The 137663-nt window shown below is 44.4% G+C and overlaps 12 protein-coding genes, 1 long non-coding RNA gene and 4 pseudogenes across 25 annotated transcripts; 8 read left to right on the top strand and 9 right to left on the bottom strand.

Annotated features, from left to right (window-relative positions):
* Positions 1-57869: 57869 nt before the first annotated feature.
* On the bottom strand, positions 57870-61447 carry LOC112348925 (pentatricopeptide repeat-containing protein At4g39530-like). 2 transcript variants are annotated; one of them, XR_002993214.1, is made up of 6 exons: positions 61365-61447; positions 61253-61305; positions 60954-61198; positions 58451-60897; positions 58270-58398; positions 57870-58187 (listed from the first exon to the last, which is right to left on the bottom strand). XR_002993214.1 is itself a non-coding variant. In XM_024682307.1 (5 exons), the coding sequence occupies exons 3-5, from the start codon at positions 61011-61013 to the stop codon at positions 58359-58361; spliced, it is 2547 nt and encodes an 848-aa protein (XP_024538075.1). In that variant the 5' UTR covers positions 61014-61198; positions 61253-61305; positions 61365-61447; the 3' UTR covers positions 58193-58358. The 2 variants fall into 2 exon arrangements, 1 of the variants encoding a protein (XP_024538075.1); XM_024682307.1 differs by lacking the exon at positions 57870-58187 and having other exon boundaries at positions 58193-58398.
* A 1212-nt stretch (positions 61448-62659) lies between these two features.
* Positions 62660-66734, bottom strand: LOC9639090 (intraflagellar transport protein 80 homolog). 5 transcript variants are annotated; one of them, XM_024682315.1, is made up of 15 exons: positions 64856-64965; positions 64721-64802; positions 64558-64667; positions 64397-64505; positions 64261-64353; positions 64125-64211; positions 63989-64077; positions 63830-63940; positions 63643-63780; positions 63470-63594; positions 63358-63418; positions 63204-63302; positions 62982-63150; positions 62815-62930; positions 62660-62739 (listed from the first exon to the last, which is right to left on the bottom strand). In XM_024682315.1, the coding sequence occupies exons 2-15, from the start codon at positions 64755-64757 to the stop codon at positions 62737-62739; spliced, it is 1347 nt and encodes a 448-aa protein (XP_024538083.1). In that variant the 5' UTR covers positions 64758-64802; positions 64856-64965; the 3' UTR covers positions 62660-62736. The 5 variants fall into 5 exon arrangements, 3 of the variants coding, with proteins under 3 accessions (XP_024538083.1, XP_024538082.1, XP_024538081.1); XM_024682314.1 differs by having other exon boundaries at positions 62713-62930; XR_002993216.1 differs by lacking the exons at positions 62660-62739; positions 62815-62930; positions 62982-63150; ... (7 more) ...; positions 64261-64353; positions 64397-64505 and adding an exon at positions 66238-66331 and having other exon boundaries at positions 64641-64667; positions 64856-66178.
* Positions 66704-69972, top strand: LOC112348926 (pentatricopeptide repeat-containing protein At2g13600-like). 5 transcript variants are annotated; one of them, XM_024682311.1, is made up of 5 exons: positions 66752-66805; positions 66867-66974; positions 67034-68995; positions 69049-69478; positions 69543-69972. In XM_024682311.1, exon 3 carries the CDS (start codon positions 67055-67057, stop codon positions 68978-68980), a length of 1926 nt encoding a protein of 641 aa, XP_024538079.1. In that variant the 5' UTR covers positions 66752-66805; positions 66867-66974; positions 67034-67054; the 3' UTR covers positions 68981-68995; positions 69049-69478; positions 69543-69972. The 5 variants fall into 5 exon arrangements, with proteins under 5 accessions (XP_024538078.1, XP_024538076.1, XP_024538077.1 ...); XM_024682310.1 differs by having other exon boundaries at positions 66704-66805; positions 66863-68995; XM_024682312.1 differs by lacking the exon at positions 66752-66805 and having other exon boundaries at positions 66971-66974; positions 67075-68995.
* LOC9639089 lies at positions 68991-74175 on the bottom strand (annotated as a pseudogene).
* Positions 71135-72166, bottom strand: LOC112348927. The gene is made up of 4 exons (XR_002993217.1): positions 71985-72166; positions 71655-71921; positions 71344-71530; positions 71135-71283 (listed from the first exon to the last, which is right to left on the bottom strand). It is a non-coding gene; the product is annotated as an uncharacterized LOC112348927 (long non-coding RNA).
* Positions 74176-77217: 3042 nt separating the features above from the next.
* On the bottom strand, positions 77218-87365 carry LOC9639088 (annotated as a pseudogene).
* On the bottom strand, positions 79691-81105 carry LOC9655721 (vacuolar protein sorting-associated protein 2 homolog 3). Its single transcript, XM_002977277.2, has 11 exons — positions 81015-81105; positions 80906-80950; positions 80815-80849; positions 80697-80747; positions 80537-80641; positions 80362-80433; positions 80237-80308; positions 80104-80184; positions 80019-80054; positions 79889-79947; positions 79691-79842 (listed from the first exon to the last, which is right to left on the bottom strand). Exons 1-11 carry the CDS (start codon positions 81046-81048, stop codon positions 79791-79793), a joined length of 642 nt encoding a protein of 213 aa, XP_002977323.2. The 5' UTR covers positions 81049-81105; the 3' UTR covers positions 79691-79790.
* Positions 81034-83221, top strand: LOC112348891 (rab escort protein 1-like). Its single transcript, XM_024682237.1, has 9 exons — positions 81034-81813; positions 81893-82006; positions 82061-82157; positions 82217-82255; positions 82305-82530; positions 82586-82661; positions 82716-82911; positions 82961-83041; positions 83093-83221. The coding sequence occupies exons 1-9, from the start codon at positions 81047-81049 to the stop codon at positions 83165-83167; spliced, it is 1671 nt and encodes a 556-aa protein (XP_024538005.1). The 5' UTR covers positions 81034-81046; the 3' UTR covers positions 83168-83221.
* On the top strand, positions 83245-85167 carry LOC112348892 (dol-P-Glc:Glc(2)Man(9)GlcNAc(2)-PP-Dol alpha-1,2-glucosyltransferase-like). Its single transcript, XM_024682238.1, has 7 exons — positions 83245-83361; positions 83412-83500; positions 83560-83869; positions 83931-84159; positions 84210-84347; positions 84397-84601; positions 84655-85167. The coding sequence occupies exons 1-7, from the start codon at positions 83272-83274 to the stop codon at positions 85094-85096; spliced, it is 1503 nt and encodes a 500-aa protein (XP_024538006.1). The 5' UTR covers positions 83245-83271; the 3' UTR covers positions 85097-85167.
* A 636-nt stretch (positions 87366-88001) lies between the features above and the next one.
* On the top strand, positions 88002-93026 carry LOC9639087 (ABC transporter G family member 42). 2 transcript variants are annotated; one of them, XM_024682239.1, is made up of 20 exons: positions 88002-88109; positions 88161-88245; positions 88293-88452; positions 88499-88575; positions 88626-88679; positions 88735-89127; positions 89186-89467; positions 89524-90001; positions 90059-90162; positions 90209-90362; positions 90420-90569; positions 90627-90781; positions 90834-91166; positions 91226-91516; positions 91573-91656; positions 91711-91844; positions 91893-92120; positions 92180-92351; positions 92401-92655; positions 92712-93026. In XM_024682239.1, the coding sequence occupies exons 2-20, from the start codon at positions 88162-88164 to the stop codon at positions 92979-92981; spliced, it is 3858 nt and encodes a 1285-aa protein (XP_024538007.1). In that variant the 5' UTR covers positions 88002-88109; position 88161; the 3' UTR covers positions 92982-93026. The 2 variants fall into 2 exon arrangements, with proteins under 2 accessions (XP_024538007.1, XP_024538008.1); XM_024682240.1 differs by having other exon boundaries at positions 91573-91844.
* A 2536-nt stretch (positions 93027-95562) lies between these two features.
* Positions 95563-101854, bottom strand: LOC9639085 (pleiotropic drug resistance protein 1). Of its 2 annotated transcripts, none has more exons than XM_024682300.1 (24): positions 101050-101854; positions 100877-100997; positions 100738-100826; positions 100604-100688; positions 100398-100557; positions 100269-100345; positions 100156-100209; positions 100009-100099; positions 99329-99960; positions 98965-99281; positions 98758-98918; positions 98605-98708; positions 98391-98544; positions 98214-98339; positions 98021-98142; positions 97641-97964; positions 97297-97587; positions 97163-97246; positions 96978-97111; positions 96702-96929; positions 96468-96639; positions 96159-96413; positions 95738-96100; positions 95563-95686 (listed from the first exon to the last, which is right to left on the bottom strand). In XM_024682300.1, exons 1-23 carry the CDS (start codon positions 101478-101480, stop codon positions 95831-95833), a joined length of 4482 nt encoding a protein of 1493 aa, XP_024538068.1. In that variant the 5' UTR covers positions 101481-101854; the 3' UTR covers positions 95563-95686; positions 95738-95830. The 2 variants fall into 2 exon arrangements, with proteins under 2 accessions (XP_024538068.1, XP_024538067.1); XM_024682299.1 differs by having other exon boundaries at positions 98391-98708; positions 99329-99607; positions 99659-99960.
* Positions 101855-101964: 110 nt separating this feature from the next.
* On the bottom strand, positions 101965-103226 carry LOC9655719 (protein-L-isoaspartate O-methyltransferase). Of its 2 annotated transcripts, none has more exons than XM_024682297.1 (8): positions 103145-103226; positions 102953-103063; positions 102790-102821; positions 102636-102740; positions 102458-102581; positions 102328-102399; positions 102190-102263; positions 101965-102151 (listed from the first exon to the last, which is right to left on the bottom strand). In XM_024682297.1, exons 1-8 carry the CDS (start codon positions 103197-103199, stop codon positions 102056-102058), a joined length of 669 nt encoding a protein of 222 aa, XP_024538065.1. In that variant the 5' UTR covers positions 103200-103226; the 3' UTR covers positions 101965-102055. The 2 variants fall into 2 exon arrangements, with proteins under 2 accessions (XP_024538065.1, XP_002977320.1); XM_002977274.2 differs by having other exon boundaries at positions 101965-102139.
* Positions 103227-104072: 846 nt separating this feature from the next.
* LOC9655718 (protein ECERIFERUM 26-like) lies at positions 104073-105730 on the top strand. The gene is made up of 3 exons (XM_024682296.1): positions 104073-104176; positions 104234-104693; positions 104747-105730. The coding sequence occupies exons 2-3, from the start codon at positions 104259-104261 to the stop codon at positions 105566-105568; spliced, it is 1257 nt and encodes a 418-aa protein (XP_024538064.1). The 5' UTR covers positions 104073-104176; positions 104234-104258; the 3' UTR covers positions 105569-105730.
* LOC112348922 lies at positions 105617-106231 on the bottom strand. Its single transcript, XM_024682298.1, has 2 exons — positions 106091-106231; positions 105617-106025 (listed from the first exon to the last, which is right to left on the bottom strand). Exons 1-2 carry the CDS (start codon positions 106110-106112, stop codon positions 105643-105645), a joined length of 405 nt encoding a protein of 134 aa, XP_024538066.1. The 5' UTR covers positions 106113-106231; the 3' UTR covers positions 105617-105642.
* A 4836-nt stretch (positions 106232-111067) lies between these two features.
* Positions 111068-117637, top strand: LOC9655717 (annotated as a pseudogene).
* Positions 117638-118333: 696 nt separating this feature from the next.
* LOC9639404 lies at positions 118334-124146 on the top strand (annotated as a pseudogene).
* Positions 124147-124792: 646 nt separating this feature from the next.
* On the top strand, positions 124793-125619 carry LOC9639403 (ATP-dependent zinc metalloprotease FTSH 4, mitochondrial). Its single transcript, XM_024682362.1, has 3 exons — positions 124793-124902; positions 124965-125189; positions 125267-125619. The coding sequence occupies exons 2-3, from the start codon at positions 125001-125003 to the stop codon at positions 125387-125389; spliced, it is 312 nt and encodes a 103-aa protein (XP_024538130.1). The 5' UTR covers positions 124793-124902; positions 124965-125000; the 3' UTR covers positions 125390-125619.
* Positions 125620-137663: the final 12044 nt, after the last annotated feature.

Below are 137663 nucleotides of genomic sequence, written 5' to 3'. Positions count from 1 at the left end.
TGAGTGTTAGCAACAGTTTGAGGTTTCAAGAAACTTCATGCATATCTACATGGTTCTTGGATGTTACTTGAAGGTGATCATGCCGTTGTTACTTCATTATTGAAGCGGAAGAACCTATTTTGTCATCCTGCTTAATGGGATTTGAAGCTTCAAATATATGATTTTGATATTGTTCATCGCCCAGGGAACTCTATAGTTAATGCTAATGCCCTTTCTCGAGCTCCTCTTCCTTCTCCAATCTCTTCTCATGTTTTTGACAAGCCTGTTGTTCCAGCCTCTATGGATTTTCTAGATGAGGATTGTATGCCGTTGGCGGTTGTTATACCTGACGTTTAGTGTCCACAAGGTGCAGAGCAAGATCTACCTTCTGTTGATGAAGTTCGTGAGGCTCAAAAGATTGAGTTGTGGATTCGAAGGCTTCGAAATGCGTTTGAGAATCCTACATCACTTGCTGATGACTTGCCTTTCCGGCATTTACATTCTTAATATCGTCTTGAAGATGACTTTCTTTATTTTATGGGGATAAATTTTAATAATCATTTACAGCTGGTGGTGCCTTCTGTCTTTATCCTGCGGTTTCTCTATGCCTACCATGATTCTCCTATTCTAGGTGGGCATATGGGATATCGTCATGTAACTGAGAAGCTACGCAGGTCTTTCTATTGGCCAGAGATGCGACGTGATACTATCCGGTATGTGCGTAGCTGTGTTTGGTGCTAAGCTCGTAATACTCCCCCTCGGGTTGTGGAAGGATGGTTAGAGTCAATTACAGTTTCCCCTTTATTTGAGTTGGTGGCGTTTGATCTTATGGGACCTTTTCCATGGTCGACTGCTGGCAATGAGTATGTTATTATTGTTTCTAACTACTTAACTCATTGGGTGGAAGTTGGTGCTCTTGCTAGCGCCTCTACAACTGCTGTTGGATACTTCCTCCTCAATTGAGTGGTGTTCCAATATTCTTATCCAGAGTGGATTCTTTCGGATAATGGTCTTGCATTTATGGCTGAGGCATTTCATCTTTTGACGTCTTGGTTAGGGATATGCCACACTTTCACAAATGTTTATCATCCACAATCAAACGGTCTGGTGGAACGATTCATTTGGACATTCAAAGAGATGAGATTTTAGCATTTGGATTAGGATGGTTATTTGCCGTCTCTTCGGTATGTGTATGTTACAGGGGTGTAGAGTTCTGTTGGTGCTTCACCATATAAACTCCTCTATAGTTATGATCCAATATTACCAACAGAGCTGGGTTTACCTTTGCGATTGCCACGAGCTGCCGATGCTAGGTCGTGGGATCAGTATTTGACGAGCATTCTTCCACTTGTCCAAGCAGAGTCTGCCGAACACTTAGGCCATGTACAAGTGGGACAACAACAGCGTTATAACTCCCATCATCGTCCACATGCGGAGTACAAAATGGATGATTTGGTATTAGTCTGTTTTCCCCATTTTACGGTATATGGTTTATCTAAGGGGCTCCTTGTGCAGTGGAAAGGACCATATCACGTGTTGTAGCATGTTGGACAACAAATTTATGAAGTTCGGCATGATGTCCAGCAGGTTGATCCTCCAGAGATTGTGCATGTGCAGCGGTTGAAACGCTTCATACAAAGGGATCAGGAGCAATTAATACCACCTACAGATCTGCCAAGGCCTCCTCCGCCCGTCTACAAGAGAACCCTGATGGTCTTCCATTATTCCGAGAGGAGGGGATGATGTGAGGGCCAAATGTATGGCTACATGCTATATACTAATATTAGCATAGTGGGATTTTGGTAGCCGTCGGATTGGTTTTAATTCTAACCACTCGCTCATGTATATAAGCTAGGGTTTTTGGGCTAATTGATATGCACATTTTCTATATTCCCTTTCCATATTCCAATCACTCACACTGTCAATTATTAAAATCCTAACTAATATTTTTAATACTAATAATCCTTGAAGTAAGTTTATATTAATACCTGTAATGTTAGAAGGGAAGTTTAGGATTTTATACCTCATGGCCAAACAAATCATTTACTTTCAAGATATACCTAATCAAAAGATTTATCTTTACTTTAGCATTGATTTTCTAATCATTTTATAATGCCTAGAACCTTTGGAGTGATATAGCAAGCTAGGAAACCATGCAAGTGGATGTGGCATTTCAATGAGGGTAAAAGCTCAAATATTAAATCATATATATATTTTATTTCTCTTTATGTTTTTATTATTATAATTTTTTTTCTTAAGACATGAATGCAAAACAGCTTAGACCAGAATAAAATAAAGAATATTCGCACTAAAAGCTATATATGCCTCCCTTTTGTCTCAACCCTTTTCAGTTTGTATATAACCTAGGATCCATCGACAAGTAGTGCAATGGGGAGTTTGTTTGTGATCAATGCAGTGGAGGCTAGCACGTCCAAAAGTTGTCCCAGAGAGTCTAGCGAAGACAAGGACCTGCCATCACAGTTGCCACCACCAAAACCAAGATTTCTTCGTTCAGTGAAATCGATTGCTCCAATAGTTGTTGTGTAAAAGGAAAATACATTTCTAAGTTAAAATACATCTCAAGACATCAGTTCTTATCAGTTTTCCACTAGAAGGCATCATAGTGAGGAAATGCCAGGTGGAGGATCTTCCTCAGCTCTTCTTCGGATGCTTTAGCCTTGAGCGATCCATTGAAGCTGCCCTGCACAATGCGCTCGAGCTTGCTCCTGTGCATCTTTACAGTCACCCCGAGCTCCTCGGATGCCAACCTCGTCTTCTTGTTCTTTATCATTCTTTTCTCAGACATTTTCCTCAGGTACGTACCATGTTGTTTGTTCTTCGTTTCTCATCTTGGACGAAAAGAAGCGATGTTTCCATTTCGTCTTAGAGCATCTAAACCATGCCATGTTCGAAGAAATCAACGACAGTTTCTGAGGCTACTAACCCTGTGAAAAACATTACGACCCACAGCCTTAGTGGGAAATGGAATATATATTCTCCAAAATGGCCAAGCTCACCTCATGGACTTGGTCGTCACCCTGGAGTGGTCAACAAGGAGAGCCTGGCTATGGCGGGGATATGTGTGGAGGGGCACTTCCTGTGCACCTCCAAGCGACCAGGTGTGCCGGGACAACTGCCAGAAGTGCCAAAGGCAGCAAGTGTGAGATTGCAACACTGGAGTTTGCCATCACCTCGAGTAAACCCTGCAGCTGAATCGCATGGTAAAATCCTGTTACTCCAAAGTCTCCATTTTCTTAATCTGTTATTAAAAGTACTTCCAAAGAACTCATTTTAAACGACTCGTCTCTAAATTCATGTTTGTTCTCGCAAGTAGAACCAGAGAGAGCGTAAGAATAGTACTTTGATTCGAAGAAAACATGATGCACACAACAGTTCCTTCAGTAGTTTGGTTGTTTTTCACTTGCAAGGGTAGTGGTGAAGCGGGAGCAAGAACACAAGCATTCGATGAGAAACAAGGAAAAGAAGAACCATTGAAAAGCCATTATCCTCAATCACAAAGTTGAGAAGAGGGAGTAGGCGCATTGTTTTTTTCAAAAAAACAAAACAAACGTTTTTTCCTTTCATCAGTATAGACTTTGAGTATTGATGTTCTTGATCAGGCACCACTGGAGCACTTGTACACATTTTCTTTGCACCAATAATACGGCATACCCTGGCAGCTAACAACGCAGCAACGTTTCCTTCGCTCATAATGTAGCTCTAGCTAGGGCTTATTAGCTAAAGGAAGACCCAAATGACTCACGGCCATATTCCGCGAGACACGGCTCATAGAACTGGAAAGATCTCTTCATTGCCAGATATATGAAGTACAAACAACAAAAGTTTGTGCTCCTTGGCAGGAGCTTGCTTTGTTCACACGTTTGTTGGAGCTTGTGATACAAGATTGTTTTCGATCATCACTCCAGGGGATGATTTGACGATCAGTGGCGAGCTCTCTTGCTCAGTGGCCCGGCTTGTTGTTGCTGAAGCGCCAGTTGCCTTGTGAAGTGGTTCACCTCCTTAGCCAGTTGCCTCCTGTTGTCTTCCTCCTCTTGCTGGAGCGCCACGGCCACCATCCGCGTGATCCGGTCGGCATGGGGAGGATCCAACGCCACCTCGTCCTCCATGTAATGGCAGTCCGGCCTGAGCGCCCTCTTGTTGTTGGTCTCGGCCCAGTGATCATAGTCCGCGAAGGCAAAGCTATCGTATTGTTTCACCCGGATGCTTTGTTACCAGCCTCGATCGCCAAGTCGTTGATCATGCGCTTGAGCTCAACATACCGCTCAACGTCCACCGCCACCATCTCCGATCTGCTCTGCTCGTGATCGTCTCCCTTTTACAATCACAAACCCTATACGAAACAAACGAATATACTACGTTTTTCGCCAAATATTGTTTCACCATCTTTAAGATAAAGGTTTTCAGCAACTTAACCGGTTTACTGAAATATTTTAAATTTGTTTTATGCTCTCCACCGATTTGAAGAGCTCAGGAGTGAGGAGCCAGATATTCTTGATGGCGTATAAAACCAGAGTTTCGAAACGATTGGAAGCGGATTTTCACTCACTTCTGTCCCTAGCTTTCACTGAGCTAGTTGATGGCGTCAACTCTCTGCTTCTAGGATTTAATCTCCTTGCCATCCATCGGAGCATCATGCGTCCAATCTCGTTCTCTCCCCACCACTCCAAGTCGACCAGCAAGAGTTTCTTCCACCAGCTTTCGCTCCTGGGACCTGGTAATCAATCTGCTGGATAAAGCTCCCACAAAAATTTGCCTTGCATTCCGCAAAATCGGGGAGAAGTTGACGAGATCGAGCACTCCGCAAGAAAGAAGAATTTCTTCGGTCGGAGCTGGATAGCTTTTGGATTTGGGATACTTTTTTTTCACCTTTATTTTTCGAAAGGAAATGGTTTATGGTGGTTTATTTATCCATAAGCTTCTGGAGTATTTATTTATTGCAGGAAAATCAAACTTGTGAGTGGTATCCCTTTTCTTCTTTATTTTCACTCTCGAGACTTTTCTGGTCGTAAGTAAGCTTTTCTCTCTCCATTCTTAGTTCAAAATTTTAAACTTTACAAAGTCGTAGATGTTGTTTCTACGCTCTAGGAATTTTACTCCGCAAGAAGAACTTGCAAGGTAAGTGCTCTCTCACATGATCGTAACAAAATCGATGGATTCTTCTTCAGCTGGAACCCACAAAAAGCATTTATCTGTTTCATTTTGGGATGGAGAGATGCTTGCTTCTCTATTAGTGCTGCTGCTGGCCTGTGCAGTGAAAGGAGAGAATATTGCTGAAAGCAATCTTTTGACAAATCTCATTGTTTTCTTTTCAGAGAGCAGCAGCAGAGCAGCAGCCATGGATTTTGTTTCGTCTCATTTTCTATAAGGCTGTGGGACGATTGGCATCGTGTACTTTCGCATGGAGGGATGACAAGCTCAGGTTCTGTCTAAAGAATGGCAAAGTGCGGGTTACGGCTGGCGCCCTAAGTTTCTTTTACAAGAAGCCGGATGAGCGTGGACGATGGCTTAAACCGTGTCAAGTTCGACGCCGGGGCAGAGCATATCATTCGAGGTACAGTCTTTTTGTTTTCGTTGTGTGTATGTTCCCTCTGCTCTTCCATGATTTGTAACTTTGACAAGTGTGTGCTTGTTTATGCAGTCCCTTTTGCCAAGGACAAGACTTTCCCCCCGGACACCCGCTCGCACCTGTGCAGGGGTTGGGGTGCGGAAGGATTTCTGAGGCTCCCTGCCGTCATAGCCGAGCTCACAGCCAACCATGCCGACATCCTCGTTCGCAAGTCTTACGAGAAGATCTATCGTCAGCTGAGACACGGCCACAGCATCTTCGCGCACATCTCCGGTAATCCGGGGATAGGAAGTCGTGCTGCATCTGGTACTTCGTTCACGAGCTCCTCAGCGATGCGGAACTAGCTGGAGCATACATTTTAGTGCAACTGTTTGTGGATGCCAGGGTCTTCATCATCATCTCGCTGGGCGGAGAGATCTGGTGCTTGTATAAAGTTCCGACAGACCTGTTGAGCTTAGCAGGGACTTGGCTCCTTATGGACGATAGCTTTCAAGGATATAGAGCCACACGAGGAAGGACGGTCCTCTTCGCAAGTCCATCCCGGAATGGTGCTGATGCCGCTGAGACGACAATGGATGAGGCCCGGTTTGTGACTTTCCATATGGATGCCTAAAAGCCTTCGGAGCTGTTGAAAGCGTTCAAGAGGCGATACAGGGATGTGCTGGGGAATGGGGAGCTTGTGAACATGATAAATCCAGGAGTTAAGCACCAAGCAAGCGGGGAGTTTCATGGGTTTGAGTGACTACGTGATTGAAGACGGTCAGCCAAAGGTTACGAAGACTGGCAGGCATTCGTGGAAAAGGCTTGATCTGCCTATTCCCCAGATGACCATTGTCCTGCCTCCCATGGACGACGACTCATGCAAGGGCTTCAGGGAAGCATTTGAAAGAGGAGAGGGAAGTTCTGAACCGCATGCAAAAGCTTGTGCGAGTGCATGCCATACTGCTACATATGTGCTTTAATTGCGTTTGGATGAAGCGCCCTGCACGAGATCGAGGTGCCATGTACAATTACGGATCTAGAGGGCATCATTGGAGGCATGGCTGCCACTTTTTTTTTTTCCCCTGGTGTTTCTTGTTTCGGTGTGTGTGTACTGTTCTTGTTTTTCTCCCCTACTCTCCTTGCATGATTTTGTAATTGACAAGTGTGTGCATGTTTATCCAGTCTCCTTTTAACCCCGCAGCCGCGCACATGCAAGGCGAATTTTCGTGGGAGCTTTCTCCAGCGGATTAATTACCAGGGGCTATACATGCAGAGCGTCCCAGCTGGTGGCAGAAACTGTTGCTGGACGACTTGGACTGAGGACGGGATTGATGCTTGGACAGATTAAATCCTGAAAGCAGAGAGTTGATGCCATCAATGAGCTCAGTGAAAGATGGAAAAAATTCAGGGACAAAACAAGTCTTCGAAACTTTGGTTGAATCCACGAATTTCTAGTTCCTCACTCCTAGCTCTTCAAATCTGTGGAGATCGCTGCTCCATAAAACAAATTTAAAAATATTTCAGTAAGCCGGTTAAAACCTTTTTTTTGTCTTAAAGATAATGAAAGAATATTTGGCAAAAAAGTGGCATATCCATTTGTTTTGTATGGGGTTAGTGATTGTAAAAAGGAGTCCAGAAGAACTTCTCACGAGCGGAGCAGATCGAAGATGGTGGCGGTGGACGTTGAGCGGTATGTTGAGCTCAAGCGCATGATTGACGACTTGGCGATCGAGGCTGGTAACAATAGGAGCATCCGGGTGAAACAATACGATAGCTTCGACTTCGCGGACTATGATCACTGGGCCGAGACCAACAACAAGAGGGCGCTCAGGCCGGACAGCCATTACATGGACGACAGGTGACGTTGGATCCTCCCCATGCCGACCGAATCACACGGATGGTAGCCCAGCAAGAGGAGGAAGCGAACAGGAGGCGACTGGCTAAGGAGGTGAACTACTTCACAAGGCAACTGGCGCTTCAGCAACAACAAGCTGGGCCACCGAGCAAGAGAGCTCGCCACTGATCGTCGAATCAGCCCCTTGGGGGATGATCGAAAACAATCTTGTATCACAAGCATTACTAAAACTAGGAGCAGAAAACCTTTGTTGTTTGTACTTCATATACTGGCAATGAAGAGATCTTTCCAGTTCTAGTGTTTGAGCTTTAGTGGCGTTCCATCTCAGTATGGCCGTGAGTCTTCCTTTAGCCCTAGCTAGAGCTATGTTACGAGCGAAGGAAACGATGCTGCGTTGTTAGTTGCCAAGATATGCCGTATTATTGGTGCAAAGAAAATGTGTAGAAGTGCTCCAGTGACCTTGGGGGGCTTGATCAAGAACATCAATACTCAATTACTAAGATATGGGACAGAGATTATGAAATGTGGAACATCAGTTAGGAATTATGGAAGACGTGGAGGACAGGTTAAGAGAGGAAAAAACGAATTTCTACTTCCTCTTCTCAACTTTGTGATTGAGGAGAATCGCTTTTCAATGTTCTTCTTTTCTTTGTTTCTCATCGAATGCCCTTGCAAGTGAAAAACAACCAAACTATTGAAGTAACTGTTGTGTGCCAATTACTATTCTTCTCTCTGGTAAGTGTGCTTATATAATAAACTTTTAACAATTGAGACTTTGGAGTACATTTGGGAGGAAACGAATGTTTGCGGCACCAGGCGGTTCTCAATTTCGCAAGACCATCAAAGCTCAACCTAATGCGTTATGTAGATGATGCTTCTCTCTCTTTCTTTTTCCCGAACAAGCAAGGATGGCACTTTCAAGTGCCTGAGAAAGGATAGAAAATTGTGCTCCAAACACGTTACACTTCTTTGCAAGTCGGGCAGGTGTTACTGATTGTGAAGCTTGAGGAGGGATGCCTTCTACAAGAACAATAGCATCGATGAGGCTAACAAAGAGCTTTCCACAGATAGAATAAACAATGACTCCAGAAGCTTATGGATAAATAAACCACCATAAACCATTTCCTTTCGAAATATAAAGGTGAAAAAAAAAAGTATCCCTTCCCAAATCCAAAAGCTATCCAGCTCAGACCCAAGAAATTCTTCCTTCTTGTGAAGTGCTCGATCTCGTCAACTTCTCCCCGATTTTGCGGAATGCAAGGCAAATTTTCGTGGGAGCTTTATCCAGCGAATTGATTACCAGGTCCCATGAGCGAAAGCTGGTGGAAGAAACCCTTGCTGGACGACTTGGACTGGTGGGGAGAGAACCAGATTGGACGCATGATGCTCGACGGATGGCGAGGAGATTAAGTCCTGGAAGCAGAGAGTTGACGCCATCAACGAGCTCAGTGAAAGCTGGGAAAAATCCAGGGACAGAAGCGAGTGAAATTCCGCTTCTAATCGCTTCGAAACTCTGGTTGAATCCACGAATTTCTGGCTCCTCGCTCCTAAGCTCTTCAAATCGGTCGAGAGCATAAAACAGATTTTAAAATATTTCAGTAAACTGGTTAAGTTGCTGAAAACCTTTATCTTAAAGATGGTGAAACAATATTTGGCGAAAAACGTAGTATATTCGTTTGTTTCGTATAGGGTTTGTGATTGTAAAAGGGAGACGAGAAGAACTTCTCACGAGCAGAGCATGGTGGCGGTGGACGTTGAGCGGTATGTTGAGCTCAAGCGCATGATCGACGACTTGGCGATCGAGGCTGGTAACAATAGGAGCATCCGGGTGAAACAATACGATAGCTTCGACTTCGCGGACTATGATCACTGGGCCGAGACCAACAACAAGAGGGCGCTCAGGCCGGACTGCCATTACATGGAGGACGAGGTGGCGTTGGATCCTCCCCATGCCGACCGGATCACGCGGATGGTGGCCGTGGCGCTCCAGCAAGAGGAGGAAGACAACAGGAGGCAACTGGCTAAGGAGGTGAACCACTTCACAAGGCAACTGGCGCTTCAGCAAGAACAAGCCGGGCCACCGAGCAAGAGAGCTCGCCACTGATCGTCGAATCATCCCCTGGAGTGATGATCGAAAACAATCTTGTATCACAAGCTCCAACAAACGTGTGAACAAAGCAAGCTCCTGCCAAGGAGCACAAACTTTTGTTGTTTGTACTTCATATATCTGGCAATGAAGAGATCCTTCCAGTTCTATGAGCCGTGTCTCGCGGAATATGGCCGTGAGTCATTTGGGTCTTCCTTTAGCTAATAAGCCCTAGCTAGAGTTACATTATGAGCGAAGGAAACGTTGCTGCGTTGTTAGCTGCCAGGGTATGCCGTATTATTGGTGCAAAGAAAATGTGTACAAGTGCTCCAGTGGTGCCTGATCAAGAACATCAATACTCAAAGTCTATACTGATGAAAGGAAAAAACGTTTGTTTTGTTTTTTTGAAAAAAACAACCCTCTTCTCAACTTTGTGATTGAGGATAATGGCTTTTCAATGGTTCTTCTTTTCTTCTTTTCCTTGTTTCTCATTGAATGCTTGTGTTCTTGCTCCCGCTTCACCACTGCCCTTGCAAGTGAAGAACAACCAAACTACTGAAGGAACTGTTGTGTGCATCATGTTTTCTTCGAATCAAAATACTATTCTTACACTCTCTCTGGTTCTACTTGCGAGATTAAACATGAATTTAGAGACGAGTCGTTTAAAACGAGTTCTTTGGAAGTACTTTTAATAACAGGTTAAGAAAATGGAGACTTTGGAGTAACAGGATTTTACCATGCGATTCAGCTGCAGGGTTTACTCGAGGTGATGGCAAACTCCAGTGTTGCAAATCTCACACTTGCTGCCTTTGGCACTTCTGGCAGTAGTCCCGGCACACCTGGTCGCTTGGAGGTGCACAGGAAGTGCCCCTCCACACATATCCCCGCCATAGCCAGGCTCTCCTTGTTGACCACTCCAGGGTGACGACCAAGTCCATGAGGTGAGCTTGGGCATTTTGGAGAATATATATTCCATTTCCCACTAAGGCTGTGGGTGGTAATGTTTTTCACAGGGTTAGTAGCCTCACAAACTGTCGTTCATTTCTTTGAACATGGCATGGTTTAGATGCTCTAAGACGAAATGGAAACATCGCTTCTTTTCGTCCAAGAGGAGAAACGAAGAACAAACAACATGGTACGTGATGATCGAAACTTCTTGTATCACAAGCTCCAACAAACGTGTGAACAAAGCAAGCTCCTGCCAAGGAGCACAAACTTTTGTTGTTTGTACTTCATATACCTGGCAATGAAGAGATCTTTCCAGTTCTATGAGCCGTAGTGGCGTTCCATCTCGCGGAATATGGCCGTGAGTCATTTGGGTCTTCCTTTAGCTAATAAGCCCTAGCTAGAGCTACATGATGAACGAAGGAAACGTTGCTGCGTTGTTAGCTGCCAGGGTATGCCGTATTATTGGTGCAAAGAAAATGTGTACAAGTGCTCCAGCGGTGCCTGATCAAGAACATCAATGCTCAAAGTCTATACTGATGAAAGGAAAAAACGTTTGTTTTGTTTTTTTGATAAAAACAATGCGCCTACTCCCTCTTCTCAACTTTGTGATTGAGGATAATGGCTTTTCAATGGTTCTTCTTTTCTTCTTTTCCTTGTTTCTCATCGAATGCTTGTGTTCTTGCTCCCGCTTCACCACTGCCCTTGCAAGTGAAAAACAACCAAACTACTGAAGGAACTGTTGTGTGCATCATGTTTTCTTCGAATCAAAGTACTATTCTTACGCTCTCTCTGGTTCTACTTGCGAGAACAAACATGAATTTAGAGACGAGTCGTTTAAAATGAGTTCTTTGGAAGTACTTTTAATAACAGATTAAGAAAATGGAGACTTTGGAGTAACAGGATTTTACCATGCGATTCAGCTGCAGGGTTTACTCGAGGTGATGGCAAACTCCAGTGTTGCAAATCTCACACTTGCTGCCTTTGGCACTTCTGGCAGTAGTCCCGGCACACCTGGTCGCTTGGAGGTGCACAGGAAGTGCCCCTCCACACATATCCCCGCCATAGCCAGGCTCTCCTTGTTGACCACTCCAGGGCGACGACCAAGTCCATGAGGTGAGCTTGGCAATATAAATTCCATTTCCCACTAAGGCTGTGGGTGGTAAGTAGCCTCATAAACTGTCGTTCATTTCTTTGAACATGGCATGGTTTAGATGCTCTAAGACGAAATGGAAACATCGCTTCTTTTCGTCCAAGATGAGAAACGAAGAACAAACAACATGGTACGTACCTGAGGAAAATGTCTGAGAAAAGAATGATAAAGAACAAGAAGACGAGGTTGGCAGCCCAGCGTCTGAGGAGCTCGTAAAGATGCACAGGAGCAAGGTCGAGCGCATCGTGCAGGGCAGCTTCGATGGATCGCTCAAGGCTAAAGCATCCGAAGAAGAGCTGAGGACGATCCTCCGCCTGGCATTTCCTCACTATGATGCCTTCTAGTGGAAAACTGATAAGAACTGATGTCTTGAGATGTATTTTAACTTAGAAATGTATTTTCCTTTTACACAACAACTATTGGAGCAATCGATTTCACTGAACGAAGAAATCTTGGTTTTGGTGGTGGCAACTGTGATGGCGGGTCCTTGTCCTCGCTAGACTCTTTGGGACAACTTTTGGACGTGCTAGCCTCCACTTTATTGATCGGAAGAAGAGGATCACACAGAGCAGGCGAGCTAACGGCCCAGTCAATGCCCAGTCAATAGCAGTCAATAAAAGGTTTCCCTGCTAGAGCGGCTTGTGACGGGGATGACGGGGAAGATTCGTTCTCCTCTATCGGCGACCGAATTCCTCCACATTGGCATCGCCAACGCTACCGTGAGTGAGGCGCCGGAGCTCTTTGCCGGTTGTGAAGTGGCCACATACCTCACGGGCAAAGTTCCCTGGCTTGAATTGCCCAGCGAGATAGGGGAATACTACCGAAGCAGTGGAGCAGGCAATCTGGACCTCCTGGAGCGATGTGATCTCTTCTCCCCGGATCAGAAGCCCGGAAATCACAGCACCTGGCACGTTTTAGATGCAATGAACACCAGCCCAATCGCACACTTCAAGAAGTAAGGGGAGAACAAGAAGCTCAAGCTCATTTTGACTTTGATCTGCATTGACAACTGGAGTGGCATGAGATTGTCATGTACGGGGAAGTGAGGGAGGACGCTGAGTTTGAGGTAGTGAAATCCTTGTTGACGGACAAAGTCTCAACTCTACCAGTGGCAGTTTCTTGCTATGCCGTGCCGGGACCTCATCTCCAGTTTTTCACTGTACAAATCAATCCTCAAGTAGCTCATAAGATCGGTTTCGTTTTGTCGACCATCACTTTGCTCTCTTTTTATTAAGCAGGAGCAGCCATTCTGACTCAGCTGACTCCAGTCCTCAACTTGTATCAAGCTCCATGGAATGCTTGCTGCCATCGGAGCCGGGGAAGTGTGAAGTTTGGCCGACAGTTGTATTGCTATCAGGTACAAGCTGAATGCACTGATTGATCGAGATATGAGCTCTCTGATGCTGACCCATGACGGTGTGCTCAAGGTGATATGGAACTGGAACGATTACTGCAACGAGTGGGGCGTCAACTGCGAAGATGTCTTCCAGGCCTACACGCTGGCTCCCAAATGTGGGAAACACCTCGTTGGCAGTGTCGAAGGGCCCAAATTCAGGACCAGGAGTGAATGTGAGCAACTGTTGAATCCGGTGTCATCGACTGCTGACCGTGATTCCTCCTCCAAGAAACGAAGAACGATCAGGCTCCTCGAGCATGCATGGTTATGACTGTTCCTCTTCTTGCCGTGCGAGAGCCTGTTTCGGAAGACGAGCTGCGACAGATGGTGCTTGGCATTCGCAAGGCTTTAAAGGCCTTACATGGTGCTGTTGAGGCTCGTCTATCTTTGGGAGCTTGTAGTTTCATGTGGCTGTGCAGGCTTGGTGCATCGCGACATTCGACCAGCTAATGCTTGTATGACTACGAGCGAAGAAAGTTGATCTAGAAGGCGTGTGCACAGTAGGGATGGAAAATGCTGGGTCGTTGATGCATAAGCATTATCCTCGTCTTCTAACCAGTCAGGCCCTTCAAGCTCTCATAAAGGGACTGTTAGGCAAATCGTATAACACTGTGGAAGGTGTTTTGAGTGACGAATGGCTCCGAGTTATTGGATCCGCGTAATATCATCTATAGAAACGAAGAACACACTCGATACCTGGAAGGTGATAATCTCGCCTCTTTAGAGCTGAAGTTTTGATTGGTACTGTGGATTTTTTATTAATGCAAAGCCATCCAAGCAAGTCTCCAAGGTTGCCTCTAGAATGGAGCAAAGATCACGAAATGGAAAGCGACGGCTACTGGAAAGATACGAGCATTTTCTTTCCTCGTACGTGAATGGTGGCCGTCGGATGGAGCCAATCCGACGGCGCACGATCATTCATCATTGGGACGTACTAGTAGACCGGACGCTCTCTCAGCGAGGTTTTTCCTTCAGCAAGCAAGAAGAAGAGCGAGAGCGCAGCTATGGAGTCGAGCGGCGGCGAAGCTTATCCATCTGGTCAGAGCTTTCCTTCTCGCTTTTTTTCTCTCATCACTTCGTTTCTTATATTTGTCCGAGCGTATCTTCGCAGGTTCTTACGAGGAAGACAGTCCTCTGTCGAGTTACATCCCCTCCAATCAGCAGCGGCAGCGGCGGAATCGCGAGGAGCTGCCAGGTTCGCACGAAGCGCTGCAAGCCGCGCAGGAGTACCAGCAACATCTTGCAAAGAAGAGTCGCAGCACCATTAAAGTCTTGAACCAGTGCTGTGTGAGCGGCACATACGTTATGGTAAGCGAAGAACAAGCTCGAGGTTTATGTTTCGCTATCCTTGTCTTTTTTCCCTTCGATATCTTCACAAAGAACTTGCTAATCGTTTTTCTTTTCTTCTTTATTTTTTTTCTGCAGACTCTTCCTTCGAACTACTGCAAGAAGATGATGCCGCACGGGAGAGCCGAGGTGATCGTCCGCGACCGGAGTGGTCACCAATGGAGGATGAGATGGAACTGGACGATGCAGCCAGTGATCGGTGCCGGGTGGAAAGCCTTCTGCGTCCATCACGAACTCGTCAAGGGAGACGTCCTCGTCTTCCAAAAGGAGAACTCCTCCTCCGAGATGATCACGTTCCGCGTCGAGATATTCAAGCGCCAGTGATCGCGCCAACGCCGCCAACATAGTGTTGCTCCCGCCAAAGAAAGAACCAGACGGGCTGGAGATCGAGATCGAAGAACTCGGCGGAGTAGCCACCGGAGGAGACGTCCATGACTACGACGTCTTCGAGCGCAATCCCAAGAGGACGAGGGGGCTCCTGAGGAGAGAATGGGTGGAGAACTCACACTCGTGCAACCAGGAGGTGGCGGGCGAGGAGGAGGAGGGAGTGGCAGAAGGGATGGGAGGCGGAGAAGAGGCGGCGGAGGAGCGGCGGCAGCAGCGCCACGAGCCAGTGGTGGCGCTGGTGCTCAAAAAGACGAGGTCGGCAGCCGAGTCCGAGGAGCTTGGGATGAGCTTCAAGATGCAGGGGAGCAAGCTCCAGCGCATGTGTAGGAGTGTGCTGGGCTCGCCTGGATCAATCGTGGAGGGGAGCTCCACTGGATCGCTCAAGGCTAAAGTGTCCAAGGAAGAGCTGAGGAAGATCCTCAACCTGGCATTTCCTCTCTACGATGCCACTCCCTTCTAGAATGGATGAAATTTGATCCAAAACTTGAGAATGATTTATGTGCCACTTCAAGAATTTGAATAAAAGTTAAATAATAATTATTATCTGAGCTTTAATTGTTATTTAAAGCATACTTTTTTATTAGAAGAGAAGATGAAATGAATGATTTAATAACAATTTACTATATTATTTCTAAAGTTTTAGTTATTTTTTTTAAATTATCATGTTTAAGTTTTAATATATTTTCATTTAATGTATTTACACTATTAAATTCTGAAGTATTTTGGGGGGAGGTATACCTCCCAAGAAGGAAGATGTACCTAAGGTAGATAACCCGGTAAAAAATCTTTCACATTTGCAAAATATATGAAAATAAAACACATATGTGTTTAAATTATTGTAACATATATGTGTGACTCATAAAATAATGCTATATATACAATTTTTTCATCTCATATTAGATTTTGTTTTTACATGTCAATAGGGTTACGTTTTTATGTGATGTTTTTCAAATGTGCAAGCTAAATTTTAAAATATTATAGGCTCTTTAATCACTTTCTTTAATAAAGGTAATGAAAAATACTTTGTAAGTTAATGGTTTTGCAACAAATGAAGAAATGAAGAAATTTTTACATGAGTGAATGTTAAAGAAAATTACAAAATAGAGAAAAAACAAAAAAATTGTTTTGCCTCTATATTCCAATTGATTGAGCTCATCATTATGCTTCAATTAATTGCATTTACCACTACACTCCAATTGATCAAGCTTGCCACTGCACTCAAATCGATTGCACTCATTATTGCACTCTAAGTGATTGTACTTGCCACTACACTCCAATCAATCACACTTATTATGGCACTAAGTTAAAGTGTCATATTGCAAACAGATTACAAAAAATGAAAGGTGCAATAAATAAATTAAGGTGCATAACACCTCCAAGTTCTGAGAAATAAGCCACAACTGCAAGAAATAAGCTATAGTTGTGAAAAATGAGCCATAACCATGAAAAATGAATTATAACTAAGAGAAATGAGAAGAGAGAAATGATAACAATTATCTCATCATAAATTTGCACTTACAAAAATGAGAAAAAAAAACCCTTATTAAATTGCAGTGATATCATATTGTCTAAAATCACATGGCATAATGTGTATATGGTAATATGAGTTGTTATGCCCCATGCATATATAATATATCTCATGACAACACAATGGCATTTTAATTGCTTATATAGCAATTGAAAAGTGATTGGATGCATAATATTTTTGCATGCAACTCAAAACAAAAAAATAAATTTGCACATGTGTAAATATATAATGCTCCCATGCAAAATCACATATTCATTGCCATATTTCTGTAAGCATTGTAAGTAACATTTCTTTTATATTTTTCTTGTTTAAACTTATATTTCTTTTTGCTGTCAATTATTAAAAACCTAACTAATATTTTTAATACTAATAATCCTTGAAGTAAGTTTATATTAATACCTATAATGTTAGAAGGGAAGTTTAGGATTTTATACCTCATGGCCAAACAATTCATTTACTTTCAAGATATACCTAATCAAAAGATTTATCCTTACTTTAGCATTGATTTTTTTATCATTTTATAATGCCTAGAACCTTTGGAGTGATATAGCAAGCTAGGAGTGGATGTGGCATTTCAATGAGGATAAAAGCTCAAATATTAAATCATAATATATTTTTCATTTCTCTTTATGTTTTTATTATTATTATTATTTTCTTAAGACATACAAGGTATGACCGTAAATTATAAGTAACGCAAAACAGCTTAGACCAGAATAAAATAAAGAATATTCGTACTAAGAGCTATATATGCCTCCCTTTTGTCTCAACAGTTTGTATATAACCTGATCCATCGACAAGTAGTGCAATGCTTGTTTGTGATCAATGCAGTGGAGGCTAGCACGTCCAAAAGTTGTCCCAAAGAGTCAAAAAGCAAATCTAACGAGGACAAGGACCCGCCATCACAGTTGCCACCTCCAAAACCAACATTTCTTCGTTCAGTGAAATTGATTGCTCCAATAGTTGTTGTGTAAAAGGAAAATACAATACATCTCAAGACATCAGTTCTTATCAGTTTTCCACTAGAAGGCATTATAGTGAAATGCTAGGCGGAGGATCTTCCTTAGCTCTTCTTCAGATGCTTTAGCCTTGAGCGATCCATCGAAGCTGCCCTGCACGATCGCTCCGGGCGAGCCCAGCAGGCTCCTAGTCATGTGCTCGAGCTTGCTCCCGTGCATCTTTACGGTCACCCCGAGCTCCTCGGACTCGGCTGCCGACCTCGTCTTCTTGTTCTTTATCATTCTTTTCTCAGACATTTTCCTCAGGTACGTACCATGTTGTTTGTTCTTTGTTTCTCCTCTTGGACGAAAAAAAGCGATGTCTCCATTTTGTCTTAGAGCATCTAAACCATGCCATGTTCGAAGAAATCAACAACAGTTTGTGAGGCTACTAACCCTGTGAAAAACATTACCACCCACAGCCTTAGTGGGAAATGGAATATATATTCTCCAAAATGGCCAAGCTCACCTCATGGACTTGCTCGTTTACCTGGAGTGGTCAACAAGGAGAGCCTGGCTATGGCGGGGGTATGTGTGGAGGGGCACTTCCTGTGCACCTCCAAGCGACCAGGTGTGCCGGGACTACTGCCAGAAGTGCCAAAGGCAGCAAGTGTGAGATTTGCAACACTGGAGTTTGCCATCACCTCGAGTAAACCCTGCAGCTGAATCGCATGGTAAAATCCTGTTGCTCAAAAGTCTCCATTTCCTTAATCTGTTATTAAAAGTTTATAAGCAAAGATCTCATTTTAAATGACTCGTCTCTAAATTCATGTTTGTTCTCGAAAGTGGAACCAGAGAGAGCGTAAGAATAGTACTTAGATTCGAAGAAAACATGATGCACAGAGCAGTTACTTCAGTAGTTTGGTTGTTTTTCACTTGCAAGGGCAGTGGTGAAGCGGGAGCAAGAACACAAGCATTCGATGAGAAACAAGGAAAAGAAGAAAAGAAGAACCATTGAAAAGCCATTATCCTCAATCACAAAGTTGAGAAGAGGGAGTAGGCGCATTGTTTTTTTTCCAAAAAACAAAACAAATGTTTTTTCCTTAAAGGTTGAATTCATCAGTATAGACTTTGAGCATTGATGTTCTTGATCAGGCACCACTGGAGCACTTGTACACATTTTCTTTGCACCAATACGTTTCCTTCGCTCGTAATGTAGCTCTAGCTAGGGCTTCTTAGCTAAAGGAAGACCCAAATGACTCACAGCCATATTCCGCGAGATGGAACGCCACTAAAGCTCATAGAACTGGAAAGATCTCTTCATTGCCAGGTATATGAAGTACAAACAACAAAAGTTTTTGATCCTTGGCAGGAGCTTGCTTTGTTCACAAGTTTGTTAGAGCTTGTGATACAAGATCGTTTTCGATCATCCCTCCAGGGGATGATTCGACGATCAGTGGCGAGCTCTCTTGCTCGGTGGCCCGGCTTGTTGTTGCTGAAGCGCCAGTTGCCTTGTGAAGTGGTTCACCTCCTTAGGCAGTTGCCTCCTGTTGTCTTCCTCCTCTTGCTGGAGTGCCACGGCCACCATCCGCGTGATCCGGTCGGCATGGGGAGGATCCAACGCCACTTCGTCGTCCATGTAATGGCAGTCCGGCCTGAGCGCCCTCTTGTTGTTGGTCTCGGCCCAGTGATCATAGTCCGCAAAGTCGAAGCTATCGTATTGTTTCACCCAGATGCTCCTATTGTTACCAGCCTCGATCGCCAAGTCGTCGATCATGCGCTTGAGCTCAACATACCGCTCAACGTCCACCGCCACCATCTCCGATCTGCTCTGCTCGTGAGAAGTTCTTCTCGTCTCCCTTTTACAATCACAAACCTTATACGAAACAAACGAATATACTACGTTTTTCGCCAAACCATCTTTAAGATAAAGATTTTCAGCAACTTAACCGGTTTACTGAAATATTTTTAAATCTGTTTTATGCTCTCGACCGATTTGAAGAGCTCAGGAGCGAGGAGCCAGAAATTCGTGCATTCAACCAGAGTTTCTAAGCGATTAGAAGCGGAATTTCACTCGCTTCTGTCCCTGGATTTTTCGCAGCTTTCACTGAGCTCGTTGATGGCGTCAACTCTCTGCTTCTACGTGCCATCCGTCGGAGCATCATGCGTCCAATCTCGTTCTCTCCCCACCACTCCAAGTCGACCAGCATGAGTTTCTTCCACCAGCTTTCGCTCCTGGGACCTGGTAATCAATCTGCTGGATAAAGCTCCCACAAAAATTTGCCTTGCATTCCGCAAAATCGGGGAGAAGTTGACGAGATCGAGCACTCCGCAAGAAGGAAGAATTTCTTCGGTCGGAGCTGGATAGCTTTTGGATTTGGGATACTTTTTTTTCACCTTTATTTTTCGAAAGGAAATGGTTTATGGTGGTTTATTTATCCATAAGCTTCTGGAGTCATTATTTATTGCACTTTGTCCTAGCTCCTGGAGTGAAGATGTATCTCAGGAATTTCAAACTTGTGAGTGGCATCCCTTTTCGTCTTTATTTTCACTCTCGAGACTTTTCTGGTCGTAAGTAAGCTTTTCTCTCTCCGTTCTTAGTTCAAATTTTTAAACTTTACAAAGTCGTAAAAGTTGTTTCTACGCTCTAGGAATTTTACTCCGCAAGCAGGACTTGCAAGGTAAGTGCTCTCTCACATGATCGTAACAAAATCGATGGATTCTTCTTCAGCTGGAACCCACAAAAAGCATTTATCTGTTTCATTTTGGGATGGAGAGATGCTTGCTTCTCTATTAGTGCTGCTGCTGGGCTGTGCAGTGAAAGGAGAGAATATTGCTGAAAGCAATCTTTTTACAAATCTCATTGTTTTCTTTTCAAGAGAGCAGCAGCCATGGATTTTGTTTCGTCTCATTTTCTATAGGTAGCTCTCACAAAAACTATGGTTCAGTGAGGCTGTGGCAAGCGAACGAGGACGATGAGAAAGAGGATGAGGAAGGAGTGGCATCGTGTACTTTCGCATGGAGGGATGACAAGCTCAAGTTCTGTCTAAAGAATGGCAAAGTGTGGGTCGGAGAGGTTCTTACGGCTGGCGCCCTAAGCTTCTTTTACAAGAAGCCGTGGACGATGGTGTCAGAGCATATCATTCAAGGTACAGTCTTTTTGTTTTCGTTGTGTGTATGTTCCCTCTGTCCTTCCATGATCTGTAACTTTGGCAAAAGGGACTTTATAAACAAGCACAAGGACAAGATTTTCCCCCCGGACACCCGCTCGCACCTGTGCAGGGGTTGGGATGCGGAAGGATTTCTGAGGCTCCCTGCCGTCATAGCCGAGCTCACAGCCAACCCTGCCGACATCCTCGTTCGCAAGTCTTACGAGAAGATCTATCGTCAGCTGAGACACGGCCACAGCATCTTCGCGCACATCTCCGGGGATAGGAAAGTCGTGCTGCATCTGGTACTTCGTTCGCGAGCTCCTCAGCGATGCGGAACTAGCTGGAGCATACGTTTTAGTGCAACTGTTTGTGGATGCCAGGGTCTTCATCATCAACTCGCCGGGTGGAGAGGTCTGGTGCTTGTATAAAATTCCGACAGACCTGTTAAACTTAGCAGGGACTTGGCTCCTTGTGGACAATAGCTTTCAAGGATATAGAGCCACACGAGGAAGGACAGTCCTCGTTGCAAGTCCATCCCGGAATGGTGCTGATGCCGCTGAGACGACAATGGATGAGGCCCGGTTTGTGACTTTCCATATGGATGCCTAAAAGCCTTCGGAGCTGTTGAAAGCGTTCAAGAGGCGATACAGGGATGTGCTGGGGAATGGGGAGCTTGTGAACATGATAAATTATAATCCAGGAGTTAAGCATCAAGCAAGCGGGGAGTTTCATGGGTTTGAGGGACTACGTGATTGAAGACGGTCAGCCAAAGGTTACGAAGACTGGCAGGCATTCGTGGAAAAGGCTTGATCTGCCTATTCCCCAGATGACCATTGTCCTGCCTCCCATGGACGACGACTCACGCAAGGGCTTCAGGGAAGCATTTGAAAGAGAGGAGAGGGAAGTTCTGGACCGCATGCAAAAGCTTGCGCGAGTGCATGCCATACTGCTACATATGTGCTTTAATTGCGTTTGGATGAAGCGCCCTGCACGAGATAGACGGTGCCATGTACAATTACGGATCTAGAGGACATCATTGGAGGTATGGCTGCCACTTTTTTTTCCCCTGGCGTTTCTTGTTTCGGTGTGTGTGTACTGTTCTTGTTTTTCTCCCCTACTCTCCTTGCATGATTTTGTAGTTGACAAGTGTGTGCATGTTTATGCAGTCTCCTTTTAACCCCGCAGCCGCGCACATGCAAGGCGAATTTTCGTGGGAGCTTTCTCCAGCGGATTAATTACCAGGGGCTATACATGCAGAGCGTCCCAGCTGGTGGCAGAAACTGTTGCTGGACGACTTGGATCAGCTGAGGACGGGATTGATGCTTGGATGGATGACGAGGAGATTAAATCCTGAAAGCAGAGAGTTGATGCCATCAATGAGCTCAGTGAAAGATGGAAAAAATTCAGGGACAAAACAAGTCTTCGAAACTCTGGTTGAATCCACGAATTTCTAGTTCCTCGCTCCTAGCTCTTCAAATCTGTGGAGATATAAAACAAATTTAAAAATATTTCAGTAAGCCGGTTAAAACCTTTTTTTTGTCTTAAAGATAATGAAAGAATATTTGGCAAAAAAGTGGCATATCCATTTGTTTTTGTATAGGGTTAGTGATTGTAAAAAGGAGTCCAGAAGAACTTCTCACGAGCGGAGCAGGGCGCTCAGGCCGGACTGCCATTACATGGAGGACGAGGTGGCGTTGGATCCTCCCCATGCCGACCGGATCACACGGATGGTAGCCCTGGCGCTCCAGCAAGAGGAGGAAGCGAACAGGAGGCGACTGGCTAAGGAGGTGAACTACTTCACAAGGCAACTGGCGCTTCAGCAACAACAAGCCGGGCCACCGAGCAAGAGAGCTCGCCACTGATCATCGAATCAGCCCCTTGGGGGATGATCGAAAACAATCTTGTATCACAAGCATTACTAAAACTAGGAGCAAAAAACCTTTGTTGTTTGTACTTCATATACCTGGCAATGAAGAGATCTTTCCAGTTCTAGTGTTTGAGCTTTAGTGGCGTTCCATCTTGAGTCTTCCTTTAGCCCTAGCTAGAGCTATGTTACGAGCAAAGGAAACGATGCTGCGTTGTTAGTTGCCAAGATATGCCGTATTATTGGTGCAAAGAAAATGTGTAGAAGTGCTCCAGTGACCTTGGGGGGCTTGATCAAGAACATCCATACTCAATTGCTAAGATATGGGACAGAGATTATGAAATGTGGAACATCAGTTAGGAATTATGGAAGACGTAGAGGACAGGTTAGGAGAGGAAAAAACGAATTTCTACTTCCTCTTCTCAACTTTGTGATTGAAGAGAATCGCTTTTCAATGTTCTTCTTTTCTTTGTTTCTCATCGAATGCCCTTGCAAGTGAAAACAACCAAACTATTGAAGTAACTGTTGTGTGCCAATTACTATTCTTCTCTCTGGTAAGTGTGCTTATATAATAAACTTTTAACAATTGAGTAACAGGATTTTACCACGCGATTCAGCTGCAGGGGCGATACAATTGCATTTGAGGTGATGGCAAACTCCAGTGCTGCAAATCTCACTGTTGCCTTTGATGTAGTGGCACTTATAACAGTAATCCCATCACGCCTAGTCGCTTGTGAAGGTGCACAGGAATTGCCCCTCCACGCATATCCCCGCCATAGCCAGGCTCTCCTTATTGCCGCTCAAAAAGGAGCACAGGAAGAAGAGGATCACACAGAGCAGGCGAGCTAACAGCCCAGTCAATGCCCAGTCAATAGCAGTCAATAAAAGATTTCCCTGCTAGAGCGGCAGCAGCAGCGCCACGAGCCAGTGGTGGCGCTGGTGCTCAGAAAGACGAGGTCGGCAGCCGAGTCCGAGGAGCTTGGGATGAGCTTCAAGATGCAGGGGAGCAAGCTCCAGCGCATGTGTAGGAGCGTGCTGGGCTTGCCTGGATCAATCATGGAGGGGAGCTCCGCTGGATTGCTCAAGGCTATCCAAGGAGGAGTTGAGGAAGATCCTCAACCTGGCATTTCCTCTCTACAATGCCACTCCCTTCTAGGGTGGATGAAAATTTGATCCAAAACTTGAAAATGATCTATTTGCCATTGAAAATTATGATTAAAAATTAAATAATTATTATTATCTGAGCATGTTAAAGAAATTTTTATAAAAATTTAAAGCATAATTTTTTATTAGAAGAGATGAGTTAATTTTTTAAAAATTATCATATTTAAGTTTTAATATATTTTCATTTAATATCTTTACACTATTAAATTTTGAAGTATTTTGGGGGGAGGTACACCTCCCAAAAGGGGAGATGTACTTAGGATAGATAACCTAGTAAAATATCTTTCACATTTGCAAAAATATAAAAATAAAAATAAAATAAAAATATATAAAAATAAAACACGTGTGTTTAAATTATTGTAACACATGTGTGTGACTCATAAAATAATGCCATATATATAATTTTTTGCATCCCATGTTAGATTTTATTTTTACATGTCAATAGGGTTAAGTTTTTGGGTGATGTTTTTCAAATGTGCAAATTAGATTTTAAAATATTATGGGCTCTTTAAACACTCTTTGATAAAGGTAATGAAAAATACTTTATAAGTTAATAGTTTTGCAACAAATGAAGAAATGAAAGAACTTTTACGTGAGTGAATGCTAAAGAAAGTTACAAAATTGTGAAAAAACTAAATAATTATTTTGCCTCTATATTCCAATTGATTGAGCTCATCATTATGCTTCAATTAATTACACTTACCACCACACTCCAATTGATTAAGCTCGCCAACGCACTCTAATAGATTGCACTCACCATTGCACTCCAATTGATTGCACACTACACTCCAATTGATCACACTTATTATGGCACTAAGTTAAAGTGTTATACTGCAAATAGATTACAAAAAATGAGAGGTGCAATAAATAAATTAAGGTGCATAACACTTTTAAGTTGTGAGAAATGAGCCACAATTGCAAAAAATAAGCTATAGTTGTGAGAAATGAGTGATAACCATGAAAAATGAATTATAACTAAGAGAAATGAGAGGAGAGAAATGATCACAATTAACTCATTATAAATTTGCACTCACAAGAACGAGAAAAAAAACCCTTGCTAAATTGCAGTGATATTATATTGTCTAAAATGATATGGCATGATGTGTATATAGTAATATGAATTGTTATGCCCCATGCATATATAACATATCTCAATGACAACACAATGGCACTTTGATTGCTTATATACCAATTGAAAAGTGATTGTATGCATAATATTTTTGCATGTAACTCAAAACAAAAAAATAAATTCGCACATGTGTAAATATATAATGCTTCCATGCGAAATCACATATTCGTTGCCATATTTCTGTAAGCATTGTAAGTAACATTTCTTTTATATTTTTCTTGCTTAAACTTATATTTCTTTTTGCTGTCAATTATTAAAAACCTAACTAATATTTTTAATACTAATAATTCTTGAAGTAAGTTTATATTAATACCTATAATGTTAGAAGGGAAGTTTAGGATTTTATACCTCATGGCCAAACAATTCATTTACTTTCGAGATATACCTAATCAAAAGATTTATCTTTACTTTAGCATTGATTTTCTAATCATTTTATAATGCCTAGAACCTTTGGAGTGATATAGCAAGCTAGGAAACCATGCAAGTGGATGTGGCATTTCAATGAGGATAAAAGCTCAAATATTAAATCATAATATATTTTTTATTTCTATTTATGTTTTTATTATTATAATTTTTTTTCTTAAGACATCAGCTTAGACCAGAATAAAATAAAGAATATTCACACTAAAAGCTATATATGCCTCACTTTTGTCTCAACCCTTTTCAGTTTGTATATAACCTAGGATCTTGGTTGTGATCAATGCAGTGGAGGCTAGCACGTCCAAAAGTTGTCCCAAAGAGTCAAAAAGCAAATCTAGCGAGGACAAGGACCTGCCATCACAGTTGCCACCACCAAAACACGGATTTCTTCATTCAGTGAAATCGATTGCTCCAATAGTTGTTGTGTAAAAGGAAAATACATTTCTAAGTTAAAATACATCTCAAGACATCAGTTCTTATCAGTTTTCCACTAGAAGGCATCATAGTGAGGAAATGCCAGGCGGAGGATCTTCCTCAGCTCTTCTTCGGATGCTTTAGCCTTGAGCGATCCATCGAAGCTGCCCTGCACGATGCGCTCGACCTTGCTCCCGTGCATCTTTACGGTCACCCCGAGCTCCTCGGACTCGGCTGCCGACCTCGTCTTCTTGTTCTTTATCATTCTTTTCTCAGACATTTTCCTCAGGTACGTACCATGTTGTTTGTTCTTTGTTTCTCCTCTTGGACGAAAAAAAGCGATGTCTCCATTTTGTCTTAGAGCATCTAAACCATGCCATGTTCGAAGAAATCAACAACAGTTTGTGAGGCTACTAACCCTGTGAAAAACATTACCACCCACAGCCTTAGTGGGAAATGGAATATATATTCTCCAAAATGGCCAAGCTCACCTCATGGACTTGCTCGTTTACCTGGAGTGGTCAACAAGGAGAGCCTGGCTATGGCGGGGGTATGTGTGGAGGGGCACTTCCTGTGCACCTCCAAGCGACCAGGTGTGCCGGGACTACTGCCAGAAGTGCCAAAGGCAGCAAGTGTGAGATTTGCAACACTGGAGTTTGCCATCACCTCGAGTAAACCCTGCAGCTGAATCGCATGGTAAAATCCTGTTGCTCAAAAGTCTCCATTTCCTTAATCTGTTATTAAAAGTTTATAAGCAAAGATCTCATTTTAAATGACTCGTCTCTAAATTCATGTTTGTTCTTGCAAGTGGAACCAGAGAGAGCATAAGAATAGTACTTAGATTCGAAGAAAACATGATGCACAGAGCAGTTACTTCAGTAGTTTGGTTGTTTTTCACTTGCAAGGGCAGTGGTGAAGCGGGAGCAAGAACACAAGCCTTCGATGAGAAACAAGGAAAAGAAGAAAAGAAGAACCATTGAAAAGCCATTATCCTCAATCATAAAGTTGAGAAGAGGGAGTCATTGTTTTTTTCAAAAAAACAAAACAAACGTTTTTTCCTTAGAGGTTGAATTCATCAGTATAGACTTTGAGTATTGATGTTCTTGATCAGGCACCACTGGAGCACTTGTACACATTTTCTTTGCACCAATAATACGGCATATCCTGGCAGCTAACAACGCAGCAACGTTTCCTTCGCTCATAATGTAGCTCTAGCTAGGGCTTATTAGGTAAAGGAAGACCCAAATGACTCACGGCCATATTCCGTGAGATGGAACGCCACTACGGCTCATAGAACTGGAAAGATCTCTTCATTGCCAGGTATATGAAGTACAAACAACAAAAGTTTGTGCTCCCTGGCAGGAGCTTGCTTTGTTCGCACGTTTGTTGGAGCTTGTGATACAAGATTGTTTTCGATCATCACTCCAGGGGATGATTTGACGATCAGTGGCGAGCTCTCTTGCTCAGTGGCCCGGCTTGTTGTTGCTGAAGCGCCAGTTGCCTTGTGAAGTGGTTCACCTCCTTAGCCAGTTGCCTCCTGTTGTCTTCCTCCTCTTGCTGGAGCGCCACGGCCACCATCCGCGTGATCCGGTCGGCATGGGGAGGATCCAACGCCACCTCGTCCTCCATGTAATGGCAGTCCGGCCTGAGCGCCCTCTTGTTGTTGGTCTCGGCCCAGTGATCATAGTCCGCGAAGTCGAAGCTATCGTATTGTTTCACCCGGATGCTCCTATTGTTACCAGCCTCGATCGCCAAGTCGTCGATCATGCGCTTGAGCTCAACATACCGCTCAACGTTCACCGCCACCATCTCCGATCTGCTCTGCTCGTGAGAAGTTCTTCCCGTCTCCCTTTTACAATCACAAACCCTATACGAAACAAACGAATATACTACGTTTTTCGCCAAATATTGTTTCACCATCTTTAAGATAAAGGTTTTCAGCAACTTAACCGGTTTACTGAAATATTTTTAAATCTGTTTTATGCTCTCGACCGATTTGAAGAGCTCAGGAGCGAGGAGCCAGAAATTCGTGGATTCAACCAGAGTTTCGAAGCGATTAGAAGCGGAATTTCACTCGCTTCTGTCCCTGGATTTTTCCCAGCTTTCACTGAGCTCGTTGATGGCGTCAACTCTCTGCTTCCAGGACTTAATCTCCTCGCCATCCGTCGAGCATCGTGCGTCCAATCTGGTTCTCTCCCCACCAGTCCAAGTCGTCCAGCAAGTCTTCCACCAGCTTTCGCTCCTGGGATTCAATTCGCTGGATAAAGCTCCCACGAAATTTGCCTTGCATTCCGCAAAATCGGGGAGAAGTTAACGAGATCGAGCACTTCACAAGAAAGAAGAATTTCTTGAGTCTGAGCTGATAGCTTTTGATATGGAACATCAGTTAGGAATTATGGAAGACGTGGAGGACAGGTTAAGAGAGGAAAAAACGAATTTCTACTTCCTCTTCTCAACTTTGTGATTGAGGAGAATCGCTTTTCAATGTTCTTCTTTTCTTTGTTTCTCATTGAATGCCCTTGCAAGTGAAAAACAACCAAACTATTGAAGTAACTGTTGTGTGCCAATTACTATTCTTCTCTCTGGTAAGTGTGCTTATATAATAAACTTTTAACAATTGAGACTTTGGAGTAACAGGATTTTACTACGCGATTCAGCTGCAGGGGTGATACAATTGCATTTGAGGTGATGGCAAACTCCAGTGCTGCAAATCTCACTGTTGCCTTTGATGTAGTGGCACTTATAACAGTAGTCCCATCACGCCTAGTCGCTTGTGAAGGTGCGCAGGAATTGCCTCTCCACACATATCCCCGCCATAGCCAGGCTCTCCTTATTGCCGCTCAAAAAGGAGCACAGGAAGAAGAGGATCACACAGAGCAGGCGAGCTAACGGCCCAGTCAATGCCCAGTCAATAGCAGTCAATAAAAGATTTCCCTGCTAGAGCGGCAGCAGCAGCGCCACGAGCCAGTGGTGGCGCTTGTGCTCAAAAAGACGAGGTCGGCAGCTGAGTCCGAGGAGCTTGAGATGAGCTTCAAGATGCAGGGGAGCAAGCTCCAGCGCATGTGTAGGAGCGTGCTGGGCTTGCCCAGATCAATTGTGGAGGGGAGCTCCGCTGGATTGCTCAAGGCTAAAGTGTCCAAGGAGGAGCTGAGGAAGATCCTCAACCTGGCATTTCCTCTCTACGATGCCACTCCCTTCTAGGGTGGATGAAAATTTGATCCAAATGATCTATTTGCCACTGAAAATTATGATCAAAATCTAAATAATAATAATTATCTGAGCATGATAAAGAATTTCTTATAAAAATTTAAAGCATACTTTTTATTAGAAGAGATGATTTAATAACAATTTACTATATTATTTCTAAAGTTTTAGTTATTTTTTTTAAATTATCATGTTTAAGTTTTAATATATTTTCATTTATTATCTTTACACTATTAAATTCTGAAGCATTTTGGGGGGAGGTACACCTCCCAAGAGGGGAGATGTACCTAAGATAGATAATTTAGTAAAATATCTTTCACATTTGCAAAATATATGAAAATAAAACACATGCGTGTTTAAATTATTGTAACACATGTGTATGACTCATAAAATAATGCCATATATATAATTTTTTGCATCCCATCTTAAATTTTGTTTTTACATGTCAATAGGGTTAAGTTTTTGGGTGACGTTTTTCAAATGTGCAAGTTAAATTTTAAAATATTACAGGCTCTTTAGACACTCTCTTTGATAAAGGTAATGAAAAATACTTTGTAAGTTAATGGTTTTGCAACAAATGAAGAAATGAAGGAACTTTTATGTGAGTAAATCCTAGAGAAAGTTACACAATTGAGAAAAAACTAAAGAAGTGTTTTGCTTCTATATTCCAATTAATTGAACTCATTATTGTGCTTCAATTAATTGCACTTACCACCACACTACAATTGATCAAGCTTGCCATCGCACTCCAATCAACTGCACTCACCATTACACTTTAATTAATTGCATTTGCCACTACACTCTAATTGGTCACACTTATTGTGGCACTAAGTTAAAGTGTCATACTGCAAACAGATTACAAAAAATGAAAGGTGCAATAAATAGATTAAGATGCATAACACTTTTAAGTTATGAGAAATGAGCCACAATTGCAAGAAATAAGCTATAGTTGTGAGAAATGAGCAATAACCATGAAAAATGGATTTTAACTAAGAGAAATGAGAGGAGAGAAATGATCACAATTAACTCATTATAAATTTGCACTCACAAGAATGAGATAAAAAACCCTTGCTAAATTGCAATGATGTCATATTGTCTAAAATGACATGGCATGATGTATATATGGTAATATAAGTTGTTATGCCCCATTCATATGTAACATATCTCATGACAACACAATGGCATTTTAATTGCTTATATACCAATTGAAAAGTGATTGTATACATAATATTTTTGCATGTAACTCAAAAAAAAAATTAAAAAAATTGCACATGTGTAAATATATAATGCTTCCATGCGAAATCACATATTCATTGCCATATTTCTATAAGCATTGTAAGTAACATTTCTTTTAAATTTTTCTTGTTTAAACTTATATTTTGCTATTGTGAGGGCCAAGTGTACGGCTATGATGTTATATACTAATATTAGTATAGTGGGATTTTGGTAACCGTCAGATTAGTTTCAATCTAGACCACTTGCTCTTGAATATAAGCCAGGGTTTTTGGGCTAATTGATATGCACATTTTCTATATTCCCTTTCCATATTTCAAGCACTCACATTGGGCACCTTTGATTGTCCTTAAGAAATGCTTGAATTTGGGATTTTGGTTTAGATCTAGCTTTTTGCATTATCTAGATCTCCCATTTCCTTCTCGCTTTTTGTCGTTTCTCTTTTTTTGCTCTTTCTTTGTCTGTCTTCATAACAGATTAGCAATCTCCTCCTTTGACTTTGGAGTAGCAGTTGGTACAATTGCTTGATGCTATGCGCTTGCAATTGACCAACCAAACTCAATTGATGGCGGCATTCATGGCATGTGGTATAACTCCTCTTGCTCTTGGTGCTAATCCTCGTGTTCGGCCAGAGTTCTTTCGTGGGAATCCTGGGGATGATATGTACCATTAGTTCGATCACTTCATGGTGATTGCCACATATCATTCTTGGGATGATGCTTGACGTTTGCGTGAGTTTCCCACGTGTCTCCAAGGAATGGCATTGCAATAGTACAATGGTCTGAGCATAGCCACTCGTGGGGATTGGAGTGTTCTCCCGGATGCCTTCAAATGCGCCTTCGAACATGCCGACGACTGTGATTATGCTTTCCAACAACTGTATCATCTTCGCCAAGGGCCATCTGAGTCGGTGATGCAATTTAGCATTTGTTTCTGAAGTCTTTTGCTTCGTGCGGAGCCAAATATGTTGGAGCAGATCAAGCTAGGAATGTTATGGCCAGCACTTCGTCAAAATCTTGTCGGACTTGTGCATGCACTTGCTCCCGCTACCTTTGACGATGCTCTTCGCTTGGCATAATGTTATGAGACATTGCCTCTTCCACTTCTTGCTACCCATCCTTCAGCTCCCCTTCCTATGGGTGACGGTCCTGTTCCAATGGAGGTTGATGCTGTTGTTGCTCGAGTCCAAAGACAAGGGCGAGGACATGGTCGTGGCCGTGATATTCGCTGCTGGGCGTGTGATGAAGTTGGTCATACTTATTAGCGCTGTCGGCGTTTTCCGGATTGGCGACCTCCATTTTCTGGGTGGAGACCTTGGAGTCAGCAACGTCCTGTTAGTGCTGCTGTAGTGGAAGGTTTGGACACTGAGATGCATCCGGGAAACGAGGAGTCGCGTGAGTAATGGAGGGACCTTGCGCAAGTAAGTCAGTGACCCCTCCATCTTTCTTTCGGGAGTATCATCAAGGGGTTCACTCGACACTGGTTCATCCAGTGTTTACTTTCCAAGCTCTTTTTTATAACAAAAGGTCTCCTATTATTCTCTCCGTGTTAGTTGATACAGGTTCGAGTTTATCTTCTATTGCTTGACCTGTTGCTATATGTTGCCATCTACACTTGCATCGTGCGGTGGAACTAATTTTCATTCTTTATGGCAACGGCCGTACACATGCATGTGTACGGGATGAGGCGGACCTGGTTGTGCGTGTGGGTGACCTCGAGCTTGAGTTGCAGTCATTACGGGTGGTGCCGAGTCAAGCTTTTGACCTCATTCTTGGTATGAATTGGTTGTAGCGCAATCATGCCAAGTGTGACTTTGAGGCTTCTCCCCCTTGTTTCATACTTCCTTATGTTTTATCCATTCCTCTCACTTCCGTAGCTCTTTGTCCCTCTACTTTTACCTCTACTTCCATTACTTTTTTTCCCCCACTATTTCCTCCTATGTTTATGTTTTGTTCTGCTCTTCCCTTTTCCGATCCCTCCGACAGTCTTTGTGTTGCAGTGGTTGACTGGCTTATGAAGGAGTATTCTGATCTCTTTGAATTTCACCTATCGTTTGGGGCGAAGATTGCCACACATCATCCGATTCTAACTGAGGATGCTCGTCCAATCAAGGTTCCTATTTGTCGTTGGTCACCCAAGGAGATCAAGATTTTACGTGCAAGCGTCAAGGAGATGTTGGAGAAGAGTGTTATTCAAAAGTTGCGGAGTCTTTGGGCATGTGAACTTTATCTTGTGACAAAGCCTGATGGGAGTATTCGTTTTTGCATCGATTATCGTCCATTAAACAAAGTGACGATTTTAGATGTGTACCCTTTTCCCACACTGTTGATCTTTTGGATTGTCTGAGGCGAAGTCGTTGGTTCACCAAGTTAGATTTTGCTTCTGGGTACTGGCAAGTACCGATGGCCGAAAAAGATATTCCTAAGACTAGTTTTCATACACCATTTAGTTTGTACGAGTTCTTAGTGATGCTGTTTAGTTTGAACAATGCTCCAGCAACTTTCCAACGGATGATGGACGAGGTTCTTTGCGATATGCCAGAGGTGACTGTTGACTTCATTGATGATGTCTTGATCCACTCGGAGGGGACGTGGGAGAAGCACATTTGTGATGTTTATAAAGTGTTGGATCGGCTATGCAACGTTGGTTTAAAGTTGAAGCGGTTGAAGTGCGTGTTTGGGTACAAGGACACAACTTATCTTGGGTACCGTATTTCTCGTGAGGGTTTGCAAGTTGATCTTGACAAACTTGTGGCTATTCTAAAGTTCTCTACTCCGAAGTGTGTGAATGATGTGTAGCGCTTCTTGGGCAAGGTGCAATATTTCAGTCATTTTGTGGATCATCTTTCTGATCGCACTGCATTCGGATTGGGATGGTTATTTGCCGTCTCTTTGGTATACATATATCATAGGGTGCAGAGCTCTGTTGGTGCTTCACCATATAAACTCCTCTATGGTTATGATCCAATATTACCAAAGGAGCTGTGTTTACCTTCACGATTGCCACGAGCTGCCGATGCTAAGTCGTGGGATCAGTATTTGATAAGCATTCTTCCACTTGTCTAAGTAGAGTCTGCCGAACACTTAGACCGCATACAAGTGGGACAACAACAGTGTTACAACTCCCATCATCATCCACCTATGGAGTACAAAGTGGATGATTTGGTATTAGTCCATTTTCCCCATCTTATAGTACGTGGTTTATCTAAGGGGCTCCTTGCGCAATGGAAAGGACCATATTGTGTATTGCGACAAGTTAGACCACAAGTTTATGAAGTTTAGCATGACGTCTAGTAGGTTAATCCTCCAGAGATTGTGCATGTGCAGCGGTTGAAACACTTCTTACAAAGGGATCAGGAGCAATTAATATCACCTACAGATCTGCCGATGCCTCCTCCTGTCGTTCCTCCAGATCTCGGCCCGTCTACAAGAGAACCCTGATAGTCTTCCATTATTCCGAGAGGAGGGGATGATGTCAGAGCTAAGTGTACAGGTACGTGCTATATACTAATATTAGCATAGTGGGATTTTGGTAGCTGTCAGATTGGTTTCAATCTTGACCACTCGCTTATTTATATAAGCTAGGGTTTTTGGGCTAATTGATATGCATATTTTTTGTATTCCCTTTCCATATTCCAAGCACTCACATTGTCAATTATTAAAATCCTAACTAATATTTTAATACTAATAATCCTTGAAGTAAGTTTATATTAATACCTATAATGTTAGAAGGGAAGTTTAGGATTTTATACCTCATGGCCAAACAATTCATTTACTTTCAAGATATGCCTAATCAAAAGATTTATCTTTACTTTAGCATTGGTTTTCTAATCATTTTATAATGCCTAGAACCTTTGGAGTGATATAGCAAGCTAGGAAACCATGCAAGTGGATGTGGCATTTACATGAGGATAAAAGCTCAAATATTAAATCATAATATATTTTTATTTCTCTTTATGTTTTTATTATTATAATTTTTTTCAATGCAAAACAGCTTAGACCAGAATAAAATAAAGAATATTCGCACTAAAAGCTATATATGCCTCCCTTTTGTCTCAACCCTTTTCAGTTTGTATACAACCTAGGATTCATCGACAAGTAGTGCAATGGGGAGCTTGTTTGTGATCAATGCAGTGGAGGCTAGCACGTCCAAAAGTTGTCCCAAAGAGTCTAGTGAGGACAAGGACCCGCCATCACAGTTGCCACCACCAAAACCAAGATTTCTTCATTCAGTGAAATCGATTGCTCCAATAGTTGTTGTGTAAAAGGAAAATACATTTCTAAGTTAAAATACATCTCAAGACATCAGTTCTTATCAGTTTTCCACTAGAAGGCATCATAGTGAGGAAATGCCAGGCAGAGTATCTTCCTCAGCTCTTCTTAGGATGCTTTAGCCTTGAGCGATCCATTGAAGCTGCCCTGCACAATGCACTCGAGCTTGCTCCTGTGCATCTTTACAGTCACCCCGAGCTCCTCGGATGCTCGGCTGCCAACCTCGTCTTCTTGTTCTTTATCATTCTTTTCTCAGACATTTTCCTCAGGTACGTACCATGTTGTTTGTTCTTCGTTTCTCATCTTGGACGAAAAGAAGCGATGTTTCCATTTCGTCTTAGAGCATCTAAACCATGCCATGTTCGAAGAAATCAACGACAGTTTATGAGGCTACTAACCCTGTGAAAAACATTACCACCCACAGCCTTAGTGGGAAATAGAATATATATTCTCCAAAATGGCCAAGCTCACCTCATGGACTTGGTCGTCACCCTGGAGTGGTCAACAAGGAGAGCTTGGCTATGGCGGGGATATGTGTGGAGGGGCACTTCCTGTGCACCTCCAAGCGACCAGGTGTGCCGGGACAACTGCCAGAAGTGCCAAAGGCAGCAAGTGTGAGATTGCAACACTGGAGTTTGCCATCACCTCGAGTAAACCCTGCAGCTGAATCGCATGGTAAAATCCTGTTACTCCAAAGTCTCCATTTTCTTAATCTGTTATTAAAAGTACTTCCAAAGAACTCATTTTAAACGACTCGTCTCTAAATTCATGTTTGTTCTCGCAAGTAGAACCAGAGAGAGCGTAAGAATAGTACTTTGATTCGAAGAAAACATGATGCACACAACAGTTCCTTCAGTACTTTGGTTGTTTTTCACTTGCAAGGGCAGTGGTGAAGCGGGAGCATGAACACAAGCATTCGATGAGAAACAAGGAAAAGAAGAAAAGAAGAACCATTGAAAAGCCATTCTCCTCAATCACAAAGTTGAGAAGAGGGAGTAGGCGCATTGATTTTATCAAAAAAACAAAACAAACGTTTTTTCCTTTCATCAGTATAGAGTTTGAGTATTGATGTTCTTGATCAGGCACCACTGGAGCACTTGTACACATTTTCTTTGCACCAATAATACGGCATACCCTGGCAGCTAACATCGCAGCAACGTTTCCTTCGCTCATAATGTAGCTCTAGCTAGGGCTTATTAGCTAAAGGAAGACCCAAATGACTCACGGCCATATTCCGCGAGATGGAACGCCACTACGGCTCATAGAACTGGAAAGATCTCTTCATTGCCAGGTATATGAAGTACAAACAACAAAAGTTTGTGCTCCTTGGCAGGAGCTTGCTTTGTTCACACGTTTGTTGGAGCTTGTGATACAAGATTGTTTTCGATCATCACTCCAGGGGATGATTCGACGATCAGTGGCGAGCTCTCTTGCTCGGTGGCCCGGCTTGTTGTTGCTGAAGCGCCAGTTGCCTTGTGAAGTGGTTCACCTCCTTAGCCAGTTGCCTCCTGTTGTCTTCCTCCTCTTGCTGGAGCGCCACGGCCACCATCCGCGTGATCCGGTCGGCATGGGGAGGATCCAACGCCACCTCGTCCTCCATGAAATGGCAGTCCGGCCTGAGCGCCCTCTTGTTGTTGGTCTCGGCCCAGTGATCATAGTCCGCGAAGTCGAAGCTATCGTATTGTTTCACCCGGATGCTCCTATTGTTACCAGCCTCGATCGCCAAGTCGTCGATCATGCGCTTGAGCTCAACATACCGCTCAACGTTCACCGCCACCATCTCCGATCTGCTCTGCTCGTGAGAAGTTCTTCCCGTCTCCCTTTTACAATCACAAACCCTATACGAAACAAACGAATATACTACGTTTTTCGCCAAATATTGTTTCACCATCTTTAAGATAAAGGTTTTCAGCAACTTAACCGGTTTACTGAAATATTTTTAAATCTGTTTTATGCTCTCGACCGATTTGAAGAGCTCAGGAGCGAGGAGCCAGAAATTCGTGGATTCAACCAGAGTTTCGAAGCGATTAGAAGCGGAATTTCACTCGCTTCTGTCCCTGGATTTTTCCCAGCTTTCACTGAGCTGGCGTCAACTCTCTGCTTCCAGGACTTAATCTCCTCGCCATCCATCGAGCATCATGCGTCCAATCTGATTCTCTCCCCACCAGTCCAAGTCGTCCAGCAAGGGTTTCTTCCACCAGCTTTCGCTCATGGGACCTGGTAATCAATTCGCTGGATAAAGCTCCCACGAAAATTTGCCTTGCATTCCGCAAAATCGGGGAGAAGTTGATGAGATCGAGCACTTCGCAAGAAAGAAGAATTTCTTGGGTCTGAGCTGATAGCTTTTGGATTTGGGAAGGGATACTTTTTTTTTCACCTTTATATTTCGAAAGGAAATGGTTTATGGTGGTTTATTTATCCATAAGCTTCTGGAGTCATTATTTATTCTATCTGTGGAAAGCTCTTTGTTAGCCTCATCGATGCTATTGTTCTTGTAGAAGGCATCCCTCCTCAAGCCTCTTTAGCTTGGAGACCTTTCTTCACAATCAGTAACACCTACCCGACTTGCAAAGAAGTGTAACGTGTTTGGAGCACAATTCTCTATCCTTTCTCAGGCACTTGAAAGTGCCATCCTTGCTTGTTCGGGAAAAAGAAAGAGAGAGAAGCATCATCGACATAACGCATTAGGTTGAGCTTTGATGGTCTTGTGAAATTGAGAACCGCCTGGTGCCGCAAACATTCGTTTCCTCCCAAATGAGTGAAAAAATTTACTTCAAGGCCTGGCGCACCAAGAAATTCCAGAAAGGAAGATCAAAGAAATGTTTGCAAAAGATATCGGGCCTCCTTGGGCGCCCTGGGTACCAAGCGCTATCCGGTAGGTCACGGTGGAGTTGACCATACCGACTTAGCACTACTGGGTCACCGACGAGGGGGGCCAAGTGGTCAAGGGTCAGCGACCCCATTTACTAAGCAACCCGAGGGATGCAAGCGCCCTTTCGGGCTCTCCCGGATTAACCATACCTCCTCCTCCATTTCTTTTATACCAGTGTTCCTCTACTGCGCCTTGGCTGGTGGGATAGGTTTTCAGCTTACATGGCACAACACCCGCATCTCCGGGATGACTAGGATTGTTGGTTGTCAACCTGGCATTATCCCGATTTTCCAGCCGACATTTCCACAACCTTTGCATTTCGAGCCCAGAAGAATCATCCACAAGCCCGGCTGTGGAACAAATGGCATGGATTGCTCCAACTGACCAGGTCGCCCCATTGCGTGCTCGATCCTGGGAGAGATCCCAAAGTCTGCGATCATGGACAAAAAATCTCGGCAACACTGCTCGAGCTGGCTCGCTGCCGCTGCTAGATTTGTCGTGAAGATGGTCTCGTCTGGCTTGAAAGACAGCAAGATCATCTCTCGAAAGCGATCCAGTCACGCGTCCGTTCTGCACATAGGCCGGGATGATCGAGCTCCAGGCCTCAAACCGCTCAAAGGCTGTTCTTGGGGATTGGGCTGTGCGAGTGCCAAGATCACGGTGATGAGAGCCACTGAGTTGCGATCCGGCATTGTCTCCTGGCACTCGCAAGCTGGCCTTCCTGTGCATAAGCTTGCATCATCACACTGTATGTTATCTCTGGCATTTCGACGAAGATTTTCACTGCTTTCTCGGATAATCTGCAGCTGACCACCGAGGACAAGACAGTGTTGTAAGACACCAGGTTGTGGCCGGGCATTTGCTCAAAGAAATATTTGCAGTGGTGGACGTCAGGTGAGCGAGCATGGTGTTCCAGGAGACCTTGTCCAGGCACGCCAAAGCATCAAACACTGCTCGAGCTCTGTCAATCTTATAAAACAATCATGTTGGTCCAGGCTGACAAGCAACTGGGATCGCCGAGTGAGGTTTCTCGCATGATCTGAAACAAACTCTCGCCATCTTGTACATGCCCAAACCCTGCAAATGCTTGAAGCATCACGCTCCAGGTGATTGAGCTTAAATCGAGCTTCTTCCACGACACAATATTGGGAGCAGGCATTGCGTCAAAGGGATCTTTCACCATGGAGAAATCCCCAGCCTGGGCAAATGCCGAGATTAGAGCGTTCTAGGCAGCTAGCATTCTTGCGCCTACGCTCTGGAATACAACAATAGCCTTGCCCGTGTTTCCACTGAGAGCGTAGCAAGGAATCATAACATTCCACGTGCACTCGTTGTGAGCAGGCATGATTTGAAGGAGCTCCATGTCTTGATTGCAATACCCGCTCTGGGTATATGCAAAACGCATGGAGTTCCACGACACCACGTTCCTCACGGGCCTATTCTCGAACATACATTGCACGAGGTCCACAACGCCGTTCTCGGCGTAGGCATTCACCATAGCCGTCCACGCGACCACGTCCTTGGACGGCATCCTGTCGAAGACCCCCTCTGGGCATATGCCTGAAGGAGGATATTCCGGAGATAGGAACGCAACGGGGCCATTCCCGGATTTGTTCCAAGAGCTCCTTAAGTGGCACCGGGAAAACAAGTTCGAGAGGGGATTTGCAAGTTCCGTGGCAAGATCGACAGTAGTGTAATGTTCCAGGTGAAGTTTCGTGCATGCCTCATTTTGAAAACTTCGTCGTCCATGACTGCGTGCTCGTTCCCTTCTAGAAGAGGAAGTAAATCTTCCTTCCCAAAGCTATCCAGCTCCGACCGAAGGAACTTAAGCTCCTCTTCTTTCTGCCATGTTCGAAGAAATCAACGACAGTTTGTGAGGCTACTAACCCTGTGAAAAACATTACCACCCACAGCCTTAGTGGGAAATGGAATATATATTCTCCAAAATGGCCAAGTTCACCTCATGGACTTGGTCGTCGCCCTGGAGTGGTCAACAAGGAGAGCCTGGCTATGGCGGGGATATGTGTGGAGGGGCACTTCCTGTGCACCTCCAAGCGACCAGGTGTGCCGGGACTACTGCCAGAAGTGCCAAAGGCAGCAAGTGTGAGATTTGCAACACTGGAGTTTGCCATCACCCTGCAGCTGAATCGCATGGCAAAATCCTGTTACTCCAAAGTCTCCATTTCCTTAATCTGTTCTTAAACGTTTATAAGCACACTTCCAATCGTTTCTAAATTCATGTTTGTTCTCGCAAGTAGAACCAGAGAGAGTGTAAAAATAGTACTTAGATTCGAAGAAAACGTGATGCACAAAGCAGTTACTTCAGTAGTTTGGTTGTTTTTCACTTGCAAGGGCAGTGGTGAAGCAGGAGCAAGAACACAAGCATTCGATGGGAAACAAGGAAAAGAAGAAAAGAAGAACATTCTCCTCAATCACAAAGTTGAGAAGAGGGAGTAGTCGCATTGTTTTTTGTCAAAAAAACAAAACAAACGTTTTTTCCTTACCTTTTTTAGAGGTTGAATTCATCGGTATAGACTTTGCCATACTTGTAGTGTAAAATGTGTTCAGGCTTGTTTTCCATATTTGTCCTCTCTTCCAGATTCCTAACTAATGGTCCAGAATTCCCTAATCTCTCTTTCATATTTAGCAATATTGATAAAATATGGATAACCATTTCATGCCATTAAGTAATGATATTTAATCTTTTTGTTTAACCAAATAATAATATGTTGCCCAGGAGTATTGGTCAAATACAATTATGACCATTAAATAAATAAATTAAAATTACAGATTAACTTATGTTTTAGAAATAATAATTAAAATCTTACCTTTTATTAGTAGACCTAAATGGATGATCCAGAAAACACCAATGACTAATATATATGCATTTATGTAAACTTCATGACCATAATCCAAGAAATTCTAGTCCACAATTTAGGCAAAAGTATTTCCCACTGTGAGTGCCTGGAATATGGAAAGGGAATACAGAAATGTGCATATCAATTAGCCCAAAAACCCTAGCTTATATACAGAAGCGAGTGGTCCAGATTGAAACCAACCAAAATCCCACTACGCTAATATTAGTATACGGCATCGTAACCGTACACTTGGCCCTCACATCATCCCCTCTTCTCGGGATAATGGAAGACCATCAAGGTTCTCTTGAAGATGGGCCGGGATCCGGAGGAATGTCAGGAGGAGGTATCAGTGGATCTGTAGGTGGCATTAACTCCTCCTGATCCCTTTGTACGAAGCGTTTCAGCCGCTGCACATGCACAATCTCTGGAGGATCGGCTTGCTGAACGTCATGCCGAACCTCATAAACTTGTGGTCCAACTTGCCGCAACACTCGATACGGTCCTTTCCATTGCGCAAAAAGCCCCTTAGATAAACCACGTACCGTAAGATGGGGAAAACGGACTAACACCAAATCATCCACTTTGTACTCCGCAGGTGGACGATGATGGGAGTTATAGCGCCGTTGTTGTCCCACTTGTACGCGGCCTAAGTGTTCGGCAGACTCTGCTCGGACAAGTGGAAGAATGCTCGTCAAATACTAATCCCATGATCTAGCATCGGCAGCTCGTGGCAATCGCGAAGGTAAACCCAGCTCCGTTGGTAATATTGGATCATGACCATATAGGAGTTTATATGGTGAAACACCAACAGAACTCTGCACCCCTGTAACATATGCATACCGAAGAGACGGCAAATAACCATCCCAATCCAAATGCTAAAAGTTCACATACTTCGCAATCATCCCTTTGAATGTCCGAACGAGCTGTTCCACCAGACCATCTGATTGTGGATGATAAGCACTCGTGAAAGTGTGGCATATCCCCAACCGAGACGTCAAAACATGAAATGCCTCAGCTATAAATGCGGGACCATTATCTGAAAGAATCCGCTCTGGACAAGAATGCTAGAACACCACTCGATTGAGGAGGAAGTATCCAACAGCAGTTGCAGAGGCACTAGCAAGAGCACCAACTTCCACCCAACGAGTCAAGTAGTCAGAAGCAATAATAACATACTCATTGCCAGCAGTCGACCGTGGAAAAGGTCCCATAAGATCAAACGCCACTAACTCAAACAGACGGGAAACCGCAATTGACTCCAACCGTCCTTCCGCAGCACGAGGGGGATTATTACGAGCTTGGCACCAAACGCAACTACGCACATACCGGATAATATCACGTCGCATCTCCGGCCAATAGAAAGACCTGCGCAGCTTCTCGGTAACACGACGGTGTCCCATATGCCTACCTAGAACAGGAGAATCATGGTAGGCATGGAGAAACCGCGGAATAAACACCGAAGGCACCACAAGCTGTAAATGATCATCAGGATCCGTCCCCACAAAATAAAGAAGGCCATCTTCAAGGCGATATTGAGAATGTAAATGCCGGAAAGGCAAGTCATCAGCAAGTGATGCAGGATTCTCAAACGCATTTCGAAGCCTTCGAATCCACGGCTCAATCTTTTGAGCCTCACGAACCTCATCAAGAGAAGGTAGATCTTGCTTTGTGCCTTGTGGACACTGAACGTCAAGGACAGCAACCGCCGACAGCACAGAATCCTCATCTAGAAAATCCACAGATGCTGGAACAACAGGTTCATCAGAAACATGAGAAGTGAGTGGAGAAGGAAGAGGAGCTCGAGAAAGGGCATTAGCATCAGCCATAGAACTCCCTAGGCGATGAACAACATCGAAATCATATATCTGAAGTTTCAAAGCCCATCGAGCCGTACGACCAACCAGGTTCTTCTGCTTCAATAATGAAGTAACAACAGCATGGTCACCTTCAAATAACGTCCGAGAACCATGTAGATATGCATGAAGTTTCTCGAAACCCTAGACTGCTGCTAAACACTCCTTCTCCGTCGTGGAGTAGTTCATCTCCGCTGGTTGTAATGTACGGCTTATGTATGCAATGGGGTGGCGCTGACCAGGCACACTCAAGCTCTCTTGCATCAATACACCTCCAAGACCAATGTCAGAAGCATCTACGCGCAAAATAAAAGGTCGAGTGTAGTCAGGATATGCCAAAACCGGAGGAGTCGTCAATAGCTCCTTGAGATCCACGAATGCCCGCTCACAATCCGGAGACCAGATGAAAGATGACGTTGATGACTTCAGCAACGCTCGCAATGGTGTAGTGCGATCGGAAAGATGATCCACAAAACAACCGAGATACTGCACCTTACCCAAGAAGCGCTGCATATCATTCACACACTTTGGAGTAGAGAACTTTAGAACAGCCACAAGTTTGTCAGGATCAACTTGCAAACCCTCACGAGAAATACGGTACCCAAGATAAGTTGTGTCCTTGGACCCAAACACGCACTTCGACCGCTTCAGCTTTAAACCAACGTCACGTAGCCGATCCAACACTTTACAAACATCACGAACGTGCTCCTCCCATGTCCCCTCCGAGTGGATCAAGACATCATCAATGAAGTCAGCAGTCACTTCCGGCATATTGCAAAGAACCTCGTCCATCATCCGCTGGAAAGTTGCTGGAGCATTGTTCAAACCAAACGGCATCATCAAGAACTCGTACAAACCAAATGGTGTACAAAAAGCAGTCTTAGGAATATCTTCTTCGGCCATCGGTACTTGCCAATACCCAAAAGCAAGATCTAGCTTGGTGAACCAACGACTTCGCCCCAGACGATCTAAAAGATCAGCAGTGTGAGGAAGAGGATACATATCTGGGATCGTCACTTCGTTTAACGGACGATAGTCGATGCAGAAACGAATACTTCCATTAGGCTTCGTCACAAGATGAGGTTTACATGCCCAAGGACTCCGCGACTTCCGAATAACACCCTTCTCCAGCATTTCCTTGACGTTGGCTCGTAAAATCTTGATCTCCTTAGGTGACCGACGACGAATAGGAACCTTGATTGGACGAGCATCCCCGGTTGGAATCGGATGATGTGTGGCAATCTTGGCCCCAGACGATAGGTCAAATTCAAAGAGATCAAAATACTCCTTCATAAGCCGGTCAACTGCTGCAACATAAAGATCGTCAGAGGGATCGGAAAAGGGAAAAGCAGAACAAGATGGAAACACAGAAGGAAAGAGTGGGGGAACAAAAGTAATGGAAGCAGAGGTAGAAATAGAGGGACGAAGAGGTATGGAAGTGAGAGGAATGGATGAAACATAAGGAAGTATGAGACAAGGGGGAGAAGCCTCAAAGTCACACTTGGCATGATTGCGCTGCAACCAATCCATACCAAGAATGAAGTCAAAAGCTTGACTCGGCACCACCCGCAACGATTACAACTCAAGCTCGAGATCGCCCACACGCACAACCAGGTCCACCTCATCCCGTGCACATGCATGTGTACGGCCGTTGCCATAAAGAATGAAAACTGGTTCTGCCGCACGACGCAAGTGTAGACGACAACGTGTGGTAACAGGTCGAGCAATAGAAGATAAACTCGAACCTATATCAACCAACACGGAGAGAATAATAGGAGACCTCTTGTTATAAAAACGAGCTTGGAAAGTAAACACGGGATGAACCGGTGCCGAGTGAACCCCTTGATGATACTCCCGAAAGAAAGATGGAGGGGTCACAGATTTATTCGCGCAAGGTCCCTCCATTACTCGCGCGACTCCTCGTTTCCCGGATGCATCTCGGTGTCTAGACCTTCCACTGCAGCAGCACCCATGGGACATTGCTGACGCCAAGGTCTCCACCCAGAAAATGGAGGTCGCCAATCCGGAAAACGACGGCAACGCCGATAAGTATGACCAACTTCATCACACGCCCAGCAGCGAACATCATGGCCACGACCACGTCCTTGCACTTGTCCTTGGAATTGAGCAGCAGCAGCATCAACCTCCATTGGAACAGGACCATCACCCATAGGAAGTGGAGCAGAAGGACGTGCAGCGAGAAGTGGAAGAGGTGACGTCTCATAACGTTGTGCCAAGCGAAGAGCATCGTCAAGGGTGGCAGGAGCAAGTGCATGCACTAGTCCAACAAGATCTTGACGAAGTGCTGACCACAACATTCCTAGCTTGATCCGCTCCGACATATTTGGCTCCGCACGAAGCAAAAGACTTCGGAAACGAACGCCAAATTGCATCACCGACTCAGATGGCCCTTGGCGAAGACGATGCAATTGTTAGAAAGCATCATCACAATCATTGGCATGTCCGAAGGCACATTTGAAGACGTCCGGGAGAACACTCCAATCCCCACGAGTGGCTGCGCTCAAACCATTGTACCACTGCAACGCCGTCCCTTGGAGACACGTGGGAAACTCACGCAAACGTCGAGCATCATCCCAAGAATGATATGTGGCAATCACCGTGAAGTGATCGAACCAATGGTACACATCATCCCCAGGATTCCCGCGAAAGAACTCCGGTCGAACGCGAGGATTAGCACCAAGAGCAGGAGGAGTTGTACCACGTGCCGTGAACGCCGCCATCAACTGAGTTTGGTTGTTCAATTGCAAGCGCATAGCATCAAGCAATTGTACCAACTGCTGCTCTAGAGTCAAAGGAGGAGATTGCGGATCTGCCATGAAGATGAACGAAGAAGAAAGAGCAAAAGAAGAGAGATGACAAAAAGCTAGAAGGAAATGGTAGATCTAGACAACGCAAAAAAGCTAGATCTAAACCAAAAGAAAGAACAAAAGAAAAGAAATGGAAAAAGCTAGATCTAGACGATGCAAAAGCTAGATCTAAACCAAAATCCCTAATCCAAGCACTCCTCAAGGACAATCAAAGGTGCCCCTCATCTCCACTAATGTGAGTGCCTGGAATATGGAAAGGGAATACAGAAATGTGCATATCAATTAGCCCAAAAACCCTAGTTTATATACAGAAGCGAGTGGTCCAGATTGAAACCAATCCGACGGCTACCAAAATCCCACTACGCTAATATTAGTATACGGCATCGTAACCGTACACTTGGCCCTCACACCACTAGTTTGAAGTCCTGAACAAAATCATAATTCAGGAAAATCATGAATAAATTATTGCACTGCTGCTCTATGTTTGAAAAACTATTAACCCTCTAGTTTAAAATTATCTTTGCATGGCACTCCATCCCATAATTGTTTTAACTCTTCCACAAATAATAACTAATAAGTATCAGATACCTTGGACTTAGAAAAATTATAGATATAGTTATTTTATTTTATTTTTTTAACTAATACCTGATATAATCATAATAGGAAATATAAATGAAGGCTTAATTACTAGAGTTGGTGGTATATTATTATTCACTGCAACAATTGCCCAATATGAATATAGTTTTGCCATTAATTTTGTTAAAGAAAGACTATCTGTAGCCACACTAAAATATATATTTCTTGGATCTGCTGCAAAATCTACATAATCATTCTCGAATTTTTTCTAAGATGAACCATCAGCAGAAATTCTTATTATTCCATCAATGGATCGATGATCAAAATGATAAGTCATGTATTGTGTTATTTCTCTACATTGAAATTGTTGTTGAAATCGAGGTATAATAGGAATATAGCAAAAGTCCATCGTGTTTAGTCCGGCCTGAGCACCCTCCTGTTGTTGGTCTCGGCCCAGTGATCATAGTCCGCGAAGTCGAAGCTATCATATTGTTTCACCCGGATGCTCCTATTGTTACCAGCCTCGATCGCCAAGTCGTCGATCATGCGCTTGAGCTCAACATACCGCTCAACATCCACGGCCACCATCTCTGATCTGCTCTGCTCGTGAGAAGTTCTTCCTGTCTCCCTTTTACAATCACAAACCCTATACGAAACAAACGAATATACTACATTTTTCGCCAAATATTGTTTTACCATATTTAAGATAAAGGTTTTCAGCAACTTAACTGGTTTACTGAAATATTTTAAATTTGTTTTATGCTCTCCACCGATTTGAAGAGCTCAGGAGGGAGTGTATATGGTAACATGAGTTGTTATGCCCCATGCATATATAACATATCTCATGACAACACAATGGCATTTTGATTGCTTATATACCAATTGAAAAGTGATTGTATGCATAATATTTTTGCATGTAACTCAAAACAAAAAAAAAAATTCACATATGTGTAAATATATAATGCTCCCATGCGAAATCACATATTCGTTGCCATATTTCTGTAAGCATTGTAAGTAACATTTCTTTTATATTTGTCTTGTTTAAACTTATATTTCTTTATTCTGTCAATTATTAAAATCCTAACTAATATTTTTAATACTAATAATCCTTGAAGTAAGTTTATATTAATACCTATAATGTTAGAAGGGAAGTTTAGGATTTTATACCTCATGGCCAAACAATTCATTTACTTTCGAGATATACCTAATCAAAAAATTTATCTTTACTTTAGAAACAAAGAGCTTTCCACAGATAGAATAAACAATGACTCCAGAAGCTTATGGATAAATAAACCACCATAAACCATTTCCTTTCGAAATATAAAGGTGAAAAAAAAAAGTATCCCTTCCCAAATCCAAAAGCTATCCAGCTCAGACCCAAGAAATTCTTCCTTCTTGCGAAGTGCTTGATCTCGTCAACTTCTCCCCGATTTTGCGGAATTCAAGGCAAATTTTCGTGGGAGCTTTATCCAGCGAATTGATTACCAGGTCCCATGAGCGAAAGCTGGTGGAAGAAACCCTTGCTGGACGACTTGGACTGGTGGGGAGAGAACCAGATTGGACGCATGATGCTCGACGGATGGCGAGGAGATTAAGTCCTGGAAGCAGAGAGTTGACGCCATCAACGAGCTCAGTGAAAGCTGGGAAAAATCCAGGGACAGAAGCGAGTGAAATTCCGCTTCTAATTGCTTCGAAACTCTGGTTGAATCCACGAATTTCTGGCTCCTCGCTCCTGAGCTCTTCAAATCGGTCGAGAGCATAAAACAGATTTAAAAATATTTCAGTAAACCGGTTAAGTTGCTGAAAACCTTTATCTTAAAGATGGTGAAACAATATTTGGCGAAAAACGTAGTATATTCGTTTGTTTCGTATAGGGTTTGTGATTGTAAAAGGGAGACGGGAAGAACTTCTCACGAGCAGAGCAGATCGGAGATGGTGGCGGTGGACGTTGAGCGGTATGTTGAGCTCAAGCGCATGATCGACGACTTGGCAATCGAGGCTGGTAACAATAGGAGCATCCGGGTGAAACAATACGATAGCTTTGACTTCGCGGACTATGATCACTGGGCCGAGACCAACAACAAGAGGGCGCTCAGGCCGGACTGCCATTACATGGAGGACGAGGTGGCGTTGGATCCTCCCCATGCCGACCGGATCACGCGGATGGTGGCCGTGGCGCTCCAGCAAGAGGAGGAAGACAACAGGAGGCAACTGGCTAAGGAGGTGAACCACTTCACAAGGCAACTGCCGCTTCAGCAACAACAAGCCGGGCCACCGAGCAAGAGAGCTCGCCACTGATCGTCGAATCATCCCCGGAGTGATGATCGAAAACAATCTTGTATCACAAGCTCCAACAAACGTGTGAACAAAGCAAGCTCCTGCCAAGGAGCACAAACTTTTGTTGTTTGTACTTCATATACCTGGCAATGAAGAGATCTTTCCAGTTCTATGAGCTTTAGTGGCGTTCCATCTTGCGGAATATGGCCGTGAGTCATTTGGGTCTTCCTTTAGCTAATAAGCCCTAGCTAGAGCTACATTATGAGCGAAGGAAACGTTGCTGCGTTGTTAGCTGCCAGGGTATGCCGTATTATTGGTGCAAAGAAAATGTGTACAAGTGCTCCAATGGTGCCTGATCAAGAACATCAATACTCAAAGTCTATACTGATGAATTCAACCTCTAAGGAAAAAACGTTTGTTTTGTTTTTTTGAAAAAAACAACCCTCTTCTCAACTTTGTGATTGAGGATAATGGCTTTTCAATGGTTCTTCTTTTCTTCTTTTCCTTGTTTCTCATTGAATGCTTGTGTTCTTGCTCCCGCTTCACCACTGCCCTTGCAAGTGAAGAACAACCAAACTACTGAAGGAACTGTTGTGTGCATCATGTTTTCTTCGAATCAAAGTACTATTCTTACACTCTCTCTGGTTCTACTTGCGAGAATAAACATGAATTTAGAGACGAGTCGTTTAAAACGAGTTCTTTGGAAGTACTTTTAATAACAGATTAAGAAAATGGAGACTTTGGAGTAACAGGATTTTACCATGCGATTCAGCTGCAGGGTTTACTCGAGGTGATGGCAAACTCCAGTGTTGCAAATCTCACACTTGCTGCCTTTGGCACTTCTGGCAGTAGTCCCGGCACACCTGGTCGCTTGGAGGTGCACAGGAAGTGCCCCTCCACACATATCCCCGCCATAGGCTCTCCTTGTTGACCACTCCAGGGTGACGACCAAGTCCATGAGGTGAGCTTGGGCATTTTGGAGAATATATATTCCATTTCCCACTAAGGCTGTGGGTGGTAATGTTTTTCACAGGGTTAGTAGCCTCACAAAATGTCACTGATTTCTTCGAATATGACATGGTTTAGATGCTCTAAGACGAAATGGAAACATCGCTTCTTTTCGTCCAAGATGAGAAACGAAGAACAAACAACATGGTACGTACCTGAGGAAAATGTCTGAGAAAAGAATGATAAAGAACAAGAAGACGAGGTTGGCAGCCAAGCGTCCGAGGAGCTCAGGGTGACCGTAAAGATGCACAGGAGCAAGGTCGAGCGCATCGTGCAGGGCAGCTTCGATGGATCGCTCAAGGCTAAAGCATCTGAAGAAGAGCTGAGGAAGATCCTCCGCCTGGCATTTCCTCACTATGATGCCTTCTAGTGGAAAACTGATAAGAACTGATGTCTTGAGATGTATTTTAACTTAGAAATGTATTTTCCTTTTACACAACAACTATTGGAGCAATAGATTTCACTGAATGAAGAAATCTTGGTTTTGGTGGTGGCAACTGTGATGGCAGGTCCTTGTCCTCGCTAGATTTGCTTTTTGACTCTTTGGGACAACTTTTGGACGTGCTAGCCTCCACTGCATTGATCACAAACAAGCTCCCCATTGCACTACTTGTCGATGGATCCTAGGTTATATACAAACTGAAAAGGGTTGAGACAAAAGGGAGGCATATATAGCTTTTAGTGCGAATATTCTTTATTTTATTCTGGTCTAAGCTGTTTTGCGTTCATGTCTTAAGAAAAAAAATTATAATAATAAAAACATAAAGAGAAATAAAGAATATATTATGATTTAATATTTGAGCTTTTATCCTCATTGAAATGCCACCCACTTGCATGGTTTCTTAGCTTGCTATATCACTCCAAAGGTGGGCGCCCAAGGAGGCCCGATATCTTTTGCAAACATTTCTTTGATCTTCCTTTCTGGAATTTCTTGGTGCGCCAGGCCTTGAAGTAAATTTTTTCACTCATTTGGGAGGAAACGAATGTTTGCGGCACCAGGCGGTTCTCAATTTCACAAGACCATCAAAGCTCAACCTAATGCGTTATGTCGATGATGCTTCTCTCTCTTTCTTTTTCCTGAACAAGCAAGGATGGCAGTTTCAAGTGCCTGAGAAAGGATAGAGAATTGTGCTCCAAACACGTTACACTTCTTTGCAAGTCGGGCAGGTGTTACTGATTGTGAAGAAAGGTCTCCAAGCTAAAGAGGCTTGAGGAGGGATGCCTTCTACAAGAACAATAGCATCGATGAGGCTAACAAAGAGCTTTCCACAGATAGAATAAATAATGACTCCAGAAGCTTATGGATAAATAAACCACCATAAACCATTTCCTTTCGAAATATAAAGGTGGAAAAAAAAAGTATCCCTTCCCAAATCCAAAAGCTATCCAGCTCAGACCCAAGAAATTCTTCCTTCTTGCGAAGTGCTCGATCTCGTCAACTTCTCCCCGATTTTGCGGAATGCAAGGCAAATTTTCGTGGGAGCTTTATCCAGCGAATTGATTACCAGGTCCCATGAGCGAAAGCTGGTGGAAGAAACGCTTGCTGGACGACTTGGACTGGTGGGGAGAGAACCAGATTGGACGCATGATGCTCGACGGATGGCGAGGAGATTAAGTCCTGGAAGCAGAGAGTTGACGCCAGCTCAGTGAAAGCTGGGAAAAATCCAGGGACAGAAGCGAGTGAAATTCCGCTTCTAATCGCTTCGAAACTCTGGTTGAATCCACGAATTTCTGGCTCCTCGCTCCTGAGCTCTTCAAATCGGTCGAGAGCATAAAACAGATTTAAAAATATTTCAGTAAACCGGTTAAGTTGCTGAAAACCTTTATCTTAAAGATGGTGAAACAATATTTGGCGAAAAACGTAGTATATTCGTTTGTTTCGTATAGGGTTTGTGATTGTAAAAGGGAGACGAGAAGAACTTCTCACGAGCAGAGCAGATCGGAGATGGTGGCGGTGGACGTTGAGCGGTATGTTGAGCTCAAGCGCATGATCGACGACTTGGCGATCGAGGCTGGTAACAATAGGAGCATCCGGGTGAAACAATACGATAGCTTTGACTTCGCGGACTATGATCACTGGGCCGAGACCAACAACAAGAGGGCGCTCAGGCCGGACTGCCATTACATGGAGGACGAGGTGGCGTTGGATCCTCCCCATGCCGACCGGATCACGCGGATGGTGGCCGTGGCGCTCCAGCAAGAGGAGGAAGACAACAGGAGGCAACTGGCTAAGGAGGTGAACCACTTCACAAGGCAACTGCCGCTTCAGCAACAACAAGCCGGGCCACCGAGCAAGAGAGCTCGCCACTGATCGTCGAATCATCCCCGGAGTGATGATCGAAAACAATCTTGTATCACAAGCTCCAACAAACGTGTGAACAAAGCAAGCTCCTGCCAAGGAGCACAAACTTTTGTTGTTTGTACTTCATATACCTGGCAATGAAGAGATCTTTCCAGTTCTATGAGCTTTAGTGGCGTTCCATCTTGCGGAATATGGCCGTGAGTCATTTGGGTCTTCCTTTAGCTAATAAGCCCTAGCTAGAGCTACATTACGAGCGAAGGAAACGTTGCTGCGTTGTTAGCTGCCAGGATTATTGGTGCAAAGAAAATGTGTACAAGTCCTCCAGTGGTGCCTGATCAAGAACATCAATACTCAAAGTCTATTCTGATGAATTCAACCTCTAAGGAAAAAACGTTTGTTTTGTTTTTTTGAGAAAAACAATGCGCCTACTCCCTCTTCTCAACTTTGTGATTGAGGATAATGGCTTTTCAATGGTTCTTCTTTTCTTCTTTTCCTTGTTTCTCATCGAATGCTTGTGTTCTTGCTCCCGCTTCACCACTACACTTGCAAGTGAAAAACAACCAAACTACTGAAGGAACTGTTGTGTGCATCATGTTTTCTTCGAATCTAAGTACTATTCTTACGCTCTCTCTGGTTCCACTTGCGAGAACAAACATGAATTTAGAGACGAGTCATTTAAAATGAGATCTTTGCTTATAAACTTTTAATAACAGAATAAGAAAATGGAGACTTTGGAGTAACAGGATTTTACCATGCGATTCAGCTGCAGGGTTTACTCGAGGTGATGGCAAACTCCAGTGTTGCAAACCTCACACTTGCTGCCTTTGGCACTTCTGGCAGTAGTCCCGGCACACCTGGTCGCTTGGAGGTGCACAGGAAGTGCCCCTCCACACATATCCCCGCCATAGCCAGGCTCTCCTTGTTGACCACTCCAGGGCGACGACCAAGTCCATGAGGTGAACTTGGCCATTTTGGAGAATATATATTCCATTTCCCACTAAGGCTGTGGGTGGTAATGTTTTTCACAGGGTTAGTAGCCTCACAAACTGTCGTTCATTTCTTTGAACATGGCATGGTTTAGATGCTCTAAGACGAAATGGAAACATCGCTTCTTTTCGTCCAAGAGGAGAAACGAAGAACAAACAACATGGTACGTACCTGAGGAAAATGTCTGAGAAAAGAATGATAAAGAACAAGAAGACGAGGTTGGCAGCCCAGCGTCTGAGGAGCTCGTAAAGATGCACATGAGCAAGGTCGAGCGCATCGTGCAGGGCAGCTTCGATGGATCGCTCAAGGCTAAAGCATCCGAAGAAGAGCTGAGGACGATCCTCCACCTGGCATTTCCTCACTATAATGCCTTCTAGTGGAAAACTGATAAGAACTGATGTCTTGAGATGTATTTTAACTTAGAAATGTATTTTCCTTTTACACAACAACTATTGGAGCAATCGATTTCACTGAACGAAGAAATCTTGGTTTTGGTGGTGGCAACTGCGATGGCGGGTCCTTGTCCTCACTAGACTCTTTGGGACAACTTTTGGACGTGCTAGCCTCCACTGCATTGATCGGAAGAAGAGGATCACACAGAGCAGGCGAGCTAACGGCCCAGTCAATGCCCAGTCAATAGCAGTCAATAAAAGGTTTCCCTGCTAGAGCGGCTTGTGACGGGGATGACGGGGAAGATTCGTTCTCCTCTATCGGCGACCGAATTCCTCCACATTGGCATCGCCAACGCTACCGTGAGTGAGGCGCCGGAGCTCTTGGCATATTGCCGGTTGTGAAGTGGCCACATACCTCACGGGCAAGGTTCCCTGGCTTGAATTGCCCAGCGAGATAGGGGAATACTACCGAAGCAGTGGAGCAGGCAATCTGGACCTCCTGGAGCGATGTGATCTCTTCTCCCCGGATCAGAAGCCCGGAAATCACAGCACCTGGCACGTTTTAGATGCAATGAACACCAGCCCAATCGCACACTTCAAGAAGTAAGGGGAGAACAAGAAGCTCAAGCTCATTTTGACTTTGATCTGCATTGACAACTGGAGTGGCATGAGATTGTCATGTACGGGGAAGTGCGGGAGGACGCTGAGTTTGAGGTAGTGAAATCCTTGTTGACGGACAAAGTCTCAACTCTACCAGTGGCAGTTTCTTGCTATGCCGTGCCGGGACCTCATCTCCAGTTTTTCACTGTACAAATCAATCCTCAGGTAGCTCATAAGATCGGTTTCGTTTTGTCGACCATCACTTTGCTCTCTTTTTATTAAGCAGGAGCAGCCATTCTGACTCTGCTGACTCCAGTCCTCAACTTGTATCAAGCTCCATGGAATGCTTGCTGCCATCGGAGCCGGGGAAGTGTGAAGTTTGGCCGACAGTTGTATTGCTATCAGGTACAAGCTGAATGCACTGATTGATCGAGATATGAGCTCTCTGATGCTGACCCATGACGGTGTGCTCAAGGTGATATGGAACTGGAACGATTACTGCAACGAGTGGGGCGTCAACTGCGAAGATGTCTTCCAGGCCTACACGCTGGCTCCCAAATGTGGGAAACACCTCGTTGGCAGTGTCGAAGGGCCCAAATTCAGGACCAGGAGTGAATGTGAGCAACTGTTGAATCCGGTGTCATCGACTGCTGACCGTGATTCCTCCTCCAAGAAACGAAGAACGATCAGGCTCCTCGAGCATGCATGGTTATGACTGTTCCTCTTCTTGCCGTGCGAGAGCCTGTTTCGGAAGACGAGCTGCGACAGATGGTGCTTGGCATTCGCAAGGCTTTAAAGGCCTTACATGGTGCTGTTGAGGCTCGTCTATCTTTGGGAGCTTGTAGTTTCATGTGGCTGTGCAGGCTTGGTGCATCGCGACATTCGACCAGCTAATGCTTGTATGACTACGAGCGAAGAAAGTTGATCTAGAAGGCGTGTGCACAGTAGGGATGGAAAATGCTGGGTCGTTGATGCATAAGCATTATCCTCGTCTTCTAACCAGTCAGGCCCTTCAAGCTCTCATAAAGGGACTGTTAGGCAAATCGTATAACACTGTGGAAGGTGTTTTGAGTGACGAATGGCTCCGAGTTATTGGATCCGCGTAATATCATCTATAGAAACGAAGAACACACTCGATACCTGGAAGGTGATAATCTCGCCTCTTTAGAGCTGAAGTTTTGATTGGTACTGTGGATTTTTTATTAATGCAAAGCCATCCAAGCAAGTCTCCAAGGTTGCCTCTAGAATGGAGCAAAGATCACGAAATGGAAAGCGACGGCTACTGGAAAGATACGAGCATTTTCTTTCCTCGTACGTGAATGGTGGCCGTCGGATGGAGAAAATCCGACGGCGCAGGATCATTCATCATTGGGACGTACTAGTAGACCGGACGCTCTCTCAGCGAGGTTTTTCCTTCAGCAAGCGAGAAGAAGAGCGAGAGCGCAGCTATGGAGTCGAGCGGCGGCGAAGCTTATCCATCTGGCCAGAGCTTTCCTTCTCGCTTTTTTTCTCTCATCACTTCGTTTCTTATATTTGTTCGAGCGTATCTTCGCAGGTTCTTACGAGGAAGACAGTCCTCTGTCGAGTTACATCCCCTCCAATCAGCAGCGGCAGCGGCGGAATCGCGAGGAGCTGCCAGGTTCGCACGAAGCGCTCCAAGCCGCGCAGGAGTACCAGCAACATCTTGCAAAGAAGAGTCGCAGCACCATTAAAGTCTTGAACCAGTGCTGTGTGAGCGGCACATACGTTATGGTAAGCGAAGAACAAGCTCGAGGTTTATGTTTCGCTATCTTTGTCTTTTTTCCCTTCGATATCTTCACAAAAAACTTTCTTTTCTTCTTTATTTTTTTTTCTGCAGACTCTTCCTTCGAACTACTGCAAGAAGATGATGCCGCACGGGAGAGCCGAGGTGATCGTCCGCGACCGGAGTGGTCACCAATGGAGGATGAGATGGAACTGGACGATGCAGCCAGTGATCGGTGCCGGGTGGAAAGCCTTCTGCGTCCATCACGAACTCGTCAAGGGAGACGTCCTCGTCTTCCAAAAGGAGAACTCCTCCTCCGAGATGATCACGTTCCGCGTCGAGATATTCAAGCGCCAGTGATCGCGCCAACGCCGCCAACATAGTGTTGCTCCCGCCAAAGAAAGAACCAGACGGGCTGGAGATCGAGATCGAAGAACTCGGCGGAGTAGCCACCGGAGGAGACGTCCATGACTACGACGTCTTCGAGCGCAATCCCAAGAGGACGAGGGGGCTCCTGAGGAGAGAATGGGTGGAGAACTCACACTCGTGCAACCAGGAGGTGGCGGGCGAGGAGGAGGAGGGAGTGGCAGAAGGGATGGGAGGCGGAGAAGAGGCGGCGGAGGAGCGGCGGCAGCAGCGCCACGAGCCAGTGGTGGCGCTGGTGCTCAAAAAGACGAGGTCGGCAGCCGAGTCCGAGGAGCTTGGGATGAGCTTCAAGATGCAGGGGAGCAAGCTCCAGCGCATGTGTAGGAGTGTGCTGGGCTCGCCTGGATCAATCGTGGAGGGGAGCTCCACTGGATCGCTCAAGGCTAAAGTGTCCAAGGAAGAGCTGAGGAAGATCCTCAACCTGGCATTTCCTCTCTACGATGCCACTCCCTTCTAGAATGGATGAAATTTGATCCAAAACTTGAGAATGATTTATGTGCCACTTCAAGAATTTGAAAATTATGATTCTAGAAATAATGTATAAATATTAAGTATGCTAAAGAATTTTTTATAAAAATATAAAGCATAATTTTTTATTAGAAGAGAAGATGAAATAAATAATTTAATAAAAATTTACTATATTATTTCTAAATTTTTAGTTAAAAATCTTTATATTATCATGTTTAAGTTTTAATATATTTTAATTTAATGCATTTACACTATTAAATTCTGAGTATTTTGGGGTGGATAACCTTGTACAAAAATTTGCACGCTTGCAAAATATATAAAAATAAAACATATATGTGCTTAAATTGTTGTGACACACGTATGTGATTCACAAAATAATATTTAAGCAAAACTTTTTTCTTATGCATAGGTGTTTGTTACATATCCATGACAAAATTCAAATTAATGCTATGTATACAATTTTTTATGTTTCCATGCTAGATTTTGTTTTTGTGATATTTTTCAATATGCAAGCTAGATTTGAAAATTTTGTGGGCTCTTTAGGCACTCTCTTTAATAAAAGTAATGAAAAATGCTTTGCAAACTAATGATTTTGCAACAAATGAAAAAATTTTTGCATGAGTGAACACTAGAGAAAGCTACAAAATTAAAAGAAGATCAAAGAATTGTTTTGCCCTTACATTCCAATCAATCTAACTTGCCAATGTGCTTCAATTAATTGCACTTGTTGCCACACTCCAATTAATTACACTCACCACCACACTCCAATTGATTGTGCTTTCTAATTAATCACACTTTCTGCTACACTAAAGTGAAGCATTGTGCTGCAAATAGATTACAAAATGAAAAGTGCAATAAATAAATTGAAGTAGAGTGTTTATATTAAGGTGCATTACACCTTTAAGCCATGAGAAATGTAGTGCATGTATATATTGTTACCATGGATCTTTAAAACTTTGGGGAATAAATAAGGATAAAATAACTATTAAAGACTCTCTCATTAAACAATTGCCCATTTTTCAGTTAGTTTAGAAGGAGAGAGATAAGGTGCATTATATCTTGTATTAGAGAAATGGAAAATTAAAATCATATGTATTGGAAAGTGATTATATGCATAATATTTTTAATAGAGATATACCTAGTTCTTAATATTTTTAATCATTAATCAAAAAATTCATATTTACTTTAGCAAATACTAAATCATAATATATTTTTCATTTTCTTATAAATGAAGGTATGACCATAAATTATAAGTAACCCAAAACAGCTTAGACCAGAATAAAATAAAGAACATTCGTACTGACAAGTTGTCAAAGTTATATATGCCTCCCTTTGTCTCAACCCTTTTCAGTTTGTATATAACCTAAGATCCATCGACAAGTAGTGCAATGGGGAGCATCAATGCAGTGGAGGCTAGCACGTCCAAAAGTTGTCCCAAAGATTCAAAAAGCAAATCTAGCAAGGACAAGGACCCGCCATCACAGTTGCCACCACCAAAACCAAGATTTCTTCGTTTAGTGAAATAGATTGCTCCAATAGTTGTTGTGTAAAAGGAAAATACATTTCTAAGTTAAAATACATCTCAAGACATCAGTTCTTATCAGTTTTCCACTAGAAGGCATCATAGTGAGGAAATGCCAGGCGCAGGACCTTCCTCAGCTCTTCTTCGGATGCTTTAGCCTTGAGCGATCCATCGAAGCTGCCCTGCACGATCGCTCCGGGCGAGCCCAGCAGGCTCCTAGTCATGCGCTCGAGCTTGCTCCCGTGCATCTTTACGGTCACCCCGAGCTCCTCGGACTCGGCTGCCGACCTCGTCTTCTTGAACACCAGCGCCACCACTGGCTCGCGCTCCTCCTCTGCGCCTCCCGTCCCTCTCTCCTCGTCGTCCTGGTCGCACGATGGCGAGTTCTCCATCCATTCTCTCCTCGGCGGCCTCGTCGTCCTCTTGGGGCGGCCGGGATTGCGCTTGACGACGTCGTGGTCGTGGGCGTCTTCTCCGGTGGCTCCTCCATCGAGTTCTTCGATCTCAATCTCCAGCTCTTCTTCTTTCTTTGGCAGGGGCAGCGCCATGTTGGTCCCGTTGTTCATGACCACTGTGCCATTGGCGAACTTGCGGCGCTTGAAGATCTCAACGTGGAAAGTTATCGTCTTGGAGGAGATGTTCTCCTTTTGGAAGACGAGCACGTCCCCCTTGACGAGTTCGTGATGGACGCAGAATGCTTTCCATCCGGCACCAATCACTGGCTGCATCGTCCAGTTCCATTTCATCACCCACTGGTGGCCACTCTTGTCGCGGACGAGGACCGGGGCTCTCCCCCGCGGCATCATCTTCTTGCAGTAGTTCGAAGGAAGAGTCTGCGGAAAAAGAAAAAAGAAGAAAGAACGATTAGCAATTTCTTGTGAAGATATCGTAAGCGTGGAAAACATGCTTACCATAACGAATGTGCCACTCACACAGCACTGATTTAAGACTTTCACAGTGCTACGACTGTTCCTTGGGAGCTGTTGCTGGTACTCCTGCGCGGCTTGGAGTGCTTCCTGCGAACCGGGCAGCTGCTCGCGATTCCGCCGCTGCCGCTGCCGATTGGAGGGGATGTAACTCGGCGGAGGACTGTCTCCCTCGTAAGAACCTGTGAAGATACACTCGAACAAAAATATAAACTTTAAGCAGAAACGAAGAAAAGAGAGGGAGAGAGATAGAGCGAGAAAAGCTCTGACCAGATGGATGAGCTTCGCCGCTGCCGCTCGACTCCATAGCTGCGCTCTCGCTCTTCTTGCTTCCCGTGGCTTGGAAGAAGGAAAAACCTCGTTGAGAGAGCGGGCGTCCGGTCTAGTAGTACGTCCAAATGCTGCATCCTACGCCGTCGGATGAAGCCCATCCGACGGTCGGCATGCAAATAACAGGAATCGTATCTTTCTAGTAGCTGTCTCCATTCTAGAGGCAACCTTGGAAACTGGCGTGGACCTGGAAACATCCACAGATCAATCGCTTTCATTTTAAACTCCAGCACCCTGAGCTAGAATCTCTTAAGAACGTAATCACTTACTTGATCACTTTGGTGGCTTCCTTGAGCTCTGGAGTCCTAAGTTGCTCCTCCCACATTCCCGAGTTCCCACGCAAGTTCTTTGATCCATTCTAAATGCAACCTTGGAGACTTGCTGGGATCGTTTTAGACCTGGAAACATAAGAAACAGTCACAAATCAATCAACCGGAAGTTTTCGCTTACTTGATCACTTTCGTGGCTTCCTTAAGCTCCAGCGTCCTGAGTTGCTCCTCCCACATTCCCAAGCTCCCATACAAGTTGGCCATCAAGACGTAGCTCGCTTCGTGCCTGGGATCCAAGTCAACAGCGCTCTGGAAAGCAGCGCGTCCAATCTCCAAGTTGTTCCACTTCTTACACCCGGCCAGCACTGTCTTCCAAGTCACGAGGTTGGCCTCCACCGGCATTCCCTTGACAAACTCCAGTGCCTCGTCCAGATGGTTTGCTCGCGCCAGCAAATCGACCACGCAGTGGTAGTGTTCCAAGTCCGGCTCGACACCATACTTTTGCTTCATGTCCCCAAAGTAGCGCTTCCCTGTGTCAACCAGGCCAGCATGGCTACACGACGTAAGAATCAAAACGAAAGTGATACGATCACCTCGCAAGCCTTCGTCGAGCATTCTCTCAAACAGCTCCAGCACTCTGACCGTGTCTCCCTGCCGGCTGTAGCTCGCCATGAGCGAGCTCCAAGTCACCACGAGCTTCCTGCTCGCCAGTGACTCAAAGACGCGCTCAGCATCGTCGAGGCGAGCGCACTTGCCGTAGAGATCCACGAGAGAGCTTGCTACGTACGTCCCGGCTTCCAGTCCCAGCCTGCAAATCCTTGCGTGGAGCTCTTTGCCAGCTTCTAGCGATGGCACGCTGCCGCAAGCGACCAGTGCAGCGATGAAAGTCCGAGAGTTTGGCTCGCAGCCCCGGGACTGGATTAGTTCGACGAGCCCTAGAGCAATCTCGACGTGACCGTTCTCCGCGTATCCCGAGACGAGTGCCGTCCAAAGTACCACGTCGTGATGCTTCATTCTATCGAAAACCAGCCGAGCGTCACCCAAACTTCCACACTTGGAGTACATCTCCACCAGGCTGCTTGCCACGAACATATCGGTATCACATCCTCTTTCTCGAGCCTGGGCGTGAATCGCCATGCCTTGCTCAAGCTGTCTCAGCTTCACAAACTCTTCTCTCACCTCTTGGCCTTCTTCCTTCTCCGCCAAGCTCGCGCAGGCCATGAAAGCGGCGACGTAGCTTCTTGGGTCTGGTCCTTGCAAGCGAGAGAACAGGCGTAGAGCCTCCTCGCTCGCTCCGTTTTGCACATAGCCCAGCATCAGCGCGTTCCACAGCACCACGTCCGGATGTAAGATCTTGTCAAAGACTGCTCGAGCGTCAGCCAGGCTCCCACAAGTCGTGTACATGTCGACCAAGCTGCTCGCCACAAACTTGTCCGACTCAAACGCATACTTGCAAGCCTGACGGTGAAGAGCCACACCCCGGCTCAAGCTCCTGGACTTGACAAGCTTTCCATCCGCTTCCTCTTCGGCTCCCAAGCTCGAGCATGCCATCAAAACGGCAACGTAAGTTCGAGCGTCCGGCTTGCACCCTCCCGTGCTAGTGTCCATCCTGCTAAACAGCTCTAGAGCCGACTCATCGTCCCCAGCCTCCACATATCCCTGTATCATCGCGTTCCAGAGAATCACGTCTCGGTGCCGAGTGCTCTCGAAGACGTCGATGGCACTGGAGAGTCCCCCGCACTTGGAGTACATGTCCACCAGCGAGCTCGCCACGAACACGTCCGATCCAAACCCGTGCTTCACCGCCTGACTGTGAATCAAAGCTCCCTGGTTGAGCCACTCCAGCTTGAGCTCTCTTACGTCCGACTTTGCTCCAAGGCTGGCACAGGCCATGAGAGCCGCGACGAAAGTCCGAGAGTTTGGCGGACACCCGGAGCAGTGGTGCTGCATGCGTTGAAACAAATCCAGAGCCTGCTCGGGCTCGCCGTTGTCCACGTATCCCAGCATCAAAGACGTCCACGAGACAACGTTCCGGTCTTTCAGGCCATCGAAAACCAGCCGGGCCTCGGTGACGCTCCCACACTTCGCGTACATATCGACGAGAGCGCTGGCCACGAAAACGTTGGATGCCGAACCGGCCTTTCGAGCTCGAGCGTGGATCTCTCTTCCTTCTTGCAAGCACCGAAGCGTCTTCTCCGTGTTATCTCGCCTGCCACCATTCTCCTTGGCTGTCTGGCTCGAGCAGGCCATGAGCGCTGCCACAAAGCTGCGAGCGTCCGGTTCGCAAGTCATGCGTGAGAAAAGCTCGAGACCCAATCTCCCTTCCCCGTTGGTGGCATAGCCCCGGATCAGAGCGTTCCAAGACACCAAGTCCGGAGACTCCATGCTGTCGAAGATGTTGCGAGCATCTACCATGCTTCCGCACCTCGCGTACATGTCGATCAGAGTGTTGGAGACGTAAATGTCCGCGACTTGGCCAGAAAACCGGTGAACTCGTCTGCCACTTTCGAGGTCCCTGGAAACGCTGCATGCTTTGAGGGCGGCGAGCAAAACTGGGACGCTGGCAAAGACCCGCGTTTCCGGAGCTACAGTGTTTCTCAATGGGTTGAGGCGCGCACCGAGAGAAAGCTGCAAAACACGGCAAGAGTTTGCATTGGAACAGCTGCGGAAGGAGAGATACTTACGGTCTTGCAACGCTCGAGGTAAAAACGTGTTGGGCATTGGAATGCGATCCTGCTTGTCATGCTCAAGCTCCCATCGCTGGTATCTCATGTTCGTGTCATCTACCATGAACCCTAAGCTCACAAACAGAGATGTAGCTCGCAATGATGAAGGCCTATCGGTGTGGCAGGATATGGAGGAGTGTAGAGATAATTTCTTCTGCCTGCGCTTAAAGCATGCGCTCACAACCAATGTGTCTCTAAAAATGCTGCAAAGAAGGCAAGAGTTAGCATCATGACATAGCCGAATCAGAAAAACGTACACAGTCGCCTCTTGTTTCGTGGCAATGCTCACGACGCGTTAGCCATTTAACCCCTGCTTGTCATCCAACCATATGCCATTTATCGCATTACAAAACAACTATACTTGCTTACCTTTGAGCTCGCAATGACGACGGCAAGCACTGTCCTAGAATACAAATGCTACGCGAGGAAAAGTACACCAAAGTTGCATAAAACGAAACATTATTTCCTAGCAGCTTGTCTACTACCTTCCTGAAGCATTTCCTGGTGAATCTTTGCGTTGATTTTCTGGGGATCAATCTTCACCTGATACAGGCAAAGGTCAGTTAAGACAATCGAATTACTTGTAGCCGACCTGATCCTTGAAGTGCAAAAACTGCTCCTTGGTCTCAATAGCTTTGATCCGCATCAAGTAGTGCTGCCTGTACCACATCACCGTGTCAATGTGGACCTTGTGCAAAACAGCCAGTTCTAGCGCTCTGTAAACGGCAGTCAGTTTGTGACCCTGAGATTGAAAAAAAAACAACCTGTCCCAGTTGAAGAGCTTTAAGTTCATGTGGATTGCCCGATAAGTGAGCCCAGCTTGCAGTAAAATCGACTCGGCTTTGTCCGGGTGCCTTTTAAATAATGCAAGTTCTGCCTGTCGTGCTTCTTCTACGGGAAGATCCTTCAGATAAAGCATAAACTGCACCTTATCCACCTGAATGTTTCCACTTAAGGTGGCCGTCAATACACGAAATAAAAACTGCAAACCTCGTCCAGAGCTGCATAAGCCTCTTCCGCAATGTTCAGCTCCTGGGCATCGACTGCCATCGTTGCCAAGCAAGCCCAAAGTAAATCCTCCTGCAGCACACACAATCTTGCTATTAAGAAAAAATTTCACGGGGATGACAAACCTTTACGAATCTACAGAGCTGGGCCGCATACTCCCACTGTCTGGAGTTCACATGCTGGAACAAAACGAACGGATACGGGCATATGTACGAAGAAACTATGGCTCCATCTGTTCGTCGTAAGATGCAACTAGAAGTAACAAAGCTTCGAATTTTTGGATTCTTGCCGAGATCACTGCGTGTAGCATCAGATAGAAATATGGCAGAAAGCGAGAGAAAGTGAAGGAAAAACGCTTACCACTCTTTTATTACTTTTACTCGATGAAGAAGGTCTCGATCAACAAAAGCAGCCAATGGACAATACCATACAATCAGTTTCTGGTCCGCGATAGCAGCGATTATGTCGGCCTCGTCATTCCATCTCACGTTGTCAACAATAGTAGCCAGTTTAAACACCTCGTGCTTGTGCTGGCAGAAGCATTAGAGATTATGAGAAAAACTAAAATCTTGCAAACTTACATATACGGGAGTTATAAAGAGGTCTTGGTTGCGGTCAATAAACGCAATTCTCCTGATAGTTCCCACTTGATTGAGGGCGATTTCTTTTATTTCAACAGTATGTCGAAATGGTTCACCAGCAAGCTTTCCCGTCGACGCATCCAAAAACCGAATTACTGCAGGATTTCAAATCAGTTTTATGGACTGGCAAAACACAAACCTGATCTACTGATTTTAATTTAGTTGTGAACCTGGTATGACAGAAGTCTCGTAGACAACCTACATCTATGGTCGGATGTATCTATAAACGCCACAGTGTCTGTTGAAATAGCAACATTGCGCTCGAGCAAAAACTCTGGTCGCAGTCCTGCAAGAAAAACATGTCTACGTCGATAGAAACTTCAGTGTTTACAGATACCTTGACATTTTGGGCTTGAAAGATGCCGACCATCATAGGTGAACAATTGCAAGCCCACAAAACTGTCGATGATCATGAAGTACCTTTGGCATAATTTTATAAGAATGATGGCATACTTGACATCAATTACGTGTGGAGCGTTTAAATTTGAAACCGAGTAGATGTAGCACTGCAAGTCATGCCAAATTGTTAGCGTGGCCACAGTAGTCACGATTCAGTTACCTGGTTAGTAGTCGCAACGATCAAGTGGCGAAACTCCAGACGAAATTGAACAACCCGGTCACAGAACTCCAAGTCAGTCGTATTATTAGTCACCATGTCCTGTCTATATGAGCTTCACCTAAACATGCTTGCCATAAAATTTGGAAAAACTTACATAAACTCTCAAATGTCCACAACCGCGTAGCGTCGCAGACAGTTTTAGCCACTCTAGTTTTCTGCCAGTCTTTATCATCTAAAAAAACAGACATAAAAAGAAAAGAGAATACCTGTCCACGATCTGACCGAATACTACAAAGCCATTCGCACCGGCACCAGCCAGTTGCGCACCGTCGTTACTCCATGAAATTCTTAGAACGGACCCAGCTGAAAGCTTTTCCTTCCAGAGAACCCACTGAAAAGCTGATATGTAAGCTCAAAGAAGAACTCCACTTGAACGTACCCCCGTCTTGTCGCAAAGCCACAACGTGTTGAATGAGCCGACGGCAAAGAACTCCCCAGATGGACACCAGGCAACCGAAGTTATGCTATCGTCAATTTTACTACTCTGATAGATCATTCTCCCATGGTAGTCCCAAACCTATATAGCAAACATAAATGTGAGAACATTTGTAAAAGCTTGTAGATACCTTATAGACACCATCTTCTCCGCCAGATGTAAGAAGGTTCGAAGCATAATTCCAATCAACCGCTAGAATCAGTCCGTTATGACCATCCCAGTGCGACTCCTTGATTGAGGACTGCAATGGAAAACATATTTTTACGCGCTTAGGAGCTGAGTAGTTTACCTGGAAGGATTTGATAATCAACCGTCCCTGGCAAGCAAACAACACCTGATCTGAGCTTGGACTCCATGCAAGGGCGTAGATTGGACAAGCTGAGCCAGAAAATTACTAGAAACCATTGAAAAAAAATAAAACTTACGGCTTTGTGCCAAAGTAGATCGGAGCATTCCACTGCAAGACCATATTTTTACAATCCCGTCCTCCCCACCAGTTGCTAAGGCCGATCCTGCTGATCACGTTACAGAAAACCCATAATCATACGAGTCTGGTACTACCGTCGGTACTCCATCGAACACACAGAATGCTCCCTGCATGAGCTTGGACCCTTTTTTCTTCTTTCCCCGTCCTATTAGAAATATGAAGCGACCCTGGAAAATCTCATTGTTAAAGTTACATAATGAACAAACGCACCGTCAATGCAGGAAACAACAAAAATGTCGCTCCCTGATCCAGTCCGGTTCCAGTGCGAGGTCAAAGGGTAGCATTGCAAATCCGTGGATATAGAGTCTATGTTCTCAAGCTGTACGCAAGATTTATCAGTTGCTATTAGAAAAGAAAAATGAGGACACTACCTTAAGAATGGGCTTCCCATCCCTGTTCCAGCACCATATAGCGTAGTCATCACCGCAAGAGTAGAGGTCACTCGTCACATTCCACCCGACGGCAGCTACAAGGCCCTTATCTGAGACCACCAAAAACACGTTATAGAGGGAAAAAGAACGAAGAAAAACGTACGTGTCGTGTTCTCCGCCTTAAACACGGTGATCCGCATTCCTCAGTGATGAGCACCGCGACCACAATAGCCCTAGCGCTTCAGCTGAAATAGGGCTAACGAAATAAGTTAACTAAACTTTACAAAAAGAAACTTACCGGTTGCACTCGGAGCTCGAGCATCCTTGTTCTATTCCGTCTTGTTTGGAACTCCTTGTCAAGATCCCCAGCAACTTGGACTGTTGCTCTCTCATGCCGACAGAACCATAGAGATCTGCCATCAACAAATACGCCGTCTCCTGTTTCTCGCCCATTTCCACCAGCTTCTCGAATGCCTGCTCCCCAAGTTCCACTTTCTTCCACTTCCGGCAAGCGGCCAGCATGATCGTCCAGGTGATTTCATTCGCTTCAAACGGCATTCTTTCCACCATCGCTACAGCTTCCTCGAAAAGGTTGGCACGTCCCAGACTGTCCACCATGCAGTGGTAGTGCTCCAGGCCCGGCTCAATCCTGTGGCGAAGCCGCATTGCCTGGAAGAATTCCCTGCCCTGTTCCACAAGACCGGCGTGGCTGCAGGCGGTGAGAAGCGATACGAATGTAACTCCATTCGGCTCCATACCTTCGTCTTTCATCTTCCAGAACGTCGCAAAGACGTGCCTTGCGTCCCCCTGGTGACTGTAACCTTCGATCATAGCACTCCACGTAAAAACCGTCTTGTTCTTCACGGAGTCGAAGACCTGCTCGGCATCACCCATGCTGCCGCAAGTGCCATAGAAGTTGACGAGCGAATTCGCAACGTAGACTTCACTCTCGACTCCAGCCTTGCAAACCAGAGCGTGGACGAGCTGCTTCCCAGTTTGCAGCGCTGCCAGGCTGCCGCAAGCCACCAATGCCGCAACGTAAGTCCGCGGATTTGGATCGCAGCCTTCGAAGATCATGCGCGAGAAGAGCTCCAGAGCTATCTCTCCACTGCCATTCTCTGCGTATCCCATCACCAGAGCAGTCCAGGAGACCACCCCGTGCGATGGCATCTTGTCGAAAACGTTTCTAGCGTCGTCCAAGCTGCCGCAGTTCGTGTACATATCCACCAGAGTGCTGGCGACGAAAGGATCCGAGCCACAGTGACGCTCTTCCACCAGAGAATGGATTGCCACACCTCTTTGGAGACACTTCTCCTTGATGTTCTTGCCACCATTTTGCTTGGCAGGAGCTCTTCCTTTCGTGGCTAAGATCGAGCAGGCCATCAGCACCGCGACGAAAGCTCGGCTATCAGCTTGACAGCCCGAGAGAAGCATCCGCCCAAAAGCTTCGAGAGCTAGCTCGCCATCGCCACTGTCAGCGTAACCATTGATGAGAGTGGTCCAGGAAACGACGTTGGGATGGGTGATCTTGTCAAACACTTGCCTTGCTTGCGCCATTCTTCCGCATTTCGCGTAGAAATCCACCAGGGCGCTCGCCACGAAGACGTCCTCGGAATCAAACCTGCGAGCTCGAGCTTGAGAATGCACAGCGCTGGCAAAATTCATAATCTCTGGGCAGACCTCCTTGCGGCCGTCATCTTCTTCCACCGCCGCTGCCAAGCTCGAGCACGCCTTGATCGCCGCGAGGAGCGACCGGCCGTCGGGCTCAAACCCTGACGATCGCATCCATGAGAACGATTCCAGCGCTAGATGCTCCATGCCGTTGTCGACATAGCCGGCGATGAGGGAGTTCCACGACACGGCGTTTCGATTCGCCATGGCGTCAAACACCGATCGCGCGTCCGCCATGCTCTTGCATTTTGCATACACGCTGACAAGCGTGTTGGAGGCGTGGAGATCGTCCATCAAGCGGTCGATCTGCTGCCAATGGATGTGCTTGGCGGCGTCGAGATCCCTGGAGCTAGCACAGGCGCGCAGCGCACCGATCGTAATGAATCTTTCCAGCGATTCCTGGGCGTCATCACCAATGGGGAAGAGAATCTGGAAGATCTTGAGCCTGCGCAAGCGCATCGACTTGGCGCTCAAGCAAGAACCCTAAACCCTACAAGCGCAAGATGGAGTAGAAATTTCGATGCGGCGATGCCGCCTTCGCAAGGCGGCGCTACCGATCATCGGCCACAACAGAAATGTAAGCTTCCCTCTCGATTTCCTCGATCTCTCCCTCTCACTGCTGTTCTGGAACAAGCTAGGAGGAAGGTTTCTCTTCTCTGGATTCGAAGAAGAAGAAGAAAGAATCGATCATCCTTCACTAGTGGCGGCACTGAAAGCTTGCAGCGCCACCAAGGACCTCGAATCCGGTAAGCGCATCCATTCCCCCATTCTTGGAAGCGATGGTAGCCATTCGCCCGTGACCCAGGTCTCCAACGCGCTGATAAGCATGTATGGGAAATGCCACAGCATGATCGACGCGCGATCCATCTTCGACTCCATGCCTCACAAGGACCTGGTGTCGTGGAACTCTCTGGCTTTCGGCTACGCTGTGAATGGAGAGCCAGGCCGAGCTCTAGAGATCCTTGGAGCGATCCAAGCAAGCGGCACCCTCCAGCCCAATGCCCGGACGTTCCTTGCGGCGCTCTTGGCTTGCTCCAGTCTAGCCGACGAGGAGATCGCCAAGCTCGTCGATGGGAAGCTCTTCAAGTCTTCGTGCTTGGAAAGAACAGTGGCAATTCATCTCGAGGCCGGGAAGCGTGGCTGCCTCGACGTTTACGTATCAACTTCGCTGGTCGATCTCTACGCGAAGTGTGGCAGCGTGTTGGAGGCTGCCCGGGTTTTCCACAGGATGCCGAGCCACAGCGTCGTCTCCTGGAGCACGCTCATACAGGGATACGTAGAGAACCACGAGAACGAGGTGGCGCTGGGTTACTACGAGCTTATGGGAGATTCGAGGATTCCACCCGACTGCCGGACTCACGTCGCTGCTCTGATGGCTTGCTCGAGCTTGGCTCTGCGAGAGGAAGGCCGGGAAGTCAATGGAAAGGTGGTGAAGACGCAGGCGCTGGAGAAGGGAATGGCTGTTCACTCTCGGATTGACAAGCTCGAGTGTACATCGGACGTGATCCTGGCAAGCACGGTGGTCCATTTCTATGCAAAGTGTGGGAGGCTGGAGGACGCCGGCGCAGTGTTTGAGGCAATGCTGCGGCACGACGAGATCTCCTGGAACACTCTGATCATGGGATACGTGGAAAACGGGGAGTACGAGCTAGCTTTGGAGCTTTTCTCGAGAATGAGGCTGGAGAAATGCTCGTCTAGTCGAGCGACTGTTGCCGTTCTCATGGCCTGTGCGAGTTTAGCAGCGAGAGAGCAAGGCAAAGAACTGGACGGGATGTTTGTGAAGGCGGAGTGTTTGCAGAAGGGGATGGAAATCCACAGGGAAGCTGTAGTCAGTGGCTGTGACTCGGACGGCTTCGTGGCAAGCTCGCTGGTGGATATGTATGCCAAGTGTGGAAGCATGAAGGATGCTCGAGCGGCTTTTGACAGGATGGCCTATCACGACGTCGTGTCGTGGACAACATTGATACTAGGATACGCAGAGAATGGTCTGGGGGAACTGGCTCTGGATCTCTTCTCACAGATGACTTCCGGGGCTCCAAACCATCTCACGTACGTTGCTGCGCTGGTGGCATGCGGGAACTTATCAGCTCTGGACAGTGGAAGGAAGATCCACAGCAGGATACTTCGTTCGGGGCTTGAGACCGAGGTGGTCGTGGAGAGCAGCCTAGTGGATTTCTACTGCAAGTGTGGCAGCATGGACACCGCCGAGAGTGTGTTCTTCTCAATGCAGACGAAGAGATTGGTTACTTGGAGCGCGTTGATAGCAGGATATAGCAGGCAAGGTGACACACTCCCCATGTTTGATCACTTTCGGAAGCTCCGGGACGAAGGCTTACAACCAAATGGGATCACAGTTCTGTCCGTTCTCACCGCTTGCAGCCATGCCGGCCTAGTTGACAAGGGGAAGAAGATCTTCAACTCAATGCTCGCGGAGTTTGGCGTGAAGCCGGAGATCGACCACTATCACTGCATAGTCGATCTTCTGAGCCGGGCCAACCGTCTCGAAGAGGCAGTCGAGCTTGTGCAAAGCTTGCGTTGCGAAGACAGCTATTTGGCATGGACAACCATCTTGAGTGGAGCTTGCAAGTGGAACAACTTACAGGTTGGGGAGAAGGCTTTTCAGTCTCTGATGAAGCTCGAGGATCGAGATGACGATGCTGCTTGCGTGCTTATGGGAAACCTCTATGGACGTGCTGGGCTCTGGGAGAGGCGTGCTCAATTACTCGAGTGCAATGCTAAGAGAAAGAACTGAAGTTTATACTTTAAGGTACGTGATATACCATTGTTTTTACAATTTCCAACTTTGCTTGTGATTTACAGCTCCGAGTGGTCAGCTCGTCGGCATCATCGTCGTCGTCCTGGTAAACCTTGCTGATGATCGGATTGCAAACGTCTTCTAGCTCTTTGAGTTGCTCCTCAAAAGCTTCCTTGTCCGCCGTTTCGTTGTTGTCATCCAGCCACTCGTGAGCCTCCTTGATTGCCGACTCAATCTTCTCCTTGTCATCGCTGTCGATCTTGTCCCTCAGCTTGTCCTGGTCGCTTCATGTTGTACAGATATGCCTCCATGGCATCGATTTTCTCCCTCAGCTCTTGGTCCTCTCTCGCGTTCTCTTCCGCTTCCTCTATCATCCTCTTGATCTCCGCCTCGGTCAGCCGGTTCTTATCGTTCGTGATGGTAATCTTTTCCTCCTTACCTCGTCCTATAGAGCCGTAGCGTCCACGACCAAAACGTCTGAATGAACAAAGAGCGGTAAGCTATAGCCATAAGAAAGCTTTGATCTAACCTTGTGTCGTGGCCTCGTTGAACATACCAGTTTGGACAGCCGCACCGTAAGCCACAGCCTCGTCCGGATTCACTCCCTTGCTGGGCTCCTTACCATCGAAAAAGTCCTTGAGCATCTGCTGGATCTTGGGAATTCGAGTGCTCCCTCCGACCAGAACGATCTCGTCAATCTCACTCTTCTTGAGCTTGGCATCCTCGAGAGCCGCCTTCACGGGTGCCATCGTCTTCTTGAAGAGGCCCGCGTTGAGCTCCTCGAACCTGGCCCGGGTGAGCGTCTCGGTGAGGTCGATGCCATCGATAAGCGACTCGATCTCCACTCGGACTTGGTGCTGGCTGCTCAGTGCCCGCTTGCTCCTCTCCACCTCACGGCGGAGCTTGGCCAGAGCCCGCGGCTCCTGGCTTATATCCCTTTGATACTTCTTCTTGACGAGCTTGATAAAGTAGTCTATCAGCCTTTGATCGAAATCCTCGCCTATTTACAATATATCAATATATCAATCAGTCGATTGATATATATCGACGAAAAGAAGTTTACCTCCAAGGTGAGTATCTCCATTCGTGGTGAGCACCTCAAAAAATCCAGCGTCCACCGCCAAGATGCTCACGTCAAACGTACCACCTCCAAGATCAAACACCAGGATCTTCTCGCCGATCCTTTTGTTGTCCAGGCCATAAGCTAGCGCCGCCGCGGTTGGCTCGTTGATGAGACGCATAACGTTAAGTCCAGCGATCCTCCCAGCGTCACTGGTTGCTCTTCTTTGAGCATCGTTGAAGTATGCTGGAAGTTTGTATACAGTGAGAACCTTAAAAGAAAGATGTTTGCGCATACCTGGTACTGCGATCACTGCGTCCGTGACCTTCTCGCCCAGGTAAGCCTCGGCTGTTTCCTTCATCTTGGTGAGAACCACGCTGATCTCCTCCGGGCTGTAGATCTTCGTCTTGCCGCTCACCTCGACTTCGATGTAAGGTTTTCCATCCTTGTTCACGATCTTAAAGCCCAGATGTTTCATGTCCCTTTGAACTTCCTTGTCATCGTACCTGGATTCACGACGTTCCAATATGAAACTTTCAATCTCGAGAAGAAAAGGAAGAGAAGGATCAAGGAGAGCTTACTTCATTCCAATGAGACGCTTCACGTCGTGGATTGTCCGGGTTGGATTGGCTTGGTTCTTGGCCGCCTCTCCGATCAGTCGCTCATTCTCCGTGAAGGCTACCCAGGATGGAGTGATCCGATTGCCCTGGTCGTTGGCGATGATCTCGACCTTGTCGTTCTTGTACACGCCGACGCACGAGTACGTCGTGCCCAGATCGATCCCGATGCTTGTTGCGTTGATGGTGATCAAGAACAGCCCTGCATTTGGATATCAAAGTTTGCGAGAAGAAAGAATTGAAACCAGAGAAGAGAAAGGTTGCATACATGCTGTGATGAAGAGACAAGGTAGGACTTTCTTGATTGCGCCCATATAACGCGGGCAAATACCCTTATTTCTCTAATATGCCTACATCCAATGGCTCAGATTAACCTTGAGGAAGTGACATATCAAATATTGCCACGTGGTATATTTTGATTTCCTAAAGGCAAATGTGGGCAATATTTTATATAACTAAAGTTACTTTATAATCTGTGCAAAACAATTTCTATATTTGACAAGAGTTAGGGTTTTATGGCATTTAGGATTTGCAAGCACACTATTAGTAGGCAAACGGATCCAATGAAATCGGTCCAGACAAAAAACGGTCCAGACACGGAACATTATTGCCAAGATAGAAAGCTGCAGCGTAAGAAAGGATTTTAGGTAAAGTCTGGTATGAAACTTGATATGGATACTGACCGTAGGGGTCTCTTCAAGCATGCCTGCATGGCCATCATGGCTACTGTTGGCCAACGTCGGTGTAAAATATAGAAGCGTGAAAAAGATACAAGGCAAGTACCACGGATTTGAGAAGCAACGCTTTCTCGGGTCGAGATGAAGCAAAATGCGCCAAACACGTACCAGTGACAAAAGTATATTGATGGATCTTAGAGCATTGAGAGTGCATAAATCCATCCCACCAGAGATTCAAAAACCAGTGATACGAGGTATCCGGAAACAAAAACTCGTCATACAAACTCGGAAGGAGCGAGAGAGAGTGACGAACTTACAATCCTGGCAGCGTTGTGATAATAGGATGCCAAGTATAAAATCCCTTTTTGCAGTAGCACTGAGCTTGCGGGACGTGGAAAATCTCGTCCTGGAGCAAGGTAGAAAATTCTCAGTAGCTCATCTCAAGAAATAGTTTATGTAAGGATCCGGAACGATGCCATTGACGAGATACACCACTGCTAGCGTGATGTCGCGATGGGCGACTTAGCTCGCGCTAAATTCCAGGCATTCTAGTCTCCTAAAAATGCCAATCTGGGTTTTACCCTCTTCGTTACCAAATGGCAGAAAAACGAGCTAAGTGAGCGAGCACTCGCAAGTAAATCCCTTACCTTCTTCGTGTATTCCACGACAGTTCCCTCTGGACTCCCTATGTCCATGAACAGTGGCCATTCAATAGAATGCTTGAGGTATTTGAGCTTGCCCATAAAGGGTGAGCACCATTATTATCAAATCTTCGGAGAGAACATCAACATTACCGCTAGGAGTTGCTTAGAATCTTTGCGAAGTCGCATTTGCCCAGACCAAGAGCAAGCCCTAAAATTGGAATATAGGTTAACTTGCATGCTAAAATAATTTTCCATTGTTCTTCGCTTTCTTTGTTTTCTTCTCTTTCTCCTTGGCTATCTGCAAATGTTCAACCTGATCACACCCCCGCTACTTGGGAATGACGATGCATTTGAAATTCCATAATCCACCATCTACAAAAATCAATATTCTTTTTTGACCCTTGTTCTCCTTTCTCTTCCGCTTTTCAGCAGCAAACTTCATCCTCAAGTTTCCCAGCTTTGCGAATAGCACATGCTCCTCGTTCGTCAACTGTAAGCACTTGTCCAATGGACACTCGTCTGTTTCATAGGCAATGTGTGCATCCTCTTCCTCACAGATTTTCTTTCCACGGCTAGCCTCCTCCGTCTTGGATTGTTCAGTTCTTGCACATTTAGAAACACTACCTGCGAAATAAACCGAGATAAAATCTTGATACCTTCATAAACGTGCAGCGTGGATCTTGTAGATGTAAAAAAGCTTAAACGGGTCAGTTGCCCATTGCTTGAATTCTTGCGGCCGAACGAACTTGTATTCTGCCCTTCAGTGAGCCTCGGGTTTTAAACACACTTGTAAGAACCAGAAATGAAGCGTCCCCTTCGAATCCTTCCAGACCAGAGCACCATCAACATACGTGAAGTTGATTGAGATCAACTAGAACACTTTCTCGTCCTTTCTTAAATCGTTGGGGTTGATTAGCTTCGGTTTTCCATCAAGGATTTCTAGTCGATCTGCCTGGTACTTAGTACCCTGAAAGGTGAAGCCCCCATCCGTATCGTCTCTGCTACAATCCCGTCGCATATGTAGCCAACTTGGGGCCACGTTGTGTTCTCCTCGTCAAGCAGCTGCCTCAGGTACAGTTGAATATGATGACTTCTATACGCACGAGTTTGCTTCTGACGTAGACGCGTCTGGAGAGACAAGCTGTGGAGAAACGAAGTGCAAGGACCACCAGGAAGAATAAATCCTTCGATCAGGTCTGGCTTCTTTCGTGTGAACAGAGCCGCAACTTTTATCCCAGGCCTCCGCATCATCAAGGTACGAATGGAGAGGAACTGCTGGTCGAGAGCTAGGTACCTGCGGCCAAGAAATAAGCTGACTCGTACTATTTAACAGTTGGACACATACCGGACGGGTTCTGAGGTCCTCAGGCGTATCTAACCGAGTATCAGTCGTCTCCACGTACTTGTGGCAGTATCTCTCCAGCAGGTATAACGACATGGGATGCCTCTCAGCAAGGTAATTCACAATTTTCCTTCGAAGGGGACGCTTGTCGAGCATAGGTCCCAATATTGAACAAGACTTTAGATATGTAGCGCATTCCTCCTGCAATGCACGACAGACATAAAACGAAATTATGCAAAGGAAATTAAATGCTGAACTCGGTGTAGAGGCACGGCCAGTACGGGAGTATGCATCTAAAAGTGGCATTATCCTGAAACACATCCAACCATGTTTTGATTGCGAGTATTTGCCTGCCATCGTCCTGTGTTCTTGGCGAACCATCTTTATGTGCAAAATCGTAGTGCTCCCCTCCATCCAGAAACAAAAGTATCCTTTCCTCCCTGGACTTGAGAAACTTATCCAAATCTGCAGGCGAGTCAATACGCCCAATCTGCTCAAGAGCATCGGAATCGTCGCTGAAGGAGAACTCGAGTGCAGCCCTGACAGATTCGGCATTGCAGATGCATATGATCCTCAAGCCAGGAACGTTGACAGCAACAAATACCACTGCCAAAGCCCATAGGAAACAGGATTTACCTACGCCTTTTGTTCCTCGCAAAGTCCAGGACAGGTACGTTTTCTCAAGTGCTCCACCATCTTCTCCTCGAAGCTGGGTCTACAAATGTAGTCGAACACTCTGGGAGGGCGCGTCCCTACTTGGGCAGGCGCTAACCCGGGAATTGGCAGAGGATTTATGATCTTTCTGCAAAGCTCGTCGCAGCGATCCTGGATCATCTTCTTGATCTTCTCCATAAAATCCTAACCCTTGTCAAATATAGAAATTGTTTTTAAACCAAAATATTACTTATGATACTAGAGTGGTTCAGAGAAGAACGAAATGTCACATATGTGCACTACATTTTCATCATAGTTGCTAGGCTCCAATATTACTACTTCAAGCCATGCAACAAATATTGGCTCCAAGCAACTATGATGAAAATGTAGTGCACATATGTGACATTTCCTTCTTCTCTGAACCACTTTAGTATCATAAGTAATATTTTGGGCTTGAAGTAATTTTAACACTATTTTGTATTACTTGTTCTCAAGTGGATTTTTTGTATTTTTAATCATGTGTTGGAATTTTTGGCATTGTAATGGTTTGTTACATATTTTTTATAACTCTCACCAAGGAAACAACCACACAATGATGGTGAGCTTAGCTTGTGGTATCCAAAATATGCTTAAAAATCCAACTCACTTGTATGATTATCTTATAGTAAATACCTATAGGGTATATGCACTATAAATAATATTAAATTGCAAATTTAAATGCATAAACAACACTATTGTATTTAGGGTTTAGATCATGCTTCCAAAGTTGTAATAATGGGAGGAGGAAGAGCATAAACTAGTCACAACTGGATTGTAGTGTAATAGGGTAAAAAGGAGCTAATAAGAAGTTAAAAATAGAGCTTATAACCCCCCCCCCCCCCCCCAAATTTGACATGCTTCTAAATATATTAAAAATTAGTACTTGAATTATTATAAAATATATTTGTGACTCACAAAATAATAATTTGAACACAACTTTTTTTTTACACATGGTATATATTGGTGCTTGCCATGTATACATGGCAAATCCAAGTCAACACTATGTATGCAATTTCTTAAACTACATAAATTTCAATTCCATATCAATTTTTTTAACACATTAATAAAGTTTAGCTTTAGGGCTTTTAGGCATAATGTTTTTCAGTAGGTGATTAAGTGCATTTTGGATACCATAGGCTAAACTTACTCTTTATCTACTTGGGGTTGTTTCTTTGGTCGCAATAAACCATTATAATGCCAAAAAAACATGTGATTAAAAATGTGAGAAATCCACTTGAGAACAAATAATATGAGATAGAGAACTACTTCAAGCCAAATTCTCAAAGCTAATGTGACTGCTCTCAAGGCATACTCAAATCTTATAACAAAGAGATGGAAGGAGTTTTTGTAAAATTAGTGGCACTGGAGTAAAGCATGGCTTTACATACTAGGTAACTCACAGTAATAAAAGCAGTAGAGGGGAAGCTTATAACAATGTTGGGGCTTGGCAATTGGGATGAAGAGCTCAGGAGTGAAGAGCAATCAAGTCATAGTGATATGCTTGGTTGACTTCTAGTGCAAAGAAGCATGATCTTGGCTCAACAAAGTTTGAACTTGATGCTATTAAAAGATCTTGTGGCTTGGACAACTGGATACAGTCACCAAGGAGACTCTACCTTTATATTTCAAAGTTTTCACAACATGTAAGATTTCAATCTTCATCCTGATAGGTTTAAGCCATGTGAGGTTTGTGAAACAAGGAATGGAATACTTAAATGCAACAGAGATAAAATATGGGATTTATCTTGGGTGTGAGCACTACCATGGAGTGATTGATCTTTTGGGATGAGTAACCATTTGGATGAAGCAATGATGGTGTTAGAATCTATGCCTCTAAAGCCAAACTGTGTAACTTAGACTAGCATTCCAAGTGAGTGTAAGAAGTAGAAAGATATGCAAATTGGGAAAATTGTGAAAAACACTTTGGTGAAGATTGATAAATAGAACAAAGTTGCATATACACTTATGGCTAATTTATATGAAAACTAACATTTGCATGCTTGCTGAAGGAATAAAAGTTGGCAGCTGTGACCAAAAAAGTACTAACTAGGCACTCCATTGTAATATGTAATATTGTGACTAAATAAAAAGCTCCAATTCAATACCTCAATTTTGATTATGGTGCTTCTTGTCCCACTACTCCACACTTATGGATTTCATTTTTACATGACATTGTGAAAGGAAAAGAGAAGTTGTGGAATATTTGTCACACATAATATAAATTAGCATTACATACATACTTGTGTAAAACCTGCACTACATATTTGTATAAAACCTTTACTAGACTTGCGGTGACGTTATGTTATCTAGGATGATATGGCAGTCATATGTCACAATTTGAAATATCATGCCCCATGCATACATGGCATACTAGATAACAAAAGTATTATATACACAATCATGTTTGATTGCTTATATAGCAATCAAAATGTGATTATTATATTTTTACAAGCAAAAAAATAAATCCACACATGTGTAAATATATAATGCTCCCACATGCAATCACATATTTTTTATTGCCATCTATTGTTCTTTAACTGATTTAAGTTGATTAAAGAAAGCCATCACAAATAAAAAGTTTTCTGTGGCTAGAAATATTAAATTAAAGCATATTTAATTATTTTAACTATATAATAACATAACAGCTAGGGGTTGTATGAGAACTGACAGAACTGTGATACCATTTGGTTGTAAGCCTTCGTCCCCGAGCTTCCCAATGATCAAACACGGGAGTGTCACCTTGCCCTACTTAGTTGACAAGGGGAAGAAGATCTTCGACTCAATGCTCGCTGAGTTTGGCGTGAAGCCAGAGATCGACCACTATCACTGCATAGTCGATCTTCTGAGCCGGGCCAACCGTCTCGAAGAGGCAGTTGAGCTTGCGCAAAGCTTGCGTTGCGAAGACAGCTAATTGGCATGGACAACCGTCTTGAGTGGAGCTTGCAAGTGGAACAACTTACAGGTTGGGGAGAAGGCTTTTCAGTCTCTGATGAAGCTCGAGGATTGAGATGACGATGCTGCTTGCGTGCTTATGGGAAACCTCTAGGGAGAGGCGTGCTCAATGCAACGCTAAGTTTATACTTTTAAGGTACGTGATATACCATTGTTTTTACAATTTTATCTTGAACATACAGTCTCCTGCGTGCTCTATACTACTATTGTCCCTTAAGATCTATAACTTCCTCCAACTTTGCTTGTGATTTACAGCTCCGAGTGGTCAGACTCGTCGGCATCATCATCGTCATCCTCTGATTGAGTAGATCTTGATCCCTGGTAAACCTTGCTGATGATCGGATTGCAAACGTCTTCTAGCTCTCTGAGTTGCTCCTCAAAAGCTTCCTTGTCTGCCGTTTCGTTGTTGTCATCCAGCCACTCGTGAGCCTCCTTGATTGCCGACTCGATCTTCTCCTTGTCATCGCTGTCGATCTTGTCCCTCAGCTTGTCCTGGTCGCTCACAGTGTGCTTCATGTTGTACAGATATGCCTCCAGCTTGTTCCTGGCATCGATTTTCTCCCTCAGCTCTTGGTCCTCTCTCGCGTTCTCTTCTGCTTCCTCTATCATCCTCTTGATCTCCGCCTCGGTCAGCCGGTTCTTATCGTTGGTGATGGTAATCGTTTCCTCCTTACCTCTTCCTATATCCTTGGCGGTCACTTGGAGCATATGGTTTGTGTCAACCTCAAACGTAACTTCGATCTGAGGGACACCTCTGCCAAAGAGAAGGAAGACGTAAGCACAACACTGGGACTACAAAGAAAATACCTTGGAGCTGGCGGGATTCCAGAGAGCTCAAAGTTGCCGAGCTCGTGATTATTCTTGGTCATTGTTCTCTCTCCCTCAAACACCTGGAAGATCAAGACATGGTGAGTTTCAAGTTTCCATTTATCGATCATCTCAAACTTACTCGGATGTTCACAGCTGGCTGATTGTCTTGGTACGTTGTGAAGGTTTGCGACTTCTTTACTGGGACGTTAGTATCTTTGGGAATGACCGGGGTCATCACTCCTCCGACCGTCTCGATTCCCAGAGTTAGAGCCGTAGCGTCCACGACCAAAACGTCTGAATGAACAAAGAGCGGTAAGCTATAGCCATAAGAAAGCTTTGATCTAACCTTTGAGTGTCGTGGCCTTGTTCAAGATACCAGTTTGGACAGCCGCACCGTAAGCCACAGCCTCGTCCGGATTCACTCCCTTGCTGGGCTCCTTACCATCGAAAAAGTCCTTGAGCATCTGCTGGATCTTGGGAATTCGAGTGCTCCCTCCGACCAGAACGATCTCGTCAATGTCACTCTTCTTGAGCTTGGCATCCTCGAGAGCCTTCTTCACGGGCGCCATCGTCTTCTTGAAGAGGTCCGCGTTGAGCTCCTCGAACCTGGCCCGGGTGAGAGTCTCGGAGAGGTCGATGCCATCGATAAGCGACTCGATCTCCACTCGGACTTGGTGCTGGCTGCTCAGTGCCCGCTTGCTCCTCTCCACCTCACGGCGGAGCTTGGCCAGAGCTCGCGGCTCCTGGCTTATATCCCTTTGATACTTCTTCTTGACGAGCTTGACAAAGTAGTCTATCAGCCTCTGATCGAAGTCCTCGCCTATTAACAGTGGAGTTCAGTTCAGTCGATTGATATATATCGATCGAAAAGAAGTTTACCTCCAAGGTGAGTATCTCCATTCGTGGTGAGCACCTCAAAAACTCCAGCGTCCACCGCCAAGATGCTCACGTCAAACGTACCACCTCCAAGATCAAACACCAGGATCTTCTTCTCGCCGTTCCTTTCGTTGTCCAGGCCATAAGCTAGCGCCGCCGCGGTTGGCTCGTTGATGATACGCATAACGTTAAGTCCAGCGATCCTTCCAGCGTCACTGGTTGCTCCTCTTTGAGCATCGTTGAAGTATGCTGGAAGTTTGTATACAGTGAGAACCTTAAAAGAAAGATTTTGCGCATACCTGGTACTGTGATCACTGCGTCCGTGACCTTCTCGCCCAGGTAAGCCTCGGCTGTTTCCTTCATCTTGGTGAGAACCATGGCGCTGATCTCCTCCGGGCTGTAGATCTTCGTCTTGCCGCTCACCTCGACTTCGATGTAAGGTTTTCCATCCTTGTTCACGATCTTAAAGCCCAGATGTTTCATGTCCCTTTGAACTTCCTTGTCGTCGTACCTGGATTCACGACGTTCCAATATGAAACTTTCAATCTCGAGAAGAAAAGGAAGAGAAGGATCAAGGAGAGCTTACTTCATTCCAATGAGACGCTTCACGTCGTGGATTGTCCGGGTTGGATTGGAGGTGGCTTGGTTCTTGGCCGCCTCTCCGATCAGTCGCTCATTCTCCGTGAAGGCTACCCAGGATGGAGTGATCCGATTGCCCTGGTCGTTGGCGATGATCTCGACCTTGCCGTTCTTGTACACGCCGACGCACGAGTACGTCGTGCCCAGATCGATCCCGATGCTTGTTGCGTTGATGGTGATCAAGAACAGCCCTGCATTTGGATATCAAAATTTGCGAGCAGAAAGAATTGAATCCAGAGAAGAGAAAGATTGCATACATGCTGTGATGAAGAGACAAGGTAGGACTTTCTTGATTGCGCCCATCCTCAAAGTTGACGAAACCTTAGGGTCGGTTGAGTTTATATAACGCGGGCAAATACCCTTATTTCTCGAATATGCCTACATCCAATGGCTCAGATTAATCTTGAGGAAGTGACACTATTCGACTTATCAAATATTGCCACGTGGCATGTTTTGATTTCCTAAAGGGATTTTATTCTTGTTAAATGTAACGGCAATTAAGTATTGCGAAGAGCTGCTAATCGGTCCTCCAAGTTATCCATTTCAGAACTGAAAAAAAGCGAAAGGATGATCAATACAACATAGATTATTTTACCTTTTGATTTCTTCAGCTCCCGATTTTCCTGCAATTCTTCCTTTGGGAGGTGCTGTCAACTAAATATTGGAAACCAAAAGCATAAAATCAGTTAACAATCCAAAGAGTTGGGAGTGTAAATTATCAGTACCTTGGCAGCGATATCAATACCAATTTCGTCTAGAACCTGAAAGGAAGAGCTAAATCAAAATTCTAATAGATAGCTTTTACGTTACTTGGTTTGTGAGCTCCTCAGTTTCGTCCTCGGCCTCTTCGTCGTCCAAAGCGCCATCGATAGCATCGGCCAGCATCTCAGACTGGCATCAACATCGATGATACTTCAGCGAGAATCGAAACGTGAAAACTTACTGTCAAATCCATTTGTGTGGATTGTTTCTGAAACTCCTGCATGGTTTTAACTTGTTGCTGAGGTTGCATTTGCTGCAAGATCGTTGTAAGCGAAGTCAAGTAAAACAAAGCCGAAAAAATCTCACTTTGTTCATTGCGCCCATTGCCTTAGTGGCTCCTTTCATAGCACCAGCAACAGACGTATTCGCATACATCGCCTAGACAACAACACTGAAGCAGCATCAGAGGCATGGAGCTAGAAAAACTCCCTTCGAGTTCAAAACAAAAGAGAGGGGCGAAAAGAAAAATCAGTGACAGAACCTGGGTATGGGTTGCCACACCTCGCACTTGAGCTCGACTGCCCTGGAGCTTTCCAATTTGCTGCCGCAATCTGATCAATTGCCTTGCCAAGATCGTCGTTGCGCTCTGAAACAACATCTATCTAGCTCGAGAAAACAAACAACGAAAAAACACCTCTCACCTTGTTACCAGTCTTGGCTGTTTTCTTAATCTCGGCAAGCAGTCTCTTCTCCTGGAAGGCAAAAAATAAGTCCAAACTAAGAACTAAGAACCAAGAACTAAAAACTAAAATCACTCACCTCTGATTGTAGAGTCATTATTTCTCTCTCGATTCCTGCAAAAAAAATCCAATTTTTCTAGCAAACGAAGAAGAAAATCCCAAATAAAAACCTCTAGTCGCAACTCCCATCTCGCGTTTGCTGGCTCGAAGAGCATCTATAGATTGGAAGGCGCTGTGAATCGCTTGACAGAGCTAGGTTGGGAGGATCGTGGCTCTCACCTTTCGGATCGGTTTTCTTCCTGAAGAGATTCATGACCGTCTTTCTTCCCCCGGTGGAAGAAGAGGAAGAGCGCGCCAATAATAGGGTTAGGGTTCTTCGCAAACTCTTGGCTGGAAAAATGGACATCGATCCGGATCGCTTCGACGCAATCGTGGTTGGAACGGGGCTGCCAGAGTCGATCCTAGCTGCCGCGGCGGCTTGCGGCGGGCGCAAGGTACTTCACCTCGATTCCAACGAGTTCTACGGATCGGAATGGGCATCCATGACCCTGGATCAGCTCTCCTCGTTCATAGCATCGCTCGGCGCTTGCAATGGCGCGGCCGCAGTGGACTCCTCGGCCGAGCTGGATGCTCTCGGTTTGGAGGAATCCGAGCTCCTGCGAGACGAATTCCTCTACTCTGATGGCAAAGTCTGTGAATTCGAGGGATCGGCGGCAGCTCTGGGCTCTTCCAGAGGCTACACGCTCGACATCGCAGCTCCAAAAGTTCTACGCTGCGCGGAGTCTCTGGTGGATCTCTTGATCAAGTGTGGAGCTAGCAACTATCTCGAGTTTAAAGGCGTCCAGGCGACATACATTTGGAGTGGAGATGGTTTTATCTCCGCGCCAACTTCCAGCTCCGAGCTCTTCCAGGACCGATCCTTGGCCTTGCGTGACAAGAGGCGTCTCATGCGGTTTCTAAAGTCTGTCCGGGCTTACATCTCTCAGGAGGGAGACGGTGCTGGTTTCTCCGATGAGAACTTGAAGGTGTCATTCGTGGAGCTCCTGGAGAGGGAGCAGCTTCCACAGTCGATTCAATCGTGGTGCTTTCTTTTCTTTGAAGTTCTTGGCTGGAAAAATGATTTCTAACTTTCTTCTTCTTCGTTTCTCTCTTTCCAGAATCATTTTGTATGCTGTTGCGCTACTTGACGAGGACCAGAAAACAAGTAGCTCTCCTGTCTCGGCACTGGAGGGCTTGCAACTGTTAAAGCTTCATATGGCTTCGATTGGAAGGTAGTTTTTCCGGAATTTTTCGTCCCAGCGGTGGTGTTGATGTTCTCTCCGCAGATTTGATAACAATGGTGCTTTTCTATACACCCTTTATGGGCAAGCTGAAATACCTCAAGCATTCTGTCGAGTGGCCGCTGTTCATGGAGCATTGTACGTACGTGATCTTGTTATTTTCCTATGATCTCTTCCGGATATCATGCTGCTCTCTTGTAGGTGTTGCGGATGCCCGTCACCTCTGTTATTCGGGATAAGGTATGTGTAAGTTTTCCATTCGTCTCTTTCATTGATTCTGGGATTGTAGGAAACAAAGCAATTCAAAGGCATACGTGCTCAATCCGGACAACTTCTCTACAGTGACAAGATAGTACTTGGTGCATCCTTCAACAAATGGGGAAGTCGTTTAGTCGAGGAAATGCAGCGGCCAGATAGCAAGACCCCGAGTCTGCTTCTGGGGAGATACGTCTGTATAACCGATGCATCCTTGCTTTCCGGAAAGAGCAACCTTCTGCTGATATTTCCACCACGATGTAAGTTCATTCTTTTTCTTGCCTTTCGGTTCTAGTTTCCCGGCACGATGTGTAGCTGTAAGCGGGGAATGTAATCCAAATCCAGTGAGAGTCTTACAACTAGGCAGTACTGCCGTTTGCCCGGATGGAAAGTAAGTTCTCTGCTTGAATCCATGGAAGTGTTTTTTAACGTCGTCGCCATGCAGATATGTCATTCAAATCTCTACAGTTGCCGGAAGTGGCTCTGTTGCGAAGGCTGCGTTGGATGGAGTCGTAAAACTTCTTCTTTTTCAGTCCGGAAGCGAAGAGGATTTAACCAGCATCCTCGAGCCCGACCTCTGCAAACCAAAGCTTCTCTGGTCCGGATTCTTCACCGAAAAACTTCATAGCACAAGCTCACAGGTACCGTCCTTGCCAAAGCTTTCCTAGCATGATCTAACTTCTGCGATAGGTGATAGACAATCGTATTGGAGTATGCGCTCAACCAGGTCCGGAGGCTGGGTATGAAAGTGTCGTGGAATACACCGAGAAGGTAAAGGATTTACTTGCGAGTGCTCGCTCACTTAGCTCGTTTTTCTGCCAGGTTTTTCATCAACTATTTGGTGACGAAGAATGGTTTGCTAGTAAGCCAGAACTTGAAACAGTCGAAGAAGAGTAGCATGTTAAATGTAAGTAACACTTGATTAAAACCCAGATTGGCATTTTTAGGGTTCATGGAAGTTCTAGACTAGAATGCCTGGAGTTTAGCTCGAGTCGCCGCTCATGTCGATCCTTGTGCTCATCGCGACACTGCTCGCATTCGCGCTACCAGTAGCGTATCTCGTCAATGGCATCGTTCCGGATCCTTACATGGTAAACTATATTTTGAGATGTAGCTACTGAGAATTTCTACCTTGCTCCAGGACGAGATTTTCCACGTCCCGCAAGCTCAGCGCTACTGCAAAAGGGATTTTTATACTTGGGATCCTATGATCACAACGCTGCCAGGATTGTAAGTTCGTCATTCTCTCTCGCTCCTTCCAAATCTGTGTGACGAGTTTTTGTTTCCAGATACCTCGTATCACTGGTTTTTGAATCTATGGTCTCGTGGATTCCTGGGATGGATTTATGCACTCTCAATGCTCTAAGATCCATCAATATACTTTTGTCACTGGTATGTGTTTGTCTGTTCCGGAGCATTTTGCTTCATCTCGACCCGAAAGTGAGCGAGAAAGCGTTGCTTCTCAAATCCGTGGTACTTGCTTTGTATCCTTTGCATTGGTTTTTCACGTTTCTATATTACACCGACGTTGGCTCCACAGCAGCCGTGATGGCCATGTACTTGGCATGCTTGAAGAGATCCTACTGGATTTCCGCTACGGTCAGTATCCATATCAAGTTTCATACCAGAGTTTTACTTAAGAACCTTTCTTACGCTGCAGCTTTCTATCTTGGCAATAATGTTCCGGCAAACAAATGCTGTCTGGACCGTTTTTGGTCTCTGTGTTGGAGTGATACAGTTTTTGCAAGAGGGGATTTCGTCTTCAAAAGAGGAGGAAGCAGTTGATGATACGGAGAAAACTCCTGACAAAAGATATTCTGAATCAAAGTTTCTGAGAAGAAGACGTGTACGAAGAACAGCTGAGACAAAGCACGCGACGCATTTTACTGGTAAAATGGCTTATCAGTTCATGTGTGTATTGGTTCTCATTTTTACTCAGGTCGGCACAGCGATTTACAAGACGCCATTCTGAATGCGTGGCAGAGAAAGTGGTTTGCTGCTAGACAGTTTTCGCCTTTCGTGCTCGTTATCCTTGCCTTTTTGGCTTTCGTTGTCTACAATGGCAGCATTGTCGTCGGTAAGACCGTTCAAATGGTTTATCAAACACTTCCAAACATTACGTGTAGGTGCAAAGGACGCGCACAGAGCTTCTCCACACTTTGCTCAGCCACTCTACTTCGCTCTTTTTACCGCGGGAGTGCTGGCACCGCTGCAACTCTCGCTAAACAGGTTTTCATCTCTACGACAAGTTTTCAGAGAAACTCCAGCGCTCGCATGTCTCACTGGTGCTGCTACTGCCAGCATCGCGATTGTGGCGGTCCATTTCTTCAGGTACCTTGTCCAAAGCTCGTGTTTCTTACTAACAAACTAAAGCGTTTCCACAGCTTGGCACACCCGTACTTAATTGCTGACAATCGACACTACACGTTTTATATATGGAAGGACATCATCCAGACCCACTGGTCCGTTAAGTACTTGCTCATACCGCTCTATATCTTTTGCTGGTGGTCGATCATACATTCGTTGCTCGAAAACCTCCGCGATGCCGGCGTGAGGACCCCTCTCCTCCAAAAGCTCTGGGTAGTTTCGTTTTGCGGAGCTGTGATTGCTGTCCTAGTCCCAGCTCCGCTGGTGGAGTTTCGCTACTTCACGGTGCCCTTTTACTTGGTCGCTCTCCACAGCTTCGCCAAGCTCCAAGTGAGCTCTTGGAAGTTTTGGTTCGTGGCTATGGAGTTTTTGGCAGTGAACGCTCTGACTATGAGGCTCTTCCTCTGGAAGCCATTCCACTGGGCTCACGAACCGGGAACCCAGAGATTTATTTGGTGAAAGTGTACCACTTTTTTAATTTGAATGGCCGCCATGCTAGTTGCAAGGAGAAGCGGTTAAGCCTGTCCAAATAGGTGTCCTGCCAACTCATAGGTTCCGTAGCATCAATCTTTAAAAATGTATAATGTCTTCAACTTTTTTAAATGAATAAATAATTTATAAATAGTATATGAGTGAATGAATGAATAACCACAAAAGCTATGTTGTTTATCATTTGTGGAAGCATGGGACTCTATCTACATGAATGCAATGCATCGTTGTGGTCCCTCTAGTCTTGGTCGTTTTGTTGAAAGTGGTCTGTTGTTCATCACTAAGCATGGAAGCGAGCACAACTCCGAGGTTGTGTGTGTGTGTGTGTGTGTGTGTGAGAGAGAGAGAGAGAGAGGGCTAGATGTCATTTGATCATATGACCAGGTTTGTTTAAATCACATTCCTACTAATAGTATGCTTGCAAATCCAAAACCGCTGTACATACTACCATTAAAGTTTCCAAATGTAGTGATTAAAAGAGTCAAAATAAAAATTTAACTCATCATAGCATGCAGCGTAGAGCTCCACGCCGGAGCCCAAGGTGCGAGCTCACAGACCACACCAGGATCAAGATCCTGGTGATCAGGAAGAGATTGAGCGCAAGAGAAATGAGAGCGAGTGTGTCAATGTGGGCGTAGGTGTCATATTTCCTTCTTCTCTGATAATATTTTGGTTTATAGATATAACTAAAGTTACTTAGTATACTATATTTGACAAGGGTTAGGATTTTAAGCGTCAAGAAGACGATCCAGGATCGCTGCGACGAGCTTTGCAGAAAGATCATAAATCCATCGCCAGGTGACGTGGTGAAACCCAGGTAGCCCAGAGTGTTCGACTACATTTGTAGACCCAGCTTCGCGGAAAAGATGGTGGACTTCTGCGTAGCACTTGAGAACGAAACGTAGCTCTCCTGGAAGGAACAAAAGGCGTAGGTAAATCCTGTTTCCTACGATCAATAGCACAGGTGTCCGCCTTGATTTCTGAGAATTTTTTTTATAAAAAGTCCGTGATATTATAGAAAACAAATTCGTTTTCTACGGGCTTTGGCAGTGGTACTGTTGGATGGTTCTTTGGTTGCAAGAAAGTATTTGTTGCTGTCAACGTTCCTGGCTTGAGGATCATATGCATCTGCAATGCCGAATCTCCTCGCGTTCCACAGGTCAGGGCTGCACTCGAGTTCTCCTTGAGCGACGATGCCGATGCTCTTGAGTAGATTGGGCGTATTGACTCGCCTGCAGATTTGGATAAATTTCTCAAGTCCAGGGAGGAAAGGATACTTTTGTTTCTGGATGGAGGGGAGCAGTACGATTTGGCACATAAAGATGGTTCGCCTCTACTTGCAACCACAGCATGGTCGGATGTAGATGCCAAACATTGTCACCAAATGGATACTCCCCTACTGGCGCGGGTACCTCATTGGACGTGAGCTTTGCAACAGAGGAGGAGGTCAGCTTTTAATTTCCTTCGCATAATTTCGTTTTATGTCTGTTTTACATTGCTAAAATCTTGTTCAATCTTGGGACCTATGCTCGACAAGCATCCCCGTCGAATGGAAATTGTAGTTTACCGTCTACTTGTGTTATAAAATTGTGGTCTACGCGTCTACTTGTGTTATAAAAAAAATGAAAGTCAACACTAAAGAGGGGTTTATGGAAAACCGAGCTCAGTTTTGGTTCGACTACGCGGGCTTAACCCTTCGCGCCTTAATTTGAATGGCTTTGCTGACAAGGATATTTTCGACGTGCGCTAGGGTTTATAGATCGATGGAGCTCGCCGCGGCAGGGATGGGGCAAATGCTGGTCGATTCTGAGCTGTGGATTGGGCCGTTGATCGTCGCGAGGTAGGAATCTCCTTCCCAGTTGAATAATTTCCTTGTTACATTGATGCCACAGGCGTTTCGCCAGCATCAGCGCAAGTCTTGGGAGATCTTCTGGAAACAGGATCGTTTGAAGCTTCCTTCCACCAGTGCCAGCATCTTGTTGACTTTGCGGATCTTCAGGTGTCATCCAAAGAGCCGGGTGTCTAATAATTGAGGGAACGCGCTTTAAGACAACACGCCAAACAAATCCGGCAAGCTTGGCAAGAGTCAAAGAATAGAGAAAATTTCTGTCAGAGGAGGTAGCGTTCTCTCTTTCGTAAGTTCTAGAGCTAACACCCTTTCATCTAGACAGAACAAGGAGAGAACGGACAAGAAAAGAGGACAAAAAAAATATGATTTTCTGCGGATAGTTCGCAACATACACCGGTATATTTTTAGGCCGAGAAGGCCGAGGATTGAGCTCGTGAGTTTGCGAAGCGATGGCTCAGCAAACAGTTGATCTGGAAGCGGCGGATGTTTGGGCGTCTGGGCTGACAAGAAGCTTGAGCAGGCGGCCGAGCATACGCAACTTTAGTAGCAGGAGGAGCTCGTCGAGGGCTCAAACATTATCGGCGGAGAACGACGAAGAAGCTCTGACATGGGCTGCTCTGGAGAAGCTCGGGACATACGACCGCCTGAGAACTTCAGTGCTCAAGAGCTTGAATACAGAGGGCCAGGACGTTCTTCAGCAGGTGGACGTTCGGAAGTTAGGACCCGCGGAGCGTCAGGCCCTTTTAGACAAGCTGGTGCAAATGACCGGAGAAGACAACGAGATTTTTCTCAAAAGGCTGAGGCACAGGATCAATAAGTGAGTCCTATCTTTACTTGCTGTGGTTGACACTGGTTGTACTGATCGAGCCATTTCAGAGTCGGGATCGATGTTCCAGCAGTTGAAGTGAGATACGAGAATTTGACAGTGGAAGCTAAGTGCTACGTTGGCAACAGAGCGCTGCCTACCCTTTACAACACGGCTGTGAACATGCTAGAGGTGAGTCCAGGTACCCGATTTTTCATTTTTGACATGAGACATGTGTAGGCGGCCATTGATTTTCTTAAGATTTCAAGGACGAAAGAATCGAACCTAACCATACTCCAAGATGTCAGCGGCATTATCAAACCTGGAAGGTAGGTTTCAAGTGCTTGCAATGATCTAGCTGAGTGTGTTTCCTTGTGAAGGATGACGCTTTTGCTTGGTCCACCAAGCTCCGGCAAAACAACTCTTCTTCTTGCTTTGGCCGGAAGATTGGATCCTGCTCTTAAGGTAATCTATAGTAGGAACGTCCACTGACAGTCGCAACTATTTTATAGACGAGCGGGAAAATCACATACAATGGTCACGAGTTGCAAGAATTCGTGCCGCAGAAGACCTCTGCTTATATTAGCCAACATGACTTGCACAATGGGGAGATGACTGTGAGGGAAACGCTTGAGTTTTCTGCACGCTTTCAGGGCGTCGGAACAAGATATGGTAAGCTCCTTTTACGTCCAACAAGCGTTAATCTCTTCCCAACTAGAACTCCTGTCAGAACTTATAAGGCGTGAGAAGGAAAGGACTATAGTCCCAGAACCCGACATTGATCTCTACATGAAAGTAAGAGTCCCTGTGAAGTTAAGTTTTCGTTTACTATTTCCTTCTTGCAGGCCTCGGCAGTGGAAAAAGTTCAGAGCAGCATCCTGACGGATTACACACTCAGGGTACAGTGACTACTTGCTACAAATATATGATTTCGTTGCTGTTTGTGATTTGTAGATTTTGAGCTTGGACGTGTGTGCGGACACTATAGTTGGCGATCAGCTGAGAAGAGGAATCTCAGGAGGACAAAAGAAGCGTGTGACTACAGGAGAGATGATTGTTGGCCCGACGAAGACGTTGTTCATGGACGAGATTTCGACAGGCCTTGATAGCTCGACAACGTTCCAGATTGTAAAATGCATGCAGCAGTTTGTTCATGTGCTCGAGGGAACTCTATTCATGTCTCTTCTGCAACCGGCTCCAGAGACGTACAACTTGTTCGACGACGTCCTTTTACTATCTGAAGGACAGGTGGTCTACCACGGGCCTCGAGAGTACGTCATAGAGTTCTTTGAAGAATGCGGGTTCAAATGTCCCGAACGCAAGGATACGGCTGATTTTCTGCAAGAGGTAAGCTCTCACCGCGTTTCTTTCTCAAGGTGTTAACTTCTATCTCGTCGCATGATAGGTAACATCCAGGAAGGATCAGGCACAGTACTGGGCCGATAAGCAAGTGCCTTACCGCTACATCACAGTAAAAGAGTTTTCTGAACGTTTTAAGAAATTTCACGTTGGACAGAAGCTTGCCGAAGAGTTATCTTGCTCCTTTGACAGGTCGAAGTGCCATCCAGCTGCGTTAGTTCACGAAAAGTACTCTATCAGCAAGACAGAGATGTTCAAAATATCCTTCCAAAGGGAGTGGCTACTTATGAAACGACACTCTTTTGTCCATATCGTTAAAACTATACAGGTGAGTTGGTCCGCAATTTTGTTTAGTGGTGCTTTATGTCTGTTCTTCTCTCACAGATAGTTTTTGTGGCTTGTATCACTTCGACTGTCTTCTTAAGGACGGAACTAAAAGGTGATACCATCGATAATGCAACTGTTTATTTGGGGGCCTTGTTTTATGGACTGCTCGCGGTTATGTTCAACGGCATGTCAGAACTACCGATGACCATTCTTCGGCTACCTGTCTTCTTTAAACAGAGAGATTTGCTGTTTTATCCGGCATGGGCAGTCAGTTTACCACAATTCGTGCTCCGGCTGCCTCTGTCACTCGTCGAAGTTTCCGTTTGGACGTGTATAACGTACTACGTGATTGGATATTCACCAGCAGCGGGAAAGTTTTTTCGACATGTTTTACTGATGCTTCTTGTAAACCAGATGTCCTCATCGCTTTTCCGGCTTATTGCCGGTGTCTGCCGAACTATGGTCGTTGCAAATACTGGGGGCTCGTTGCTTATTCTTCTATTTGTGGTTTTAAGTGGGTTTTTGATTCCCCGAGGCGAGTGTACCTTTTTTATGTTTTTGATTCTGCCTTAACAGTTGCAAGTTATTTCAGATCATATTCCCAACTGGTGGATTTGGGGATATTGGATGAACCCACTCCCGTATGCTGAAAATGCCATTTCTGTAAACGAGATGCTTTCTCCTCGCTGGGATAAGGTTAGTAAAGATAAAAGTGATGACTTAAAAGTCAGTTTTCGTGCAGCCTTTCAATGGAACTTCCACCATTGGTGCCACTGTTCTAAAAGAGCGTGGTTTCTTTGCGAGAGGATATTGGTATTGGATTGGTGTTGGAGCTATGGTTGGTTTTATGTGTCTCTTCAACGTTTTATTTACTTTGGCGCTTACGTATTTAAATCGTAAGTTCTGCTTTTGACTTGTTTATCTGCCACTAACAATTGTTTTTCATTTTGTAGCTTTGGGTAAGCATCAGGTTGCACGGTCGCATGAGACATTAGCGGAAATTGAAGCAAGTCAGGAAATCCAAGATTCAGGCGTCGCAAAACCGTTAGCAAGTTCACGTTCATCCTCTCGTTCTCTTTCAAGTTTTGATGGCAACAGAGTCGGTAAGAATTTTCTTCCTTGCTTTTTCCACTGACGCAAATTATGCTAAACTAACGCAGCTCTCGATATTACTTATCCTCAAAATCTTCCAAACGGCAACGACGTGGATTTGGAAGATGCCAGAGGCTTAATGCCGAAACGTGGCATGAGACTTCCATTTAAAGCGCTGTCAATTTCTTTCAGTGAGATTAGCTATTCCATCGATATGCCTGTGGTGAGTCTGCCATATTGTACTAGAAACCATCCCAGTGATTGTTGAAATGCAGGAAATGAAAGAGCAGGGCATAACCGATGATAAGCTGCGTCTTCTAAAGGATATAACAGGTTCCTTTCGTCCCGGCGTGTTGACAACTTTGATGGGCGTAAGTGGTGCTGGAAAGACGACTCTCATGGACGTTCTAGCCGGACGGAAAACAGGTGGCTACATAGACGGAGACATCAAGATTTCCGGCTTTCCAAAAAATCAAGAGACCTTTGCCCGTATTTCTGGATATTGTGAGCAGAATGATATTCATTCTCCTCAGGTCACAGTTCACGAGTCCTTGCTGTTTTCTGCATGGCTAAGATTGGCACCGAACATCAGTTCCGAAGACAAAATGGTGGGTCAGAAAATTTCCTTCCAATTGCGTTTTAAGTCGACTATTGCCTTTTCTTGCAGAGCTTTGTTGAAGAGGTGATGGAGCTTGTCGAGCTCGACAACTTACGAAATAGCATCGTCGGTCTACCTGGTGTCTCTGGTCTTTCAACTGAGCAGAGAAAGCGGCTAACCATTGCTGTTGAGCTTGTCGCAAATCCGTCAATTATATTCATGGACGAGCCAACATCTGGACTGGACGCAAGGGCTGCTGCTATTGTGATGAGAACTGTTCGAAATACGGTGGATACAGGCCGAACAGTGGTATGCACCATACATCAGCCCAGCATAGACATTTTTGAGGCATTTGACGAGGTGTGTTCTCCCCTTTCTTTTTTCCTGCGGTGTTGATCTTTAGATTTTGCATCCAGCTGCTCCTGTTAAAAAGAGGAGGTCAAGTCATCTACGCCGGTCCGCTTGGGAAAGATTCCCAAAAATTGATCGAGTACTTCGAGGTAATGCCAAGCCTGGCTATGGCGCTAAACGTTCTTTTTCCTTTTTTCATTCAGGCTATTCCCGGAGTTCCAAAAATTCCTCACAGGTACAACCCTGCTACTTGGATGCTGGAAGTAACATCTCTTCCATCCGAACAACGCCTAGGAGTTGACTTTGCAGATATATATATCAAGTCAGAACTTTATCAGTACGTATAAAAATATTGATAGCTAGATTCTTATGGTCGTTTGTACAGGAGAAACAAATCTCTCGTCAAGGAGCTGAGCTCGCCCAAACCGGAAGATGCGGACTTGTATTTTCCAACGAAGTACACGCAGTCATTGTTCGGGCAGCTAAAATCCTGCTTGTGGAAGCAGTACTGGACTTACTGGAGAAGCCCGGATTACAACTGCGTCCGTTTAATCTTCACTCTGATTGCTGCCCTGCTCTATGGTAGCATTTTCTGGAAACGTGGAGAGAAAACGTCAGTGTTTGTTCACTAGAAGAGATACTAAAACCGCACCTTTTCTTTTTTGTCCACAGAGGTGCTCAAGGAGACCTTTTCACAGTGATGGGAGCAATGTATGGCGCCGTTATTGTCCTCGGAGTACAGAATTGCTCCACAGTTCAGCCTGTGGTTTCCACGGAGAGAACCGTATTCTACCGAGAGCGAGCGGCTGGAATGTACTCCGCACTGCCATACGCAATGGCACAGGTAATTGGTGTTACATGTTTAGCTGCTGAAACATAGCTTCTGCTTCCAGGTTTTGATCGAAATCCCTTACCTCGCCGTCCAGAGCTTGATCTACTGCCCCATCATATATTCCATGATGTCGTTCGAGTGGAGCCCTGCAAAGTTCTTCTGGTACCTCTTCTTTACGTTCTTCACTTTCATGTACTTCACGTACTACGGGCTCATGTCCGTGTCCATGACTCCAAACCATCAAGTTGCAGCCATCCTCAGCTCGGCTTTCTACTCGCTTTTCAACCTCTTTGCCGGCTTCCTCATCCCTTATCCTGTAAGTTCTTTCCGATAGGCTTGCTCGAGGAACCCGTGACATTATTCTTCTTCCAGAAAATTCCGAAGTGGTGGACGTGGTACTACTGGATATGTCCCGTTGCCTGGACCGTGAACGGCCTCTTCACCTCGCAATACGGAGACGTGACGAAGGACTTGCTACTACCCGGTGGTGAAGTTAAACCGGTGAATGTGTTCTTGGAGGAGTACTTCGGCTTCCACTACGATTTCCTGGGAGTCATAGCAGGCGTGGTAATGGGATTCAGCATCTTCTTTGCGGCCATGTTCGCATTCTGCATCAAGGTGCTGAATTTCCAGACCAGGTGATAACGATATTTTCAAACATAGTTTTATTCCATTCTTCGATCAAAATTTGAGTAGCAGCATCGCCAAAAGAGACACTAATGTGGAGGCGAGAACACTTCTATGGAATCTTTGCATGGCCAGAGACTGTGGCGGCGGAATGCCATCCTCACTCTCTGGAAGAAAGGCAGGTGGGGCCGGCGGGTGTGGCGGAGGCGGCGACGGTGGTGGCGGCGGTGGTGGTGAAGGTGGCGGGGGTGGCGAAGGTGGTGGCGGTGAAGGTGGGGGTGGCGGCGAAGGAGGAGGCGGTGAGGGCGGTGGCGGTGGCGAAGGAGGAGGTGGTGAGGGTGGCGGCGGTGGCGAAGGAGGAGGTGGTGAAGGTGGTGGTGGTGGTGGTGGCGACGGGGGTGGAGGCGGAGGCGGCGGCGGTGATGGTGGCGGCGGTGAAGGTGGCGGTGGCGGCGGTGGCGGAAGGAAGCCCTCCGGCTCCAGCACCCGGTCGATGGCATAGACCGTGATGGAGAAGGGCTCCTGGACGACGTTCCGGAGGATGGTAGCCAGCGGCGGCGACTGGTGTGGCGGTCTGGAGAGCGTGGCAACGCCGTGGTTGTCGACGTTGAGCTGCAGCCAGCGGAAGTGGAGCGTCTCCTCGTAGGGGCGCTCCCGGAAGAGTGTCTTGATGGGCGATGAGAAGTTGCGGCGCACCGCCAGGAACTCGGACTCGATGTAGAAGTCGGAGATGTGGTAGCGCACCAGGTCCGCCAGCTTCTCCTCGCTGGGGTGCTTGCCCATGTCGTAGATGAAGTCGTTGAGGAGCGTGTTGTTCTCCGGGATGAAGAGGGTGGCGGTGAGCATGGGATTGACCTGGTCGACCACGCCGCTAGTGGTGAGCAGCGTGTTGAAGCGCTTGAAGTTTGGGTAATTGTTGAGCAGCAGCGTCAGGTTCTTGGTGAGGCCCACGGCAGTGAGAATGAGACCGCTGGCGAGAATGAGGAGCAGCGCCCAGAGTAGAGCTTGCTTGTGCTGCTCCATACCTCTCCTCGTTCGTTATACCTGGGATCCAGACATTGATCACAATCAAGCTCAACTTACAAGCGACTTACTCGTCGTTTTCTTGTCGACATTCCTGAACGAACTCCATAAGTTTCCTGCCCGGGCTCTATATAGTCACGGGCATTACAAAGAAGGAAGAGGGAAGACCAAGCAGAGTTCTTACAATTCTTTTGAAATTAAGCATATACATAGAATATGAACGGCTATACATAGAATATGCTAACTTTATTGGGATTTAAAATTTTTTTGAAAGAGGTCTTCACAATGCTTATACAGGTAATAACGCACTTGGACAGCGTCATAAAATCAAACTCGGTGCAGACGGAGCTTGGGATGCTTCTGGAGTGCATGGAGTGGTGGAACGCTGAGCAACGAGGCTTTTAGTTTTACGGTTGAGTCCTTTGAGGAGAATTTTCAGTAGTGCACAATCTAACAAGGGGCGTCCTCAGTTCGCAAACGGAGACTCTATCAAGTGCGTGAAAACCAACACACAAATCTCCTTGCAAGGAAGCACTCGGACAATACAGGTGCGGCGTTTGGCATAGAATGCCTGTTCTATAGTCTAATACCTTTAGTTGCAATGAATACCAGCAGTCCACCTCCAAAGTGTCAGCCAGGAGAAATACCAATTCGCGTGCTCAAGAAAAATGCCACAAAATTCGAACGTCCCAGTGCCAAATTGCAACAAGCGCGGGAAATCCACGAGGTTCCATGAGTTTTTCGTTTTGGTAAATTGACTTTGCACATTTTGTAGCATGCCGTGTATCGTTAATATGATCGACGAGCACGAGCATCTGGAAACCAAATATTGAAACTCCTGAAAGCTCCTTCACCCTCTCTCAGCTTTGGCTGGCGGACGGGATGGGAAGCACAATCGAAGCTGGGTGGCATGTACGTAAACCAAGCCCGCCAGCTTTTCAATGATATACACGCTAACATGCATTGATGCTTAAGGTGTATCCTCGTTTATACGGTGGGAGCGAGGAGCCCACTTGTTCATTTACTGGGATGGCTACAAATCAACTGGTTGCTATAACTTGGTTGTCCCCCTGGATTTGTCCAAGTGAGCAGCAGCGTCGCGCTTGGAGGCGTTCTAGCGCCATACTCTCAGCGAGGAGGAGCTCAATATGATATCACGTTCACTCTGTTCCAGGTTAGAACAAAAGAGGAGGGGGAGAGGTGTTCACGGGATTGATGCAGGGGCCCTCGACGAAGGCGTGGTGGCTTCAAGTTGGCGGACAGACCATTGGCTACTGGCCTTCTTCTTTGATTCCAAATCTCGCCAGCGGGTCGCTCAGTTTGGTGGCGAAGTCTACTACAAAAGAGTGAGGAAGATCCAAACTTTGGAACAACATCGCAAATTGATCGCCATGCTACTACGCAGATGGGGAGTGGCGAGTTTCCAGCAGCCGGTTTCGGAAACGCTGCCTTCCATCGAAATCTATTCAAAGTTTCGGTGAATGGCGGGACCTTGTACTTTGAGCCGCTCGGGAATCTGGGAGAAAAGCACGAATCTTCTTCCTGTTACAAGATAGGAGAAGTAGTCTTCAGAAACGGGAAGAATAGCTTCTTCTATGGAGGGCCTGGTATTAGTGCAGCATGTCCTTAGTATTGAACCTACAGCTCCCATGACTGAGTCTCTGCTAGACATGTCTATACTATGAACGGTAACGAAGCTGCAAAATTTCTGAAGTTAGTCAAGGATACGAGCAAAGAACACTACTTACCAAGTTTGTGTGCTCTTCAAACACTTCTCCGAAGCAGTGCACTGTAAAATGGTGCCAAGAATCACAAATAGTTCTCTCAGCTTCGAAAGAAGGTCAGCGCCTCTGAAAGTTCAAATGCTTGATGCACACCGCAAAGACGAGAGCAAAGGTAGCGATGAAGACGACTTGCATGGCGGCTGCTCGGCTTACAAATGAGAGCTCGAAGTTGAAGTGATCCTTCATGAACTGCCTCACCGTCTTCGGAGGCTGGTCTGGGATTGCCAGGAGTGTGTCGACGTCGCCAAGCTGCGAAGTAAACAGGCCGTAGACGGTCCATGCCACCGGATTTGCCCAGTAGTACCATCTCCACCACACGGGAATTCTCTGCAGCCAAAACAGCCAAGCTAAGAGCAGAAACGCTTGAACGGAAGGATCCACGAACCTTGTATGGTATGATGAAGCCCGCGAAAAGGTTCCAAACTCCGAAGAAAAATGCCGAGACAACTGCTGCGATCTGCTCGTTTGGAGTCAATGCAACAGCCATCATCCCATAGAGCGTGTAGTAAAGAAGTCCCGAGAATGTGAAGAAGAAAAAGTAGGACACTTTGACGATGCTCCATTCGAATCCAATCATGGAGTACGTAATGGAGCCATAAAGAAGAGTTTGAACCAGAGCATATGGAACTTCCACAAGCACCTGGACAAAAGGAATGATCGTCTTGACCACAGAAGGAAAAAAGAATCTCGTTACCTGAGCAAAAGCGTAGGGAAGCGCAGAATACATTCCGGCAGCTCTTTCGCGGTAATACGCAGTACGCTCCGTTGCCACAACCGGTTGAACCGTGGATGCGTTGTTTACACCCAGGAAAAGAACTGCTGAATAGAGAACGCCAATCAAGTTAAACAAATCTTGCTGCTTGCTTCTGCGGCATACAAATAAGTCCGTTGTTACAATTTGGTTTCAAGGAAGCACGACTAATAATACCTTCGGGTTCCAAGGTCCCAGAAAATTCCACCAAACAATACAGCTGACACGGCCGTAAAAAACATACGAATCACGCAGTACTGAGGATTTCGCCAGTATGATAGATGTTGCTTCCAAAGGCAAATCGCACACTGTGAGATAAATGCCTGAGGATATTTCGTCGGGAAGTGCAGCTCCGGAGTGTCTTTCGAGCTCTGAATTGTCTCCCTGATAAGAGCCTCATTTTGTCTGCATAAACACAGTTAAGTGGCTCGCACAGAATTAAATATAACCTACTCGCATAGAGATGACTTCCTGTAAACTTCTGCAAAATCGATTTCGAGACGAGCTTCAGACATTTGAGACGTTACTTCCAATATCCAGGTAGCAGGGTTGTGACCATCTTTGATTTTTGGTACGCCAGGAACACCCTGTGAACAAGACGGTTATCACTATAAAAAAAACAGATGCGCCCAAGGTACCTCAAAGTAATGGATGGCTTCAGCAGAAAATTTACCAAGGGGACCTGCATAAATTAATTGTCCACCTCGTTTCATCAAGAAGAGCTGCCATAAACCACGATCAGAGAGCGAGAAAAGAATGAGCAAAGGCTTACCTCGTCAAAGGCTTCGAATATATCTATGCTGGGCTGATGTATAGTGCAAACTACGGTTCGTCCTGTGTTAACGGTGTTTCGAACTGTTCGCATGACAATTGCAGCAGCTCGTGCATCTAAGCCTGACGTAGGCTCGTCCATGAAAATTATCGAAGGATTAGCAACCAGCTCCACAGCAACAGTCAAGCGCTTCCTTTGCTCAACGGATAGCCCAGTAACTCCGGGCACTCCAACTAAAGCACCTCTTAGAGATGCAAGCTCGACAAGCTCCAGAACTTCTTCAACAAACATCTGTACAGTGTATGTAGTTGAGTACTTCTCAAAGCGCAAGAACTGCAACTTACCGCTCGAGTGGATCTGTCAACCTTTTCCGACAAACGCATCCACGCTGAAAAGATCAAGGATTCCTCCACAGTCAAATTTGGAGAATGGATATCATTCTGTTCGCAGTATCCTGAGACCCGAGCAAATGTTTCCTGCTTTTTTGGGCGACCCGCTACTATAATTTCCCCTTCAATGTATCCACCGGTTTTCCTACCGGCCAAAACGTCCATTAGCGTTGTTTTTCCTGCGCCACTTACGCCAAGAAGGGCTGTGAGAATTGCAGGCCGGAAAACACCACTAATGTCTTGAAGAAGCTGTAGTTTGTTGCCTTGATGTTTCATCTCCTGCAATTGCAAACGGTCATTTACTTGATGTGTCTAGCAGTGTGATGGCTGCTTACAGGAGGCATATCAACAAAATAGCTGATATGATTAAACGCTAGCGATAAAGGTTGAAATGGTAACACCATCCCCTTCAAATAAGTTTTGAGCCTGCCACTTTCTCGTGATTGCAATTCAATACCTGTAAAAACATTCACATAGAAGAGTAAGAATTAGAAAAAAAAGAAGAAGAAGAAGCGAAACACATGTTACCTTCTTCGATATCACGTAGACTATCAGGCTTTGACGAATCCACTTGTTGTAAATATATGCGTGGAGCGTCTGATGATCGTTCATTTAACATGTCCTTAGGAACAATGGCTTGTGACTTGCCAATAGCTAACAGAACTTGAATGAGAACACATTGGAACGCTTAAAACAGCTGCTTACGGTTCAGGTAAGTCATTGCCAGAATAAATCCAATATTGAACAGAGTGGCAAATCCAGTGACTGCTCCGACACCGATCCAGTACCAGTACCACTTTGGAAATAGTCCACGTGTTAATAGTATAGCTTCTCCAACTGTGCTGGAAAAGTTCGATGGCTGAAACAAACTTATCAGTCGATCAGTTTGCCATAATTTTCTAGCGCGTAAAGTTGCTACCTTTTGCCATCTGGGTGCAAGAAACTCGTTCACCGCAATCGCATTTTGCCCATACATTAGAGGAGAAGTCCAGTATCCCCATATCCACCACGGATGTATGTCCTCTGCATACAAAACGAGATTTATGGCATATAGAGAAATAGTAAACATTACCTCTGCTTATAACGAATCCCCCCAGACAAATAATGACGAGTATAGCAAAAGCCCCGAAGGTATTTGCTATAACCATCGTCCGTCCCAAAGCAGCAATCAATCTAAAAAGACCTTGAGCCATTTGATTGACAACAAAAAATATTAACACTTGTCCAAAAAATCTGAAAAACGAAGATCAAAGTTAGATAAATAATAACTGGCTTATACCTGCTCCATTGCGGTGCAAATCCTATCACCCAGTACGTAAGTATTACCCATGCTCCCGCTTCAATTAATGAAATAGGAAGTCTGGTAATAATCATGGGCCAAGCATACGCCCATGCAGGATAGAACAACGAATCCCTTTGCTTGTAGAAAACTGGAAGCCTGAAGATGGTCATGGCTAAGTCAGCAAACCCGTTAAACATGCCCGTCAGCAAGGCAAAAAACATAGCTCCAAGGAAGACAACTCCATCGTCTACGGTTTGGTGCTTCATTTCAGTTCTTATAAATACGGTCATGGCGATAGCAGCAGTAATTAAAATCTGTCATGGCAAACTGTAAGTATGCAGATGATAGAGAAAGAGGTTACCTGGAACACTGCGAAAACATAAACGAAGGCGTTCCGCTTTATGAGCAGCACTTCTTTTGCAAGACAAGCCCGAAATAATCCCCAGCTGCTCAGGGCATATCTTTGTGTCACAAGAGCGGCAGGATGACTGCTGGCTTTGTCGAATGGTTTCTCAAGTTCTTCAGCAAGCTTCTGGCCAGCCGAAAAGCCCTCAAAAGCCCTCTGAAAGTCGTCAACTGAAACGTAGCTGTAAGCTCTTGTACCAGTCCAATATTGAGCTTGATCTTTCCTCGATGTTACCTGCGTATCAACAACATTAAAATCAAGCCGTTTGATGTGAAACTGGTTTACCTCTTGAAGGAAGTCAGCAACACCTTTTCTCTTAGGACACTTGAAGCCTTGCGATTCAAAAAACTCTAAAACCAGTTCACGAGGTCCATGATAAACGATCCGTCCCTCTGATAACAATATAACGTCGTCAAACTGGCCAAATGTTTCGGGTGCAGGCTGAAGCAGAGAGATCAGTAGAGTGGCATCCATCACATGCACGAACTGTCTCAAACACTGAACAACTTGAAACGCCGTGGAACTATCCAGGCCCGTGGAAATTTCATCCATAAACAACGCTTTCGCAGGGCCAACCAGCATTTCACCTGTAGCAAAATCAGAAGGTGACTATACAAAGAATCTGACAGCTGAACCTGTTGTCACCCTTTTCTTCTGACCGCCGGAGATTCCTCGATGCATCTCGTCTCCAACAATGACATCAGAGCAATTTTCAAGGTCAAGTATCTGTCAGGACACACATACAATTAGTCACGGTTGCAAGTAAGCAGATGCTCACACACCTTCATCACGTAATCAGTCACAAGGTTCGTCTGCTGACCCTGCAACGAAGTTGCCTGAGAAATCCAAAAATCCATCAGCAAGAGTCGTAAACATACGAAACAAAAAATATTACTTTCATGAAAACGTCAATGTCCGCATCCGGTTTGATTCCAAGCGCCTTTTCCCTCCTCAGAAGTTCAGAAAGCATTTCTGCCACAACGAAACATCAATATATAAAACACTCACCGATATTACCCGTTACCGTATTTGCTACCAACCCCTTGGCAGCAAGCGGAGAAATCAAGAGTTTCCCTGACAGTCATTTGCCCGCTGTGTAGATCGCTTTGACTGATGTACGCAGCAGTCCTTTGCGGAACAAACTCGTCCATTTGATGTCCATTGTATGTGACATTCCCGGTGACCTGATAAAACAAGTACTTTTATGTCTCGTCCTTGTCTCATGCATACTTGTAAATCCTTGTTCAGTTTTCCTGCCAGAGCCAATAAAAGCGTCGTCTTTCCAGATCCGGGTGGTCCAAGGAGTAGCGTCAATCTGTGGAAAGAACAATTTAATAAAGGAAACGAACTCGGTAACTTTTCACCTGGAAGGTTTGATGATCCCGCTGGTATCTCGTAGTATTGTGAGAGTCCTCTTGTTAGAGGAAGGCAGGTGCAGCGCGCTGAGCAGACTCTGCAAAGTTTGTCGATACAACAACAGGAGAACGTTTATGAAAAGAGCACCTCGGCCGAGTTGTTGATGAAGTTAATAGGCGTTGGAAGAGCCCTGCTTCCCACGTGGACCTTCGCTTGCACATTTAAGTGCTCAAACCTCACCTCGATCTTGGGGAGATCAATGCGGACCCTGGGAATCGTAAAGCACACCTGAGATAACACACTGTGAAGTCTAAACTTACCTGTTGATGCGATCACGAAGTCTCAACAGTAGACGCTCGTTATCCTCTTCGGCAGTCGGAATAAGCCTGGACAAAATCCTCCGCCTGTCTTGCACATCCAGCTTCGAAACGTCAACTTCAGCCTGAGTATCAGCAGCACAGCCATTCTTTGCTGCATTGTCACTGAGCAAAATCCCCTTCCTTGCACGCTCAACTGTAGGCAGCCTCTCGAGAGCAGCCCATATCAGCAACTCCCCATCATCCAAATCCCTGTGGAACGAGCCGGTGCTAGAGAACGCATCGCTGAGCCGGCTTGACGTGCTTCTCTGCATCTTTGCTAAGAAAAGTTCATCTCCAATCCCAAAAGCACGCCTTATATCTTCTGAACTCAGAGAAGCCGTGCAAGCAGTCATACGGACATCTTTGGCAATCGGCGACGCACACGTCGTCATTCCTAGTGCTGGTTTCTTTGCTGGTAAAACTTGGCTTCATCCAAGGACACAATCCTGGTTTTGCATAATCCGCCTTGTTGGACTGGTAGGTCCGCTGCTGATACCATCATTTCTCCAATGGATCATCTCGACGGCTGTCGACGGCTGGGCCTTCTCCATAGCTCTAGCGTGACATGAAATTACGTCGGCCAATGCTCTGTGGCTCACACTTTCTTCACGAAAGTTCAACATCGTACCAGCAAAAGATGCCTTTCACTGCCATGGTATTCTAAGGTTTCCAAGTGATCTGCTCGGCTAGCACTCACCAGATCTGTGACAGCAACAAGAAGACGAATATTAATTAGCGCAAAACAATTGAAAACAACGATAAAAACACTTAGCTCTGTGGCTAGAAGATGTCGACGACCACTTGACAGAAACACGCAACTTACTTGGAAGCAACAGTGGACCCAAATCTCAGAAAAACCATACAAGCTGGTCCCGATTGTCGTAATAGAATGACAACGATCGTAAGCTTTTACCATTATTCCGATCTTTTGGCCACTCTCGCCCTCTATTGCATTTCGGCATTTAAATCACACGAGAGGCACGTAGCTTACACCCATCTCAGTTCGTTTTTTAATGGACCCGTCTGAAAGTTTGTCTATGACAACTAGATCCTGCATTAACATCTGGTTGCGTATAAAATTTACTAGAAACAACCACTTACCTGTAAGAAGCGTCCTACTGGAATCACCATACGGCCACCGGGTTTGAGCTGGTCTACAAGCGCTTGCGGCATTTCTGGCAGCCAGCAATACAAGAGTTAACAAAAGCGGTAAAAGCCAAAGAGAGACTCGAATATTACCAGCAGCTGCCGCTCCAACATGAATTGCATCGTAAGGTGAACAAGCCGGAAAGCCAAGCTTGCCATCTCCAGCTTTTACACACAGCGCACCGCATCAGAGTGAATCAGCACAGAAGAAGACAATGCATACCGTGGACGGACAGAGCTCCAGCGTCAAGAAGCGACACCGCTGGTGTTCTTCTGATGTTTTTTATAGACGACTCCACAAGCTCGGGGATGTGCTCAATTCCCACAGCTTTTCCAGTTTGTCCAACCTTCAAGAACACACACACAATAAAAACTGAGCTCATCAGTTCGTTCAGACTCACCATCAACGCGAAGACCGCAGTCAAGTAGCCGGAGCCGGATCCAACATCAAGCACTGCCATTCCCGGTTTGAGATGATCCGCGAGCATGGATACGCAGTAACCATGCTGCCAGAAACACTTTCACTCCTGCTTGCTACTAAAACGTGTTTCTTACCATGTGTGGAGCTGAGATTGTCGCGCCGTGCCCTGCGAAAAACAAAGAGTGACAAGCCTTCTACGAGAAAAAACATAAGTCCCCACAAAAACAAAAGCAAAGACAATTATCCTCTACTCTCAAACGAGCAAGCAAACAAAAGAAATTTAAGCACTGTCCATACCAATCGGCTGGGGCGCATCTTGATACGGCGATCCTCCCCGCGGCACGAAAAACGCTCTGTCGATCCTCGCCATCGCGTCAGTCGCGGCGGCAGAGCTCAGGATTCCATTCTCTGCGACAAAACAAAGCCAGCGATCTCACATGAAACAGCTCCAAACAAGCGCAATGCGGGGCGATCTGACAGCTGACATACTCTGGAGGTTTGCGATCAGCTCCTCGTTGCTCCTGCCGTGGCACCTCCAGCTCATCGCGCGCAAGAGCCCTAAGTTCTGCCCTAGCCGGCGATGCCGATGGCATCTTTTAAATTTTTGAAATGGACACGCTACCGCGCGAAAGTTTCAAACTGCTACCAACCATAGGAAAGAACGGAAAGAAGAGAATTTGCCCAAAGCATTAAAAACGCTGGCCACCAGCCAGCAAAGCCCAACCACGCCACACCACCACCTTTAAAGAGGGCAAAAAACAAACAAATCACACAGTCACGCGACCTTGTTTGACAAGAATTGACCAGAGGAGTCAACGCGTCCACGAGAAATTACTCGGGGCTAGGGCATTGACCAATTTTGACCACCATTGACGGAGAAGTCAACGCGAAGATCCCTTTGTGGCATTCAATGCCCGCGCAACAACACCACCAACTACGAACAAACGCAGGTCGTCGCGCTTATAAGAAATTCCTGGGGAGAAGACGATGAGCGAATCAATCCCCTCACATTAATTCCACCCATTGACTTCGCTGGCCGTGTAAGTAGTAGTGTGTGTTGGTGCTGTTGCTCAGTGCTGCTGGCTTGTTCTAAACTTTTTTTCTTTCTCTTTTGGCCCCCATCCATCTTCTCTTTTGCCTGTCTTCTCCAACACACTTTGATGAGCCCCACCAGCCATGGCCAGCCAGCTTTGGTGCCTGCAATTGATTGCAAAGTGAGTGGAGCGAGGAAAAGAACTTAACGAGAGAGAAGAGGGGCATTATAAGGACCCCGTGCTTAGCATTCGCGGCCAAATCCACCACTCTCCCTCTTTTCCTTTCCCCATCACTCCCTTGAATTTACCTCCACAACGCTTGCTTATCTCTTCTTCAAACTCCACCAGAGGAGCGCAGGGGAGTAGCAGCAGCAGCGCTGGGATCGAATCAAGGACGTGCCTGGAGGAAAACGATTCCTGAGTACTTCCCAAAAGCGAAAAGAAAGAAAAAAAAAAAAGACCACCACCACTCTCACCTCCAGGAAAGGTACAAATCCCGAGTCCCGAGTAGCGACTTAGTCCGGATATCTCGTCGTCTGTGCAGGCAAATCCACAGGCCTGTTCCAGCAATGTTGAAGCAGCAGCACCACCACCAAGTCACAATTCATGGAGTCAAGACCGTGGTTTCAATTCATCCCTCCCAGCTCGCAATCCACCCCGTCTCCAAGCTCGACAGCATCCTCGGCAACTTCTACCTCCACACTGTCATCTACTTCGACAAGGTACCTACTTCCTCTCCCTGGGAAGTCGAAAGAGAGGAGCTCAACTTCTCCCTGGCCGAAGTTCTCGATCTTTTCCCCTCCGTGAGCGGGAGGCTGCGGGTGCTGGACAACGGCAACCTGGGAATCAAGAGCAACGATGCCGGCATCCGAGTCGTGGAAGCAACCTGCGACTCGAGCCTCCGGGAGTGGCTCGAGGCGGAAAAGGACGGATCCAACCGGCAGCAGCTTCTTCCGGAGGTCCGAATCTCCGACTACAGCGTCTCTCCGCTGCTCGCCATCCAGGTAAGTTTGTGTGCCTCCGGAGAAAGCAACACGAAACCAATCCCTTCTTGCAGTATACTCTGTTCCGCGGCGGAGGCCTCGCTCTCGGACTAAGTTGGTGCCACATTCTCGCCGACTTCATGTCCATGGACCTGCTGGTGAAGCTCTGGGGTGAGGCTCACCGGAAGCAAGGCAAGCTCTCGTCACGTCCCACGTCCAGCGTCGACGTCACCTCGGCCGACGTCCAGCTCCCGCAGCCATTCGCGCACACCAACTTGAGCATCAAGGCGTCGGAGCTGGACACCCGCGTCTTCCACTTCGGCTCCAAAGTGGTCGAGGCGATCACGCGCGAGTCCGGCGGCGGCGGCGGCGAGACGGAGGCCCTGTGCGCCGCGGTGTGGAAGGCCGTCGTCAAGGCGCAGGAGCAGCCGAGCAGCGGCAACTCGCGGTTGTGCTTGTGGAGCAACACCAACTTGGAGCGGAACCGCGGCTACTTTGGAAACTCTGCCACCGCCTTTAAGTTCGTGGACGCGGTCTCGCCGCTCGGTCAGTCCAGCGTGAGCGACGTTGCAAAGGCGATCCAGCTGGGGACCAGGACCAACGGATCCTACAAGTGCGCCTCCTCCTTCTTCGCCAACAACGTTCTCTTTTGCAACTGGGCCGCCAACGTTCCCGTCTACGACGATGCCGACTTTGGCTTCTCCAAGCCGTTCTACGTCGAGTTCCTGGCGGCTCCGCTCTTCGGCGAGGGGATGGTGACCATCGCTCCCGGCCGCGAAGGCGGGCGCAGCAAGAGCGTGTGCGTGTCTCTTCAATCCGAAGCCATGAAGAGGCTGCTGCAGGAAAGTTATTTTGGTAGCTCCTCCACCAAGCCAGCTAACGGCGTGATCTCTTGACGCATCACGCATTTCTAAACTCGTTTGTGAAACGCTCCAAGATCGTCCTAGGAGAGGCGATGAATCCCTGTAATCTATTTCTGCCAGAAAAAACGGGAAAACGTCCGTGCGTTTGGAATGGAATAAGAGAAGATGAGGAAGTTCTCACCTCTATAATTGAGATCCAGCGACTGATCAAGTCGATTTATCGTGTAGCCTGCCAGAGGAAAAGAGAGACAAGAACTTCGAAATGGCTTTACATAGCTGGAGCGGACAATGACTGTTTGCCCGGAAAAAAAGATTATGATTCGAGCACGCGATTCGATCGTTTTGCTGGAATGGAACTGTAAGAGAGCCCGCGTGTAGGACACAATCGCCTCGGCCGTGCAATGGAGTACCTTGTGATAATTGTCTATAAGGTCGAGCAAGGTCCGAATCCAATCCAACACGATCTCTATCACTTCGAGAGATAGATGCCCTGACAAAAGGCACAAACTTTACACAAGCAAGGACGAGTAGAAAAGAAAAAATCTACAACAATACCAGTTTCGTGGATGAGCTCCATTGCGATGTCAATGGTACTGATTTCTTGAGTTCCATACCCACGGATCAAGAATATAGCTCGGGAGAGAGCTACATTCTCGGGGCTTTTGGGGCGGAGTTTTAGGGTTAGGAGCTCAGGAGCTTCGGGCAGTTGGGATGGAATCCGGCCGCATAGTGGGCAGTGCTCGGTCGCTTTGCTATGCCCCGTGAGTCCTACCTTTCCCAGTTAACTCTAAACAGTTAGTCGAGTAACTTAGTATTTATATGGTTTTCTTTAGACGCATTTGTCCAGAGATCAAGATTTTTCTACTATTATCATGAGATTTATCTCTATTCTTTCTCATATATGGTATCAAAGGTTTGAGTTCAATTATAGCTCATTCTACTGAGGTTGTTCTTGAGCCATTAGTTTTTACAAGTGACAGTTACAACACAGCTGGAGTGTTCACATATCCAATGCCATCTTGGTAGTGATTGTTTCACCAAGATGGCACAGTTTCATCCTCTAGAAGAAGAACTTCTAAGCATTGGCAATTGGATGGTGTTTGATATATTTGCATTTCACAAAGTATATTATAGTGATTTAGATTTAGTTAAGAGTTCCAAGTTAATTGGAACCATATTGTCAACAAGTTTGGAAGGGATGGAAAAACAAGTTTTGTCACCTTAAAAATTGGAATAGGATATTAATTAAATTGTTCAGGAGTACTTAAATCACTTTTAGTATGCTTTCAATTAATTCAAAAGGTTACATTTGGTATAGAGAAGTCTCAAATTCAACTCTGCTATAAAGAATATCCATTTGTATATAAATACTTTCTTTTTTTTCTCTCTCTTATTTTTCTTCTCTTCTTCTCTTGAACTTTAATTTTTCTTGTATAGATATGAGATATATGACTTGAAAGAGGATAGAACTTTACCAAGATTCAGCTCATCATAGCAGTAGGTTTTTTGGCACAGATTCTATTGTTAAAGAAGATGTCATAGTTATTTAGACACCTACTTTGTTACATAGGTTTGTAGTGTTCTTCTATTGCAAATTTTATAAATCTTTCTTTTTTATAATTTTTTTTCTTATCAAATATGTTGTGGGTGCTGTAAGGCATGAATTTCCAGACAAATCATAGCTACTATAATCTTTTTATCAATGTTTATAGGAAAAGCTTGAATATAAAAGATGCTAAGAATTGAGGCTCTTTACATTCTGAATTAGGAAACTTTTAATGTCTTAATAAATTGTTACATAGTTCATTTGGAAAGGTTGAGGAACTTTTCATCCAGATGCAAAATCAAGGTTACAATTCTATTAACTCGTATAACTTTTGTTTACTTGTTATAGGACCTAGAGAAATACGTGTGAACCAAGTAATGATATAGATAATTGTTATCTATGGCAATGTAGTGTTTAAACTTCATAGGGAACTTGAAGATTAATTAGGCAAGAGAGCCTTACAAGGAAGAGATGCTTTTTACACTAAAGATTGTTGAAAGCATATGTGATTAGCATCAACTATAGGAACACACTCCATCCCTTCCACACATGCTTGCTCAGGCTTAACAATATAGGCAATTCTTGAGAATCTAGAATAATGCAACAAGCAAACTCTTTAGCGAGCATTGCCAAAGTGTAGTGGTTTTCTCTATAGTCTTAAAAGTATTTTTCCATTTATATAATCTTGCAAGTTGATTATATGATTGTGACTTTTGCTTCTGACTACTACACACAACATCAAATTTGCAAATGACTAGACAAGCATGCATAGCATATAGTGGTAATGGCTGCAATACTAAAAAGAAGAAGAAGAAGAGATAATTTTAATAGGGTAATTTATTTTATTTATAAGCATGAATTAACATTATGAGCACCACTCATTAAATTGAGTTTTCATTTTAGATCTCAATTTTATCTGATAGAACAACTATATAGACATACTACTTAATAAAGTATTGTGTTTTAGGTATTTGTAAAAATGATAAGTAGGCTCTAAATATATAAGTACACCCCTTTTTTATACAAGGTGAACATGCCACACTATCACAAGCTATCAAGGAGTAAGGTTGTTTATTCACATTGGTTGAGAGCAAAAATACATAAAATTTGGAGTTTGATCCATATTTCAGTATGTTGATAATCATGTGTAATTGCTATGCAAAGGCCTCCATGCAGCATTTACATAAACTCTAATTACTTATATTCTTTGTAAGTGCTTCTATTTTGTATAGATAGGTGAATTCTTTTGTTCTATGTTTAAATAAATCTAAAGTTTCAAAAACTTCATAGAATTTACTTTTGCATCCTTAATGTTATGCATCCTCTTTTTCTACTTGGGCATAGCTCAACATGTACTCCATAGCTTCCACCCTAGACATATAATGATCTTTGCTAATATTATTTTTGAAAGCAATGGAGCGCAACTCATGGATTACCCTTTTTATCTTAAAGATGGAATTGTTGGCTTTTCTAATTGTAGAAAAGGCCTTGATGCAAGAGAGCTAATGTCATTAGTATATTTGCTAGGAGAAAATCTCTGTAATGCAATGCTAAAAGTCAAATGACAAAAAGTTTGAAAACAGATATTACTTCAAAATATTTTATGTGAAGTTAAAGTGATTGAATTCAATGTTTCTTATAAAGATTATATCTAGTTGTTATAAACTAATATAATTATCTAGACTTTTATGAATAAGCACATCTTTAAGCTTTAAAATATATATGTATATATAGGAGTTTGTTAAGCTGTATATTTATAAATTAAATTATTTTTACTAAAAATTGATATAATTATCTCTGAGTTAATTTTAAAAGTCAGCAATTTTAGTTTATTAGGACAGTTTAAAGATTAGATTTATTATTAAATTTTTCTTATAAAAACTTCATTATTATTATTTTCCTCTGATATTTTAACAAATGAAAATGTTGAGCAGATCATGAAAATCAACATATAGTTTATATTAATTTATTTCATATGTTATGTATGTACTTTAAAAAGATTTACAAGATTGTTTTTGAACAATGTTCTATCTTAGTAAGACATCATTAGAAATTTATTTTCGTCTAGGACAGCAGAGCTGGATTCCTTGCTAGTTCATCAATATATTTTTGAAAAATTAAGCTATAAAATTGAATTGGAAACTGGCTTGCCATGTTTTAATTTTTTAATCATACATTTATATTAGTAAAACATCAGCTAAATCCAGTTGTTATAAGAAGCATTCTAAATAGAATCTCAGTTAGATAAATGCTATCAAAGCTAGACAAATCTTTCTCATAACTACCCAATATCAGCTTTTGTCAATATCTGACTTCCAGATAGAAAAATCACGATGTACTTATTCTCTGATCCTCACTAAATCATGTCTCTCACAATCGTCACCAAATCACATCTCTCGCTACTTTGCATGGTCACCTGCCACTCCAGGCAGAGCGTGTTGGGATATATCAAAAAATTTGTGGAACTTTACTCGCAAGCCAAGGAGAACTAAACAATCTGAAGGATATAGTTGCACTTTGAGTTGAAGTTGTCCAAGCCTGATCAAGCCCACACAAAAGGCCAGTCAGTCAGGCCAAAAATTATTGAGAAAAACAATATCATTCCATTAGTGATTGCTGGCTCGACCTCGAATGCACAAAATGATACAAAGAACGTTTGACATCATGCAAACTCACTGAATACGCATCATGAAGCTCTAACTTCGGAACAGATGAGTCACAAGCCTGAACAAACTGCTTCCTCTGCAGAAAAGCAGGAAAAATACACAAGATAAATCAACCATTCCATTCTGCAGGAGCAAAAGATGGGTGCATGTGTGAGTATCAGCTTGCTTAACACTTGAATTTATCCCTAACTAAACAAATAAAGTATAGTTTATAGATTCATCCGCTCATCTGCACGGCAGCATTTGTGCCACGTCATTACAAGATGTGTTGCTAGCCAAGTCAGCTATTCTACCTCTTTTTCTTGTGTTTTCCGCGACGGGGATAAGGAAATGGCGCCAGGACGAGAGATTGTTTGCAAAGGTCTGGTCCCGCAATCTTCTTTCGGTTGATCGATCGATCTTTTCTTCCTCCAGCAGCAGTGTCCTGGGAGCCGGAGCAGCTCTCTGTCGAGGACATTCTCCTCGGATGTCAGAGTGCGAAGTGAGATTGGAATTTTGGAAGTCCCTTTCATCTTTAGAACCCCACAAAAAAGCTCGAATATAGCCTGTAGGCCCCGCATGCTCCTGGTGAACAGCACATAAAGCAATGGACTCTCCTGTATTTCTAAGAAGAAAGTCTTATAGAGAGCATACCCACCATCCGGCCAAAGCATCTCAATGCTGAAGGACTTAGAAAGAGTAAAGATTGGAAGAGAATTTGAGACAGTAAGAGGCGGCCTGGAGCAGCACGATTAGTGTAGATGCAAGTAGAAAACCTCACGTCATTGCAAAGCATGCTCGAGAAAACCTCGAAGTCATCACAAAGTGCCGCTTAGCATGTTTCTATCGAGGGCAAGCTTTTTCCAGCTTAAGAAGGAAAAAAAAACATCGGCATGCTCGTATAAACAATGGAAAGCAAAACTCGATGGCCATGCTAGAATCCCCACATTATTCTTTTTTAAAAAAAATTCAAAAACCAGAAAAGAAAATATGCTGGGCGGAAAAATACTGCGGCCAAAATTTGTTTTTACAAGTGTATGGGCACACACAATCGATCGCGCATCATTCGTGCCATCTGGTCAAATCACCCTACCCCTGTGACCTACGAATTGCCTCCAAACAGCGCCAGGGGCGTCCCCTTCCTCCTGGGGCCCTCCTGGAATGCGTTGCCACCTTGGAACGCGCCCTCGGCCCGGGGAGCTCTGCCATCCGTGAATCGCGCTGCCTCCTCTTTAGTCATTGCGAAATACCCTGGTCGTGTGACAATACTTTCTACTCAATCAAATAGTGTTCTAACATTCTTGTTTGGAGCAAATTCTCTTGGATAATGGTCCCACATTTATGGCTAAGGCATATCACATTTTAATATCTCGGCTGGGGACATGTCACACTTTCACAAGTGTTTATCATCCACAGACAGGTAATTTGGTGGAACAACTCATTTAAACTTTTAAGGGGATAATTGCAAAGTATGTGAATTTACAGCATTTGGATTGAGATGGTTATTTATCATCTCTTCAATATACATATGTCACAAGGGTATAGAGTTCTATTAGCGCATCACTATATAAACACTTTGTACAAAGGGATTAGGAATAATTAATACCACCTACATATCCACCAATGCCTCCTCTTAATGGTTTAACAAATCCTAACCTGTCAACTAACTACCTTCCATCCTTCTGAGATGAAAAGATGATGTGAGGTCCAAATATATGGTTACAATACCATATACTAATATTAATAGCCATCTATAATAATAAGGAGGAGTTGCCAAACTATTTGGGCTGCCGAATCCAACCAATCACAGCCGTCTAATGGGGGGTAACTATAAAAGGGTTATTTCTTTAACCACATGTTAGTGAATAATCATGTTGATGCTTGCTCCCAGCCAATGAGAGGTGGCCAACTACCTAGGGCGAGAGAGGAAGGCATTGCAACACATGTCACATAAAAAGTGTTTATTAGACTGCATCTTTCCTGAAATTGCTATCATTATCCAAACTCACATCTCCACAGATTTTTCTTGAGATCTTTTGATTTTCCTACAGAAATTGCCACTATTGCTCCCAGCATGAAGGATCTCCACTGCTGCTTTAGGTAAAAGGCATAGCCCTATAGGAGAGCGATATGCTCGAGAAAATAGTTAGTGAGGTTGTGGCTCCTGGATCTCCCAGGCAAAGATCTCCCACTCAATTGCCACAACAATCTGCGGGAACAAGCGCCAACAGCAGATCTAGAGCCACAAGCTCCAGATCCAGCGCAAGATGCAAGTAGTCCTCCCAAGCCCCCAGCAGTGGCGGCAGCAGCTCCACCAGCAATGACAAAGGTGAGCGTGGCTGCTGGATAGGAGCCAGAAGATGCCACTTAGCCTCTCATACATTTTTCTTCTTTATGAATAAGACAATTCTTTGTTTGTAATGATGTATTGACCAGGCAATTATAGCAATTCCACATGGGGATGAAACTCAAATTTCAAACATGAGGTTGACAGTTAGCTTAGTCTTAATAAAAACAGATTAAACACCTTTATAAATATTTTGATTAACAACAAACATAGTTTATTAGGTTTTGAATTTATAGTTTGTATTTAACATATATTAATAACAATAATTTTTTGTAATTCTTTTCTTAGTTCTGGGTAGTAGTATTAGTGTTCTTAAAATTTTATTGTTCTATATTCTAAGTAAAGCACATAGCAACGTAATTCTTTGCTAAATTAATTAATATAGATGTTTGAGTTTAAGGGTATATATAATTTTTGTTAGACTTTAGTTTTTCAATAGTGCTGTTTTTTAAATTGAGCAATTTTCTGTGGGATCTGAGTAATATATTAATGTTCTTAATATTTTAGTTATAAATTTATTTATATTTCAAGTAAACACATAATAATTAAATAATGCTTCCATAAATTAATAATAATTAATTAGTATGGGTAGTAATATATTAGTTTTCTTACCATTTTAGGATTCTAAATTTGTTTGTATCCCAAGTAAAAAAATACTTTACATGTAACATCTAATTAATAAAATTATTTTTAAGTAATTCTTCATTTAATTTTTTTTTCTAGGAGTGTATTAAATATATTTATATTCTAATAACTATAAAAAAATTATTCTTAGCAATTTTTATTTTACTTTTTTTCTGGGTTGAGTATTAAGTTTCTTAAAATTTAGTGTTCTAAATATTTTCATCTTTCTAAGTAGTATAATATTTACTTACTAATTCTTCTTTTTTTATTTTGGGAATATATTAATATTCTAAATATATGGTCTATGTTGTATAGTATTGTATGTATGTGTGTGTGTGTGTGTATATATATATATATATATATATACACACACACACATAGAGATATCATAAGGAAAAAATTGTATAAAATTATTGATTTTTATACTCATTTAGCATTTGCTGGGCAAAGTGGGGGTGTAACTGTAAAAGAGTTATTTCTATACTTAGCAAATAATCATGCTAATGTTTACTCTTAGCCAATGGGAGGCAACTAACTACCTAGGGTGAGAGAACAAGGTGTTATAACACATGTCATATGCAAAGTGTTGACTAACATTGACACTCAACCTTTTGCAATGAAGACCCTTTGAAATCAAGAGGGTAAATTCTAAGGTTTAGTGGAGAGTATTTGTGATGACAGCAGGCTTGACTATTGGCAGCTTCAAGTTGTGGTTCAAGCTCATATTTAAATCTCTTTCCCTTGATTTAAAGTTTTGTGAGCTATAGCATGTACTCTTGCCAATCTCTGGCACTGGTGCCTCACATTCATCCTAAATGAGCAAATTCCTGCATGGTGCCATTCTTTTCTCATTGTGACTATTGGTCTGCTTCTTGTTTTGGGAATTAAGATGAGTTGTAACACCACTGGAGCTACTATTGTAAGTGGATTTTCTTGTAGTGAGATTGCATTTTCTCAAACTTCTTAGCAATGGAAAGATTTTTTGGGAAAGTCATTGAGATTATAGGTACTTTTTTGCTCTCTTCTTCATTTTTATTCTGTTTTGTTTTGTTTCTTTGGATTCAAGGTAGAGTTGCTTCAACACTATAGTGGTGTGATGCCTCTAACAACATGTTTAAACCACAAGCAAGCAATTGATGAAGTAAGCTATTCTCCTTTCAATATAAGTTTTGAGAGTTCTTTTTTGTTCTTTAGGTGGTGGCACAAGTTCTAGAGAATGCAAAAATGAAAGAGTCAAAACTTGCAGTAGTAGCTGTGACAATTAGTCTTGGTTTGAGTTTATACTTGGATAGTAATGTTCTTTGTGATCTTTCCTAGGCTTATTGTTGTGCCTAGTGTCAGGAGGATTATGTTGGGCATCATATTGAAGAATTTCTTGGTATGTAGTTTCTCAGCCACTAGCATCAGAGGGGCATTCATGGCTCACATGTGGCAGATCCGCTTGGTCACCAAGATAGTAATTTTTTTACTTTCTTTACCAGGTGAATTCATGGGTGTAGAGATTGGGATACTAGGTGCTGACTGCTGGCCAAACTTTGATAGTAGGTTCTATCTCTTGCTAATTGTGTTGCCATGGTGATGGAAGTGTGGTATTAAAAGATTTTTGATTATCTAGTGGCAATACATAATGCTCTTGCTAATTTAACCAATGACAAGTTGTACCTATGACGTGATAGTTATACATATCTTTGGTGCCATCACTAGATCAAAATCAAAAATTAGCAGAGATTTAAATTCTGTTTAACGGGTTACTACAAGAGAACTTATTTTGTTTTATAAAGTATTATAATCTTTGAATATTTCAGGTCAAAATTAAATTTTATAATTTAATTTAACAGTATTTATAAAAATAATAAGAAACTTATATTCTGTACAAATGGCATGTCTAAATATCACTAAAACATATAAAAAACCACAAATGATGGTATATCAAATGTGGGTTAATTTAGTTTTATAAATGTGTAGGACCATGATCAAAGTTTCAAGTGTTAATACAAAAACATTAAAAAAATTTAAACAATAAAAGTACATATTATATTTTTATATATAGCCTTACTTATTTATAATCTAACTTATTATCAAAAAACAACTACGATAATGTATGCAGTATTTGATTAAACAGTAATATTTTAAAATATTCTTACTAACTACAAATATATTTTATTAGTACATAATACTATGGAATATAAGATTTGAACTTATAGTTTCTATAACATATATTTACAAATAAATTTTTTCTTGACCGGATCTCATTAGTAATATATTAATGTTTCTAAAACTTTATTGTTATATATTCTAAATAAAATTTATAATTAAGTAATATCTTGCAGTAATTATTTTCTTTTGTTTGATAAAATCTTAAAATAAGTTTATCCCAAATAAAAATATAATTTACATATAACATATTATTAATAAAAGAAAATTCATTTTTATTTTTCTCTGGGTCAGGTCTTTTTCTAAATATATTCATATTCCCAAATAAAAGTTTGTATCTAATATTTTATTAATGAATATTTATTCTTACTTATGCCTACTAATATATTTTGTTTTAAATATTTATATTATCAAGTTTACAAAAATTAATTTTTGTATTCATCTAGCATTTTCTAGACATAATTCCCTCAATCAAAGTGGAATATAATATTTGTTGTTTTGATACAATTTTAATTTAATTTTTAATATAATGAAAAATCAAAACAATATTTTGTTAGCTACACAGAATATGCTAAGCAAATGCTAATACATTAAGATTAGTATAATAATATTTTAATAGTTGATTTCAATTTGGATCATTCACTCTTGTATATAAATTAGAGTTTTTGGGTAAATTTATGTGCCCAAAAATTTCTGTATTTTATTTTCATATTCCATACACTCATAATATTAGTATTAAAAATTAATTTAAATCATTTAAAATTTATAATTAAATTGTCTAATTTCGATATAGAAATTTTATTCACAATACTTTTAATTTTTAAAGCCAAAAGAAAGAAATAAATAGTAGGTGGTGGAAGGATGCCGCAGCGGTGAGGACGTCGATCTCAATGCGCTGCTTGCCGCCGCTACGCCCGAGCGCCAAAGCTCGTGGAGATGATCGCGGCGTTGCCAGAGAATGAGCGCGGTCTCGTCCTGCCCAGGCTCTGGGATTGCCATGGTTGCCGTCATGTCCAAGCCGCATCGGTGCCCACACATCGCCACGACTGGGAATATCTGTGTCGATCGAGGCCCAGATTCGGACTTCGAATATAGCACACAGTCCTACACTGGGTATGAACCAACGAGCATGAGAGCAATTTGAGCAAGGTAAATTATATAGTCTTTTTCATTTCTTTTTTTGCTAGCAAAAAAAAATTCAGGTACAATCCTTATATACAGGCTCGAGGTCGAGTGGATCAACTCAGGCGTCTGGGCCATAGCGTGGATAAGGTGATCAAGTTTATGGATTTTCTTCTCTGTCACTGAGCAAAGTGATCGCCACAGGTTGAATATATCCTTATGGGAGGTACTTTCATGTCTTTGCCAGCAGACTACCGCGACTATTTTATCCGAAATCTCCATGACGCTCTGTCTGATCACACCTCTCGAGATGTGGAGGAAGCCTTGAGATACTCAGAGCATGCTGCCATCAAGTGCATTGGACTGACCATTGAGACGTAAGGCTTGCGTGGTTTCTTTCCACACCTGGTCGTTTTCCTCGCTGTTGCAGGCGTCCCGACTACTGTCTGTCTCCTCACTTTCGCTGATTATGTATTTCAGGTGGTTGCTCATATGATGCCTAACCTTCCAAACGTTGATATGGAACGGGACATGGAAAGCTTCCGCGAGTTTTTTGAAAATCCTTCCTTTCGAGCGGACGGCCTCAAAATCTATCCAACGCTGGTTATTCGAGGGACAGGTTTGTACGAGCTATGGAAGACTGGAAGGTTAGTGTATTTGCTGGTATTTTCTCCGAGACAAAACTAATGTGCATCCTGATTGCTACAGGTACAAGAACTATCCACCTGAACAACTCGTCAATCTGGTTGCCCGAGTGTTGTCTCTGGTACCTCCCTGGACTCGGGTCTATCGCATACAACGTGACATCCCCATGCCTCTTGTAACGTCGGGCGTCGAGAAGGGAAACCTGCGAGAGCTGGCGTTGATGAGGATGGAGGACTTGGGCTTGAAATGTAGAGATGTCAGGACAAGAGAAGCTGGGATTCAGGTTTGCTCACATGCTCACGAGTAAGTAACCTTCAACCAATAATTCTGATTCTTTTGCAGGATATACACAATCAAATCAAGCCTGAAGAAGTAGGAGCTAGTAAGGCGTGACTACTGTGCTAACAAAGGCTGAGAGACGTTTCTGGCCTATGAAGACACTAGACAGGTATTTCGCCTAAAGCTTTCTCAAAGTCTTTCTCATGCATATCATGCTTATCTTGCTTGAGAGTGATCATCTAGGATATACTGGTAGGTTTTACTGCGCCTGAGAAAATGCGGTCCCAACGCTACATGCCCCGAGCTGCTGGGAAGATGTTCGATATTTCGGGAGCTGCACGTTTATGGAACTGCGGTGCCTGTTCACGGCCGTGACGCCGACAAGCTACAACACCAGGTCTATTTGTTTTCATCTTTATCCTATTGTCTCAAGCTACTTCCAATTTGTACAGGGTTATGGAACTCTTTTGATGGAAGAAGCCGAGAGGATAGCTCGCAAGGAGCATCGATCCGTGAAACTGGCAGTGATATCCGGAGTGGGAACTAGACACTACTACAGGAAACTAGGCTATGAGCTAGAAGGTCCCTACATGACGAAAAGATTGTAAGGTTACAAGATGAGAATCTCAATCGATTTCTTTGAAATCTTTTGATTTGCAAACGCGAATGTTTAGCATATAGCGCAGCGAGATCTTATGACAGCACATATTGTATTTAAAAGCTGCTAGTAATGAGATCAAACTCTACCACTAGTTGTACTTAAAAAAACTGCTAGTAATCCGAAGTGTTTTACATTAGCACGGGACCTCCTTCCACCGAGCAAAACTATCTTGAATGCTGCTCAAAGATCGCAAATAAAAGTTGACTCCAAACTAGTTAACTTTGAGATTGAATTATATTGAATAAAATAACTCCAGTAAACATAAGATTTCTTCAGTAATCAAAAGTTACTACAATTTGTAAAGACCTTTGATCAGGTCACATTGAATAGCCGAACGATTCCGGTCGAATTCGAGGAAACAACCACCATTCTTTTTTCCAATCTTATTGGTGGTGTTCAAACACCATTGCTGAAACAACTAGTGTACGCGGCATATTCACCCCTGTCAGCGCTTCTATTTCGAAATTTCGCGCAAAAACCCGGGAAGAAAACTTTTCATCCCCGCCAAAGCGTGTGCGTCGAGAAGAGCACTCCTACTTTGTCTAGAACAGGTTTTTATTGGCGAGGACTCTCCATATGTTCCATAGCAGAGGGTCATGAAATCACAGCATCACGTGTGCTTTCTAGTTAAGCGTCTGGACCGTCGGATCAAATCCCAGCCCAGAAGCGTCTAAATGAGAAGCTTCCATGGAGTAGCATGGGGTTGTTTGTGGAAGTTTTCGGCCATGGTCCAAAGAGGCCAAGTGTCCACGTTATATAAAGCCCTAGCTCCCAAACTATTTTCCATTCTCCTCATTTCTTCCGGCTCGATCGATCCAGGGATGTAGCGCCAGGATCTGGGCCCGGAATTCCAGATATTGCCGAAAATATTGCATTGGATCGTCGCGAAAGAGGGGACAAGGGGGGAGCGATGGCGCTTCCGACCGACGTGGAGCTGATGAGAGCGGCGAGCTCGCGATCGTGGACGGAAAATGTCTTCTCGCGCAGCTCGGTCAGGGAGGTGGACGATGAGGAGGCCCTGAAATGGGCCGCGCTGGAGAAGCTTCCCACATACGATCGCCTCCGGACGGCCATAATCAAGAACGTGGGCGAGCATGGGAGCACTCGCCACGAGCACATTGATGTCAAGTCCTTGGGCCTCACGGAGAGGAGGAATCTTGTGGAGAAGCTCTTGGCAACAACGGACACGGAGAACGAGATGTTCATCCGCAAGCTCCGGGAAAGGATCGACAGGTAGTAGAACTGTTTTGATTCGAGTTTCTTCTCACTCTTGGAACAATTGTCTCAGAGTCGGGATAGACCTTCCCAAAATCGAGGTGAGGTACGAAGGACTTCAAATCGAAGCTGCTGTACGTGTCGGCAAGCGAGCTCTACCGACGCTGTTTAACTTTGTCATCAACATGTCCCAGGTTCGTATTATTAACGAAAAAATCTTTTCATCGCTCTCTGGCTCTTACTTTTTTGTTGTGATTTGTTTTTCCAGCAAATCTTGGGAAAGCTACACTTGCTCCCTTCTAAGAAACACGTCCTCACGATTTTGCGCAACGTTAGTGGTATCGTGAAGCCTTCCAGGTAATGAAATTGCTGCAGCTTTCGGCGAAAATCTTGTACTCATACTTCTCTACAGGATGACACTTCTGCTGGGCCCTCCTAACGCAGGGAAAACTACGCTGCTTCTGGCGCTTTCTGGAAAGTTGGACCAAAGCCTTAAGGCAAGGAAGTCCTCTAGCTTTTAGGAGATGGTTCTCATCTTAGATTTTACTTTACAGGTTTCTGGGAGAGTCACCTACAATGGCCACACATTGACTGAATTTGTGCCTCAAAGGACTTCTGCTTACATAAGCCAACACGACTTGCATAGCGGAGAGTTGACAGTGAGGGAGACGTTTGATTTTGCTTCTAGGTGTCAAGGAGTGGGAAGCAGATATGGTAAGCAACGTCCTGGGTTGGCGTGCAAGTGGAATTGACTTTCCTATAACTTGTGTCAGAGATGATAATGGAGCTTTCAAGACGGGAGAAAAACGCCAAGATCAAACCGGATCCCGATGTTGATGCGTTCATGAAGGTAATAAGCACTTTGTGGTTGGCAGCGTTCTTACGAGCTTCTTACAGGCGTCGGCTATAGAGGGTCAGGAGACCTCCATTGTAACGGACTATGTGCTGAAGGTAAGCGTGTTTTGGATCGTGATCAAAGAGGATTCGCGGTTCTCATGCATTTTTTCGCTTCCAGATTTTGGGTTTGGACGTTTGTTCTGATATACTTGTCGGAGACGCCATGCGCAGGGGTATTTCTGGAGGACAAAAGAAGCGTGTCACTACAGGTAAGACTTGGAAGCTTTTTGGTCACGATTTGTTTATGACAAATGTTTAATTTGCAGGAGAGATGCTCGTTGGGCCTGCAAAGTCTCTTTTCATGGACGAGATTTCAACCGGTCTTGACAGCTCGACCACATTTCAGATAGTGAAGAGCTTAAGGCAGTTTGTCCATGTGCTCGATGCTACCATGGTCATCTCCTTGCTCCAGCCTGCTCCCGAGACGTTTGAGCTTTTCGACGACTTGATTCTTCTATCGGAGGGGCAGATTGTATATCAGGGGCCCCGGGAACTCGTGTTGGATTTCTTCGAGACGCAGGGATTTAAATGTCCTCCGAGGAAAGGCGTCGCGGACTTTTTGCAAGAAGTTACGTCAAGGAAAGACCAGGAACAGTATTGGGCTGACAAGAGGATGCCATACAGATTTATACCTGTCCAGGAGTTCGCGGATGCCTTTCAAAAGTTCCATGTCGGTCAGAACATTGCTGAAGAATTGGCGCGGCCTTTTGACAAGAGTAAAAGCCATCCGGCAGCTCTTGTCACTCAGAAGTACGCTCTTAGTAACTGGGAGCTTTTCAAGGCTCTCTTGGCGCGGGAGATACTTTTGATGAAGAGGAACTCATTCGTCTACGTGTTCAAAGGTTCTCAGGTATGCTATCGAAGACTAAAATCTATATATCTGATACTAAAATTTCCAATGCAGCTGATTGTTATAGCCGTAATCACGATGACTGTGTTTCTCCGGACCGAAATGCATCACAGAACTGTTGGCGATGGCAGTCTCTACATGGGAGCCTTGTTCTTCGGCCTGATGATGGTCATGTTTAATGGATTGGCGGAGTTGTCGATGACCATTGCGCGCCTTCCGTATTTTACAAGCAGCGGGACCAGATGCTATTTCCTGCGTGGGCATTTTCTCTTCCTAACGTGATCACTCGAATTCCAGTGTCCCTGCTCGAATCAGCACTTTGGGTGTGCATGACGTACTACGTGGTTGGATTTGCTCCTAGTGCCGCCAGGTTTGTTACATTGATGTTTAGTGAGAAATAGTGTTGATATTTTATGTTTGAGTGTTTCAGGTTCTTCCAGCAGTTCCTCCTCATGTTCCTAATTCATCAAATGTCGGGAGGTCTTTTCCGATTCATTGCTTCACTTTCTCGGACTATGGTTGTAGCGAACACCTTCGGCTCTTTCACGCTGCTGATAGTTCTTGTCCTCGGTGGTTTTCTTCTTTCTAGAGGTAATCCATTGACTATACTCAGGTAGCACAACTTATAATGGTCTTTAATTTCCAGAGGACATTGAACCTTGGTGGATTTGGGGATATTGGTCGTCGCCCATGATGTACGCACAGAATGCGCTTGCCGTGAACGAGTTCAGTGCATCAAGATGGCAGATTCTCGAAAATGCCAATCAGACCACCACCGTTGGCAACCAAGTTCTAGAGTCTCGAGGCCTGTTCCCCAATAAAAACTGGTATTGGCTTGGAACTGGTGCTCAGTTGGCTTATGCCATTTTCTTCAACGTTGTTTTCACTTTGGCACTCGCTTACTTCAGCGGTACGTAGAAATCTATTTCTTTTCTCCATGTAGGTACTCATTTTTTCTATTTAAACAGCTCCTGGAAAACCGCAGGCCGTAGTGTCTGAGGAAATACTAGAAGAGCAGAACGTGAACCGTACCGGCGAAGTCTCAGAAAGATCAGTGCGTGCAAAATCAAAGCGATCGGGCAGATCTTCTAATGCAGGTAATGGTGCCATCACAAATTTCATTATATGGTCTAACATCGAATGCCAGGAGATTTGGAGCTTACGTCTGGTCGAATGGGTGCCGATTCTAAAAGGGGAATGATACTCCCGTTTCAAGCTTTAGCAATGTCATTCAATCATGTTAACTACTACGTTGACATGCCCGCGGTATGCTTTTACGCATTTCCTTTGTAGGATATTGAGTTCTAATGCACTTGTAACAGGAAATGAAGCAACAAGGCGTGACAGAAAATAGATTACAGTTGCTGCACGACGTAAGCAGTAGCTTCAGGCCTGGAGTCCTCACGGCTCTTGTCGGTGTAAGCGGTGCTGGAAAGACAACTCTCATGGATGTTTTAGCCGGGCGTAAAACTGGTGGCTACATTGAAGGCGACATTCGCATCTCCGGCTATCCCAAAAACCAGGCTACTTTTGCTAGGATTTCGGGTTATTGCGAACAAACTGACATTCATTCACCCAACGTTACAGTGTACGAGTCACTGGTTTATTCTGCTTGGCTCCGACTATCGAATGACATTGATAAGGGGACGAAAAAGGTAAGGAGAGAGATGTTTTTCGTAGTCAAGTTTGCTAAGGTGAGTTTTGGAACAGATGTTTGTGGAAGAAGTTATGGAGCTTGTAGAGCTTAACCCTCTCCGGGATGCGTTGGTTGGTCTCCCTGGAGTTGATGGACTTTCGACCGAGCAGCGGAAACGACTGACAATTGCCGTGGAGCTCGTTGCAAATCCTTCAATTATTTTCATGGACGAGCCAACTTCCGGACTGGATGCACGAGCGGCAGCAATTGTCATGAGAACGGTCCGCAACACTGTCGACACCGGTCGCACTGTCGTCTGCACCATTCATCAGCCTAGCATTGACATTTTTGAGGCCTTCGATGAGGTACGGGATTATTACCTTGCAAACTCTCTTGAAAACCTGCCTGCTTTCTCCAGCTTCTGTTGATGAAACGCGGAGGGCGCGTTATCTACGCAGGTTCCTTGGGAAAGAACTCGCACAAACTTGTTGAATACTTCCAGGTAAGTCGCTTGCTTTGTTCTTGCAGACTTGAGATGATTTATATGGATTAATTTCCCCAGGGTATCAGCGGTGTTCCTAACATAAGAGAAGGATACAATCCAGCTACATGGATGTTAGAGGTTACCGCTGCAGACGTGGAGAATCGTCTGGGAGTAGATTTTGCGGACATCTATAAAACTTCTCCAGTCTACCAGTAAGCACACTTGACCATTATCTCTTTCTTGGCTAAACCACTGGTGTGTCTAGGCACAATGAAGCTATTATTACTCAGCTGAGCACTCCGGTTCCCGGCACGGAGGACATATGGTTTCCAACGCAATACCCTCTGTCGTTCCTCGGACAGGTCATGGGATGCTTGTGGAAACAACATCAGTCATACTGGAAAAATCCATACTACGTTCTGGTTCGCATGTTCTTCACCTTGGTTGTCGCGATAATATTTGGCACAATGTTTTGGGACATCGGCTCCAAAAGGTAAACGTTGTGTAGTTCAATCGAGCGTTGGTTCTGACTCCTGCCTTTCTCTCGTGAGCAGATCACGAGAACAAGACCTCTTTAATCTGATGGGATCTATATACGCTGCTGTGCTCTTCATTGGGTTCAGCAATTTGTCAGGAGTGCAGCCAGTCGTTGCTATCGAGCGAACGGTCTACTATCGAGAAAGAGCCGCTGGAATGTACTCTCCCCTTCCATATGCTTTTGCTCAGGTAAGGCATACATCCGACTCTTCAGATTTCGTTTGACTCATCAAGGAAAACTCCGTGCGTCCAGGTCCTGATCGAGATTCCCTACGTGTTCGTGCAAGCCTTCGCGTATGGACTCATTGTGTACGCGACGATGCAGCTGGAATGGACAGCAGCCAAGTTCTTGTGGTTCCTCTTCTTCTTGTACATGACGTTCCTCTACTTCACGCTCTACGGCATGGTGACGGTGGCGCTGTCACCCAACGACCAGATTGCAACCATCGTATCCTCGGCATTCTTCGGAATCTGGAACCTGTTCTCTGGCTTCATCATCCCTCGACCCGTAAGTTCATGAATTCCACACATTTCTTTTCCGATTTCTTAACACTTTGGTTTGTTTCTTGGTGTCTCTCAGGCAATTCCAGTGTGGTGGAGGTGGTACTACTGGGCCTCGCCACCGGCGTGGTCTCTCTACGGCCTCTTCACGTCTCAGCTTGGAGATGTCACCACGCCGTTGTTCCGGGCCGACGGCGAAGAGACGACCGTGGAGCGCTTCTTGAGGTCCAACTTTGGGTTCAGGCACGACTTCTTGGGCGTCGTGGCCGGAGTTCACGTCGGCCTCGTCGTCGTCTTCGCGGTGTGCTTCGCCATCTGCATCAAAGTTTTCAACTTCCAGAACCGATGATCGATCAATTGGTTTTCGTGGGAGAAATTCTAAAGAACGAAGAAACTCGGTGCTGCCCCCATAACGATAGCTCCAGGGGCATCACAACATTTTTTACAATGAAGAGAATGTACAGTTTTCTTTGAATTATATAACCAGCCAAAAGGCTGGGTTTTTTTTTTTTGAATGTGTACTTTAGAATATTCGGTCTCACGCGGGAGAATATGCCACGAAATTGAAACGCGGAGGAGCGAGGAGGAGGGGTTGAAACCCTCTGGGTATTCTCGTGTTCTTGATGGTTTGGGGACTTCTCGCGGAGGCCGCCCTAGCGCGTGAAGGATCGATTTTGGGAGCTCGGGCGGCATGGCATGGCGTCAGTTGCTGGAGAAGGTATGGCGCTCTCTTTCCTCTCTCCCATTAGGGCTGCGCCCGCGCTGATTGCCCGCGGATTTCGACCACAGGGAGGCTCCTCCGCCAAGCAGATGGTGTCGGCGGCATCCTTGTATGGGCTGGGACGCGCGATTGTGTTGAAGCAGCTGGATGCAGGCATTTTTCTATCCGATTTCCCTCGTTCTCTTCCCGTTGCTAATGACGCTTGAATTTCGGATGGCGCAGGGATCGTGTTGAATCGCCTCAAGAGACGCTGCATGTCGAGCTACACAAGCAATTTCTCGAGAAGGCTGGAGGAGCTGGAGAGAGAAGGATGGCCCGATGCTCGGAGAAACAAGTGAAGTTTCTAAGAGATCTTAACAAGGTGGATCCCGAGGGAGTGATTTGGTGGTTCGAGAGTAGACCACTTCCGCAGCACAGCGCCGGTGCTTTGGCCGAGTATCTCAAAGCTCTCGTCAAGGTCGATAGGCTCGATGACAGTGCCTTGTTGAAAACGCTGCAAAGAGGTAAACGCTGTAACTCTTTCTTTATCGGATCTGATCCTCTTTTTTTTTTTTAACTGTGTAAGAGTAACTGCATCGCTCAAGCTGAGGCGCGACCGATCATGTCTTCGGCATTTCCGGCAGTAGGAGCAGCCACGAAAGACGGAATTTTGGGCTCTCCCAGTGCGCCAATCCACATGGTCACGTCCGAAGGAGGTTTTAGAGTTCAAGTGTGGCGGACTGTTCGAACCTTGGCTCTGGGCTTTCTCCTTCTCTCTGGCGTTGGGGCCATTATAAGGGCCTCAGCAAAGGTAAGCATCGTAGAGCATGGCTTGCAATGCAGCGACTGGAAAGACGATGCTGGCTCGGGCAACTGCTGGTGAAGCAGGGGTACCGTTTTTCTATTGCAGCGGGAGCGAGTTCGAGGAAGTGTTCGTCGGATGTGGTGCTCGGCAAGTGCGGGACTTATTCGCAAGCACTCGCCATGCATAATCTTCATGGACGAAATTGATGCAATAGGTGGGAGCTGAAATCCCAAGGACCAACAGTACATGCTGGTGGAGCTGAACGGTTTCAAGCAAAACGAAGGCATCATAGTGATCGCGGCTACGAACTTCCCCGAATCTCTCGACAAGGCGCTTATCCGTCCTGGTCAGTTCGATCGGCATGTGGTGGTTCCAAATCCAGACATCCAGTTAGAGAACATCCATTTATGTATAAACACCTTGCTTTTCTTTTTTTGTTTTTTCTCATTTTTTTATCTCTTATTTTTCTTCTCTTCTCTTGAACTTTGATTTTTCTTGTATAGATAGCAACACGTTTTCTGGCACAAGTTTTATAGTGAAAGAAGATGCTTTAGCTATTTGAACACCTACCTAGAGGTCACATTAACGTTCTTGTTACATAAACGTATAAGTTTAGTCTCTTGTTATATGGGTTGTAGTGTTCTTCCATTGCAACTTTTATGAATCTTTCTTTTTCATAATTATTTTTTTTATTAAATGTGTTGTGGGTTATGTAAAGCACCCACAACACATAAACTCGTCCCATGTCTAGTGTCATTTTATATTTAGTAAATTTCTGTAAGCTCCTGAATTTAGACTTCCCGAGAGGTCACCCAACCCAGTACTATTCAAACCCAAGGACGCTTAACTCCAACTATCCCAAGACCCTTAACCGATTGAAAAAGGGGGTGCACTCTTATTCATGAGCCCTTTCCCTCTATATTTAAACCCCATAGACCGTCTCTCAAGTCGTTCCCTTTGGTTGCTTACAATCCACCACGCTTCCCTGCAAGTTCACGCCCTCGTGAACGGAAGCTGAGAGCCGCAGCTCTCTCGAGAGCCTCGCTCTCTTGACACCCTACCCCTTGGGTCAAGCCCAGCGGGAGCAAACTGGACCAACCAGATGTCAATCAACATGTGGTGTGATTCCCTTAGCCAACCAAAAGAGTCGGACCATGTGGTGTGATTCCCCTAGCCAACCAAAAGAGTCGGACTCGAGACCCCTCTGATACCAAATGTAAGCTCCTGAATTTAGACTTCCCGAGAGGTCACCCAACCCAGTACTATTCAAACCCAAGGACGCTTAACTTCAACTATCCCAAGACCCTTAACCAATTGGAAAAGGGGGTGCACTCTTATTCATGGGCCCTTTCCCTCTATATTTGAACCCCATGGACCGTCTCTCAAGTCGTTCCCTTTGGTTGCTTACAGTTTCAAGTTTGTCCCAGATACTAACTCCTGATACTGAGGGAGGCTTAAGGTGAAAGCCCAAAGCATGTGTTCCTTAAGGGGGGGTGGGTGGTTGGGCTACGGGGGGGTTCCAAATGTATATTAGGGATAGTGGGTAAGTTGAGCATGGCTAACCAACCTGAAGCTCCTGCTTGTGTGTCTGTCCTTGTTCTGCGTCTGGCATGTGTCATATGGCATAAAGAAGGTTTAGGTTCCGCTTTTTGGTGTTATCCTATGGTAAATCACCATAGGATAAAGGGTCAAAACCACATGCATTACATTTTCCCTATAGTTTTAAAAGTATTTTTCATTTATAAATTCTTGCAAGTTGACTATATGATTGTGGCTTTTACTTCTGGCTGCTACACACATCATCAAATTTGTAAATGACTAGACAAGCATGCATAGCATATAGTGGTAATCACTACAATACTAAAAAAAAGAAGACGAAAAGGTAATTTTAATGGGGTAATTTATTTTGTTTATAAGCATGAATTAACATTATGAGCACCACTCATTAGATTGAGTTTTCATTTTATATCTCAATTTTATTTGTAGAACAAATATATAGATATACTACTTAATAAAGAAATGTGTTTTAGGTATTTTTAGAAATGATAAGTAGGCTCTAAATATAGAAATACACCCCTTTTTTATACAAAGGTGAACAAGCCACACTATTGAGGAGTAAGGTTGTTTATTCACATTAGTTGAGAGCAAAAATACATAAAATTGGGAGTTTGATCCATATTTGAGTATATTGACAGTCATATGTAGCTTCTATGCAAATGCCTCCATGCAGCATTTACATAAACTCCAATTGTTTATGTTCTTTGTAAGTGCTTCTATTTTGTATAGATAGGTGAATTCTTTTGTTCTCTATTTAAACAAATTTAAAGTTTCAAAAACTTCATAGGATCTACTTTTGCATCCTTAATGTCATGCATCCTCTTTTTCTACTTGGGCATAGCTCAACATGTACTCCATAGCTTCCACCCTAGACATGTAATGATCTTTGCTAATATTGTTCTTGAAAGCAATGGAGTGCAACTCATTACCCTCTTTATCTTAGAGATGGAATTGCTGGCTTCTATAATTGCCACTTGAGATTGGTAGATAGAAAGAAAAGGCTTTTACATTAGAGAGCTGATGTCATTAGTCTATTTGCTAGGAGGAACTTCTGTAATGTAGCTATATAATCTAAGTATATTCTCCCTACACAATTGCAAAACTAAATTTTCAAGTTCCCAACTGTAGTGTGGCAATAGAGAGGTTGCACTAGATCTATTCTCTGCAATGAAGTGCTAAGGATTAGTTAGATAAGAATTTAGAATAAGCTAATATCTTGTGTTAGGGTGGGGTTCCATGTGTCCCTTACCTGGAAATTTCTCCACCCCAGAAAAAAAACTCCCCCCTTCTAAAATCTTATAACCCTGTTTTACTAATATAAATGTATGATTAAAAAATGAAAACACGGCAAGCCGAAGTTTCCAGTTCAATTTTATACCATAATTTTTCAAAAATATATTAATTAACTAGCAAGGAATCCAGCTCTCATGGCAAATTTTTAATGATGTCTTACTAAGATAGAAACATTGTTCAAATACAATCTTGTAAATATTTTTAAAGTACATGCATACCATATGAAATAAATTACATGTTGATTTTCATGATCTGCTCAACATTTTAATTTTATAAAATAAAAATTAATAATGAAGTTTTTATAAGAGAAATTTATTAATAAATCTAATATTTAAACTGTCAAAATAAACTATACTTCTGACTTTAAAATTAACTCAGAGATATTTATATCACTTTTTGGTAAAAATAAATCATTATATACAAAATATTATATATACAGCTTAACAAAATCCCATATATACTTTAAAAATTAAAGATGTGTATATTCATAAAAGTCTGGATAATTATATTAGTTTCTTATAAGGATTATTATCTAGTTATTATAAACATTTTAAAGATTTAATTCAATTAGTTTAACTTCACATAAAATATTTTAAAGTAATATCTGTTTTCAAACATTTTGTTATTTAACTTATAGCATTCTTCCCAATCTTATAATACATAGTCTGTTTAAAAGGTTTTTTGCCCAATGGAAGGGATTATCAAGTATTATAACAAGTTGAGTTATAAGTTTATAATATTCAACATGACATTCAGGAAACCAATCTTTCATAAATTATATATATGTAACAATTAAAGCACTTGGATTATCAAGTATTATAACAAGTTGAGTTATAAGTTAATAAGATTCAACATGACATTCAGGAAACCAATCTTTCAGAAATTATATATATGTAACAATTAAAGCACTTTACAAAAGGATCATGAATAAATTATATTATCTATGGATGCACTAGTGCCTTCTCTTTATATTCTTCTAGTATTGACTATCCTTCTGAAAGGAGTTATATTATTGTATATTATCATGAATGTAGTGAAACTTTAATAAATACTGGATTGGATTCAATTTGGACCACTTTCTACTCAAATACAATAGAAATTTATATGTAGTTTAAGTGTTTAAAAACTTCACTTGGACCAATGGAAAAATGCTTGTTAAATACTAATCCCAAAACCTAACATTATCAACTTGTGGCAATTGTAAATATAAAATAACTATATTAGCAATACAAATTTATGAGTATACCTATAATATATATACAAGCTAGAAAGATAATAAATAAGCATCCCAATTTAAATATTGAAATTTTATATATTTTGCAATCATCCCTTTGAAGGTCATAATGATTTATTCCATGAAACCATCATTTTATTAATTATTAACACACAATGATGTAGTGTCTCCTTAGTTGAGATATTAAGATGTAAAATGCTTCAACCATATGTGTGGGATCATTATTTGATCCACTCTCTTTGGAACACCATTTGACAAAAAATATCTAACAACAAATACAAATGCAACTTCTACTAATGGGTTAAATAGTTGGATTAGCAGTAGTCAACCACAAAAAAGCCTTATTAAGTAAAACACTATTAGCACAAATAAATGGGAAATTATAATTGATTCTAACTATCAAATTCAATTATAAGTCTATCAAGATCAACTTATATGTCTTTGTGAGAAATGCAATACCCAAGATAAATCTTGGGATCCAAACAAGCAATTAGACTACTTTAGTTTCAAATCAATTTGACACAATTAATTTAACACCTTTTGGATATTATAGACATATATACTCTTATTATGTCCCTTTTGAGTGGATCAAAGTATCAATAATAATGTTAGTAGTTATTTTTAGCATATTGTAAAGAAATTTATCTATTATCCACTGGAAAGTTGCAAAAGTATTATTCAAATGAAAAAATCATGTAATAAAATTTTGATTTAGCACTATCCATAACAATTTAAACTCAAGTTTATGATCACACAACTAAATTTGTTTTATGCTATACATATGCATATGGTTGTTGTTATAGAGAGTGAAAACTAGCTTTACCATATGATGCAAATGTAGAGAATAAGATATGGTAACAGACAGAGCAATGAAAGATAAGTTTAAATTCGTATAAGGAAATACAAAAAAGGATAGACCTTTTATTATAAAAAAAACTTAGAAAGTGGTTAAATAGGTATTAAATGAACCTCTTGATGAAAGAGAGCAATAAAAAAGAAATGGAACATTTACAAGAACAAAAGAAATCTAAACAATGCAAAAGTTAAATAAAAATAAATAAATAAATCCAATTACTCTTAACATTGCCCTTCATCTCCTATGTATAATATGTATATTTATATTAGTCCAAAACTCTAGGTTATATAGAAGAAAATGTGGATCAAAATGCTATTATATTTTTAATTTTTTAAAATTGAGGTGTGAGGGCCAAGTGTACAGCTACGATGCCGTATACTAATATTAGCATAGTGGGATTTTGGTAACCGTCGGATTGGTTTCAATTCGGACCACTCGCTCCTGTATATAAGCTAAGGTTTTTGGGCTAATTGATATGCACATTTCTGTATTCCCTTTCTATATTCCATGCACTCACATTGGTGGAGGTGAGGGGCACCTTTGATTGTCCCTGGGGAGTGCTTGGATTTGGGATTTCGGTTTAGATTTAGCTTTTGCATTGTCTAGATCTAGCTTTTTCCATTTCTTTTCTTCTGTTCTTTCCTTTTAGGATTTTGGTTTAGATCTAGCTTTTTGCATTGTCTAGATCTACCATTTCTTTCCAGCTTTTTGTCATTTCTCTTCCTTTGCTCTTTCTTTTTTCATTCATCTTCATGGCTGATCCGCAATCTCCTCCTTTGACTCTAGAGCAGCAGTTGGTTCAATTGCTTGATGCTATCTCAAAGCTCTCGTCAAGGTCGATAGGCTCGATGACAGTGCCTTGTTGAAAACGCTGCAAAGAGGTAAACGCTGTAACTCTTTCTTTATCAGATCTGATCCTCCTTTTTTCTTTTAAACCGTGTAGGAGCAACTGCATCGCTAGGAAGTTTTCAAGCTGAGGCGCGACCGATCATGTCTTCGGCGTTTCCAGCAGTAGGAACAGCCACGAAAGATGGAATTTTGGGCTCTCCCAGTGCGCCAATCCACATGGTCACGTTCGAAGGACGTTTTAGAGTTCAAGTGTGGCGGACTGTTCGAACCTTGGCTCTGGGCTTTCTACTTCTCTCTGGCGTTGGGGCCATTGTCAAGGACAAGGGCCTCAGCAAAGGTAAGCATCGTAGAGCATGGCTTGCAATGCATGGATGCGTTTGTTTTAAGGTCTTGCCTACGTGTTGAACTGGCATCCTTGTCTGTATAGGAAAGGAGGTCTTACTCACGCCCCTGGTTCCTGGCAGGGCTGGGTCTCAATGAGGAGGTACAGCCAAGCTTGGAGTCTAATACCAAGTGCAGTGACGTGAAAAGAGTCGACGAAGCCAAAGCGGAGTTGGAGGAGATTGTTCGCCATCTTTGGGATCCAAAGGTCATTGCTTTATCTATTTTTCTTTCGTGTTTCTCCGGTTTGTAACTCCAGTCTCGGTTGCTTCTTTGCAGAAATTTACCCGTCTAGGTGGCAAGCTACCGAAAGGCGTCCTTCTGGTTGGGCCTCCTGGAACAGGAAAGAGATGCTGGCTCTGGCAATTGCTGGTGAAGCAGTGGTACCGTTTTTCTATTGCAGCGGGAGCGAGTTCGAGGAAATGTTCGTCGGAGTTGGTGCTTGGCGAGTGCGGGACTTATTCGCAGCTGCGAAGAAGCACACTGAACCAGCTGTTGGTGGAGCTGGACGGTTTCAAGCAAAACGAAGGCATCATAGTGATCGCGGCTACGAACTTCCCCGAATCTCTCGACAAGGCGCTTGTCCGTCCTGGTCGGTTCGATCGGCATGTGGTGGTTCCGAATCCAGACAGCTACTTAGAGAACATCCACTTATGTATAAACACCTTGCTTTTCTTTTTTTGTTTTTTCTCTTCTTCTTTTCTCTTATTTTTCTTCTCTTCTCTTGAACTTTGATCTTTCTTGTATAGATAGCAACAGGTTTTCTGGCACAAGTTCTATATTGAAAGAAGTCTTGTTACATAGGTTGTAGTGTTCTTCCATTGCAACTTTTATGAATCTTTCTTTTTTATAATTATTTGTGTTGTGGGTGATGTAAAGCATGACTTTCCAGATAAATCATGGCTATTACAATCTTTTGATTGATGTTTATAAGAAAAACTTGAATATAAAAGATGCTAAGAACTAGATGTAAGAGGCTTTTTACATTCTGAACTAGGAAACTTTCAACATCTTGATAAATGATTATATAGCTCATTTGGAAAGGTCGAGGAGCTTTTCATTTAGACACAAAATCAAGATTACAGTCCTATTAACTCATATAACCTTTGTTTACCTAGGTGAACTTGTTATAGGACCTAGAGAAACACAAGTGTGAACCAAGCATTGATATAGATGATTATTATTTATGGCAATGTAGTGTTTACACTTTATAGAGAACTTGATGATATATCTTTACTAATCAGGCAAGAGAGCTTTACAAGGAAGAGATGCTTTTTACACTCAAGGTTGTTGAAAGTATATGTGATTAGCATCAAGTATAGGAACACACTCCATCCCTTTCACACAAGGCTTGACAATATAGGTAGTTCTTGAGAATCTAGAATAATGCAATATATTGCCAAAATGTAATGGTTTTCCCTATAGTTTTAAAAGTATTTTTCATTTATAAACTCTTGCAAGTTGACTATGTGATTGTGGCTTTTACTTCTGGCTGCTACACACATCATCAAGTTTGCAAATGACTAGACAAGCATGCATAGCATATAGGCTACAATACTAAAAAGAAGAAGAAGAAAAGGTAATTTTAATGGGGTAATTTATTTTGTTTATAAGCATGAATTAATATTATGAGCACCACTAGATTCAGTTTTCATTTTACATCTCAATTTTATCTGTAGAACAAATATATAGATGTACTACTTAATAAAGCGATGTGTAGGCTCTAAATATGGAAATACACCCCTGTTTTATACAAAGGTGAACACTATTGAGGAGTAAGGTTGTTTATTCACATTAGTTGAGAGCAAAAATACATAAAATTTGGAGTTTGATCCATATTTAAGTATGTTGACATCCATATGTAGCTACTATGCAAATGCCTCCATGCAGCATTTACATAAACTCCAATTGCTTATGTTCTTTGTAAGTGCTTCTATTTTGTATAGATAGGTGAATTCTTTTGTTCTCTATTTAAACAAATCTAAAGTTTCAAAAGCTTCATAGGATCTACTTTTGCATCCTTAATGTCATGCATCCTCTTTTTCTACTTGGGCATAGCTCAACATGTACTCCATAGCTTCCACCCTAGACATGTAATGATCTTTGCTAATATTGTTCTTGAAAGTAATGGAATGCAACTCATGGATTACCCTCTTTCTCTTAAAGATGGAATTGCTAGCTTCTCTAATTGCCATGTGAGACACAAAATCCCTAGGCCCCAAAGTCCCCCCTGGGAGACGCACGCTTTGGGCTTTCACCCCTTGACCCGTATTAGTATTTGGACTTAGTCTTTGGCTTGATCTCGGATCCGATTTCGGATTCAACTTCGGATTTGGTCTCGGACTTGATCTCGGACTCGATCTCGGACCCGATCTCGGACCCGACCTCGGACTCGACCTCGGACTCGGTCTCGGACCCGATTTCGGATCTCGGACTCCGTCTCGAACTCGGTCTTGAACTCGGACTCGAACTCGGTCCCCGAGTCGGTCTTGGACTCGATTCCGGACTCTATCTCGAACTCGGTCCTAGAGTCGGTCTTGGATTCGATCTTTGACTTGGTCCCATCCGATGAACTCTTTGTCATTTTGGTCATGCTTTCGGGGTTCCTTTAGCCTACGACACCTTGGCAAGTTGGTTCCTTACACCTAGTTCAAAGTGTTGATTTGAACTATTGATAATGGTGTGACTTGGTCGAGGTGACCAAGTGAGAAGGGCACCTAAAGGGAAATCAATTGTGCCAATACGATGGTATAGTAAGTCCAAGAAAGTAGTCTCGGGGAGAGACCCATGGAAGGGTCGCAAAATTGGGCTGTGGACGAAGCTCAGAGCAAAAATTGCTAAAGAGACCTACTAAGGGTGAGCACCCGTTGGACTTAGCAAAGTAGAGCCTTTGCCATGGAACCAAAAGGATACCTCAAGAATGGAGGTAGTGATCCTATGTTGCTCAGTGCAACAATCAATGGATAAAACCAAAAGACTAGTGGCCAAGTGTGGGCCATAGAGTTCATTGAAAGGAATCCAAATGGCAAAGTTAGGCATGGAACACTAGTGTGTTAGATGCTAATGGATTGTGAGAAAGGAAGTGTGCTTCCAAGGATGGATTCCCAAATGCTCCAAGTTGGCAAAGGTGAAAGCTCCAAGGGAAGGAGCGGCGAAGTAGCCAAAGGATAGGGCCGTGGATAGCTCTAGCACAACTTACGATGGTTGGAACTTGGTGCCAAAAGTGGCATAAAATAGAAAGGAGGACGATGGCGCCCTCAAGTGGGGAGCTTCCTAGGATGGGAAGTGAAGTTGCACAATATGTGCAGTGAAAGGTGTCAAAGACACCAAAGAAATTGACTTCGAGAAGTCAAAATTAAAAGTTCCAAGGTGAATTGGTTATGTCAATAGAAGTTGGGACTACTCTAGAATGAGTAGTAGAATTGAGTTAGAGAAGGTGTCTCTAACGGGTTTAGCGAGAACTGAACCAATAAAAGGGAGCAAACCACCCCAGGTGGCCAAATGAGTCTCTATGTTGGAGAGACTATGCCCCTTAGAAGATGGACAAGGCATGGTGAGCCTTCGGGGTCAAACCATAGACAAGTATTGGCTGGGTGCCAAGGATGGAAATGATAATACTTGCGGGTGTTACTTTATAAAAGGGTTTACCATTCAATGAGGACATCGAACTTCGTCTATGGGTGGTGGAGTTGTGAGACACAAATCCCTAAGCCCCAAAAGTGGAGCCGAAAGGGTGCCACGTGGTAGTGGCCGAAGCAAAAGCCAAACGAGCGTAACACGTTTGGACTAAAAGGCTCCGACTTGAAAGGTTGAGAGCGGGAGTGGAACTCCCAACGGAGTGCTCAAAGAACGAGCATGAAGCGAGCAATAAGCGAGGCTCCAAAAAGAGACCCAAAAGGACCAACACATGACACGTGGAAGTGTCCGAGAAAGAAGTCCAAGATGGACCCGGGTTGGAGTCAGAGGTGGAGTTCGAAATGGAGTCCAAGATGGACCCAAGATAGAGTCCGAAATGGAGTCCATGACGGAGTCCGAGATGGAGTCCGTGACGGAGTCCGAGATGGAGTCCGAGATGGACCCGAGATGGAATCCGAGATGGAGTCCGATATGGACCCAAGATGGAGTCCGATATGGACCCAAGATGGAGTCCGAGACGGAGTCTGAGATGGAGTCTGAGATGGACCCAAGATGGAATCTGAGATGGAGTCCGAGGTCGAGACCGAGACCGGGACTGAGACCGGGACCGGGACTGAGACCGGGACAGGGACTGAGACCGGGACCGAGACCGAGACCGAGACCGAGACCAAGACCGAGACCGGGACCGAGACTGAGACCAGGACCGAGGCCGCGACCGAGGCCGAGGCCGAGAGCAAGCTCGAGTCTGAGTCCAAGTCCGAGTCCGAGTCTGAGTCCGAGTCCAAGTCTGAGTCCGAGTCCGAGTCCGAGTTTGAGTTTGAGTCTGAGAGGGTGAAAGCCCAAAGCGTTCATCTCCCAGACCCTAGGGGGTTTGGTGAGCTCCAAAAGTATAGTAAGGGGGAGGACTATAGTAGAGCCAGTTTGGCCAAGAAAGGCCAGTTTGGCCCAGGAAGGCTAGATCCAGTGTTGGGTGATGAACTGACCACTGGGAAGTCCAAGACTAGAGTGAATACGGACCGACAAGCGGGGTAGCTTGGTGAAGTGTTCAAGAGCCGGCTCTAGTTCCCCCGGGAGATCGACTGGCCGATGCTCCCAGTCTAAGTGTGGGTGGCACTACCTACTTGGATACCTGGTGTGGCTTAACGGAACCTCGCTCTAAGCCTATGGCTAGAGCACCCAAAGGCGGAAGGCAGGGAGAGTACCCACGAGGCTTGAGTAAGGCCACGGTGTTCCGAAATGTTGTCCCAAAGGCCCAGACTGTGGAAAGGAAGAAGAGTAGTCCTCTGGTGTAGTGACCAAGGATACAGTCGTGCAGTGAGGAAGTCCCAGAGGACCGTGGGACTTAGTGGTCGGGCCTGTGGGCCCTGATCCAGTGGCAGTGTTAGCGAACATGGCCAAGGACAGAAAGGGACTTGGTGGGGACCAGAAAGGAGATATTGGGGAAAGTTATTCCCCATGTCTGCGGGCATCCTAAGGATGCTAAAGAGTGGATTTGGGATGACCACTCATGGACGGATGGCCCAGTCTTGGAGAGACGGGATTGCAATGCAGGAGGTGTGGGACCACCGATGTGACCAAGGTGATTGGGCATAGCCTAGCGTAACAGGCTGGTATGTTGGTGGTGCCTTGGGGTGTTGGTCATGGGACCGGTCACGTGGAGCACTAGGACTAAGTGCAAAAGTTGAGTGGCCATTCTCGGGGCTAGCAAGCCCCAAGTCCTGAGTGGGACTTATGGAGGTTGTGAATAAGACTCCTTCAAGTGGTTGGAGGTGTGGTTAAATGATTAAAGTAGAATGGAAAAATGTAGTTGCTTACATTTACATACTGGAAATGCACCACCACAAAATCCACCAATGATGAGATCCCTAGGATTGATATAGGCACTTTGCAACATATACCCATAGGGATCACAGTACGGTTTGCAAAGGTTTTGAGGATGATGATTGTGTTGTTCTTGATCTGGAACCCAGCAGACTTTGCCAATGCCAAAGAGATGGCATTACTCCCTGATCCTGAATCCAAGAGTGCTTCTGCTATGACAATATCTCCCAATGTGACTAATTGTATAAAAGCTCCTAGATCTTATGTTGTTGTGGTATCCATGATGTGGATCTCCTCTCTAGCATGAAGAAAAGGTTTGTTGGACTATGCAAGAGTTTCTAACTGCTATCCAACTCTTGGGACTGATCGTAAAAGTTGTCCGAGTAAAAGGGTGACTGAGCTACATAATAGCTATTGCATGATGTATGTCAGAAGAGATGAAGATGTGGTAGGAGTCATGGAAGATGTATTAGCCAAGCCCGGAGAAGATGTGCTGTCAAGCTAAGAAGGTCCAACATCAACTATAGGGGAGCCAACAAATGCGAACTTAAAAGGCAACTTGTATGTGATGGTTGGACCTAGTACTTGTTAACAGCTAAGTCGTGCTCTTTATTGAGATGGTTGAAGTGCAAAGTTACCAACAAATGGATGCTCCTGGACACATTGGCTCCTTGGAAGTTAAAGCTCTAGATGGAGGTGATAGCACTATTTTGTTGAGTGTGTACTAGCCTCACAATGGGTACACCAATGATAGGGTCATCTCAATGCTGTTTCTATTTGCTAAAATCTCAATGCCTTAAGTTCCTCAAGAATGGTAGTCTATTGTTGTTGCTGTTGCAAGAGAGCTTGTTAT

Source organism: Selaginella moellendorffii, unplaced genomic scaffold, assembly GCF_000143415.4.
Source record: "Selaginella moellendorffii unplaced genomic scaffold, v1.0 SELMOscaffold_34, whole genome shotgun sequence".
NCBI lineage: Eukaryota > Viridiplantae > Streptophyta > Lycopodiopsida > Selaginellales > Selaginellaceae > Selaginella > Selaginella moellendorffii.
The sequence above is the reverse complement of the archived record's forward strand: the minus strand, read 5'-3'. Positions and strand labels throughout refer to the sequence as shown.

Excerpts from the sequence above, each read along its gene's own strand:
- LOC112348926 (XM_024682308.1), top strand. The coding sequence starts at position 66,749 with ATGCGGCGATGCCGCCTTCGCAAGGCGGCGCTACCGATCATCGGCCAC.
- LOC9639403 (XM_024682362.1), top strand. The coding sequence starts at position 125,001 with ATGTCTTCGGCATTTCCGGCAGTAGGAGCAGCCACGAAAGACGGAATT. Across the intron at positions 125,190-125,266 it reads TTATAAGGGCCTCAGCAAAG|GGGTACCGTTTTTCTATTGC; the intron begins GTAAGCATCGTA and ends CTGGTGAAGCAG.
- LOC112348891 (XM_024682237.1), top strand. The coding sequence starts at position 81,047 with ATGACCGTCTTTCTTCCCCCGGTGGAAGAAGAGGAAGAGCGCGCCAAT. Across the intron at positions 81,814-81,892 it reads CTTCCACAGTCGATTCAATC|AATCATTTTGTATGCTGTTG; the intron begins GTGGTGCTTTCT and ends CTCTCTTTCCAG. Across the intron at positions 82,531-82,585 it reads GCTGATATTTCCACCACGAT|CTGTAAGCGGGGAATGTAAT; the intron begins GTAAGTTCATTC and ends CACGATGTGTAG.
- LOC9655719 (XM_024682297.1), bottom strand. The coding sequence starts at position 103,199 with ATGAGCTGGAGGTGCCACGGCAGGAGCAACGAGGAGCTGATCGCAAAC. Across the intron at positions 103,064-103,144 it reads GCTGATCGCAAACCTCCAGA|AGAATGGAATCCTGAGCTCT; the intron begins GTATGTCAGCTG and ends GTTTTGTCGCAG. Across the intron at positions 102,152-102,189 it reads CAGTAGGACGCTTCTTACAG|ATGTTAATGCAGGATCTAGT; the intron begins GTAAGTGGTTGT and ends ATACGCAACCAG.
- LOC112348892 (XM_024682238.1), top strand. The coding sequence starts at position 83,272 with ATGTCGATCCTTGTGCTCATCGCGACACTGCTCGCATTCGCGCTACCA. Across the intron at positions 83,870-83,930 it reads CCTACTGGATTTCCGCTACG|CTTTCTATCTTGGCAATAAT; the intron begins GTCAGTATCCAT and ends CTTACGCTGCAG. Across the intron at positions 84,602-84,654 it reads GTGGCGGTCCATTTCTTCAG|CTTGGCACACCCGTACTTAA; the intron begins GTACCTTGTCCA and ends GCGTTTCCACAG.
- LOC9639087 (XM_024682240.1), top strand. The coding sequence starts at position 88,162 with ATGACGCTTTTGCTTGGTCCACCAAGCTCCGGCAAAACAACTCTTCTT. Across the intron at positions 90,363-90,419 it reads GGCGCTTACGTATTTAAATC|CTTTGGGTAAGCATCAGGTT; the intron begins GTAAGTTCTGCT and ends TTCATTTTGTAG. Across the intron at positions 90,782-90,833 it reads ATTCCATCGATATGCCTGTG|GAAATGAAAGAGCAGGGCAT; the intron begins GTGAGTCTGCCA and ends GTTGAAATGCAG.
- LOC9639085 (XM_024682299.1), bottom strand. The coding sequence starts at position 101,480 with ATGACGACGTGTGCGTCGCCGATTGCCAAAGATGTCCGTATGACTGCT. Across the intron at positions 98,340-98,390 it reads GGCAATGACTTACCTGAACC|CTATTGGCAAGTCACAAGCC; the intron begins GTAAGCAGCTGT and ends AAGTTCTGTTAG. Across the intron at positions 97,588-97,640 it reads TTGACAGATCCACTCGAGCG|ATGTTTGTTGAAGAAGTTCT; the intron begins GTAAGTTGCAGT and ends TACACTGTACAG.
- LOC9639090 (XM_024682313.1), bottom strand. The coding sequence starts at position 66,687 with ATGCGCTTGCGCAGGCTCAAGATCTTCCAGATTCTCTTCCCCATTGGT. Across the intron at positions 65,245-65,315 it reads CTGGAAGATGAAAGACGAAG|GGCAGGGAATTCTTCCAGGC; the intron begins GTATGGAGCCGA and ends CTTGTGGAACAG.
- LOC9655721 (XM_002977277.2), bottom strand. The coding sequence starts at position 81,048 with ATGAATCTCTTCAGGAAGAAAACCGATCCGAAAG. Across the intron at positions 80,055-80,103 it reads CTGAGGAGCTCACAAACCAA|GTTCTAGACGAAATTGGTAT; the intron begins GTAACGTAAAAG and ends TCTTCCTTTCAG. Across the intron at positions 79,843-79,888 it reads GGAGCTGAAGAAATCAAAAG|TTCTGAAATGGATAACTTGG; the intron begins GTAAAATAATCT and ends GCTTTTTTTCAG.
- LOC112348925 (XM_024682307.1), bottom strand. The coding sequence starts at position 61,013 with ATGACAAGCAGGATCGCATTCCAATGCCCAACACGTTTTTACCTCGAG. Across the intron at positions 60,898-60,953 it reads ACCTCGAGCGTTGCAAGACC|CTTTCTCTCGGTGCGCGCCT; the intron begins GTAAGTATCTCT and ends CGTGTTTTGCAG. Across the intron at positions 58,399-58,450 it reads GAAGCCACGAAAGTGATCAA|GTCTAAAACGATCCCAGCAA; the intron begins GTAAGCGAAAAC and ends TTATGTTTCCAG.
- LOC112348922 (XM_024682298.1), bottom strand. The coding sequence starts at position 106,112 with ATGGAGCTCATCCACGAAACTG. Across the intron at positions 106,026-106,090 it reads GGAGCTCATCCACGAAACTG|GGCATCTATCTCTCGAAGTG; the intron begins GTATTGTTGTAG and ends GCCTTTTGTCAG.
- LOC9655718 (XM_024682296.1), top strand. The coding sequence starts at position 104,259 with ATGTTGAAGCAGCAGCACCACCACCAAGTCACAATTCATGGAGTCAAG. Across the intron at positions 104,694-104,746 it reads CTCCGCTGCTCGCCATCCAG|TATACTCTGTTCCGCGGCGG; the intron begins GTAAGTTTGTGT and ends CCCTTCTTGCAG.